General features: G+C 43.9%; 10 protein-coding genes and 2 non-coding genes across 22 annotated transcripts; 7 read left to right on the top strand and 5 right to left on the bottom strand.

The window, feature by feature from the left end:
- Positions 1 to 7869: 7869 nt before the first annotated feature.
- On the bottom strand, positions 7870 to 15444 carry irf4a (interferon regulatory factor 4a). The gene is made up of 9 exons (XM_028976638.1): positions 15406 to 15444; positions 14993 to 15192; positions 14689 to 14875; positions 13673 to 13761; positions 13424 to 13574; positions 12465 to 12572; positions 11578 to 11970; positions 10656 to 10768; positions 7870 to 8851 (listed from the first exon to the last, which is right to left on the bottom strand). Exons 2-9 carry the CDS (start codon positions 15188 to 15190, stop codon positions 8711 to 8713), a joined length of 1380 nt encoding a protein of 459 aa, XP_028832471.1. The 5' UTR covers positions 15191 to 15192; positions 15406 to 15444; the 3' UTR covers positions 7870 to 8710.
- Positions 15445 to 24316: 8872 nt separating this feature from the next.
- Positions 24317 to 30087, bottom strand: nansa (N-acetylneuraminic acid synthase a). Its single transcript, XM_028976550.1, has 6 exons — positions 29803 to 30087; positions 27661 to 27876; positions 27477 to 27576; positions 27236 to 27390; positions 26358 to 26624; positions 24317 to 24674 (listed from the first exon to the last, which is right to left on the bottom strand). Exons 1-6 carry the CDS (start codon positions 29932 to 29934, stop codon positions 24465 to 24467), a joined length of 1080 nt encoding a protein of 359 aa, XP_028832383.1. The 5' UTR covers positions 29935 to 30087; the 3' UTR covers positions 24317 to 24464.
- A 4365-nt stretch (positions 30088 to 34452) lies between these two features.
- Positions 34453 to 53466, top strand: nrbp2a (nuclear receptor binding protein 2a). The gene is made up of 18 exons (XM_028976549.1): positions 34453 to 34887; positions 45836 to 45958; positions 46233 to 46334; positions 46692 to 46781; positions 46952 to 46992; positions 47135 to 47229; positions 47966 to 47989; positions 48270 to 48353; positions 48597 to 48652; positions 48748 to 48843; positions 49119 to 49251; positions 50049 to 50151; positions 50249 to 50299; positions 50384 to 50519; positions 51513 to 51566; positions 51687 to 51750; positions 51882 to 51937; positions 52053 to 53466. Exons 1-18 carry the CDS (start codon positions 34768 to 34770, stop codon positions 52146 to 52148), a joined length of 1524 nt encoding a protein of 507 aa, XP_028832382.1. The 5' UTR covers positions 34453 to 34767; the 3' UTR covers positions 52149 to 53466.
- Positions 49518 to 49620, top strand: LOC114789421 (U6 spliceosomal RNA). The gene has a single exon (XR_003749672.1). It is a non-coding gene; the product is annotated as a U6 spliceosomal RNA (small nuclear RNA).
- A 477-nt stretch (positions 53467 to 53943) lies between the features above and the next one.
- On the top strand, positions 53944 to 65338 carry puf60a (poly-U binding splicing factor a). Of its 7 annotated transcripts, none has more exons than XM_028977909.1 (14): positions 53969 to 54065; positions 55043 to 55132; positions 55596 to 55703; positions 56649 to 56744; positions 57098 to 57187; positions 57639 to 57689; positions 58426 to 58587; positions 58831 to 58923; positions 59211 to 59424; positions 59785 to 59975; positions 60227 to 60283; positions 62105 to 62219; positions 63755 to 64026; positions 64638 to 64937. In XM_028977909.1, exons 4-14 carry the CDS (start codon positions 56664 to 56666, stop codon positions 64935 to 64937), a joined length of 1626 nt encoding a protein of 541 aa, XP_028833742.1. In that variant the 5' UTR covers positions 53969 to 54065; positions 55043 to 55132; positions 55596 to 55703; positions 56649 to 56663. The 7 variants fall into 7 exon arrangements, with proteins under 7 accessions (XP_028833740.1, XP_028833747.1, XP_028833745.1 ...); XM_028977911.1 differs by having other exon boundaries at positions 53992 to 54065; positions 54401 to 55132; XM_028977910.1 differs by having other exon boundaries at positions 53997 to 54952.
- On the top strand, positions 56870 to 57006 carry LOC114789424 (small nucleolar RNA SNORA57). Its single transcript, XR_003749675.1, has one exon. It is a non-coding gene; the product is annotated as a small nucleolar RNA SNORA57 (small nucleolar RNA).
- Positions 65339 to 75150: 9812 nt separating the features above from the next.
- LOC114788373 (beta-1,3-galactosyltransferase 1-like) lies at positions 75151 to 79312 on the top strand. Its single transcript, XM_028976884.1, has 2 exons — positions 75151 to 75201; positions 77492 to 79312. The coding sequence occupies exons 1-2, from the start codon at positions 75167 to 75169 to the stop codon at positions 78543 to 78545; spliced, it is 1089 nt and encodes a 362-aa protein (XP_028832717.1). The 5' UTR covers positions 75151 to 75166; the 3' UTR covers positions 78546 to 79312.
- A 1810-nt stretch (positions 79313 to 81122) lies between these two features.
- LOC114787506 (zinc finger and BTB domain-containing protein 17-like) lies at positions 81123 to 88664 on the top strand. Its single transcript, XM_028975075.1, has 5 exons — positions 81123 to 81446; positions 83226 to 83430; positions 83793 to 84074; positions 85421 to 85618; positions 86426 to 88664. Exons 1-5 carry the CDS (start codon positions 81160 to 81162, stop codon positions 87335 to 87337), a joined length of 1884 nt encoding a protein of 627 aa, XP_028830908.1. The 5' UTR covers positions 81123 to 81159; the 3' UTR covers positions 87338 to 88664.
- A 1908-nt stretch (positions 88665 to 90572) lies between these two features.
- Positions 90573 to 95340, top strand: sharpin (SHANK-associated RH domain interacting protein). 2 transcript variants are annotated; one of them, XM_028978649.1, is made up of 9 exons: positions 90578 to 91123; positions 91699 to 91873; positions 91993 to 92082; positions 92186 to 92327; positions 92926 to 93016; positions 93092 to 93383; positions 93490 to 93572; positions 93802 to 93912; positions 94746 to 95340. In XM_028978649.1, exons 1-9 carry the CDS (start codon positions 90884 to 90886, stop codon positions 94815 to 94817), a joined length of 1296 nt encoding a protein of 431 aa, XP_028834482.1. In that variant the 5' UTR covers positions 90578 to 90883; the 3' UTR covers positions 94818 to 95340. The 2 variants fall into 2 exon arrangements, with proteins under 2 accessions (XP_028834483.1, XP_028834482.1); XM_028978650.1 differs by lacking the exon at positions 91993 to 92082 and having other exon boundaries at positions 90573 to 91123.
- Positions 95260 to 100861, bottom strand: gpaa1 (glycosylphosphatidylinositol anchor attachment 1). 2 transcript variants are annotated; one of them, XM_028978647.1, is made up of 13 exons: positions 100820 to 100859; positions 99929 to 100030; positions 99649 to 99828; positions 99196 to 99307; positions 98910 to 99057; positions 98716 to 98817; positions 98130 to 98326; positions 97837 to 98033; positions 97204 to 97357; positions 96965 to 97036; positions 96686 to 96882; positions 96445 to 96615; positions 95260 to 95921 (listed from the first exon to the last, which is right to left on the bottom strand). In XM_028978647.1, exons 2-13 carry the CDS (start codon positions 100015 to 100017, stop codon positions 95678 to 95680), a joined length of 1863 nt encoding a protein of 620 aa, XP_028834480.1. In that variant the 5' UTR covers positions 100018 to 100030; positions 100820 to 100859; the 3' UTR covers positions 95260 to 95677. The 2 variants fall into 2 exon arrangements, with proteins under 2 accessions (XP_028834480.1, XP_028834481.1); XM_028978648.1 differs by having other exon boundaries at positions 95261 to 95921; positions 99929 to 100008; positions 100820 to 100861.
- Positions 100862 to 102158: 1297 nt separating this feature from the next.
- On the bottom strand, positions 102159 to 104604 carry exosc4 (exosome component 4). The gene is made up of 3 exons (XM_028977853.1): positions 104414 to 104604; positions 102853 to 103059; positions 102159 to 102691 (listed from the first exon to the last, which is right to left on the bottom strand). Exons 1-3 carry the CDS (start codon positions 104582 to 104584, stop codon positions 102335 to 102337), a joined length of 735 nt encoding a protein of 244 aa, XP_028833686.1. The 5' UTR covers positions 104585 to 104604; the 3' UTR covers positions 102159 to 102334.
- A 342-nt stretch (positions 104605 to 104946) lies between these two features.
- Positions 104947 to 119375, bottom strand: prkacbb (protein kinase, cAMP-dependent, catalytic, beta b). Of its 3 annotated transcripts, XM_028976951.1 has the most exons (11): positions 116804 to 117607; positions 113560 to 113568; positions 112686 to 112747; positions 111375 to 111503; positions 110567 to 110665; positions 110407 to 110489; positions 110201 to 110327; positions 109702 to 109797; positions 109438 to 109560; positions 107474 to 107638; positions 104947 to 106442 (listed from the first exon to the last, which is right to left on the bottom strand). In XM_028976951.1, exons 1-11 carry the CDS (start codon positions 116847 to 116849, stop codon positions 106317 to 106319), a joined length of 1065 nt encoding a protein of 354 aa, XP_028832784.1. In that variant the 5' UTR covers positions 116850 to 117607; the 3' UTR covers positions 104947 to 106316. The 3 variants fall into 3 exon arrangements, with proteins under 3 accessions (XP_028832784.1, XP_028832786.1, XP_028832785.1); XM_028976953.1 differs by lacking the exons at positions 113560 to 113568; positions 116804 to 117607 and adding an exon at positions 119169 to 119375; XM_028976952.1 differs by lacking the exon at positions 113560 to 113568.
- Positions 119376 to 141348: the final 21973 nt, after the last annotated feature.

Here is a 141348-nt window from a genome sequence, read left to right as displayed (position 1 = left end):
GATGAGCAGATCAGACGAGCTGGTAGAATCAGACTATGGTGAAGAAAAGATAATAACAGAAAAGCAACGGAATGCCAAGGTGTTTTCCCACTGCAGTGGCTTCACTCTTTCCATCAGGCTCCAACATGGCTCTGGTTTCATCCAGGGCCTGCCACTTGTCACCCTCTGTCAAGAAATGAAACCACCATTGAGTGGGCGTCTGGTGTCTTCAGGAAAAGACATTTCCACAACAACTGCTTTGCTGCTTCACCAGTTTTTCCATGTTTGCAGCCACAGTCGGCTGATTGACTAATATGAGCGACGTAAACAGGATGTCACCTCTCTGTTTTTGAGCCGTGTTTTGTCATTCTTGTGATGAAATTGCTGAATTACAAAAAATATAAAAATAGACACAGTTACATTTACAGCATTTATCAGACGCCCTTATCCAGAGCGACTTTTCAATCAGTATTTACAGGGACAGTCTCTCTGGAGCAACTCAGGGTTAAGTGTCTTGCTCAGGGACACAATGGTAGTAAGTGGGATTCGAACCCGGGTCTTCTGGTTCATAGGCGAGTGTGTTACCCACTAGGCTACTACCACCCTAGCAACGGAATGCCCATATGATGGACCATCATCAACAACAACACAGCTGAAAACATACATGCACATACACACAAATTTACATTTCCGTAACATTTATCCAGAACATTACAATAAGTATTTACAGGGACAGTTCCCCTGGAGACACACAGGGCTAAGTGTCCTGCTCAGGGACACAATGGTAATAAGTGGGACATGGATCTGGGACTTCTGCTTCATCGTGTGTTACCCACTATGCTACTACCACCCAGTAGTATACATACATTCACACACACAGCAGTTGGAGTAGAATGAACTGCAGCACACGCCTCACAGCTCTAGTTTTGTTATAGCAATGTGGTGGTAGTGAAAGTGTGTGGTTTCAGCATGAGGGAAGTTCATGGGAAAAAAAAACGATTTAACGCAGCATCATCTGCTACATGTGCCTCCCAGTTGTATTTTTTAATCACCAATTCAAGACATAAGGAACGTATCTGTCTTCTTCTGTCTGTGTTGTGGGGATCAGGTTCACATTCGTGCTTTAAGTGTCTAGGCCTAGTCACTGAAGTTTTCTTTCAGACTATAGGCTGAATCCATGAACAGGAAAATGGCCCCTCAAGGTCTTAATAGAGACAATAATGATAATAATAATGATAAGTGGCGATATTTAGCTTTTTATCTTTGGCTAGAGCTAAAATTAGATTTTGGCAGAGGAAATTGGCGTTTATAATACACATTTAAATTTTTTTGCTCTAGATCCTTATGTGTCTATGGGTGTGTGTGTGTGTGTGTGTGTGTGTGTGTGTGTGCCCTTTCTGTACATATGAGAGTGATTTGTTGGTCTGTGGTCTCTGGTAAAAGTGGAAAAAATAACCATTAAAACCATACGCAGAGCTGTCCTTCAATAAGGAATCACTCATTTTCAGCTATTGGTCCCTTGGTTGGGCTTCATGATGATTAGCTGCAATTGCGTGTACCTGCATTTACCTGAATTTATTTATCTCCAGCCTTAATGTCAACTCTGTGCATATATATGCTACATGATGCTGTGGTTAATGAAAGTAGCTTTGTTTGTGTGTGTGTGAGTGTGTGGGTCCCATCACTTTCTAGCTCCTCTCTACTGAGTGAGTGTACCTGATTGTCTGTGTTAGTAGGGAAGTGAAACACAGCATGCACTCCCACATCCCGGTAAGTCTACCTCAGCCGCTGTACTAAATGTCAACCCACAAATCACAAGCTCACACATCCATGTGTCTAGAAGACCCAGTTTTTCCCCCATAAATAATGAAACATCCTTTCACGTTCCAAATGCTCCAGTCTGAATGAGAAGAAGCCAGAGCAATGAGTGGACATTGTCAATGGGGACAGCAACTGCGCTGACTGCTACTCATGCCAGTTTTCCCAGATCACAACTGTTACTCTGGCAGTGAGAAAGAGGTAGCGGGACAGAGCACAGGAGGATATGAAACACCTGCAGCCCAGTTTACTGGCATAAATAGCCCATGCAATGCACATTAGGCCTCCGTTCAGCCGTGCAACAGCTTTCCGCCTACCAATATTTAACAACCAAGCAGTTATAGATTGAAAAATAAAACCTGACCAGATTCTGTCTTGTGGCGTTTTTTTTTTCAGGAGAAATTATTGCTGACTATTACATATGTTCTGGAAAATTCAACAGCTTAATGAATAATGAGCTCAGACCACCTTGAACTGGACAGTTTTTCCCAATGAAGAATGTTAACTGTTCACTGTTTAGGTTCAGTACAATATGCGTACACCTTAGCTGAACACCGCTCCTGTAACATATGGAAGGGAGTTTCACATGTAAAATACACATTTTAATGTCATCAACATGTCCTAGGGAAGGGCGGAAACACTCTTTGAAATGGGTTTCCTCCACGACACTACCACAGAAAGATCTGCGTCTTTCTACTGCAGTCAGAGATCATAACAGGGGAACATGGGAAATGTCTGGTAAGCTTCTAGGACATCTAAATTTTGGCAAATTATTGAAGATGGGCCAGCAGCGGTGGTGGGGGAAACCCAGATGGGTATTCTGTTTTTTTTCACTATTCAGTTATCTTCATTCTCTGTTGAAGGCTATCGCCTAGCCAACAAAATGTCAAACGTGCAAATATATGATGATGATTACTCATTTCAGTTTAAACCTACAAAGTGTGTGTCATCACAATACTCTGCTTTCACCAATTTCTAAATAATCAGAATCAGAATCAGAAAAGCTTTATTTATGCCGGAGGACTAATAGAATAAAGTAAGTACATTATAGTACAATAGAAATACATAAATAAGTCAGTCTGAATAGAGTATAATAAAACTTGAAATAGAATACAATCCGTGTAAAGAAAGCAACCATCGATTAATACTATTGACATAGAAATTTGTTGAGACATTTGTTTCCGAGAGCAGATTGGTACCTGGACCAGGTTAAGTATTTAGCACTGATGTACCTTATCAACAATTTCATTTGAAACATTCATATTTCTATATATAATATATTTATTTATATATTCGTCAGATGCAGCAACTCAGACTCCATGATACTACCACACCCAGCCTACTACCTGCAGACCCAGGTTCAGGAATGGGCTTACTTCACCTACCCTTTACTACATGTGGGAGTGAGGACCAACCAGAAACAAGCACTCATGACAAATACTGACTAGTAGCTTAACAAACGTGTTCCTAATCACAGCAGAGAGACAATTACCTCAAGATCAAAAAAAAAAAGTGAAGTGATTGTCATTGTGATACACAGCTGCACAGCACATGGTGCACACAATGAAATTTGTCCTCTGCATTTAACCCATCACCCTTAGTGAGCAGTGGGCAGCCATGACAGGCGCCCGGGGATCGGGAGTCAAACCGGCAACCTTCTGATTACGGGGGCCACTTCCTTAACCGCTAGGCCACCACTGCCCCAAAAATTGTGTCTAGTATGGGGCTTTCTGTTGTTCAGATGAAGGTTTCTGATACATCCTGGGCCTTCGTGGCAGGTATATCCTTTATTTAAGGTAGTGACTAGCTTGGCTCCAAAAGCTCCAGAGAAATCCCCACACTGAGCTTGAGCAGAGTAGAGCTCCACGGCCGCTACAACAGCCACAGAAGATCTGTCAAGATGTGTTCCACAGCTATATTCCTTTAATAGCTGCACCAGTTTTATTCTTTATTTGCTCTAACAGTCACTTCAATATAGACAATATTTCATATTGATACATGAAAATATGCTCAACTTATTTATGATTTTTCAGATTTTGATGTCATTTGTGAATTTTGTTTTATTAATGGAAAGTTTTTTTAATAATAATGACCCCAAATTTTTCAACTGTAGTGTGAGAAGAGATGATATAAGATGGGCAAAGTAGACATTGTTTCCGGGAGCAGATTGGTACCCGGACCAGGTTAAGCATTCAGCACTGATTTACCTAATCAACAGAGCAACAATGAAACTCATCAACTGAAACAACAACGCAAGCACAAAACCAGCAGCTAGTGGTGATGGTGCGAACACACAATGAGGTAGTTTCAGGTAGCTTGACTATGTCTGTAATGCTGTGGGGAGGGAGGCAAGGAGTTTAATTCAAAACGCAAACACAAACATGCACTGTAAAAAGTAAACACTGGCTAAACATAAAAAATGGAATTAATTATTAATTAATATTTTATCACTGATGTAATTTAAACAAATCAGGTTACAGCAGGTTTTACAGCGTTATTTACATTACATCAATGATAAAATATTAAGTATGACAGATTAATCTATTTTTTTGGTTTAGCCAGTGTTCACTTTTTACAGTGTATGGATGCATTGCAAGTAAACCGTGCCTGTTGTTTGTTTAATGTGTTTTTTCTCATTAAAGTAGCTAAAAAATATTACTTAGCTAAGGTGCCTAATTTAAGCTTATGAGTAAGTAGTATTTTTTACTCTACTATAATGCTACTGACAGCAGGTGTGTTTGGTTTATTCACATTACGGCAATATTAAAATATTAGGTGTGACAGATTTTTAAAGTTTAGCCACTGTTTATACCTCAATATCTGCAACAAAATAGATTAAAGACTCGTTTGTGTATGTGGAAATAAAGTATTATATAATTGTGTCACCATCAACAACCTATTATTAATACTAACAATACAAATTCTAACTCAATGATATTAAAAACGTGGTAATACCCAGGAGGTAAAAGGTACCTACTGTTGTGTTTGAGGACATTGAAACTGAATACTGTAGAGGGTGCATGGGGAAGGGAAAAGAAAAGGGAATTGGAAGTGAGAGAGAAGAAGAAAAAATAAAGACCAACAACGTGGTTTTGACTGTTTGTCTGTCTCCCGTGTGACTTGTTCAAGACACCGATAGAACACCTACCTAACAAGATGACTTTAAAGGGCAGCAGCTTGCTGTCCGTTATCGAGGTGCACCACTGCTGACTCAGTGCTAAGATGAGACACATCAAAGATGGTTTTAAATTCTGGGATATCTCCTGGTCTCAGACTCACTGTGACTTCACCACAGCTCTTCAGACCCAGAGTGACGCATACACTTACCAGAAATCACTTTTTTCATGCATTAAATCTTTAAGAGGTGTCCGGAGACAATAGACTTTTGTTTGGAGGCAGGTATAACCATTGAGTAAGGTCATGACTATGATTAAGTCATTGACTATATTTTATGAACAATGATAAATTCAACCAAATTAAATTCTATTTGAAATATTTAACAACAATAAACAAAAGTGAATACACCCCTTATATCTTTTCTTGGGACAATACTGAAGATATGACACTTTGATACAATGTAAAGTCGTTAGTGTACAGCTTGTATAAGAGAGAAATTAGTGTTGTACTCACTTTTGTTTCCAGCAGTTTAGACATTAGTGGCTGTGTGTTTAGTTATTTCAGAGGACAGCTCATACAAGCTGTACACTGAATTAATTCACATTTGATTTTATAAGGCCATGTTAGTGTCCTATGTGCTCTATTTCTCTATCTCTTGTCCATGCTGGTTTTGAAAGTCATCTAATGAGACTGGGGTTTAAAGGGTCTCTGTATCCCTCTAATATCGGGAATTTGTTAGAATATGTTTTAGACTGTCAAAAGGAAGCTGCAGTATGTTCATCCCACATAGAGCTGTTCTGCTCAAGATACATCACTGACATTTTTTTTCAGATTTTCCCTCTCCACATCCTTGATCAATGTCTGGATGGCTGTGTGGTCAAAATATTCCCTAAGCAGTCAACTGGCCAGTCAATGACAGATGTAATTGTGGTATCATTCAGAACAAACTGGAAACTGGAGGCTAAGCTAGCTCATCATCACCCACTTTATTAGCCTCTTCAGTCATTTACATTTACAGAATTTATCAGACACCCTTATCCAGAGCGATTTACAATCAGTAGTTACAGGGATAGTCCCCCTCTGGAGACACTCAGGGTTCAGTGTCTTCCTCAAGGACACAATGGTAGTATGTGGGGTTTGAACCTGTGACTTTGTGGTGTTCTGGCACATAGGCGAGTGTCTTAGCCACTAGGCCACTATCACCACACCCAGCTCTTATAGTATCCTTATAGTACTGACAATGTAGTGGCTCTGAGATGTTACATGTCAGGCTTGGTTAATGGTCTTTTGCATTGCATGTTCATTGCAAAGTCAATGAGTATGACTGATATTGTACAGCCAGTGGTGATGCCCTTCTCTATTCTATGTCAACTTGATGCTACAGGCCCAGAAGGATCTCTCAAACTGACATTGTTCTACAGTAATAGGTTAAATACAGTAATAACTTTACTTTGATAGGACAAGAACACATTTGTCAAGAACAGACAATCGAAATGAAGGAACAGTGAGTTAATGAGTTAAAAATATTGTCTCTGATACAAATCGTGACATGCAGGAGGTAAAATCTTTTGAACAAAGTTTATGCAGAAATGTAGTTTGATCATTGTTAATTATTTTGTTGATGGAAACAAAATACTCTCTGGATTGATTTAATAACACAATTGCACAATCACTCTTTAATTCAAGGAGCATGTGTTGTGTCATTACAACCCGATTACCATGTAGTTACAGTACCATCTAAAGCCATAGTGGGGGGTGTCATGACCCCCAGCAAAAATCCAATATAAGCCAACATAACTCCCTTGCATTAATAACTTAATCTGTCTTTATTAATTTCCTTTGCCAGCAACACAATAACACGTTTAATCAACTGGTAATGTTACGTACCCCCAGCAGAATCACCCGACCCAATATTTACTACAAATATTTTACTTCAAATATTTTTATACTTGTTATATATAATTTATGTTTAAATATATATTTCTTTCTTTTTTTAAATCTCTTTTTGTAATATTGAGGTCAACAGCAGTTGTATAAGCATTTCACTACATATCATACAAACCATATCGCGTATGACAAATAAAATTTTAACTTGAATTTGAAAATTTGAACCCTTCTTTTTTGAGTTGCCTGGTTTTTTGAAGTGATTAATCATTTGTCACGTCATGGGCTTCCTACACAAAATTGTGTTATGGCATGCACAGCGTTTTATAGTAAAAAAAAAAATCACACCTCTGCTTTACAAAACTCGCTTCGTAAGTGCTGAACTGTGGCTGCTTTGTCGTTTCTGTACTTTTCCAACATGACTGCACACCACTGCACAAAGAAATAAGTCCAAATGAGACATGAATGAGTGAGTTTGGTATGGGGGAACTTGACTGGACCCCGACCTCAACCCAATAGAATACTTCTGGGATAAATTAGAGCTCTTTGCAAATGCTCTTCTGGAAGAATGGTCAAAAGTCCATAAACACACTCCTATATAGAGGAACAGTAGAGTTGTTCTATCAGTTATAATGATAATTAATGAGGATGTGAATTGATCATATGAATATAAATAATTGTTGATAATTAACGTATGTATCTACGTTTGTGACTCTGTCTTTTTGTACTTCTGGGATGGTGTTTTCTGGGGAGGTGCATCTGGGCATGTGCTTGAGTCTTAATTCTTCTTACTCTTTCAGTTTTTCAACCTTTCTGTCATCTTCCTTGGGCTTTGTTTTTCTTGTGTGCCAGTCTTCCTGTGCACCTGTGGTCTAACTTCCTGCTTCTCCACTGTGATCACATCGCCCCTTCAAGCCGCGTTGTGCTCATCACTGTCACTAGCCAAGCGTGTCAGAGAATCACTCATGCAGTCCTGCCCTCCCTTACACACACACACACACACACACACACACACAATACCAGTACTATGAGGGTTGGAAGGAAAATGCATGATAAAAAAATGTAGATAAATCATGGCAAAATGATTGTTTATTTTATTATTAAAATGCAAAATGAAAGAATAAAAAAGAGTAAGCAAATGTGTTATTTAAAATAGATTACACGTGAGAAAAACAGAAAGAGAGACGGGTAGAAGGAAAGACGAGGGTCTTCCCCCTCCCCCTGCCTGACACTGTGACCACAGTTTACCTGAAGACTCAGTGTACCACATTCACACAGTCGCACACATTATCCCTTTCACACAAGCACACAGTGGGGCTGGGCAATATGGCCTAAAATTAATTTTGTATGTTCAGCAACACTTGTGTGACATGCACAGAAGTGATGCATATCATCCAGCACCTGACTGATGAGGTAAAACATTCATAAAACTCTGGAAAATAATTGCTTCAGAAAATAATTAGTAGTGGAAAAATACTTTTTAACTATTTACATGTTACTCAAAATTTGTATGGTATATTGCCCAGTCCTAGTAAAAAAATTAAACATTAAAGACATGAAACTCCACTACTGCTCACAATAAACTGGAGTGGAGTTTCTAACACATATTCTGTGAAATGCATGACCATGTTTGCTTTTTGTCTTCCTTACATGTGAAAGATTAAAAATCAGAATTTGGAAGAAAAATCATCCATCATCTAAATAACATATGGTCGACAGTGATGCCTTGGTACATGCCTCAGCTCAAAATATATTCCCCCAGTCTATCTACATTTATAACAGCATCCAACAGATCTTCCATTCAATCTGTCACGTTGGCAACAAAAGGCACAATTAAAAAATCCAAAAGGTGATTGTTCACGCTCCAAAGTTTGTTGATTGTTCAGAACTAGTCTTTAAAGTGATACGGTGGTCACTCCTGCATGTGTTGGAGGGCACGCTGGTAGTCTTCAGTGGGAGATGGTCCCTGAACTTGTAGGTCAAAACCCCGTAGGTAGTGAGTGCTGGATTGTTGAGCAAAGTACACCAGCTGCCGGGCAAACATTGGTTCCACCTTCAAGAACAAATTGGCAGATTTTTAAAAAGTAGTCATGGAATGAGGACATACAGGGGATACACAGTGATTATATACATGATATATATATATATATCTACACATACACACTCTCAAAACATAAAAGGAACACAAAAATAAGACATCCTAGATCTGAATGAATGAAATATTCTTATTATATAGTTTGTACTTTACATAGTGCTGACGAAAAATTACACAAAAATTATCGATGGAAATCAAATTTATCAAACAATGGAGGAATGGATTTGGAGTAACACTCAAAATTGAAGTGTAAAAACACACTACAGGCTGATCCAGCTTTGACGTAATGTTCTTAAAACAAGTCAAAATGAGGTTCAGTAGTGTGTGGGTGGAAGTAGCCTAGTGGGTAACAGACTCGCTTATGAACCAGAAGACCCAGGTTCGAATCCCGCTAACTACCATTGTGTCCCTGAGCAAGACACTTAACCCTAAATTGCTCCAGGGGGGGACTGTCCCTGTAACTACTGATTGTAAGTCGCTCTGGATAAAGGCGTCTGATAAATGCTGTAAATGTAAATGTAAATGGCCTCCACGTGCCTGTAAGACATCCCTACAATGCCTGGGCATGCTCCTGATGAGGTGGCGGATGGTCTCCCGAGGGATCTCCTCCCTGACCTGGACTAAAGCATCCGCCAGCTCCTGGACAATCTGAGGTGCAACATGGCGTTGGTGGATGGACAGTGACATGATGTCCCAGATGTGCTTAATTGGATTCAGGTCTGGGGAACGGGCCAGCCAGTCTGTAGCATCGATGCCTTCGTCTTGAAGGAACTGCTGACACACTTCAGCCACATGAGGTCTAGCATTGTCTTGCATTAGGAGGAACCCAGAGGTACCTAATGGCAGTTAGGCTACCTCTGGTGAGGACATGGAGGGCTGTCCAGCCCTCCCTCTCCACAGCGCATCCAGACGTCTGTTACATGTGCTCAGTGTGAACCTGCTTTCATCTGTGAAGAGTACAGGGCACCAGTGGCAAATTTGTCAATCAGGCAAACATGCTGCACGGTGTTGGACTGTAAGCACAACCTGCAGCTGTTGACGTCGGGCCCTCATACCACCCTCATGGAGTCTATTTCTGACCATTTGAGCAGACACATGCACATTTGTGGCCTGCTGGAGGTCATTTTGCAGGGCTGTGGCCGTGCTCCTTCTGTTCCTCCTTGCACAAAGGCAGAGGTAGCGGTCCTGCTGCTGGATTATTGTCCTCCTGCCCCACATCTCCTGATGTACTGGTCTGTCTCCTGGTAGCTCCTCCATGCTCTGGAGACTACACTGACAGACACAGCAAACCTACTTGCCACAGCTCGCATTGATGTGCCATGCTGGATGAGCTGCACTACCTGAGTCACATGTTGTAGACTCCATCTCATGCTACCACTAGAGAAAAACCACCGCCAGCATTCAAAAGTGACCAAAACATCAGTAAGAGAGCATAGGAACTGAGAAGTGGTCTGAGGTCACCAGCTGCAGAACCACGCCTTTATTGGGGATGTCTTGCTAATTGCCTATAATTTCCACCTATTTTCTATTCCATTTGTACAGGTGAAGTTGATTGTCAATCAGTGTTGCTTCCTAACTGAATAGTTTGATTTCACAGAAGTGTGACTGACTTGAACTTACATTGTGTTGTTTAAGTGTTCCCTTTATTTTTTGAGTAGTGTGTGAGTGTGTGTGTGTGTGTGTGTGTGTGTGTGTGTGTGTGTGTGTGTATTTATATATATAAGAATCATGATGTCCATTCCATGCCTGTGGGTGCCCTCACCTGTGCTGTGATCATCTTTCTCTGGCGCAGAGGGTCAGGATATTCATCACCAAAGCACAGGACCACCTGGTACCTTGGTAAGTTCCTGCCATGGTGGGCGTACCCCTGGAGTTCTGTAACCAAAATGCAGTAAAAATGAAGAAAAAACATTTCCAAAGCATTTTCAAGTGGGCCGAATTTGACAAATTTGACATTTCAGAGGAAGGAGGTGTGAAGCAAAAATGCTCCGCTTAAAGCCACAAATTTCTCTTGAAATGCATTAATATGTGGGCTTCATTAAAGGGGTCCCTTGAAGCATTGGGGAAAGTCTGTGGTGGTGGCTTACATGTGACATTAGAAATTATCTGTGAGTGTGGTGAACCACCAAAGGTGAATGGGGGTGGACCAGCAGGCGAGCACTGAGAAAATGTTAGTCCGTTAAGCCAATATGACCACAGCATGTGAATCAGTTTTAGCATCAGTTTACAGGAACCATTGTAATTACTAGAAAAAGGAAAAAAAGACTCTTACATATATGCAAATCAGATGACAATTATCACTGTTGACATAACCGGCCTCATCCTAACAGTCACTAGCCACACCCGAGCCTTCTCTTGCTCAGCAACATCCTGCTTCTCATCTCAAAAGCCGTGCTATGACTCCCTGCCCTGCCCTCGGGGGTCCACATCTTTCTTCATAATCAATAATAATTCCACATAATTCATGGGCATGCAAGAGAACAGCCAGATTCAATTAAGAAATGTAGATTGGACAGGATAACCCAAGTTAGCCTAGTGGCTAAGACACTTAACAGCCAGGGTTAAGCAAGACACTGAACCCTGAGTGTCTCCAGGGGGACTGTCGCTGTAACTACTGATTGTAAGTCCCTCTGAATTAGGGCATCTGATAGGTGGCAGAAATGTAAATGCAACTGCACACTCACCTGTAAGAAACTGCTGTGTGTCAAACAGCTTGCACGTCTGCTCCTTCTCCAGCTTGTTGGGTTTGTCGGCATACGGTGCTAGTGGACCCTCCCAGTACACACGCCCCTGGCACAGGCGCTTGGCATACAGGCCGTCTTGTGCCATCCAGAGCAGCACTCCACGGTCCAGGACATTGGGCAGCTTCTCCGCACCACGTCGCTGTGACTGCGGGTACGGGAACGGGAACAACACCGGCTCCGCCCCACCGTACAAGCGGTCATCTGCACAGGGTGATGATGAGGGTGAGGAGGACGAGGACGGGGTGGAGGAGATGCGGCAGCCATCCGGGCTAGTGGTGGTCACCTCCTTCACCAAAGACTCTCGGTAGAAAAGGGACACGTGCAGTCGGCAGTCTGGGAGGAGAGGAAAACGTATTCAAATTCATTTTTGCTCATGTGGCTTACAGAAAGTGAAGTAATTGTCATTGTGATACACTGCAGCACAGCAAACAAATGAAATGGCACCTTGGCGGATCGGGATTCGAACCAGCAACCTTCTGATTACGGGGTCGCTTCCTTAACCGCTAGATCACCACTGCCCCATAAATCATCAGGATTAAGGAAGTAGTGTGTGTGAGAGCTGTTTATAAAAATACTACAAAAAAGGGTAACTAGTTTCTCTTCTTTAAGATACAGATGAATAGCAAAGTGGTCTTGTTTTATCTATTTTTAGGACGCCTTTGACTTTACACTTGAAAACAGGCCCCGCTCTAAGCGTGTAGCACCCGTTATCTTTGGTCTAACAAAGTCTTAACGAACAAGTGTTAAAGACCCAAATGTACAAACCAACCGTTAGCATACACACTGGTGAGTGTGCTTTAGGATCAATGTGTGTGTGCGTGTTTCACCTGAGATCGCCATGGCCTCTGCGGTCCTCATGCTGGGGTCCACTGTGAAGGGAGAAGGATGTGTTTCTGTGGGTGAACAGGTATAGAACGACCCAGATATCTGATAACCTGTAAAAAAAAAAAGGATAATTAATTAGTGATTAATCATTGTGAAGCAGTACAGCACAGCACACGCAATGAAATGTGTCCGCTGCATTTAACCCATAACCTTAGTGAGCAGTGTGCAGCCATGAAAGGCACCCAGGGAGTAGTGTGTAGGGACAGTGCGTTGCTCAATGTGAATAATTATGTGATGTCAAATGCCCCAGTTTTTGATTTTATAGAGATATGCAAATCCAACACAATATAATGCATCTTCATGGACGTTGATATAAGAGTTAATCTGAGCCCCTAGTGAATAGGAATTCATATGAGACACTGTTATAGAAACTGAGCATGAGCAATCTTCCCGTCAGTCTTCGCTTCAGATCTACTTGTGACATTTGCATGTCCCCCAAAGATGAATGAGCGGGATTTTTCTACACGCCCACAGATGGCAGCCACAATGGTGGTTAGAAGCTCAAGAGAAGCATCAGTAGAACAGCAGAGCAGATGATTTTGTGTAGATAATAGCATGATTATGTTAAGGTACTTAGAACACGATGACCACTGATTAAAATGAAATAAGCAGCCAGCAGCCTCAAATGCAGCCATAACAGAAAATTCCATCTAGCTGATGGGATCACCTTCAATAAACCACCAATAGTTTCTCAGGGTCCTAAGTCTGTATTGTCACTGTTTAATTAAAAGAGAGTTTGTTTGGCTCGTGCAATGGCTGAGTAAAACACTGATTTCAGTGTTGAACGGTGTCTTTTGAAGAAGCTCCTGTTTTGGATCAAATGATCTGTTTTGAAGCTCCTTTTTTGTGTATCATGCGTATAATGAACTAGGAGCAAATGAATAATTGGCAGGGGTCTTACTGTTGTCACAGGAGCCCCAGGTGAGGGAACGTGGTGGCGGGTAAGGGCACTGGCCATACGGCAATTCAGCATGAGGAGGCTGCTGATGTGGCTGCTCGGGAGCGAAGTCCCTCCAGTCCCTCCTGTCCTGGGTCAGCATGTAGCTAGGGACCTGCAGAGGACCGGGATTTGGTTTCCTGCTCCGGCATTCCACGCTCGACACGTGGCATTTACCCAAACGCTGAAGGACACTGTATCGTAAAAACTCACCGTCTGAAGTGGTGGGTATGGAGAGTGCATGGTGTAGTTCAGAGAGCTCACGTGAGGAGAGCTCTCCTCTAAACTGCTCACCTTGGCACCTGGAAGGAACAGAGGCAGTTCAGACGTGCGTCAGGGGAACCCCTGCCCCCACGATGAAACTGGAGGCTCGCTGGCAAAAAGAGGCACGACCTCGAATCTCCACCAGACAAAAAGTGCAACATTTACAGCATTTATCAGACGTCCTTATCCAGAGCGACTTACAATCAGTAGTTACAGTCCCCCCCTGGAGCAACTCAGGGTTAAGTGTCTTGCTCAGGGACACAATGGTAGTAAGTGGGATTTGAACCTGGGTCTTCTGGTTCATAGGCGAGAGTGTTACCCACTAGGCTACTGCCACCCTGCAACATCTGCTGAACCAAAATCGCACATCCAACATGTAACCTGCACGCTCTCTGCACGGATTGTTGTAAAGCATAGATGCACAGCATGCATTTATTCACATGCATATTTACATGCATGTGCAGCTACACTCACACAAGGTCTCACAAGGTCAACGTGCCATTGGCCTGGTGGATGGGGTGAAGAGTGCGTATCGTGGAACAGCGGGTGCATGACTCAGGTTCCCCGTCTCGGCGCAGGCTGCTGAGCAGCAGGTGCGAAAGTGGCTCCCTCACATTCACCCAAAGAGGGTGGACCTGGCTTGGTTATGCAAGCTTCAGAGAGTGCGTGAATGCGCTTCGTGCATGGTAACCGATGGCCTCTAAAAAAAGCCCGCTGGCTTTTAGCACACCAAGTGGCTTCCTCAACGCTTCCTGCTTCATCAGACTAGAGGCCAAACCAGACAGCAAGCGTAAGAGCGAGACTAAAGTCGCGGGGGAGGGTGAGGGGGTTCTCGAGCCACTTTTTGTCTGTGGCTTTCACCGATCCAGCAAATCGTCATGAAATTTACCGACATCGAGTGGTTCTAAAACCGCACTACTCCATCCCCGTAACCGTGCGTGGCGTCGGTGGGATTTCATTTGTACCTCTTTTGGCCCCTTCAGGTATAATTCTGTAGACTTTGTATGGGTCCGATATGTCAAGTTGGCTCCTATCCACCAGCTCGTCAAAGTCATTGCTCTTGTTGAGAGCGCATCGTAGTCTCGTCTTCCACGTTGGGGGGTCGGGTTTGTCGACCCCCTCCCTGTATTTCCCCTTGAACAAGGCCCAGGCCTGATGGCAGAGAGCAGTCGCGTTAACAGAGACAAGAACATTCTCAAATCACATTTTGAAAGCATCTGCGTGGCTACAAGGGTGAACCTCCCAGGAGGCGGTAAATGCACACAACACCTTGAAGAGCGCCGCATCCTCTTCTCGGTTGTAGTCCTGCTTGCCCGCGTGTTTCCAGGGTATCCTGAAAATGGTTTTCTCATCATTCTCCCACACCAGACCGGGGTAGTTCCCGCTGTCAATCTGATCAATCAGCCACTGTCTAAGTTTCCCATTGCCACAACTGACTGTCATGCCGCAGTCGTCATCTAAGTTCATTTCTGTTAAACAAATGCATGCAAGGACGAGCACCGGGTGATTTGACAGGCACATGCATTGCTTACATGCACAGAGAGGGATGTACTGATATAAAAAAAAAAAAAAGCAACAAGAACAACATCAGCAATAAATGTAATTTTTTTTTAAATTAAAAGGTGAATGGGTTTAGGTCTGGGACTAGGCAGGTGTGAAAGTGCAGCACGGAGGGGACTCACCTCTGAAAGTCCGCCAAGGAGGGGAAGGGGGCGTCCAGCACCGTGCCGCCGCCTGCACGGCTCTTATGAAGTCGGCTGTGGGAGGGGCGTCTCGCCCGGGAAACCCCTGCGGCGGCCGAGCGCACCGCCAGTGGAACGATGAGCAAAATCTCCCCACGCTCGTCACGGGGGAAAAGTCTTCCGACGTCCCTTATTTACTGACAATTTGGTTTTGTTTTTTTTTTGTTGTTTTTTGTTTGTTTTTTTTACATTGAATTAAAAGGCGTCATGACTTCATTTGAGTTAATTGCATAATCCTGTTTTGCTTTATAATTTTACTGCTCTTAGGAATTTTTTGTTTTGTATTTTATTGTTTTTACTATTAATCATAAGAATGCGATGCGAAATTATGCATCGATTAACAGTTCAGCGTCTTATCTGAGACGGACGCATCGGGCTGCGTCACCTGGTGGGCAGTTGGGGGTATCGCATCACGTGTCTTTCCCTCGCTGAGAACAGGTCGTTTAAAGGACACGTGACAGACACTGGTCCCCACGAGCATGTGTGGTCCCCATCAGCATGTGTGCACGTAGAGACAATAACTGACTAATTTAACCAAGTCTTTTTAATCATATAATTCATATCAGAGCATTTATTGGTGTATAGTTCAATATTGCACAAAAAAACCTTATGTGAAAAACCATGCATAAGAAGATGAAGATTCCACAGACAGAAATACGCACTTCTTGGAACCCAAACCATTTACATTTACATTTACAGCATTTATCAGACGCCCTTATCCAGAGCGACTTACAATCAGTAGTTACAGGGACAGTCTCCCTGGAGCAATTTAGGGTTAAGTGTCTTGCTCAGGGACACATTGGTAGTAAGTGGGATTCGAACCCGGGTCTTCTGGTTCATAGGCGAGTGTGTTACCCACTAGGCTACTACCACCCTACCAACTTCACTAACTTCAGTATTGTTTTCAATGTGAGTTCTTCCACAAATCCAGTATAATCAAACATTTTTTCGTGAAAAAAGGCAGCATATTCAGTCTGTGCAATATTTTGCTGCAGCTCTACTAGAAAAGGGTTATCTACCAAACAATCAATCAATTTTATTTCTAAAGCACTTTAAAAACAACACAGTCGATCAAAGCGCCAAACAGAATTCAATTCAAGGCATAGATAAAATCACACAGGATACAATTACACTTAATAAACTAGGTAAAACAGGGCATACAATATCTAAACAAATTCTAAAAATAATAATAGTAAACCCAACACCTCAAATCTATTTAAAAGCCAAGGGAAAAAGATGAGTTTTAAGAGAACTCAGTCTCGGGCCTGCAGAGGCGAAGGTGCGGTCACCCCGAGGCTTTCTCCTTGTTTTAGGGACAACTAGGATTGAGTGATGAGCTGACCTAAGGTCGCGTGAAGGAGTGTAGGGCTGGATCAAGAGGCGGGTACAAATCCCTGATTATGGGATTATGCCACCGAGGTCCCCTTGAGCAATGTACTGTCCCCGCACGCTGCTCCCTGGGTGCCTTTCATGGCTGCACACTGCTCACAAAGTAATGGGATAAGGCAAAGGACACATTTCGTTGTGCTGTGTATCATAATGACAAAACCGATCACTTTCACTTAGTTAGTGGTCGCTTATGATAAATACAGCTCCGTGTTATACACACCCATTCCCGTGTGGGCCACAACATAAGGTTGTGTCAAAAAAGATCTACAGAATAAGAATAGTCTAGAGTCTGGGGGTTAAACATATATTAAACATGTATTAAACGTGTATTAAACACATACAATTGTCTTTAGGGTCACTGAAGGCTCACCTAATAATAGTCTGGTTTTGAATTTGTACACTGAGAAGTGCAAAAATAGCCTTCCCCTTTTTGAAACCTACTTATCAGCCTGTTCATGTTGTCAAGTGTTTGGTCTCATGACACAACTGTCAAGCAAATTAAAAAGCTGTCCCCACTAGTAAAAAGTAGTAAAGAGGATAAGGACATTTTTTTATGAAGCAGGTTCATCTCACAAAACTGAGAAAAACAAACCAAGAAGGAATCACATTTTCACCCATGATTTGTATTCATTGTGGCTGTAAGACTTGACCAGTGTACCTTTCATGTCGGTACAAAAGAAAAAATAACTTGAAAATTTCTGGGTGATGAACTGCCGGAAGGTTTGGGCGGGGCTGCCATCCATCCTCCAGGCCTGACAGCACCAGGATGAGAAACTGACATGTGTACGTGTGTGTGTGTGTATGTGTGCGTCCATGCTGGTTTCAGCCTGTGAGCCCCGGAAGTATCAGTGGCAGCGCAGTGCAAAGGAGGTGCAATGCTATAAAAAAAGGAGGTGCAATGCTATAGCAGACAATTCACATCTTCCTTCCTGAGCTGAGGGGCCGCAAGAGGAAGTGTGTGTGTGTGTGTGTGTGTGTGCGTGTGTGTGTCTGTATGAAATATATTTGTATCTTAATGGGTACCAAATAATACAGTTTGTAAAAGTTGGGACAGTCTACAATTGGTTCTTGCAGTAAATAATGTTTAGTTTCCAAAAACTGTTTAACTTAGGTTACGTTAGAATATATTTGTAGAAATTAATAGTAGTTGTATCGTAGTTGTAGTTGTACAAGTAGTTGTATCGTTGAAGGCATGGGTGTCACTACCACATCAAATCATCCTAAATGCAAAATATGCTGAAACCTACTGGACACAGGCTCGTGAGGACAGCAGGGCGGTTGTTTCATTCGTCACATGACAGTTTCTCTGCTGTGTTGCACATGGGTGAATGTCTCAGAAAAACCGATGATCTTTATCACCTTTACCAGCATGCCCGCTATTGTATTCACAGGTTCTACAGTGTGTCGTGTCGCAATGGGACACGGAGTGGCAATTAACATGACTTGCAGGATATCATAATTTACATTTACAGCATTTATCAGACGCCCTTATCCAGAGTGACTTACAATCAGTAGGTACAGGGACAGTCCCCCCTGGAGCAACTTAGGGTTAAGTGTCTTGCTCAGGGACACAATGGTAGTAAGTGGGATTTGAACCTGGGTCTTCTGGTTCATTCGGATCTTCATTTCTCAGAATGAATGTTCAACTGAACACTATTGAGATCGAGCTCATATCTAAAAAGAAAACACCCCACGACCCGCTACATATCACCAGGCAGAAACTGTGTTACATGAACAGAACTCTCACCCCAGATACCCGCAGCTACCATGGAACGAAATAACTAATAGAAATAGCCAATCAAAAACGTTAGAGGGGTGTTAAAACCCTCAACACTAACAAACTAATGCTTATGATTATGGGCTGTATTTTGACACACAAACAAGAAGTACCATGCAGATCTGGTTTGTATTTATTCGTTTCTGCAAATCCAGTAGACGTACGAATTATCAAACTAAAGTCTTGTTTAGTGCACTAGTGCTGATGAAATGAATGAGCGTAGGCAAATTTTTTTTACTTTTCATGCCATCTGTCCATGAGTCTATGATGACTTTAGGCATGGCCCAGTGACAGTTTCATCAAGCGGGGTGCAGCGCTGCACTTTGACAGTTGCTGAAAGCCCGAGCGATCCCCTGTTTCGGCACCCAGACTTCAGGGCGTGTTACCAATTGAAACAGGAAACTGAAAATCAGCTCTCTGGGCAAACAAGGTGGGGCACATACTCCCACCTTCTCTGTACTGCAGTGGGAGCCCACACAGAAACGATGGTGGTTGGGGCATAAAAAGGGTGCAAAACATTCCAGAGGCACAGAGAAGCTTCGTTGTTCTGCTTTGTGCTCTGCAGAACATCAATTGCCATATCCAGTCAGATTTCACCGACTGAACAGCGTTCAGTATTTATCACTTTCTCCTTCTTTGGCTGTCTCTCCAACTTGTGACTTCCCTTTCCACACAGATGGATGGAAAAGAGAGGCATCATTGTGTTTCTGTAACAGATGCACGATGCACACAGTGAAATTTGTCCTCTGCATTTAACCCATCACCCTGAGTGAGCAGTGGGCAGCCATGAAAAGCGCCCGGGGAGCAGTGTGTGGGGATGGTGCTTTGCTCAGTGGCACCTCAGTGGATCTGGAATCGAACCGGCAACCTTCTGATTACAGGGCTGCTTCCTTAACCGCTAGGCCACCACTGCCCCGCTAGGAGATTGGAATACGGTCTCAGGGCAGTTTTACTTTATTTCCTTTTACAGAACTTCACTGGGAAAATATACAACAGCAGTTAATACAATGCATGGATTTGAACATTAAAAAATACATTTACAGAATTTAGCAGACACCTTTATCCAAAGTAGTAAGTGGGGTTTGAACCTGTGACTTGCACCTTTAGATAAAATGTATGATTGTGGTGAAGTTCGAACCTCACAACTTTAACAGGACAGAGAACCCCTTTTAGATCCCTAAAATGGAGTTGTGCTCAGAAGTTTATCTACACTCATCATGTGCATGAATGCAGTGCTGATTCTGGGTTTTGGTGGGATTTCGGGGCAGTGGTGGCCTAGCAGTTAAGGAAGCGGCCCCGTAATCAGAAGGTTGCTGGTTATGTCGTGGAAGTTGTTTCCATCACCGAGCGTCTGAGGAGTCACAGTGAGAAACAGTTAAGTGAATTTAGTCAGTTTAGGCCGTTTTTCTGTGCTTGTCTGTACCAGGCGCCGACATTATCTCACACACTCCTTCAGAAATAAAACTGTCACAGATAAGAATTTACGACTGTTTTGCAGGCTTAGGATGAGAAGCACTTAAAAGAAACACTTTTCTTTTACATTAAAACACTTTGCTTTAACATTTCCCACACAGTTCGAATCCCGATCCACCAAGATGCCACTGAGCAAAGCACCGTCTCCACACGCTGCCCCCCGGGCGCCTGTCATGGCTGCCCACTGCTCACCAAGTGTGATGGGTTAAATGCAGAGGACAAATGTGTGCTGTGTATCACAAGTGACAATAACTTCACTTTATCTATTTATTTTCAAACCCCCAAACTGGGTTATGGATTCAACAAAGAATCAGGCTCAAATATATTCAAACAACCAAAATGTTGCTGAATGTCCCTTTGCCAGTTGCACCTTGACAAGATGCTTTTGATAGGTATCAGCAAGCTTCCAGGACAATTCTGGCTGGCCACTTGACTTGGCGTCAATATAATTCAATATAAGGCATTTCCAAAAGCTTAATATTAGTCGACTTTATCCGACTACCAATTCAACAACCATTTTCCATATTCAACAACCATTTTTGTTGTGTGTTTAGTATCACTGTCCTAAAAATCAGTTTAAGAAGCTTCTTTCCTAGACACCACTTTCTCAATCCATGGTGACTCACTTCACTGAAAGTGACACTGGAGTTCCATGCTAAAGGGTCATAATAAGTAAAACAGTCGAAGAGATATACAGGGTGGGCCATTTATATGGATACACCTTAATAAAATGGGAATGGTTGGTGACATTGAACACATTTACAAGGTCAGAAACTTGTAAATAACTCATGAAAGAATAAAGTTACATTAAAACCAAGCACACCATTGTTTTTCTTTTTACCAATTGACTTTTTACCAATAAATTGTGTTCAATGATGTGTCACATGACCCTCTTCCTATTGAAAAAACAAATGTTGGATCTAATGGCCAAAATTGCCACTATGGTCACCACCCATCTTGAAAAGTTTGCCCCCTCACATATACTAATGTGCCACAAACAGGATGTTAATATCACCAACCATTCTCATTTTATTAAGGTATATCCATATAAATGGCCCACCCTGTATATGTATGTGTATGTGTACACACACACACGCATCCTCTAAGTATAACTTTGGATTGTAGAAAACCAATAACTGGTTGTACATCAAATTCCTGTTTAACAAAATGATTAAATATATGTAGGCAGTAAGAAAATCAATGTAAGATTTATGTATATATGTAAGAAATCTTTGAAAGACCAAAGCGACAGTGACATTCATGTTCACTATGAGTGTATATCACAACAACAACACCAACATTTATTTCTTATATGGCCCAAAATCACATACAGTATGTCTCAATGGGCTTTGACAGGCCCTACAGTTGACACCCCCCACACTTGACCCTTCTGCACACAAGGAAAAACTCCACACAAAAAAACTCTAGGAGAGACAAAAAAAGCAAGGAAGAAACGTTGGGAAGGAGTAATACAGAGAGGGACCCCCTTCCAGGGTCGAGTGAGCCTGCAAAGGGTGTCAGTGCAGGGTTGGGGATGATATAATAATAAGTCCTACAGTTGTAGGGTTGGAGAAGTCCAGAATGTAGTCCAGTGTCATGGTCTAGATTACGTGTCCATAATGATGTTACTGGTCCACTTGAAGATCCCTGAAGCTGTAGTTGTAACGGTGGTGGTGGCTGTGGTGTCCCTCTGGTTTGTTTCATGGTATGTCCTTGTTAAGCGGTTGTCAGGAACCAGGATTTATTTGCTGGTCTCTTCACTGGGGTCTGCCAGTAGTCTGGGTGCTTGATTCCGTGTCTCGGAGAAAAACAAACAGAAGCAGCGGCAGACGGTTGCACTGTACGACCGATACTGAAATATGTGGTATATTGGTGCTACAGTGGCCCGGTACCCTAACTAGGACAGCCTAACTAGGGTGAATTTAACTTTGTCTGTGTCTAACAGGAGGACTCTGTGATAAACTGGACTTTATAATTGACACTGCGTCAAAGTGAAGTGAAATGAGGGTCTAGGATTTTAACAAAAAGCCAGAGAAAACAGATAGGTTTTGAGATTGGATTTAAACACTGAGACCGTGTCTGAGTCCCGGATACTGACAGGCAGGCCGTTCCACAACTGCGGACCCTGGGTGTGGGACGGGGTCTCTGTGGTGACTGATCCATGGGGAACATTGTTGCAGGCCTGATCAGCAACAACAATCAGATGGCCTACAGAGAGGAGGTGAGACTCTTGGCAGAGTGGTGTCAGGAGAACAACCTCTCTCTCAACGTCAGCAAAACCAAGGTGATTGTTTTGGATTTGAGGAGGCAGGGTGCAGCTCATCCCCCTAACTACATCGGAGGAGGTGCCGTGGAGAGGGTCAGCAGCTTCAGGTTCCTTTAGGCTAACTTCCTCAGATGCCTAAAGAAGGCTGGGGTGTCCACCTCTGTCCACACCAGCTTTACAGGTGCGCTGTGGAGTCCATCCTCACGGGGAGTGTTGCATCCTGGAACGGCAGTTGCACTGCTCAGGACAAGAAAGCTCTGCAGAAGGTGGTGAAAACAGCTGAGAGGATCACAGGCACACCACTCCCAGCAATAACGGACATCTACACTATTTACAGCATCCCGAAAGACCCTAACCATCCTGCACTGTCACTTTTTACTTTTCTGCCATCAGGCAAGAGACTCAGGACAATTCACACACCCACAACACGATTCAGTGTCTACCCCAGTGGCATCAGGCTATTCAACACACAGTAACTGTGGTTCTCTCTCTATGAGCAATAAATCGATTTACGCTTCACAATATGTAACTTACTTAGCATTATGCACTGACACTTTAAATTATGCACATTCACTTTATGCAACATAGCCTTCTGTGACGTATTTATTGCTGCTGCACCACTTTGTCTCCTATGTCTTCTGTGTATCATGTCCTATTTTCTGTCTGCGTGGGAGGGGTTTTCAAGTAAGAAAAGTGCTATGTGCACTGTACTTTGTACATAAACTTCAACCTGCAACCTTCATTCTTTCACATGCATGACACATCCTTACATTGTTGTCCTGACATGTGCCAGTGTCATTCAGACAACTTCACTTGGTTGTGAAAAAGTTGCTGAACCCAGACCTGACTACCTGAACCAACCCCAAATCACAGCATTGCCTCCACAGGCTTGTACAACATCAACATTTTTTTTATGCTCCAGTCCAATCTTTCTGATTCCCAGCAAATGAAAAAAAATTCTGATTGACCTCACTAATAAGTGGATCTATCTATATCTAACAGCCACACAGTTGTCTCATATAGTTCTCATAATTTACCTTTACTAATACAGTCACGATTAAACAGAGCCACGAGTTCAACCGTCAATTTTCTACACCCTTACATGAAAGTGATCTCTGGCCACAATCATTCAAGATCGTTTTCCAACCACATTTTGTTTCAGCGGAGATGATGGTTTTAATGATGTGTTATGCTTGCACATTTTAATTTGACCCTTATAACCCATAGCTAAAGACTGAGAGGAGAAGTAGGAGAGGAGATAAAGGAGAATGACAGGGAAATGCTCCAGAGCCTCTGTTGACCCCAGTGTTACCTGCATGTCAACTGCAATGTGTAGCAGCTGATTTGTTCCAGTGGAAAAATAACAATCACTTAGTCGTAATTTTTAATTAGTTTTCCCCCTTTGACTTAACATACTTTGTTTTGTTTTTTTCTGCTCATTAGCATAGTAAATGGGATATTGGGGAATGAAAGTTATACACATTTTTATCATTGAGAGCGTAGTTATAATACAATGTCAGAATGTTTATAATAATTTATGAATCTTTGAAATAATTATATATATATAAATACATTTTAAAAACTTAATTTACATTACTTTTAAAAACTACAAAATGAACAGTGACAATCAAACAAAACAAAAAAAAATACAGAATGGGTTTCTGTTTTATGGACATTTGTGTGTCAATCCATGAACATTCGTGATTTCTACAAATCAGATATGAGTCTAGATATTTTGGATTTATGTGTATCAATCATATCATTAAATGGCCACTTGAAATGCATTTTGGAATTAAAATAATCTGAACCAAAATCTATCCATGTAAACAGGATAACTCCACCTAACCACAGCAGTAATAGTAGATCTGAAGTCATGGTTAATGAAGAATCTAGTGTATTATCAATTTGTGCATTTGTGGCCAAGGAACCATATCCAAACAAAGAAATACAGGTTAGAAGAATTTAGAATTTTTATTACATTTGAACAGTATGTAATAGATAATCTTCCCAAAGGAAACAATGTTTTAAACAATTTCTGGATTCAGATGTGGCCAGTTGCCTGTGAAGAAAGGAGAAGTCGGTAACAGCACTTCATCAACATTTGGACTTCTTGCCATACTGCTCGACAATTTCCTCTGTTATGCTCTCATCCTCTCCCACACCAGCACTGACTTTCTTCCCTACAAGCTGGAAAATGTCTTCTGGTGCCACCCCTTTCGGTTCAGCTACCTTCACAGTCAACATTTCCAGGGTCAACACGGTATCTTTGGGGATGTCGACCTTTGCCACCACTGATTTACCCAGCTGAAACAGAGAAAAAAAAAAATTGTAATGCATTTAAACTCACTCCTGATATAGTACTAAAATGATCTGAATTTAAAGTCTTGTCAGTTCATGATTAGTTTCAGTGAGGAGGGTCAAATATATTATTTACATACATGTTCTCCTTATTATAAATGACTTGTGACTGGGTTATAGTTGCCGTTTTTGGGCTTGATTCTACAATGATCTAATAAATTCCCATATCTGTGAGTTCACAATTGTTTTCATAGAAATACAAACATTGAGAGAGAAAAAAAAATAAATAAAAAAATAAAAAAATAAATAAAATATCACTTGTATCCTAATTTCAAGCTATCCCCTGTAGCAAGACTAATGCTCTTGTATATTAATCGTTTGTGAAAGGTTTCTCGCCCCATTATCCCATTAATTCATTGCCAACTTTCTGCCAAAATGAACCATGAAAATATAATGAGGAATGTGTCAAGAACTAAATAAAACTGCTGTAAATGTTCTTCTATGAGCCTCTGGCGCCATCTGCTGCTTGAACATTTTACATTGCAGGCAGCAAATAGAACAAAAAGTACTAAACTTAAACATTCCTATGCTACAGCTCACTCATAAGAATATGTTTGCATGTCTTGCTTTCGTGTGTTTGGTCATTAATTGTGTATTGGATTAAGTACCGATGCGCGCCATGAGAGCTGCAGTATTACATTTACATTTTTTCTACCCGTTTCAGAGTTTGACACATTCGATGTCAAATCATGCGCCTTGACTTCTAGTTTTCCATTAGATTCAGCGGCTATTGGCAGGGGGCAAAAACAGCGTTGAAACACAAGAATAAAACGCAGCTGTATTTACAGACAGGCCAAAGTAACTAAGACAGACAACAACAAAAAAAATAATAGAAAATAAGGAATTAATAATTTGCACTTTTACTAGTCCTAGAATTTAAGATGGATACTCTGATAATGTGGAACATCATATAATTTCAATGTATTTAAAAATGTAAACCTGTTAGTGAAATTCAAACAAAATTATTATCGTAAATCAGACACTCAAAGTTCAGTTTATATTTGTTATATTGAATAGTGCATCGGGCTTAATTAAAATACTCATACAATGCACTACATTTTAACTCTTGGCACTGGTTATCATATGTTACTCTTAACAGCACTTGTGTAGCTTCTAGGCCAGTGACATTGTTGTCCCGTGCAACATGGTCATTTTTGGTATTGCATGAAAACTATTTTATTATATAAAGTGTTGCACAGAAATGACACGCATTATACAGTGAAATGCATATAGCGTTGGCAGAATTTTATTGTGAAAGTTCATTTTATCAAGTGACATTAGTTTGTGAAATAACTTTATATTGAACTACCCAGTATGCACTACATGGTCATTCTTGCTCATAGTTTTAACCACTAGTTAAGGGGATAAATTAAAATTATGTTATCAAAATGTCCCATGCATCACATAGTGAATTGTCCTCCTCACAAAACATAAAAAAACACCCACTTAAATCAGACGAGCTTCTGTATTGGCACTGTTTTCATAACCAATATCAAAAGGGATGAAGACCAGGTCGCTAACATCGGTCCAGTGTCGTATTCTTGGTTGCGGGACAACTGGAATCCATGTTACACCTTGAAATTTAAAGCCTCTATCGAGCGCTCTCATTTTGCATAAGCAAACTCTTACCTTATCATGGCAGGGCACCTCACAGGGCAGCATCTGTTTGACACCCGTCCCTAGCGCTCGCTCCACAGTACGGATGGAGCGCACAAGCTCTGCCAGTTCCGTAAAGTCCAGAGAGGCAGAGTGGTCACTGCCCTTCAGGGTTTTGTCCAGGGTCACATGGCGCTCCACAACTTTGGCACCCAGGGCTACTGCTCCTGCAGTAATGCAGATCCCGGTTTCGTGGCCGGAATATCCGATCGGAATGTCAGGAAACTCCTTCTGGTATTCCTGTGACGCGTTGCAGCGGTGCATGTGGGTTACAAAGAGTTTAATTCATTACAGTGATGTATTACCAAGGTCCAATATAATCAGCTCTGTTATCAGTGCAAAGCACACTGGGAATTAAAGACATGTGAGCTTAAGCATGCAACAAAGAATGTATTATGCCAAACTAGGGCTGCACGATTTGGGGAAAAAGACAAGGTGAAAGTAGATCATGCCATGTGTGGTTGTAACAGAGTCAGAAGTGTAAAAAAAGGCTTCGTTCAAATGTCTCAGTGCTCCTTCGCCACTGCTGGCGAAGAGACCGCAGCTGTGCTTTAAGCTGTGGTTATTATTTTTGTAAATAGGAACGTCACCCACTGCTCACTGATGGTGAATTGACTGTCATCATGATACACTGCAGCACAGCACACACAACGAAATGTGTCCTCAGCATTTAACCCATGCCGGTTCGAATCCCGGTCCGAGTAAAACACACTGCTCTCCACGCGCCTGTCATGGCTGCCCACTGCTCACTAAGGGTGATGGGTTAAATGCAGAGGACAAATTTCGTGCAGTGTGCGCTGCACTCACGCATCACTTTCCTCCCTGTAAATGCGGCCATGCTGCACACGTACCGATATGACGCGCAGGTTCACATCCTCTGGCTCCAAAGGATAGGCACTGGTGCACTGCAGGATGCAGAAATTTGCGTTATGCTGCTTTATGGTTTGATAGACTCGCCGCATGGTCTCCATGGACTGCATGCCACTGGACACCACCATTGGTCTGCCTATGGATTCATACAAAAGAAGAACATGCTCTTATTCAGTGGCTTGGCACATGCACAGCAGGTCAAGTCGGTTATGGCAGACCAACCCTTCTTTGCGGTCTTCTCCAGATAGGGGAAATTGTTGGTATCTCCTGACCCAACTTTGAAGAAAGGTACCTCCAGTTCATGAAGAAATTCCACGGCCATCTTTCAGAGGAAAAGCAAAGAGCTCCTGTCATTTTAAATGCTTTGCGACTGAGCAGATGAAAGTTCTGGAACTACAAACGATACCTCATCCATTCCAGACGCTGTGAAGAAGATGCCAACGTCCTTGGCATACTGCTGCAGCTCTCTGAACTGCTCGTGGCTGAACTCCAGGTGGCGTTTGTGTTCACCGTAAGTCTTTCCCCAGGAATGAGCGGAGGTGTATGGCCTCTCCAGGGCTCGTTTGTTGAACTTGTGTTCAAGTTCACTCTTCTGAAACTTGGCACAGTCTGCTCCAGCCTCCTACGGAAAACCGGGATATTAAAAAAATTGGAATATTGTATTATACTGAATAACTGTGAAAAGCACTGCTTATGCAAGATGTGCAATATTACCTTTAGGCTGCTTTAATATGACAACCGACAGCATTACATCATGCAATTTGTTCCCTGTAAGTAGAGGGAAGTTCACCTTATCACACAACAATGTCGCCCAATGGCCTTGTGTTTAGCCGGCTGGTGCTGCGGTCTGGTTTGTTTAGGTTATGCGCACAGTGTCCGAACAGCACTGACAATTTTTTGAAGAACATGCTGCTTTATAAAAGGACAACCTCGTTCTGAGGATGTCGGTCCATGTTAAAGTTAGAAATGTAAAAACACATTTATCCCGCCTGTAATTCAGCTAATTTTTTCTAGCTTAAATTATATATATATAGTCTTTTTATACACATGCCTACTCTGTGTCATGGTGGCCTAGCGGGTAAGGAAGTGGACCCGTAATTATAAGGTTGCTGGTTAAAATACAAAGTACCGTCCCTTCATACTGCTCCCCAGTGCGCCGGTCAAGGCTGCCCACTGCTCACCAAGGGTGATTGTTAAACGCAGAGGGCACATTTTGTTGTGTCACCGTGTCCCGAATTTCACAATGACAGTCACTTCACTTTTCACCTTTCTGTATACTGGTCCTGCGCCCTGAGGTACATAATCACCTCTCTGTTTTTCATCTTTTATTGGGGACAGCAAGGTAATGGTAACATTTTCCATATGCCTTGACGGTCACAATACTAACATACTATTAAAACATCTCAAACATACGCACCTGCCACAGTATAAAAAGACAGGTGTTTAAGCTGCACTGAGTAAAAGGGTGTGTATGTGCTACAGGCCATAGACCAACATCCGTGTGTGTGTGTGTGTGTGTGTGTGAGAGAGAGAGAGACTATTACAAACCAAACAAACGGGGGGGAGGGGGGGGGAGAAAAAACCAGTCATGTTACAAAAGACAAGTCAAATAAAACTCAACAAAAAAGGGGAGAGAGAGAGAAAGAGAGAAGGAGAGAGACAGAGAGAGAGCCTGATCTTCAACCTTCCCAAATTCTCCCACACCACCCCTATGCTACGTTCCCTCCACTGGCTCCCAGTAGCTGCACGCATCAGGTTCAAAATACTGATGCTGGCCTACAAAGCCAAACATGGAGCAGCACCATCCTACCTCAAAGCCCTTATTACACCTCGCACTACACCTCGTATACTCCGAGCCTCCAGTACTGCTCGCCTGGTCCCTCCATCTCTGAAGGTAAAAGGAAGACATTCATCTAGACTCTTCTCTGTCTTGGCGCCTCGGTGGTGGAATGAACTTCTCCTGGAGGTCAGAACAGCTCAGTCGTTGAGTATTTTCAAACGGCAGCTCAAGACCTTCCTCTTTAGAGAATATCTAGATTAACTTGTAACCTTCTTATTGTCTTACTTATGTATAGAAACTACAACAGAATGAATAAAAAGATTGTATTCATAGTTGGGGGTCCTAGTGAACCAGAACTGATCATTTCATTGATGGTAACTTTAAAGCACGTTGTAAGTTGCTCTGGATAAGGGCGTCTGCCAAATGCCTTAAATGAAAATGTAAATGAGAAAGAAAGAAAGAGGGGAGGCAAGAAAGAGAGAGGGAGGGATGCGAAGGGGGGGGGGGGGGGGTGTCAATAAAACTACCTGTATTACTGACACCAGCACAGAAGGCAATGACTCCTGCTTACCTCCTCCTTACGATAAACCACAGTATCATGTAAAATGATCAAGGCACAGCTGGGGCAAAGATTGCCCTGCAAGCCTCAGACTGAAATAAAGCCATTATTATTCACACTAGTAGTTTTTCATGTCGTAACAAAAAGTGTCGCCCTCAACGCACATTGGACGACCGCTTTTAACCTTTATTCGCCATGAAAAACGTTACCTTTGCCATCCGGATCATTTTCTTGGCGATGTCGAGGTCTCCTTGGTGATTTTGCCCAATCTCAGCGATAATGAAGCAGGGCTGGCCGCCACCGATCATTCTTCCAGGACAGAGTTCAAATTTGAGAGGCATGTTGACGGCGTCGAGGAATTAAAACACGTATGCGACGTATCCGCTTGGGGGGGAAACGGAGAAGTTGAATTAACGCGGAGCCTGACAGAAGCGAGCAGTCCCTCTACTTCCGGGTTACGTCCCCACTCGCTCTCTGTGTGTTGCCACGTCCGCTTTTTATACGCGAATTCTGGGCTGGCCTCGTTCCACGCTCTGCCACCGAGAGACAAAGAAGTGGTCGTGGAGCGCTGCAGCATGGCACTCGGCGACACAACGAAATGTGTCCTCTGCATGTAACATATCACCTTGGTGAGAAGCGGGCAGCCTTGAAAGTGGCACCTTAGTACCTTGGGATTTGAGTCCGCCACCTTACGATTAGGGTCCGCTTACTTTACTGTACCATTATTTATTACTATGATTATTATTGTTATTACTATTATTCGTTTTTTTGTCCTTTTGATGCCTTAACTCAACAGGTGCTCAGGAAAGATGGATTGACCAGTCAGGACTCAATCAGTAATGCAGAAGGTCAGACCACATCGGTCAAGCACAGACCTCTTATGCTGCAAACAACTGCATCTATCTTGTATAGTTCACATGTGCATTGAACTATTTTTTTTCTCTATTTTTTATAGCTCACAAGTTCTGAATGTTTTTTTTTTTTCTAATAACAATTTAGCAGTTAGATGATATCATATGGGCAGCGATGGCTTGGCAGTTAAGGAAGAGGCCTATATGCTACTGAGGTCCCCTTGATCAAGGCACCTCCCCGAGCGCCTTTCATGCCTGCCCACTGCTCACCAAGGGTGATGGAATAAATGCAGAGGACACATTACGTTATTCATGAAAAATGAACAGCTTATCACTTTGTCATGTAAAATCATAAGGTCCTTGTCATTGACTGATAACATCCACTAGGTGGCACACAGGGAACAATGGTGTCCCCCCCTCCTCTTCAACTTGTACACCTCATAGGAAAGTTATATTTCATTATTATTGATGTACTACTACTACAAGTTAATTGGCTTTGTTAAGCAGGTAAATTTGTGTGGGCTTGTTTTTTAATACCAATTAGATTTAAGAATTTTTTCTTCCTCAATTTGGATGGATGGCGTGTATCAGAGACAATGAGGTGTCTCAGGGAAAACCAGAAAAAGATCTGGGAACTGGATCTAGATTTTGGGAGGTCCAGAACAAGTCCATGAGAGCAGTTCAGACCAAGGCAGAGGAGGTGGAGGTGGTCAACATCTTCAAGTACCTCAGGTTGTGAGTGGACAATAATCTGGACTGGACATACAATACAATTTTTACACTTTTAATACTTTTAATATAATTTTTATCAATCTTATTTCTTGTATTGCTTTATAGATCTTCTCATATTTTATGCCAGTGTATAACCTGCTGCTAGAACCTTCTCAAGGGATTGATAAAGTTGTACCTAACTGTATGGTATCATCACAGGCAGAAGAGAAAAAACTAGAATCCTTGCGATGCACATGCCCAATCGGCATGAGTATGAGCATAAACATTTTAATACATTTAAAACACATATAGAAGCACATGTGGATAAGCGAACATTGTTTGGACGTTGAAAAAGATATCATAAACCTTGTTCATTTAATAGCACATTAGTGGAAAATTTTTGGTGTGTTACTTTTTTGGTGATATCAGTAATGATCATTTCTGATTGTTTATCAGGCTGTGTTGTGAGTCACATAGGTTTGGACACTGTGAAAAGTGTTGGTAACTCTTATTGACTCTTGTGGCCAAGTAGAGCCTGATACACAGCCATACAACAATCTGACACTGCAGAACCACGGCACTCCCTCTTTCTACTCTATTCTACGCTGCTATTACCTCTGTTTTTTGCTGCTATTACCTTCTGCTTCTATCCACTTTCTGCCGTGACAAGTGCAATTTCCCACTTGTGGGACTAATAAAGGTTGATCTTATCTTATCTTACTCACCTCGGCCTCCCTTTTGCAGGACATTTTTAAAAATGACCCACGTAGGGATGTCCAGGTAACAATTTGTACTAAAAAAAAGCTGAATAGAAGGCCTGCAGCAAAGAGTTCTGCTTCACAGAGGATCTTTGCAAAGCAAAACCAGGTTGAAGATATGGCAACTCCTGGACACAGCCCAAAACAGATGCACCAATTACATAGAAAAGGAAGATTTCTCTCCCAGCCGAGCAATCGTTGCAGTTTATTGCAGTTTACTGCTTTATTGGCATACTAAGTCACTATTGCCGTTTTCCTTTTATAAGATTTGGATTTTTTACTTTAGGAATGGGTCTGTTCTTGTAACCGTGTTGCTGATGTCTTAAATTCTTTTTTTTGTTTTCTTTCTCCTTTATGATACAGTTATGTCTTTGCCTATAGTTTCTCTTAATGCCAAGGGTTAATAATAATTACGGAATAATTTGAGATGAATGTGTTATTTTTTTTTGCAAAACCAGATTTTTGTTTATTCATTCAGTATATTGGAAGTCACAGTGGGCAAATAAGGCTAAACACCATTCTGCTGAGGTCTGATCACCTACACATGATTTCTTTCGGGCAAGATCCTGTACATTTTAATAAGAATGGTGATTTTATTTGTCAAGCTGATGACACTTTAATATCATCATAATTAAATTCTGTGGGTACAATACAATTGCTGAAAATAATCATTCACTCATTGATATAGAAGATAGAATTCTCTACACGCTATCTAAATTGCCAAATTGATTTTAATATTTCCTTAGACAGACGTACACCGGGTCCTCAAACAAATGCTCATGCAAATATTCAACTTAATAGATATCTGCAGAGACAAACACAGTACTTGGTGTAATAAATCACGTTCCAATTCAAATTCTTTCTAGGCAGTGGTGGTAAGGAAGCGGCCCTGTAATCAGAAGGTTGTTGGTTTGGTAGTAGCCTAGTGGGTAAGACACTCGCCTGTGAACCAGAAGACCTGGGTTCAAATCCCACTTACTAACATTGTGTCCGTGAGCAAGACACTTAACCTTAAGTTGCTCCAGGGGGACTGTCCCTGTAAATACTGATTGTAAGTCGCTCTGGATAAGGGCGTCTGATAAATGCTGTAAATGTAAATATATGTTCGAATCCAGATCCGCCAAGGTGCCACTAAGCAAAAGCACTGTCTCCACACATTGCTCCCCAGGCGCCTGTCATGGCTGCCCACTGCTCACAAGGGTGATAGTTACATTTTGTTGTGTCACCTTGTGCTGTGCTGCAATCACTTCACTTTTTAGCTCTATAATGTGTCATGAAGCACTTCAACTCAGGGCTAAATAACTTTTTTTTTTAATTACAATAACATTGGCTTCAGTATTCTTGATATCTGTACCCTAAACCACATTTTCAAGGTCAGTTGGCTTTTACATTTCATAAGAAAGTGGAACTGTACAACTGTACAAAAAATAATAAAACTTATGGCAATAAAAAAGCCATATTAACACTGGCTTTGTGCAAGAACTTCAGGTATTTATATGATGTTAATTGTGTATGATGTAACTTATACATGTTATGCTGTTCTTGTCTCCAGTGTCTCCAGGGGGATTGTCCCTGTAACTACTGGTTGTAAGTCAGTCTGGATAAGGGTGCCTGATAAATGATTTAGATGTAAATGTAAAATGAACAAAGGGATACATTTTTTTTCTAATAACAATTCAGCAGTTAGATAATATAATATGGGCAGTGATGGTTTGGCAGGTAAGGAAGAGGCCTAGATGCTACGGAGGTCCCCTTGATTAAAGCACCGTCCCCACACACTGCTCACCACTGGCTGCCCACTGCTCACCAAGGGTGATGGATTAAATTATATTAATTGTGTAATTTATACGTGTTATGCAGTTATTGTCTCCAGTGTCTCCAAGGGGGACAGTCCCTGTAACTACTGGTTGTATATTGGTCAGGGTAAGGGTGTCTGATAAATGATGTAGATGTAAATGTAAATAAAATGGTTGTAAGACGGTCTGGATAAGGACGTCTAATAAATGCTGTAAATGTAAAATGATTGTAAATCGGTCTGGATAAGGGTGTCTGATAAATGCTGTAAATGTAAAATGGTTATAAGTCGGTCTGGATAAGGGCGTCTAATAAATGCTGTAGATGAAATGTAAAATGGTTATAAATCGGTCTGGATAAGGGCGTCTAATAAATGCTGTAGATGTAAATGTATAATGGTTGTAAATTGGTCTGGATAAGGGCGTCTAATAAATGCTGCAGACGTAAATATAATATATAAAAAGGTGGTAAGTCGGTCTGGATAAGGGCGTCTAATAAATGCTGTAGATGTAAATATAATATATAAAATGGTTGTAAGTCGGTCTGGATAAGGGCGTCTAATAAATGCTGTAAATGTAAATGTAAATGTAAAATGGTTTAAGTCCGTATGATAAACGCTGCACGTTTAAACGCCGTAAATGTAACGTGACACCCGACCGTAATGAACCGCTCGACGCGCCACCGCGAATCGTCCCGAATTTGCAGCTGCGCGTCCGCGCGGCGCTTTACGGTAACCAGGAGAAAAGACTCCGCCGACAGGCGAGCGGGACGGACGTAAACACGATGCTGGTCGCCCGGGCTGCGCGCCGGGGCTGGGGCTGGGTGTGAACCGCGCGGCTGGTCTGGCACGTCGCGCACGTCCGCGGCTCTTCGTGAAAGACTCCCGGACCGCGGGAGCGGCCGGGCTGGCGGCAGAACCTCCCGCAAATGGCACGGTCGCCTTCCGTGTGTTGTGGACGAGCTGGAGCGAACTGAGCCGTGGTCCCGCAGCTTCGTCGGAGTTTCTGCCCAGTCGCGACCGAGTTCGGCGCGTTCTCTGCCGTGCGCAGGCACCTAAAAAATGACCATGTCGGTCCCGGAGAGGATGTCGGGGTCCGGGGGCAAGGAGGAGGAGAGCGAGGACGAAAGCGAGATCCTGGAAGAAAGCCCCTGCGGACGCTGGCAGAAGAGGAAGGAGCAGGTAGGAGCAACTCCCGCCAGGGGCAGAAATGTCGCCAGATGCCGCCCGCGGCTGTATCCCAGCTGCTGCAGTAAAGATGCGGGCTCGTTAGCACCGGGACCAGCTCGCACAACTTCGTACAATCAGGTGCAATAATCTTTCTACGCTTAGAGGTTTTTATTTCATTCACGCGAAAACAGTGACTATAAGGACATTCTGATTCTGATACCTTCTCGTTTTTTTTAATGGTGTTGAGCTTGGAGTTCTTCACAGAGAAACCTACGTTTGGCCCCCCTTCGGTCCTCCTTATCTCCACTGGCATATACAGAGCGACTTACAATCAGTAGTTACAGGGACAGTCCCCCCCTGGAGCAACTTAGGGTTAAGTGTCTTGCTCAGGGACACAGTGGTAGTAAGTGGGATTTGAACCTGGGTCTTCTGGTTCACAGGCGAGTGTGTTACCCGCTAGGCTACTACCACCCTGGTTGTGGCTGGACTGGCGCACCTCCCATCGTTGGACGGTGCCGGGCTGCGGTTCCAACTTTCCGTCGGACGTCCCCAGGGCTGGCTGATGCGCTCGGTCCTGGGGTCCCTTCTCGCCGAGTACAGTAGTTGCAGTTTTCCTTTCCGTCACGTTATTGCATCACTGTCATTACGAGGTGCCCAGGGGCGAGGTGTTGGGCAAGACGGGCCGAGTTGCACAACTGCAGAAGAAAAGCCGTGCTTGTTCTGGCTGCTTTTCATTGACTGAGTTCTGTTTTTTTTTTTTTTTTTTTTTTATATATGAAGAAAGTTTTTACGATTTCATTTGTAGATTAAGCGAGCCAGCCAACCAAACTGACCCCCAGTTCCGACACCTTGTAGTTCAAGACGTGAACGCTGTAAGAATACTTGGGTGGTAGTAGCCTAGTGTGTAACACACTCACTCATGAACCAGAAGACCCAAGTTCAAACCCCACTTACTAGCATTGTGTCCCTGAGCAAGACACTTAACCCTTAGTTGCTCCAGGGGGGGACTGTCCCTGTAACTACTGATTGTAAGTCACTCTGGATAAGGACGTCTGATAAATGCTGTAAATGTAAATGAAACAAAACGGGCCGAGTGTTGCACCTTAAAAGCCTGAAAACCATATAGCTAGGAAGTGAATTCAGTGGCCAGCTTTTCGATCATGTGATTGTGGCAGTGGGGGCCTAGTGGTAATCAGAAGGTTGCCGGTTCGAATCCTGATCCACCGAGGTGCCACTGAGAAAAGCACCGTCCCGACACTCCTGTCATGGCTGCCCACTAAGGGTGATGGTTAAAAGCAGAGGACATTGTTTCGTTGTGTCACCGTGTGCTGTGCAGCAGTGTTTCACAATGACAATCACATTACTTTCGCTTACACTTTGGAGAAACTTTCACTAGCTTTATAGTTGTGTAGTACTTAGGATAGACATTGAGCAATTTCCCTCAGATTGAATATTTTAGTGAGTGATGCATCAGCATTAAGTTCTATTGTTGTATTGTCAAGGATAGACCCCTGTGGTACTCCATAGATGGCAGGAGCAGAGGATGAGGAGATGAGTACAGGAGCGCAGACATGCGGAAGGAATTTCAGAAATCCTGCTTCCTATTCCTTGTACCACTTCTTGTTGCCTTGTGATTTTTCTAGATGTAGTTCGGGGCCTTTTCCGCACCATCTGAGGTTATCTAACAGTGAACGAGGGTTCTGTTATACACACACACTCTCACACACTCTCACACACTCTCACACACTCTCACACACTCTCACACACTCTCACACACTCTCACACACTCTCACACACTCTCACACACACACACACTCACATACACACTCACACTCACAGCATCAGATGCATGTCAGGAGCTCACGACTGAAAACACTGCCCTGCGAAGTGACGCGCCAGAACTCTGCACCGCAGTGTGATTCTTTTTTAAAAGAGTGCTGTGTAGTTTGTAACGCCACGATGAAACTCTGCTGTCTGAGGACCAGTCTCTAGCTTTGCTGTAATTAATTTCTGTGAACTGAACAGTTTTATCGCTCTCAATCCACCGACCGCTTGACTCTCCTGGCTGCAGTGTTATCTAATCTTAATTTACGGATGTAATGTCGAAAGGTCACAAGTAACGCTATCCTGCCTGAGGTTCAGGGAGAATTCTGGAGAGAAGTCGTGTCCAGGTCACTTCTGAATGAGAGGTGTGTGTGTGTGTGTGTGTGTGTGTGTGTGTGTGTGTGTGTGTTTTCTCGGAGCTCGGACAATAATTCTAAAAATTTCAATAGGTCCCCTATGAAAATTGTGAGATTATTTAACGTTAATACGAGTTCCCATAGCCCGTCTGTGGTCCTGCAGTGGCTAAAAATGGTGATTTGTATAAAGAGTGCTTTGGCCATTCTGCTTCAACGTTCAGAGAGCGGCAGTTCATACGGTCGGGTCTGGAATTTGTCCCCTTACGTCGTCATAAGGGGAAAGGTTACCTCACGTTACCTTCTCATGGTTTTTCCACCCAGAGAATTCCCCACCCCTCCTAAAATAGGAATTCCACCGACCGCCATGGCTTGAAAACGTGGGAAGCGTTGCAGTTGCTTTGTGATTGGATGTAAAAATGAGCACAAATGTATTTTTTCTTAAGTTCCGTCTCGCAAGACTCTGAAGAACCAGTGGGTTAATTTTAATTTTTTTTCTGGAAAAACGATGACACAGTGGCCTGTCCGCGCCCAACATTGTAGCTGGTGAATGGTGTTAATGATGTAATTTCCGTGAATGCTCCCTCACTTGTGTAGGCCGCTCTCCTCCTCGTCCCGCCTCTCTCCTCCTCATTTTCATTCAAAGCTACAGACACCGAAATCTCATTGTGGGACTGGCTAAAAGTGGCTGTAATTCTGCACAACGGCTGAATTTCGGAAAGAGACTTCAGCTACGCTATTAAGGGACCGATGAGGCCGATCTAAAAGCAACAAAAAAATCTTAATAGGTAGGGGTGTGTAATGACAAGCATCTCACTATACGTTGCGTATCACGATGCTAGGGTCACGATACGATTATATCACAACATATTGTTATAGTGTTGCAGTTCACTGAAAATATAAAAACAGAGCTGATATACAAGATGCTGTATACGACCTTTGATCTTTAATAATTCGGCGAAAACATATTTGATGCCCCCGTGTCGATGCAATATCACCACTTAAAATATCACAATATATTGCTGTCAATATTCTCTAACACCCCTATTAATAGGGGACCTGTAATAATAATCCGCTTTCATTTACTGCTCGTTTTACTCTTGCATTTATGCAGTGATTCTTCAGTGGCCTCGCTGGCATCTATTCAGTGTCAAATTCATTAGTGGCACAGAACGATGCAGAAAACACTACATATTTCCCTGCAATGCCACTTGTTGCACGCCTTACATTTGTTTTACAGTTTCACAGTGCTCTATAAGACATGGACAAGAGTCTCATCAAAACTGTTCATAATTTACAGAAACAAACCAGTAGAAACCGGACAGGATTACACACCCTGGGCATTTTGTCGGTGTGCAATTATTTCTGACACTCAGAAGCAGACGTGATCGCTCCCTTCGTCATTTAGACCACACGCCCAAGTGTATCACAACGCCGTCTCCTTTGTTCTCTACGCTTCTAATATCCCAAATAGTTGTGGTCAGAACTGTACATACTCTTAATGCACATGAATGTCATGCTCACGTTGGACTTTGTCTTTTTTTTTTTTTTTCTGGGTTTGACTGATTGTACAGTATTCATCTTTATTCATTTTGCATAATTTGTAAAGTGTTCGCAGGATATTGTGGAGCTGTTGCTGACCAACGTCTTTCGTTCTTCATCAGGTCCATGTGGGAACCAAGACCTCAAACGAATGCAAGATGTTTTATCCACATTTGTCACATTGTCCCCTTTGCATGATGGTCTGTGTGATGACTGCGCCATTCAGTCAGTCATATTCTAAAACCGCAGACGTATCGGCAGTGCTCCGTTCTGTCTTCTTCTCACAACGTGGCCCATTGTGCTGGTAGCTGGCTGCCATTTTTCAGCGCCGATCCTCCTCCTGCAGTTTTATGGGACTTGGCGAACCGACATCGACCACATTAGTCAGTATCTGAGCTGAACTGTGGGAACTGTTCTCATTCCAATGCCAGAGACTAAAGAGAGCGAATGAAACATGCGCTCTGGGTCCATTAGCAGGAGCAATAAGTAAACTTCGTGACCCCCTGACCCCCTCATGCACACAGCACGTTTAGGGGCATTTAGATGGCAAGCTGTGAAATTCCACCTTTGCTTGAGAGCTGAAACGTTTGCTATTATTTGAATAGTTCTTGCCTGACTAGCGGGGTAAGGAGGGGAATCTTCTCAGGTGGTGCTGAGGTCACATTTAATGGTACAGTCACTCCGTTGAGGTAGGATTAGGAAAACGAGTGAGTTGTTGCTCACTGTAAAAAAAAAAAAAAAAAAAAAAAAAAAAAAAAAAAATGAAATCTCTGCAGCGCAATGCATAGGCCTCTTCGCTGATTGATTGTATCTCAGTTATTTTTGGCTTTTGTTCCAAATTCCTACACTTTTCACCTTAACCTGAACATGATTAAATGAAATCATTATCCTTTAACCTGGATGTAGCCTAGACCATAAATATACTTGTCTGTGTGAATAATGAAGCGGGCTGTTATCTAGAAACCTGGAAGTCTGAGTGTTTTGTATGTGTTCGGGCACTTGGGGAGGATGTACGTCTGCGTGAAGAACGCATTCTCTTTAAAACAATTCAACGGTGCCGCGGCAGAAACGCGTTAAGTGCGGGCATTTAAGCGAGGCCGCCGAGTTAATGCAGACGTTGTAATAATTGACCGACGCATCTTCTCTGTCGGCACAATGCTTTTATTGATCCTTCTCTTATTCACTTGCCTTGTGAACATGGCCAGGATAATCAGTTTTGCTGCGTGGGTCACCGTACACAATGCATCCATTCACGGGCAAAGCAAACCTGGGAAGTGCTGTGACAGTGATCCGCTTGTGAAATGATGAACATAATCAGTGAGTTTGTGTGCTGAATTGCTTTTTGTTGACAGCCTAAGTATCCTCCGGGTCCAAATGGTCTTTAGAAAGCATGTGACTGGACAGGAATCAGAATTCTCACTTTGATAACTCTTGAGGCGTTTGAACAGGTGACTGAATCGCTTTGTCATTCATGCGACCTCGACCGAACGCAGGCCGCCTTTTGAAGACATGTGTTGTGGTCCTGATGAGTATTTGGTGTTTAGTGTCCTGGAATAGAGTTATATGGTTTCAGTATGAGAAGTTTAATCCGGTGTATGTTTGAGGGCACTCATGGCTGTGGTGAGGACTACCAGCCCAGATGGCTCTTTGGGTTTAAGTGGGTTGTCAGGATTATAGGCTCCAGGGAGGGGGATGGGAGGCAACCTGCATATCCACAAGATGCAGTATTGACTCACTATCCCTGATTATATTTAATGCAAGTTTTTTATTATTTTTTTTTTTTTTTTTTTTTGCTGTGGTCCTAATCTCCCTGTAATCTGGGCTCTGCACTGTAGTTTGTAATCTATCTAATTGTAGTAAATGTGGTGGTAGTAGCCTAGTGGGTAACACACTCTCCTATGAACCAGAAGACCCAGGTTCAAATCCCACTTGTGTCCCTGAGAGAGAGACACTTAACCCTAAATTGCTCCAGGGTGGACTGTCCCTGTAATTACTGATTGTAAATCGCTCTGGATAAGGGTGTCTGATAAAGGCTGTAAATGTAAAAATGGGATGTGTGTTTTATATATATACACACACACACACAGTACAGCCCAAAAGTTTGGACACACCTTCTCATTCAATGTGTTTTCTTTATTTTCATGGCCATTTATAGCGGTCTGCGGTCCAGCTCACCCCAAACCAAGGTACAAGGCCTGTACTGTGTGTGTGTGTGTGTGTGTGTGTGTGTGTGTGTGTGTGTGTGTGTGTGTGTAATATATATATTTATATATATATATATATATCTTAAAAATGAATGAAGTGCTATTCAGAGGACTCTCAGTTGGAGGAAGGAGAGATGGATGCTCGCAATACGAATCCTTTCATTTTCATTTGAATTGTCAATTACTGTCATACAGCATCTCTTTAGAGACAAATATATATTTTCTAAAAATGCTGTGCTGTGCTCCGCTATCTATCTATCTATCCAGATTTTTACTGGGTGAAGATTACTTTGACCTCTTACTCAACACCACATGACCAGTGAGATTTTGGTGCATCTAAAGAATGGAATCAAAGCATCAGTTGGAGAGGAGACCGAGGAACAATGCACTGTGTCTGTTCATCCTGTTGCCCCCACACCATTCTGTGGGTCCCATTGTGCACTGTGTGGCACCATGAATCAGTCTTACACCAAGCTCCCTCTTTTTGTTCTCTCCTCTTCATTTGAGGTAGCTGCAGCATTACAGCAAAACATGTGTGATATTGTGTGGTGTTGCTCTTCCACATGTTTGATTTGTGTTATATTGTTGTTTAGGATGAATACTCATTGTGTAACCTGCTCCAGTGTTGGCGCATGAGATATTAACTGCTCTGTATTCATGTATTCATAATGTTGAATAAATAATACTTAATAATGTTTAGCAGAAGTGCAAAATTTGGATCTTCGTTTCAATAATCTGCCATTCACATTTTTCCAATCCACCTTTTACAGGCAGTCATCAGGGTGATCATCCAGTCAAAGCACTGGTGTCTGGTGGCATTGCCCAAGCGTTTAATTAATCTACTTTACAGCTGTCAAATATGACATGACTTGCTTTGGTGACAATGGTAGTATAGGGTCCTATGAAAAATATATTTTTGTTCTTCTGTTTTTCATTATAAATGTATTTATTCACCTAAAAAGTGTGCGATTATGGAATGGATGGGGGGAAGAAAGCAAATGGAGTATGGCAAATCACATTTACTGTTTGCTTTTCTAAGCCATTTACACATAAATAATACGTACATTTCATGCAAAGAACTATTTCACATTATTAATCATTCTTTCATTTGTATAATAAAAGTGATTCATGTTTGACCTCAACATTAAAAAGCATGTAAAATAAAATAAGATTGAGGAGAATATGCCCGCTTGCATAATGAAGTGATGATAGTCATGATAATAAAACCACGTTTTGAATCAGCCGATGTGCTGCTGTTTGCATGGAACCGATCGCGCAAGTGGTCCGGATTCACCACTGACCGCCTCTTCACTGCAGCTGACCGTGACTTTACGTTGCGTTGGTTTGTGTCCGAACGTCCCGCCTCAACAGGGAACGCATGTAGTGGGCTGCAGCGGCCGTAGGGCCTTAGTAGTATATCCAAACCATTTTTAAAAATCCATACCACACACACACACACACACACCCTCCCCCCTCAAATGTTCTCTTGACTCCTTCTGCACTTCTTGCACAATCAGCATTTTATCTGGACGAGCACCCTTGCATTAAGCGTGCAGCCCTCTGCAGTTTTAGTGCGTGACTTTCTGTGTGTGTTCAGCTGATAGGACGTGACCAGCCACCTCAAGTCCCTTCTGCTAAGAGTTTCTATTGGTGGTGCCTCTGTAGCTCTGTGGCATACTGTATTTAGGCTTTTCTGAGAGCGTCAGCAGTTGTTCAATGTGAGGGGGGGGCTACTGCATGTCTTTGTTGAGTCTGTGTAATTTCGAAAGGGAACGAGATCAGGTTTCTGCAGCCATAATAACAGCAGGAAGTCCTGAGAAATTGACTCAAGTCGGGTAGCAGCACTCACCTCCTCTTGGTGGGATTCTGGGCAGTTTGGAGTCACCCCAATGCTGTAACTGAGACTGGCTCGAACAGACGTTCACTGTTACTTTGTGTGTATTTTTCCAAATATAATCATGTGCAGGTTTTTTTTAAGCCACCGAAAGCTAGTGGGGACCAGGGTTGGGAAACGTTGCACTACAGTCAACAGATTTTTATCAGCAACACCGACTCTTGGAAAAAGGGTTTGGCTTACTGGGGGGACAGGATGACAAAGTGCTGATTCATTCAAGGCTTCAGACCATGCATAAGGGTGCACATTAAATCTCTCACACACACTGTCTGGACAGAGAGTATAAAGAAAGGGTACAGCATTCGACTAGAAAGGACATTTGGAGTGTTCCCTGGAATGAAAAAATAGATTTGTTTGCTGCTTCAGTGAGAACCCGTGGTTTTGCTGTTGTCTCATTTCAACTTTGGACGCACCTTGGTTTTCAGTAATAACTACTTCAATGTTATTTATTTAACATTATTTCATAATTTTTTTAATAATCCAACTGAGAACAGAAGAATGCTTCTGACCTTCTGTTTTCCCTGTATGCATTGACTGTTTGGTTCAACTCTCAATCAAGAGTGGATAAGCTCCATCTTCTAATTTCAGTTCTGTTTTTTTAAATGTATATATATATACACACACACACACACACACACACATTGGTGTATGGAAAGTATTCAGACCACCTTAAAATTTTCACTCTTATATTGCCGCCATTTGATAAAATCATTTCCCTCATTAATGTAAACACAGCTCCCCATATTCACAGTGTTTTAGTTGAAGCAGCCTTTTGATCTAATACAGTCATGAGTCTTTTTGGGAAAGATGCAACAAGTTTTTCACACTTGGATTTGGGGATCCTCTGCCATTCCTCTTTACAGATCCTCTCCAGTTCTGGCAGATAGGATGGTAAACATTGGTGGACAGCCATTTTAGGTCTCTCCAGAGATGCTCAATTTGGCTATAAGTCAGAACTCTGGCTGGGCAATTCAAGAACAGATTGTCACTCTGGAGAAGGTTTTCTCAGCGACATTTATCTTTGGGTTGTTCTGGGTTCTTCCTTTCCACCATTATATTCCTTCTTAATGAGGTCCACAAGTTTGAGAACATTTAGCTCCTTATGCACGAGGGGCAAGTTGGGTTCTTCTTTACCTCTCTCACCAAGGCTCTTGTCCCCAATAGCTCAGTTTTACCGAACGGCCAGCTCTAGGATGGGTTCTGGTCGTCCCAAACATCTTCCATTTATGGGAATGTGGAGGCCACTGTGCTCTTAGGAACCTTAAATGCAGCATTTTTCTTTTCTTTAAAAGAAAGTGACCCATCACCCTTGGTGAGCAGTGGGCAGCCATGACCGGCGCCCGGGGAGCAGTGTGTGGGTGACTGGAGTGACTGTGCTTTGCTCAGTGAAGCCTCAGTGGCGCATTAGGGGATCGGGATTCGAACCGGCAAGCTTCTGATTACGGGGCCACTTCCTTAACCGCTAGGCAACCCCAAGGTTTTAATTATTTGACCTCATGATTCTCATTTGCTCTGACATGCATTGTGAGCTGTAAGGTCTTATATAGACAGGGGTGTGGCTTTCTTAATCAAGTCAGAAGAAACAGACAGCGTCTGAATTAATTATATGAGTCACAGCAAAGGATCTGAATACTTAGGACCATGTGATATTTCAGTTTTTCTTTGTTAATAAATCTGCAAAACTTTCAACAATTCAGTTGTTTTCTGTCAATATGGGGTGCTGTATGTACATCAATGTAGGAAAAAAAATTACTTCTATGATTTTAGCAAATGGCTGCAATATAACAGTGGTAAATTTAAGGGTGACTGAATTCTTTCCGTACGCACTGTACAGGGTGGATCATTTATTTGGATACACCTTAATAAAATGGGAATGGTTTGTGGTCATGTGACACATCAAATTTATTGGTAATTTCACAAGAAAAACAATGATGTGCTTGGTTTTAACATACCTTTATTATGTTATTTACAAGTTTCTGACCACTTATAAAATGTGTTCAATGTCACCAACCATTCCCATTTTATTATGGTGTATCCATATAAATGGCCCACCCTGAATATATGGCAGTGGTGGCCTAGTGGGTGAGAGAGCAGATTCGTAACAGAAGGGTTGCAAGTTCCAATCCCGAACTGACAAGGTGCCACAGTCCCCACACACTGCTCCCCGGGCATCTTTCATGGCTGCCCACTGCTCACTAAGTGTGATTTGGTTACATGCAGTGGACACATTTTTGTTTCACTCCCGTTTAACACCAGTCACTACACAATGCAAGCACTGCAGCAGTTGGTTTGCAAAATGTGTACTTGTGTGCTAGTTCTGCGTCTGCAGGTTTGGCCAGGTTTGTTTATAATTTATGTGTGGGCACATCTTCTTACACTTCCGCGTTTCACTCTCTCCTGTGTGGGGAAGTGTTTGAAGAATTGTTTATGTAGAGTAGCATTTTCAAAAAGCGAACACGCTCTTATTCGCACACACCCACGCAAACACATGCCACTTTCTTGTCCTGACCTGTCATTTCACTCCTTTGTGGTGCTTAAGGGCGAACCAGTGGGCTCAATCATGCTCTAACGTAATTATGTAGCCCATGGCGCAAGCTCAGCTGTGTATTATTATGGGGACCTGTAAGTACATTTTTTTTTTTTTGTGTGAAAGCACAGTGTGTACTTGTACCACCCTGTGGTCCTCGCCACTCACTGAGCTCTTGTCGTGAAAGTGCCCGTTTCCTGAACTTACTTCACTGTAACTGTCTGCATTCAGTCCCCAACATGTGACATGACTGTCCAAACCACACAACAAGCTCTTCTTTCCACCATTATTTTCCTTCTGAATGAGGTCCACAAGTTCGAGAAAACAATCCAGATTTAGCTCCTTATGCCTTTACGAGATTAAACCAAATTTTTATGGCCGTACTGCAGACTCTTCTTGGTCGTCAGCCACCATGCCAAACCCACGAGGGGCAAGTTAGGACACATCACTCCTGTGCAGTTCACTTTTAGCTCTGTGAAAAGACAAAGATTGCTTATTATGTGGGGGGTGTGGGGTGTGTGCTGTTATAAACCTTTTTACATTTTGTTATCCACACATTTCTAAACCACCAAAAAGGTTGTCTGCAGAGAATAAGTGGTTTCTGCTCCCAATGCAGGTCAGTCAGGGCAATGTGCCCGGCATCGAGAGCGCTTACCTGGCCATGGATACAGAGGAAGGTGTGGAGGTGGTGTGGAATGAGGTGCAGTTTTCAGATAAAAAAGTCTTCAAGTCTCTTGAGGTAGGACCAGGTCTACTTAATGATTCATGTTGACTAATGCACACATGCTGTCGCCATTTATTACATGTTTGTGTAGAGTTTAACATTCCCATTAATTTTTTCTTTATATATATATATATATATATTATTATATTATATTATATTATATTATATTATATGTATATTCTTTTTCTCGGTGGAGTGTTTATTGGATAACACAAGATTAGGGGCATATATGAGTAAACAACATACCTGGTTCTCGGTACAACATCAACTGAACATGTATGTGCCGCAGGACCGGATCAGGGAGATGTTTGAGAACCTGATGCAGGTGGACCATCCAAACATTGTCAAGTTTCACAAGTACTGGCTGGACACAAGGGAGACAAGAGCAAGGGTGAGGCTCTTTTTTTTTTTTTTTATTATACCTAGAAATTATGTTAATTCAAAATAGCTTCTTATTTGATCTGTAGAAAGTACACTAAAACAGTTAAAAAAAAAAAAAGTGCATGAACACAAAATATACACGTTGTCTGTGTTGACACTACAAGCAGATTAGCGTTAAGAGATTGAGGTTTTTTCTTGGGTTTTACTTGACTTGCTCTGTTTACCATTGTGCTGCGGCTGCAGCCTGCTCAGAGCTGAGCTCCACATGGATGTGAAGTGCTTGAGGCTCGGGGAGTCGCCAGGAATTCCTCAGAACTCGTGGTGTACAGTCAGACACCCACACAAATATATTTTTTGTGTGTTGCAGGTGATTTTCATCACAGAGTACATGTCTTCGGGCAGTCTGAAGCAGTTCCTGAAAAAGACCAAAAAAAACCACAAGACCATGAATGTGAAGGTGTGGCTCTCGTCCCTAAACTCTGCATTAGAACAAGCTTTGTGGAATGATCTCTAAACAGAAACAGTCACAGCACGAACTCTTGAGCCATCTTCTTGTGGACCATTGTTCTCACCTTGTGTGTGTGTCTTTGTTTTCTCTGTGTTCATTTCCTGTTGTGTACATCTCAGGCATGGAAGCGTTGGTGCACACAGATTCTGTCAGCGTTGAGGTAATGTTCTTGTCCATCATACCTTTGTGGTCCCTGCTGTTACTGCTGAGATGGGGGTGTGTGTCTATGTATGTGTGTGACATTCATATGACATTATGGGATGGTTATGTTAAACATTTTGGTTAACATTTTACTCCTGCAGTTATCTTCACTCCTGTGATCCACCCATTATTCACGGCAACCTGACCTGTGACACCATCTTCATTCAGCACAACGGGCTAATTAAGATCGGCTCAGGTAGCCTCTCTGGCCTTTAAGGCGAACTGTGTAATGTAAGGGATCAAAGGTCCCCTGACACGAAAATGTCACTTTGTGAGATTATTTAACATTTAATACGTGTTCTCCTAGCTTACATTTACAGCATTTATCAGACGCCCTTATCCAGAGCGACTTACAATCAGTATTACAGGGACAGTCCCCCCCTGGAGCAATTTAGGGTTAAGTGTCTTGCTCAGGGACACAATGGTAGTAAGTGGGATTCGAACCCGGGTCTTCTGGTTCATAGGCGAGTGTGTTACCCACTAGGCTACTACCACCCTCGATAGCTTGACTATGGTCCTGCAGTGGCCAGAAATGGCGATAGGTGTAAAGAGTGCATTGGCCATTCTGTTCGAAGAGGCAGCTCAGATAGATGGTCTGATATGGAATTTGTCCCCTTATCATAAGGGGCTCTATTTTTATCTGGAAAACGGCACGTCCTGGGGAAATCTCCTTCTGGGACTGGCACAAAGTGGCTGTAAATAAAAGCAAAAAATTATTAATGTCAGGGGACCTTTAAACCCATGTGTGCCGATGGGATTTTTCCAGACTAGGTTCCCTTTATTCAGTTAAATTACAAAATAATCTGAGGATCTGAACGTACAAGTGGCATCCATAACTGGTATAATTATACTATGTCCAAATACTGCTGTTTTTTTTTTTTTTCCTGCTCTTTGTGCTGGTTCAATTTCTCCGTTTCTCTCGGTTTCTACAGTGTGGCACCGGCTGTTTGTTAATGGTGAGTTGCATCTTCTATTGTGTTGAAGCCCCACAGGCAAAGACAGACCAACTGCTACTGACATGACTTGTTAATTTGGCATTTAAAGCACAAAAAGGTGCTTGTTTTCTGAATGTTCAGATGTGTTTTATTTCTTCATTATGGGTGCATGCGTGGCTGTGAGTGTAAATACTGCAATGCTTAGAAGCAATGTTGCATTCTTTTCTCAGCAAATATACAACAAGGTTGTTTTTACACGGGATCACTGCCTGCTCAAAGACCATTCTCTTCTGTTGATCAGTGTTTCCCGAGGCGATCCACGGGAATGTCCACCAGCATAGAGACGAACAGTGCAATCAGCACTTTTTCGCCCCGGAGTATGGCTGTAAGTTCCTGTGTCTGCCGTTTCAGTTGTCTCAATATTTTGTCACCCACAGAATCTTCTGCATTTAGAATAATCAACAAAAAGTTGTTATGCATTGGATTGAGACTTTTATGACTGTGGGCTTTTCATGATAACTTTTTTAAATAAATGCTGCAAATTAAAGACTATAGCACTAATCTTGTGAAATCTTGCAGAAACTGAAACAGATCAGTTAAAATTGACATAAAATCCTATCTGTTTTAGTGGCTGAGGATGACTATGCAATTGATATATTCTCCTTTGGCATCTGTGCATTGGAGGTAAGTGGTCAGCATTGCATCTCTCCAGTCGTACTCCTTCAGTCTTGCCCATGTTTGACATGAGCCACAAATCTCTAAATTTTTCCTTTCTGTAGATGGCAGTGTTAGAGATTCAAGCCAACGGAGACACACCGGTGTCCAAAGAGGCTATAGCCCATGCAGGACAGTCACTGGAGGACTCACTTATGAGGGTGAGTCTGTGTAAGGTGATCATTTCTAGTTCTGTCAAGGTACAACTAGGGTTGAGTCAGTCACTGATCAAGATGTGCACAGGGTTCTTATGGCCATTAAAAACCTGGAAAAAAGAGAATTTTTCATTTCATTTTGAAAAGTTTTGGACTACAAAATAAATGTATAAAGTCATTGAAATCTGACTGACACCTGAATGTATAACGAAGTACATAGTTTCCACAAGACTTGTGCTTTTTTGTAACTATTTTTACCGTTTATCTTCCCTGTGATGCAGGAGTTCACCCAGTCCTGTGTTCGCACAGAGGCCAAACAGAGACCGACAGCTCATGACCTGCTCTTCCACAGAGTTCTTTTCGAGGTCCACTCCTTGAAGCTGCTTGCAGCACACTGCTTCATCAACAACCAGTGTGAGTGTCCGACGAGATCCATTTTCATGTTTCACATTTTGCATATTAGAACATTATACAAGGGTGGTAGTAGCCTAGTGGGTGACACACTCGCCTATGAACCAAAAGACCCGGGTTCGAATCCCACTTACTACCATTGTGTCCCTGAGCAAGACACTTAACCCTAAATTGCTCCAGGGATACTGTCCCTGTAATACTGATTGTAAGTCGCTCTGGATAAGGGCGTCTGATAAATGCTGTAATTCTAAATCTAAAATCTTATACTGTTGCTATGGCTGCACATATACTAAAATTGGATTGATACAGAGAGGATTATCATTGCCCCTGCGAAAGGATGACATACAAATCCGTGAAATGCTCCATATTTTTTGGGGCTTTGGTGACCTAGTGGTTAAGGAAGTGGCCCCGTAATTCGAATCCCGATCCTCCAAGGTGCCACTGAGCAAAGCACACACTGCTCCCAGGGTGCCTGTCATGGCTGCCCACTGCTCACTAAGGGTGATTGTTAAAAAGCATAGGATGTATTTTGTTGTGTACACCGTGTCCTGTGCTACATTGTTTCACAATGACAATCACTTCACTTTCACTCTGTGTAAGTTGAAAGTCATTCGCTCATTCTTTTATTCAGAATTTTGACTCATGAACTGCAAAATTTTCACATCCTCAGGAGGATGGACTTAAGCTTAAGATGGGTACCGTATACTTTTAGAGGGTGGCATAGTGTAGATACTATTCTCACTAACTACAAGTGTGCTCTAAGATAACTTGATTTTCATAATGATGTAATTTATTTCCAGACCTGTTTCCTGAAAACTGTGTGGAGGAGAAGACCAAATCCATTGATCCAAATGGCATCATGGCTCAAATCAATCATGGTGCTCGAATAGGTGTTCAGCTAAAGTAAGGTTCTTCAGCACCTTCAATTGTCAGAAGCTTGTCCACTGCCTCAGTCCCAGTTTAAATAACTACTGTTCCCTTCCTCTTACTTGCCCCAAAGATACTCTCATGTTTCCCCTCTGGAGCTTGACAAATTTTTGGAGGATGTCAAGTAAGTGAAGCAAGGCATATCTGACCATTATGTGAAGTGTTGCTTTTGACACTGTAAAGTAACTGCTTTCATATTTGTGTCCAGAAGTGGCATCTACCCTCTGATGAACTTGGTGTCCCAGCGCCCCCACCCCATCCCACGTGCACTGTCTCTCTCGCAGGAGCACATGGAGACGGTGAAGACCCCCACACCTGAGCCCCAGGAGACCGAAACCAGAAAGGTAGGCAACAACACTGTACCAGACATCATTCCAGTTCTTTTTTTTCATTTATTAATTCCTCTGTCATAGCGATGCCTTTATTTGTGTTACATAGTTTCACAGTTTGGCACCTGACAGATTTGCTCAAATCTTTTACGCTCCTTAATGTATGTAATAGATTTTATGAATGCAATCTAGGTGCTCATCAGTTTTAATGAGATTTGGGGTAGAAATGAAGTCTTTATTTTCATCGTTGTGGACTAATTTTGCAATTGAGTGAATGATTTAGGTTTCCCGTTTCTGCTTGCATTTTAGCTCAAGAAGTGAAACGCATATTGATTGCCATAGAAATAAGCCTAAATGTATCTAGATGTAAAAACCAGGAAATTACAGTGGAGACTGATCATATTGACTTTTTGATCTAATACAAAGATGTCCTTAATGTTCAGCAAAAACAAATTAATCTGTCCAAATGTGTTCTGCTTGAACTGTGCAAAGAAAAAAGTTCTTCCATTCCTGTGTGGAATCTGTGTTAGTTGAAGTGATCCAGCTGCCCTTGTAGTTTGTGATGTGGTGTAAACCCTGCCATACTCACCTCAAGTTCTGACCAGAAAACTGATCCTCCACCTTCTTTTTACATGTCAGTTTGGCACTATTTTTCAGACCAGCCCTGTATTAAGCGTTTATGTAAAGATTAGTCAGTCAGTCAATGGTCACACCTTAAAAATGCTTAGCATTGTCTTTTTTTATTAGGGGCAGCAGTGGCTTTAGCGGTTAAGGAAGCGGCCCCGTAATCAAAAGATTGCTGGTTCGAATCCCAACCCGCCAAGGTGCCGCTGAGCAAAGCACCGTCCCCACACACTGCTCCCTGGGCGCCTGTCATGGCTGCCCACTGCTCACTCAGGGTGATGGGTTAAATGCAGATGACAAATTTCACTGTGTGCACCATGTGCTGTGCTGCTGTGTATCACAAGTGACAATCACTTCACTTTATCACTTTGCTTTGTCACTCAGGTCATCCAGATGCACTGTAGTTTGGAGGTTAGTGAGGAAGGGACTCGGAGTCATGTGAGTAATTCTTGAGGATGTATTTTACAATAAAGTTTGTGCTGTTTTTTTTTTGTTTGTTTTTTGTTTTTGTTTTTTCTCACCAAAGTTGTGATTCACCAAAGTGATTTTCTTCTACAGCTCTCTTTGTTTCTGAAGATGGAGGACAAGTTGCATCGTCAGCTCAGCTGTGATGTTGTACCCTGTAAGTGAGTCTATAAAATTACCTGTCCCAGTGTTAGTGTTTGTTTGCATTGTGTTTTCAAGTGCAATACTTATTACATGTTTTGCTAGGGCTCATGCCAAGGTTAAAATGACGTTACTCTCTCTTTTCAGCAGACAGCCCGAGAGACTTGGCCTGTGAACTAGTTCACTATGCTTTCATCAGTGAGGTAAAAAATACTTTCTTTATTATTGCCTTTTTATTACTTATTCTTAAGGCTGATCTTACTTTTGCATTTTGTGACTGTTTTGTTCATTATCTTTCTCATATTTTCTCTCTGTAAGGATGACTGTGAGAAGCTGACAGGCTTTCTAGAAGAAGCTCTGATTAAACACTGGGGTGGAACCTCCATTCCGTCCACAGTCACAGCCTTTCAGTGAGCAGCCTGAGGGACTGTCTTGGCAAGGTTCAAGTGACAAACTTTGGGAGAGAAGGAAAGATGACCATTAACTCCCAGGGAGATTACACAACTGGCAAGACCAAAATAAGGCATGGTCCAAAGAGACTATATGAACTGCTAACTGTGATCTCCAATTCTAGTGGAGACTTACATACCTTTTTCCATCAAAAGCTTTGTCAGTAAATTCATGCCCCTCTGTGACTTTTTGTCATCAGATGCACCTATTTACCATCCAAGAGGCACAAAATTGGAGTAACATAAAAACAAGTGTGCGTGTACTAGATCCAAAATTATTAGTGCTACCAAGGTGTCTGCGTGTGAGTGTGGGTAGTTTTATTCTTTTTATATATTTTTTTGCCATTTTTGTTTTGCATTTTTTTTACTATTATATTTCCTTAAATTATACAATAATATTTTAGGGAACAAGTTTTTTGTTAAAAGGTCCCTGTGCTCTTTACATGTTTCTACAGTATATCAGTGTTCTCACTGAAACATTGGTGTCCCCTATGGAAGAAGGATTTTAAGCACCAAGTGCCTGTTTAATCTGAATGTGTCAACTCTGTAATGCCAATGTCACTTACTCTTGCATATATCTGCCTCAATTACTGATGACTACAGTGCACAACTTATTTTATTCTGTTTACCTGTGAAGATCCTCATTTTCCAATACAATAACTTGTCTGGACACTAATACCTTGGAATTGCTAAAAAGAAATACACTAAATTAATCATTTTGATTTTGTGTAATGATGCAAGTTAAGGATACAAAGATAATGCAGTGACGCAAAGATCCCTTGCTACTGTTCTTTATCTCATCAAAGGAATTCATTAAATTTATTTGTTTTTTTATTTTTATGACTGACTGAAATCTAAATGTGACTCAGTGATCATACCTCAGTATTTCTTGCATGATCAGTTATGAAATCTCTGTGTTGGTATGAGTGCATGGTAAACCAACCTCTTTGTGGATGACTGGGTGCAACTCCCCACCCCCACCCCATCCTCCCAAAAAAGGAGCTAGAGGAATTCATACAGGAAAACCCATGGAACAGGCTTCTGTTATGGATTGGGAAAAAGTCTCTCCTTTTATCAGCCATAAATGCTGGAAGGAAATGTGAATGTATATAACAATGAGCAATAGTATCAAAGCGCCAATTTACACGCATCCACCCATACTGGAATCTTCATGACTGAAGCAACTCAGCCTTGATTTTAACTTGTGAAATATTATGCAATATATTAATGAATAAACCAATAAAATGACATTCTGTTAAAATAAAACGAAAATCATAATTTCATTTAGTGGTTCCTTTGTTGTCCAGTCACCATATGCCATACATTATGCCTTTCCTTGTGTAAAAAGTCAGAATCAGAAAACTTCATTCATCTATGTGAAACTATACTAAAGGAATTTGCTTGAATTAAAATGCAGTCCAATTTAAGGTATAATGTAGCTGCACAAAGATTTTTACTCATATTTTATTTTTTTATTATTTTTTTTTTTAATACACTGACTTTCTATTGTAATTACGTACTAAATGAAGAAATGAAGACTACGTTGACAAAGTAATCAATTACTTTGCAAGCACGAAAATTACTCTTACTGAACTTTTATTCGAAAGTGATTTAAAAAGGGGGGGGGGGGGATTCCATGAAAACAGTAGAAAGCGAATTATGAAAGAACTCAGAGGGCTGAAGTGTGCCAGAAGCCTTTTGTCCTTCGAACGTCGCGCCGCCAGCCTGAATCTGATTGGTTCCTGTAATCGCGCAATTTCCTGTCGACGGCCAATCGCCGGCCGGCTGGCGTCGGGCGTGTGGAAGTATCGCGAAGCTACGTGCTCTTCATCCATTCGGCCTGTGTGAGAAGGTGTGCTTCATGGCGGTGGCAGTGTCTGCGGTAAATAACACCCACCCCCCTCCTTCCCCGCGCGGCTCGGCTCGTCGCGTCCCCGCGGTCGGGCTTCAGAGAAGCTGAGATGCGACGGAGCTCCGGCCCAGTCCGCCCGGGACGCCGTGCGTTACCGCGGCCGAGGGCGCCTCTTGTTTTAGCGTTAGCGTTAGCCTAGCGTCGGTTGGAAAAGCGGGATTATTTTTTTTTTGCCGCGCTTTCTCCCCCCTAAATTGAAATTCACGTCCAGCGTCGTTCTGCTTACACGCAGTTTGCACGTTTTCCCCCCTCCGTGCGGATAATTGGCGAGCTGGCTCCATTCACGGACGATGTTGCGTTAACAGGGGCAGCTATCGTGGACGTCCCCGGCGCTGCCGTGTGGCTCCGATGTGCGCCTGCTTGCCTCGGAATAGGCTTTGCTTGCGAGGAGCGGATGCCCTTGCGTTTTTCCGGCCGCATGTGAGTGTGTAGTGTAGCGATCCAGGCCCGCCCGGGATGTTTGGTCGTCTGTGAATCGGCGTGGGCAGAATATCCCACAGCTAATGAATTAACCCCGACGTGCATTGTAATTAATAACGTGTTCTGTGGTAGTTCTTTGTTCCTCCCTCCCTTCCTCTCCTAGTGTTAGAGACCCGAGAGTTTTCACGTCCGACCAAATGCGATTCAGCAGTCAGAACATTCAGTAATGCATACTGTACCTGTTTAAAATTTGGCCTAACACATTTTATCTCGCTTTACTGAATGTGGTGATGCTGGCCATGGTGTAGGCAAACTGGCCCAGAGCTTGTGTGAAAACACAGGCAACACTGGCAGCTCTTATGTCCTCACGAAGGCAGAAATGATTGCTGTGACGTTTCTCTCTTTCTGTAACTAGCAGACAGGCTGAAGGACGTTGGGTAATTCGTATATTTCCCCTACAAGTGTTGTAGTCTCTTTTTAAATGTAGTGTACATGTTCTTATCTGAAGGATTTCTCTTTCTCTGTAGACTCTGATTTGAACAGTAAAAGCTCTCCATATTTATTATCTCCTCACGGGTAACGAGCAGCAGGACTACCCGACGGAGAGCAGGCGCTAGGTAAGGGTGCTGCATTCCCACCGCCAAAGCTGTGCATCTGAGTGGTGGAACAGACATGTCAAATCCACTAAAGAGGAGAGATTATGCAGATGTGTAAATGCACTGGCCTGCTTTAGAAGATCTCAAACAGTTGATGTTGATTCACTTGCATTTAGTCAATTACACACCCAACATGACTTGTACCCAGAGTAGAACCAGTTAAGACTGTTGATATTACATATTTCAAGTTACTTTGTGCAAATGAATGAGTAGTAAGTTCAATATCTCGTCATTAATTTATCATGTTCACTGGCTCTGTCAAGACATGCAAAGCAAATTGCCTGACCCAGTCAGGATGTCAGTGTTCTCAAACTGTTGTCATCCTCTCCAAGTAACTCTTGTGCTAAGTAGGTTTGTGTTTTTTCTTTTTTTGTTTCTTTTTTTTTTCTTTGTCGTTTCTCTCTGTCTGTCGTCTGTGCTGTAGATTGTATCTCTTGACTGTACTATATTTCCAAAGCCAATGGCAGAACTATATGGGTTCAAACCTCCTTAAGGAGGGCTGTGCACCAGTCTGGAGTTCAGATGAGCAAAGGTACATCAGCTTTCTTCTGTGTAGTTATGAGTATGATGGGCTCGCCACACTTTCACTAGAATACAAACCTGCTGGGCAAATATGGCAAGACCATCTCAGCATCAGACATGTTAAATATCAGAATGTTTAATTTATTTTAATTTTTTTATATATATATATTTTTACTTCACTTGCCCAGCTAACTTTTTTTTTTTTTTAATTGCTCCCCATTTTTTATGTGAATTCACAATATATTTATAATGCTTAAGGTCTGGGGAGAAAATTAGTTATAAAAGTTGCCCCGATGATTATGATAAAAAGGTTTGTGTTTTCAGAGCAAGCTCAACTTTTTTTTTTTACCTTTAATTTGCCAATACATTCATGGTGAGCTTGCTTATCAGTATATATTTTTAAGTTCTGTGTTTTTAATATGTTGTTTATGCCTACTGATATATTGCCCAGACTGTTTCTTTGGTCAAAAGATGCTTGTGTTAGTGAGTCTTGTTGGTACCCGGAACACTCCAACATGCTGCATTCCCTTGGCAACACTAAGTAGCTTTGTTTTATATTTAATTGTCCTTAGTTTGAGTACTTGTTCAGTGGTTAGCAAGGTGGCAGAGCTAAATAAAAATCTTATCAATACAAATCTAGTCTTCAGTAGTATGTCAGCATTTTTTCCCCACTTGGTTTTTAGCACAAATATTGCCTAATATCCAGTCATATTTAACCCCTAATTAAGGTTATGGCCACTTGTATGCCTCCTATATTGAGCTGGTTCAATGCAGAGTTTACTGACTAGTGAGTAGTAATCAGATGTGATGAGCGTTCCTGTCAGCTTTAATGAAATTGAATAATAACACAAATTTGAGTTTGCTCTGAATTGTCATTGTGAATGGTATAAATTCAGTCTAGTTATGGTAGCAAGTAGCTTTACTTATCTCTGACATCTTGATGTGTTTTGTCCAGGGTGGTGAGGCTCTGATGATGGAGAATGGACAGAACACAGCCTCAAAGCTTGGACTGCCGCCTCTTACACCAGAGCAGCAGGAAGCGCTGCAAAAGGTAGCTTTTTTATGTACTTATATTTTGTGTATAAACTTTCAAATAACCAGTAGATTGGTATAACAGTTCTACAAAGGGGGTTCATTAGCATTTTGGGATCTGTGTTTTGAATGAATCTTGGATGGCCTCTGCCTGTTGACTGGCACATGGTGGATCAGTACCTCTGTGCATCACATTTGGAGGTAGATTAGAGCCAGTGCTATGCCTTCGGTACCGGTGCATTTTTGGTCATCGGGTGCTATTCTCAAAACCTGGTACATAATTTTTATTTGGACACAAGGTGCATAGATCTGCCATGTCATTGGTAAAAATGGTTTGATTTGACTGGCTCTTTCTTAATTATTTTCCTTCAGGCAAAGAAGTATGCAATGGAACAGAGTATCAAGAGTGTGCTTGTCAAACAAACTCTTGCCCATCAGCAACAACAGCTCAATAATCTACAGGTAAGCAGTGCACCTTTTACCAGGGTTTCTATTAGGGGTGTTAGAAAATACAGCAAAATATCACGATGTTTGACGTGGTGATATTGTATCCACACAGGGTCATAAAATATTGATATTTTTGTATATATTTACTCCACCATGTGGTGCTGTCGAGTATTTTTTTAGTGAGGTCAGCAGAGATGAGAATCACTGTGCAACTACAACCTCCACTCCTGTAGATGGCGCTGTACAGGTGGTTACTTTTAATAACTGCTTGCCATTTCAGGCAGTGAATTCGCAAAACATGGCAGACCGTTCACAGCATCTTGTATATCAGCTCTGTAGAATAATGCAATATGTACAGCATGATCATGAGATCCTGGCCAATACACACCCCCTTTTTTCTATTTACATTTTCTTGTTGAAAGTCATGCCGTTGCATCCTAACACTGTTTCAAAATTTGTGTTTCAGATGGCTTCGTTAACTATGGGATTTGGAGATGCCTTGTCACCTTTGCAATCTGTAGGTGTAATTAGTCTTCAAATACTTTTTTTACTCGAGATACACATGCGGTCTGAAAAGTCAACAGCAAACAGTGTAGTAGAGCATGCTCACCACTAGATGGCAGAACCGACCACATTAACCAGACAGCTTCAGCAAAGTACACCTAGTGCAAGTGCAGTGGAAAAAAAAGGGGGGCAATTCCAGATGGAGGCATACCTTGTTTAACAATGTGCGACTTTATTAAGCAGAAATAACTCCCGACAAGCTCTACACCACATTTCAACACATTTAAAGCACACAGACACACCACTTTACTCTGAACTCTCCATTGTTTTCTAAATAACTCCCAGTAGTTACTACACTGTAACACGAGAGTAGACCCTGCCATTCAGGGGTGGACAGAGTGCTTAGTTCAAGCTATTCATTTCATTTGGTTGGGATGCAGTGGAAGGTTATGAGTACAGCTGAAGTTATGCACCTGTCATGCGTAATTCCTACTGTACAAGCCATTTGGTTATGTTTGGCTCAAATTATGAATTTACTGAATAATCACACTTTTCCATTGATCTTTTTTCTTTCTTTGTGGCCCAGGCAAGAAACACTACCTGCATGTCTAAATAAAATTATGAAATTTTTTTTTTTTTTTAATGTATGTATGTATGTATTGTGCATTGATAACGAAAGATGTTTAATTAGCTTTTTAAACAACTCTTAGCCAGTAACTGGCTGTTAACAGAATTCTGTGGTGTCTTAGGTGGCAGCGCAGCGTCAGAGAGCCCTGGCAATCATGTGCCGTGTATACGTTGGTTCCATCTACTATGAGTTGGGAGAGGACACGATAAGACAGGCCTTTGCTCCCTTTGGGCCTATCAAGAGCATTGACATGTCTTGGGATTCTGTTACAATGAAACACAAGGTCTGTGCTCATCTTTATTTATTTTTTTTCACACTGTCATGATCTCTGCATGCTGTGCCCAACCACAGATGGCCATACTTTTACAATTCACATGAAAATTGTATGCATATCCATCTCAGGGCATCTTTAGTTCTTTTGTCAGGATGTATTTTTCTTTCTCACCTTAAATAAGAATGAATGAGGGATGTATTTGATCAACTTTCTGCAATATGATTGAATTCATTGCCATTTCTTCTTGTGCAGGGCTTTGCCTTTGTGGAGTATGAGGTGCCTGAAGCAGCTCAATTGGCCCTAGAGCAGATGAACTCAGTCATGCTTGGAGGAAGAAACATCAAAGTGAGTGAGCACCCTCTACTGATGTTAACTTCATCTTGTGTTTTTATATGTTTGTCTTAACCCACACTTCCTCATATGTAACCTATGCATACCTTTACACATTCATGTGCATATGACAGTATGCCTTATCCCTGGTGTGGTGCACTAGTCAGACATCAGCCTGGTGCAATTACAGTCAGATGTGGTACCTCAGGAAATAAATTCAAACATTCACCAATGTCATTCTCAAATGAAGGTTAGCATTATTTTGGAATGATTTAATTTTTTTCCATGGTGGTCTTTTGCAGGTGGGGAGGCCAAGTAACATTGGTCAAGCTCAACCAATCATTGACCAGTTGGCAGAAGAAGCACGGGCGTTTAATAGAATTTATGTTGCCTCAGTCCACCCAGACCTGTCAGATGAGGACATAAAGAGTGTATTCGAGGCTTTTGGAAGGATCAAGTCCTGTACATTGGCACGAGACCCCACCACAGGGAAACACAAGAGTTATGGCTTTATAGGTACAAATCATTTGAATACAATTAGATATTGCAATGTTTTTGAATGTGAAGTTATTGTCACATGTGATACACAGCAGCAATGTGTGCTGTTTTTCTTTATAAAAACAAAAAGCAAACTTTTAACAGTAAAATGATTTACATGGTCAGAGATGTTTCTATTTAGTAGCCCGCTCTGGTTTAGCACCCACCTTAAAAATGCAATAGTTACTTTAGCATTTAGTCTGCCTTGCATGATTGAGTTTAAAGTCAATTTGCTAAATTCTCTCAGTCTTAGACATTGCTTTCATGAATATCAGATATGTAGTGTTGCGCAGTATCTTGCGGACAGTGTAAGAAGCTCTCTTCTCTGGTCCTCTTCAGAATACGATAAGGCACAGTCATCGCAGGACGCAGTGTCTTCCATGAACCTGTTCGACCTGGGAGGACAGTACCTGCGTGTGGGCAAGGCTGTGACACCGCCCATGCCCCTTCTGACTCCCACCACGCCTGGCGGGCTGCCACCTGCAGCGGCGGTGGCTGCAGCGGCTGCCACGGCCAAAATCACTGCCCAGGTCAGCACCTTCCTGCTATTTTTACCTTTAGTCAGGTGTGAGTGAGCAGCTCCTCTTTTGGCACTACAGTAAAACACTGCGTCGTAGTGAACATTTCAGGGTTAGATGATGCGAGAGACACACGGAGAGACACATGGAGCCTTTTTCACTTTCTTTTACCTCAGTCAGAATAGAAATGATGGCTTAGATGTTACTTATTTGAGCGAGGTTTTACATGCAGAAAGATAACATAGTGTAAACTCCAAAAACAGATGGCATGGAATCTATCCCAGCCGGAGAATCGGACAGAAGACTTCCTCAACTGTCTGGTAAATCTTCAGGAAATTCTGTTCCCAGCACGCTGGTGCATTCTTGTTTTGTGTAGATTTTTTGTAAGTGTGTGGAGGGACTTGTCTTCAGGCCCTCTCATTAAGAGCAAAAAAAAAAATAAAAAAAATCACTGTCTTATAGTCTGTTGGCTAGACGATGTTACTTGAACTGTTGGGTAAATCTAGGATGTTCTGCCTGCTACTGTTTCTGGTGGCTGTATTGGCCCCTTTTGAAATGTTCATGTAGGAATGTATATGTTGTAGACCTGGGGGGTATTTTGCAAAATAAAAGCGAATGCTCGATTTCTTATTTTCATAGTTAAGATGTGCCCTCAGGCTTATTTGGTATCGTAGATGAAGCAAACCGTTTTAGACTTTTTATCTGGGCGTGTTTGCATGGTCAACTGGATAAGATGAGGATCAAATGATGTGCATGCTAGGATGGCCTTTGAAGTGACTAAATTTGTAGTTGGGGAAAGCAACCGAAAAAGCATGAAATACATAATCCAAACTATGAAATGCGCGTCAAAGTGTTTATTAGATGAGCTGGAATCATAGCAATAGTTGTACAATATCCTTTAAGCATTGTCAAACCTGATCTGCATAGGATACTCCATGTGCCAACTGACAAGTGCCAAAACTGGTGACCAGACTTTAATATATATATTTTATACAAAATGAATAAATTTCAGAGGGCTGCGTTACAAGATTTCATTTTGAAGGTCTCTGTCCTGAGCTTATCGTAAATTGTGTATTATCATGCTACACGCGACTCCTTTCTCTTTTAAAACTAAAGGCTCCCAAACACCTTTGATGGTAACTGAAGCAAATATAGGCTGGATGACCAGTGTTGCTCATTCATAAGTCTGACTGCTCATAACATTAACGTTCTGCCTGGGTTTGTGAAACCCCCAAAGCATGCCTTTTGTTGATTTGGCTTTAATAAATAGCATAAGCATCCTGCTTTGTGAAATACCCCCTGGTATTCTAAGGCCTTGGTTTTCACTCCTATTTGATGGGGAAAGTTTTTTAAAGGTGTCATTGAGGCCTTATGAATTTTGTTCAAATACCAAATGTTGAATTCTTGGCAGTTGATTAATTTCATATATCTGGTATCTATTAATTATTGTTTGCAAGCAATAATGTAGTCCATAGCGCACACAAAGTGTAATGAAGTAGTAATGGGCATCATTATACAGAGCCCTTCAAATGAACAAGCATATAAGCTCTAGATTGAATCTGTTAGCAAAATTAAGTGTGTTTGTCTTGTTTCGTCTCTGTGTTTTTTTTTTTTTCTTCCCCTGAGGCTGGATGTGTAATGAAAATTAACATCTTAACAAGCTTGAAACAAATTCATGTTTGTCATGTTTACATGATCAATTTTGCTATTGTCGTAAGTTAATTTTAAATGTCAGCGGTAAGAGTGAAATTTCCTTTTCAGTACACTTCTCTATATTGATTTGTTTTTGAGCTTGTGGGTCATTGTTAAATTGAGTGGGTCATTGTTCAATTGAGTTCAATTTAAGATAAGATTTTAAGAAATGTTTTTTTTTATTTTACTTATTTCTCTCAGAGCGCAGATAGTGGCAGGACACATGAAAGTGTTTGAAATCTAGTATAACAAGCTTTATACATCCAGCCCCATTCTTCTGTGTGCATCATGCACGATTTTGTCTTTTCTCACCTTTTTGTTTGTGTGTGTGTGTGTGTGTGTGTGTGTGTGTGTGGGTGCGTGTTTGCTTGTGTGTGGGTGTGTTCTCTGTCCTGGTTAACGGGCGCTGTCTAGGCGGTGTTTCCTTATGTCCCGGTGTTTTCCTGCAGGAAGCAGTCGCGGGGGCTCAGATTCTCGGGGCGATGACTGGAGCTCCAGGCCTGTCCCAGCTGGGAGCGCTGCCACAAGCAGTGATGGCTGCCCAGGCACCAGGAGTCATAACAGGTATGCCAAGATGTACCCACAGGGTGGAGATTTGGAGGGATCGGGGTGACTTCATAAGGAGCTGCTCTAGAAAAATGTCACCACACAGCTGTCCACGCTCACACTTCCTGAAAGGCTCTCATTCCCCTGTGCCTCTTTAGTGGTGCATTACCCATCACCCTTAATATGACTTTTTCTGAATATGATATGGAGACAGTCACTGTTTAGTTTGAGATATTGAACTAACTTTACTTTTAACTTTCTCCTCCTGTTCAGACCATAACTTTCAATTAAATGTAATGGATGTTTCAGATAAGAATGTTTCAATATTGAGACATGTATAATATTTAATGAAAGACTGGTCCTACATATTTTTTCAAGATATTTCCATACTGTTGTGCATAGATTTAGCATTGACCATTCAATCTTTTTAATAATTGTATCACGTCACCCTTCAGTGATTGTTGTGACATTTTAAGTTAGTTTCCTTTCAGAGCTCATTCTGCTGATTTGAAAAAAAATAGGATTTCTTTGTGTAACCAATTATTTCACAACTGAATGTGGCTGCCTCGTCTTCCTAGAGTGGATTTGTTTTTTGTTTTTGTTTTTTGAGAAATGGGCATATCATTTTTTGTATGTATTTTTCTGGCACTCTTAACTCCACATTTCCCCTACCTTCCAGGGTATTTTTTTTTTCTTATTTTAATTTTTTTCCCTATACAGTTCTTAGACTGCACACGGATGGTCGTGGGACTTCTCCACTAATAGATTTTCTTTTATCTTCTCTCCTTGTCTCTCTTTCTCTCTGTCTTCCTTTTTCTTTCTCTCCTGTCTGCCCCTCCCCAACCTTTCTCATTCACCCTGGGTGTGGCCTCTTAACCTCTCCCTATTGCTGCACACTGACCAACCAAGTGTGAAGAGGACTTTCTAGCCCCTCCCCTCATAAACAAATCTCTCATTCCTATTGGCCAGTGAGTCTCAGATCCTGTGTTTTTGTGGAGTTGGCATTTTCTTTGACAAAGCATCAATTCCAATTGGATCATTGTAAAGGGGCAGGGTGTGGGTGGATGGTGTCGTGGGTGGGGTGGAGTAGGGGATGAGAAAGTTACTCCACAGTTCGTTTGATACAAGCCAATGTTTCTGATTTAAAATTCTGTGATTTTCATGAACGGGGTAAGGTATGTGAACAGGTATGTCTCTTCGTTTGTAGACAGCAGGGAAGCCTGCATGCTCTTTCAATTACAAGAGCACAGTATGACATTTTGAAGTGTTAGTTCATAAATCGGGAAAAAAATGTGTATAATAGGGAATGGGCAAGAGATTCTGTCCCTAACAATATACAAATTCACATTCACAGTAAAGCTCTGCATGAAGCAGGACTGTTGAGTAATTTCTGGACCGCAATCAGATTTGTCCAGAGTTTTAAAAGGACAATTTGGATTGAAGTGCTGGAGGTAGAATTGTTCTTCAGCGCTGCATTGGGAAGATATTTAGCCATTTCCAGAGCTGTGTGTACCTGTCGCGGCTATTCTGACCGCGGACTCGTCTGTGTGCAGGAGTGACTCCAGCGCGCCCAGCCCTGCCGGTGCTCCCCCAGGTGGGCCTGGTGAACCCTGTACTAGCGTCCCCTCCGGTGATCACCGCATCTGTTGCTGCTGCCGCCGCCGCCGCCGTGGCTGCTGCTCAGGAGGCCAAAAAGGAGAAGGAGGAGGAAGAGGCGTTGCTGGACGGAACAGGGCAGGAGATGCTGAGCGAGCAGGAGCACATGAGCATCTCCGGCAGCAGTGCTCGGCACATGGTCATGCAGAAGCTCCTGCGCAAACAAGAGGTGGGTTAGAGTTGGATCAGAGTGCTTGTACGGGCGTGCGTGAAAAATCGTTCAGCCGTACAGTGTACATATTTTTACATGGAGTAGACAAATAAGCTTGAAGAGGGATAAATATGTGTAAACTTTTAACTTTAACATGGACTGAGTTCCCGAGACTGGTCATCCATAATGTAGTCATCAATGGGCAGTGGTGGCCTAGCGGTTAAGGAAGCGGCCCCGTAATCAGAAGGTTGCCGGTTCGAATCCCGATCCGCCGAGGTGCCACTGAGCAAAGCACCGTCCCCACACACTGCTCCCCGGGCGCCTGTCATGGCTGCCCACTGCTCACTCAGGGTGATGGGTTAAATGCAGAGGAAAAATTTCACTGTGTGCACTGTGTGCTGTGCTGCTGTGTATCACATGTGACAATCACTTCACTTTATATGATTTTAAAGAAACAGAATTACTGGAAATTATTAACATTTTCATTTTGGTATTCTGAGTGGTCTTCTGCAGTTGTACCCTGACACAATTTTATATAAAAAAATTAAGCAAAATGTAGTGTTCAAAATTAAAACCAGCGAAAGACTTGTGTGCCGCTAAAATAGATTTTATTTTATTTTTTTGTCTAGTCAACGGTCATGGTGCTGAGGAACATGGTAGGCCCTGAAGATATTGACGACGACCTGGAAGGCGAAGTGACTGAGGAGTGTGGGAAGTTTGGCGTGGTGAACCGTGTGATTATCTACCAGGAGAAGCAAGGCGAGGAGGAGGATGCGGAGGTCATAGTCAAGATTTTTGTGGAGTTTTCCTCTGCAACAGAGATGAACAAGGCCATACAAGCCCTCAACAACCGCTGGTTTGGGGGCCGCAAAGTGATCGCGGAGGTGTACGACCAGGAGCGTTTTGACAACAGTGATCTGTCTGCATAGACTTTATCCAGTTTCCCCCTCCCTCCCACACCCGCCGCTCTTTCTCGTCAACACACCGCTGCCATGCTCTACAACCGTAGTGCTGTTGGCCTCTCTTTTTAACTTGTAATTATTTTTTATCAATGTTCATATTAATATTATTAATGGTCCTTTTTGGGGACAAAGGCAAGGAGATGCTCATGGATATTATTTTTTTTATTCATCATTTTTGCCTACTGTGAAGGACTTGACGTTTGTTTTTTGTATCGTTTTGTTTTGTCCTTCCTAATTCTAGTTTCATTTCAATTTTTTTTTTCTTCTTCCCTTCCCTTCTGATCCAGACCATGACCCTCCAAAAAGACTTACATGTTATGTAGCTCTTGATTTCAGGTTCCCCAAACAATAAAATCTGAAAATAAGAATGTTGGGTGTTGCTTGATGAGGACTCATTTGGGGGAACAGGGCATCCCTGAAGTAACTCATGAGCTTTATGAATTCACTCAATTTGTTCATTTGTAAATCCCACTCTGGTTTTCTCTTCACTGTTCTCCATTCAGAAATACCTCAAAGTAAAAGGTTAAAACAGTAGATTGTCAATTTTTTTTTTTTTTTTTTTTTTTTTTAATAATTTTTTTTTTTATTATTTTAAGATTAAATTTCACTATTATGGGAACTTAACAAATGTGAATGTTTATAATATGCAGTGACTTTAAGATCACAATTCAACTTGTAGCCATGGCAGCCATTGATCATTTTCACTCATTTACTTGACACCTCAACAGATTATAAAATTCAGACAATATCACCATCAGCAGAGTTGCATGCCGAACGTTGGTACTTTTTGTGGTACTGATCGAATTGTGCTGAAATACCCTCAATCAGGCTTAAAACAGACCTTTAGTGCCCCAAACCTGTATGGATATTATCTGTTACTGTTTAAACTCTTGTTTTCTTCATCCTGTTTGCCAAGTTGTGTTCACAAATCACTTCACCTTTTCTCTTAGTATGTATTGGTCCAATATCTTAAAAGTAAAATGTTATTAGCTATTGCACAATGCCTGGCATATACAGTATTAGGTAGCAAGCAAACATTTTGCCCTTGAAGTGTAAGAGTTTGAGTATTGTCATAGCATCTCAAACTGCAGCTCTTCTCCGATTCTTCTGGACTAGTGGTCCAAGGAAGGATAAGTGTTGAAAACACAACAGGGTCATGGGCAACCATGGCTTACCATGGTTTTTTGATATGGCTTTTGAGATAACTAGGATGGCTGAGCGGTTAAGATGTTGGACTTAAGATCCAATGGATGCATGTCTTTGTGGGTTCGAACCCCACTCCTGGTAGCATAATGAAAAACATTATCTTTGAAAACTCACATGACGCTCAATTAAACGTTAGTGGGGCAGCGGTGGCCTAGCGGTTAAGGAAGCGGCCTTGTAATCAGAAGGTTGCCGGTTTGAATCCCGATCCGCCAAGGTGCCACTCAGCAAAGCACTGTCTGGTCACGGCTGCCCACTGCTCACTCAGGGTGATGGGATAAATGCAGAGGACAAATTTCACTGTGTGTGCTGTGCTGCTGTGTATCGCATGTAACGATCACTTCACTTTCACTTACTGATACATGTGGGGAGCACAGGCTGTTGTCCAATCCAATATAAGCACTCAAAATAGCTGAAAACCAGGGGCAAGGATCTCATGATACGTATCACGGTGATAGTTCACTGAAAATGTAAAATCAGCCGAAATACAAGAGGCTGTGTCATGTTTTGCGATTTCAAAGTTACCCAGCTGTACAGTGCCATCTACAAGTGTGGAGGTCATAGTCACACGCTTACTCTCATATCTGCTGACAGAAAATAACAATATTTAATATCCCCATATCAATACACTATTCCCACATAAAATATTGTGATAATTGCTGTAGCAATATTTTCCAACACCCCGACTGAAAACCTTCATGTTGGATCTGTATGTTGTGTGTGGGTCTGCATAGCAGTCAGGTTGCCCATGCTGACCAGCTCCTCCAATGAAGCATGGTGAAGTGACCTGTTCTGAGTAATTTTGGTTTCTTCTACATGGATGGCCATGTGTGTGTGTGTGTGCGCACGTCATCACCAAGATGCACTTTGCTGGGAAAACCTTGGGTTCTACATTAATGTGCAAATGACATGAAGCACCTACCTAAATACACGCCTTCAGTGGTATTTGCTCATGGCAGTGCCATATTTCAGGTTTCCAATTTCTCCAGATCTCAATATTTGGTTGGACACCTTTGATTGCAGCAGTCACCACAGCATTGAGATAAACTGTCTGCCTAATGTCCCATGATGCGTTCTGCTTTTATTCACCAGTCAATTTTATTATTTGTGTCCAAAGCTCTCTTGTCATACATAGATATGTATACCATATATTCTTGTGAGAGCTAATAAAGTCTTGTCTTGTTAGATTTGGAAGTTTAAAATAGCGCTGCTACACCCACTGAACTGCCTGTGGGCTGTGGAGGTGACACCAGCATAGTGACTTAACTGTTGGAAATGCTTTCCTGCTTGTGTGGCCAGAAAAGATCAGGGAGCTTTTGCTGTGATGGCAGCATTTCACTTTCTTTTTCACACTTCTTTCCACCATCTTAAGTTGGACAATGGGGACAGTTTCCAACAGTCCTGCAGGTTTATTCTGAACAGTCTTATCATTCACTCATGTTAATGAGCATCTCACGAAGTGGTGTTGATGATGACAACAGTGAACCAAGCCGCCATGAAGGTAAAAAGAGGTGACTGAAAAAACTGATTCATCAAACATCCTTCACTTTCTCCTGCAACATATTCTGAATATGTTAGCATTGGCTTCTTCAAAACGACTCCATCTTAGTCTCTATTACCTCCACAGACTTGTGACTTGTAGTGTGTGTAAACTTGAAGTATTTCAGACCAATGATTTGATGAAAGGAAAAAGCCAACTACGCCGACCTGGTGAAATTCACTGAAGGAATTATAAAACTTCAGCTGAAATATTTCAGATATTGCAGGAGTCGTGTTCCATTCATCCATTCCACTCTTATGGACCTTATGGGTGTGTGTGGGAACTGAAAAAAAAACGCACACCACATGGGGTTCTACATTTACAAATGCCTTTTTTTCTGAATAGAAACATAGAGATCATACTCCAACACGATTTACCAACGCATGGTGCACATAGTGACCAAATGACACTTGTCAGCATGTCCAAGTAATTATTTTCCAGCACTCTTCTTACATTGTATAGAACTATCATATATTCAGTGTTGTCCCAAGGAAATAAATAAAACAAGCTCACATTTGGGAGATACTGTACAAAATTATGAATGGTTCAGAATGTTCTAAATGTCTACTCACTGGGCCCAAGTTCATAAACAATGCTTGTGAATCTCAAAAAAAGGGCCTATGTGTCAGCAGCACATCACCACACTCCACAATACAGGACAGTGGTGGCCCAGCGGTTAAGGAAACGGCCCCGTAATCAGAACCACACACTGCTCCCCGGGCGCCTGTCATGGCTGCCCCCTGCTCACCAAGGGTGATGGTTAAAAGCAGAGGACACATTTCGTTGTGTCAACGTGTGCTGTGCTGTGCATCACTTCACTTTAATATGGCTGTGAATGCTGACTGCAGGCAGGATTCTATGAGACCTAATAAAAACAGGTAAACTCGAAATGCTAAATGAAAAACATTATGCAATAGCAAGGAGAGTATGTGAGTCTCCAGGCTGTAAACTATTGGCAACTTGATTTGACATCAAGCAAACCAGCAAAATGTTCAGAACACAATGCAGTAGAGAGGAACCTACCAGCAACTATTGACAGGAAAGGGGAAACCACAGCAGAAATCTAAAAAAAAAACAACCTCTGTATCTAGGCCCTCCCTAGGGTATGAGGGACACTAGAGCATAATGTACATTTACATTTAATGTCCCTCTAGCATTGACTGGCTCATAACATGACCCACCAGAACCAAAAACTTCTACCACTGCAGATTTTATTCTGCTACACTTTCACATGCAAATGAAAAGCATTCACATTTACTACCGAAACTGTTCCCTACAAACACCTGGAAAACCACAAACTCTACTGAAAACTTTTCACACACACACACAGGATTTTACTGTAGAGTGTGACTGACTCCGCTGCTGTTTACTCAGATGTCTGTCCACATAATAAAACCTGATAGATAAATACATCAATAAAACATCATCAAATCAATTCAATATGACAGGAGTGATAAAAACTGGAACTTGAAATTAAGTAATTAAATGTGACTTTTGAAATATTTCACAATTTATTTAATTTGGGCACATTTAGAACATCATGAAGTACTTCTATCTGTCAGTCTGACCCATCAAAGTATGTGGGCGGGACTAAAGCTTGTGTCCTTTCCAACATGGCGCTGCCAATCACGATACTGGTCAGAAAGTGCTGAAATAACACCAACTATCTCAATAAATTCCTCTGCTTCACCCACTGCTTCATCTGCTACATATTCAGCATTCCCTGCTTTGAGGTAGTCTGCCTCTTACCAGCTCTGCCGGGAAACCACTCATGAATGGTAGCGCTGTTGGAAAGGTCAGAGCCACAAACAGGCCACCCCACCCTGGGTGAGTCCTCGCCCTGCTCCCAGTGTGACTAAGCAGTTCTGGAAAGTGAGTGAGTGAATGAGTAAAAGTACAAAGGAATTTGCCTTTGAAAGAACTTTGAAAGTATCAAATGTAAAAGTACATTTCAGTTTGAAATGTGTCACTTCCTTTAATAAAAATCTGGATTGAACATTGGATTAGACATCAGTGGAAAGCTATTCATCAGCAAATTCACTGATGACATTACAGTCTCCAAGGCCGCCATCACAAGACCAATGACTGCAGAGGTCTGTGAGCAGCTCAAAGCTCGAGGCTCTGTGTTCAGAAAGGGTGGCAAGGTGGCCCTAAAATCAGCAAAAGCCAAACTGCAAGCAGCAAAGCGTGCACATGGGCAGAGAATTCCCAGCCACTTCCAGGACAGCGGAGACACACGCCGCATCCAGGTCGTCACAAACTACAGGACTAAAAGGACTCTGCCTGTGGCAGTGATGCACTGAGTGACTTCTACGCATGTTCACTGCATGGAACAAAGTTACTGTGAGGATTACGACGTGACATGAGGACTCTTTGCAGAGTTAACTCACAAAAAGGCTGCTGGACCAGACAAAATCCCTGGAAGATGTTCAGAATGTGCAGAAGAGCTGGAAAATGTTCTCTCCGACATCTTCAACATGTCACTGAGCGCCGCCATTGTTCCAACGTATCTTGTAGGCCAACGTAGGCCACCACTATCGTGCTTGTCCCTAAGAAGTCTTCAGTGTCGTGTCTCAGTGACTATGGTCCTGTTGCACTTACACGCATCATGATGAAGTGCTTCGAGAGGAAACATGACCCTGCTGCGCTCCACCCTGGATCCACTGCCTATCGTCCGAAACCGCTCCACGGACGATGCCATCACCACCACCCTGCATCTGACCCTCACCCACCTGGACAATAAGGACACATACTGTCCATAGACTTCAGTTCAGCATTCAACACCATCCTTCTCCAGCACCGGGTCGAGAAGCTGAGTCTTCTGGGCCTAAACGCCTCCCTCCGCAGCATCTCCAGCACCTCCACGCTGAGCACTAGAGCTACAGTGGATAGTGAGGACAGCTGAGAAGATCATCCCTCCATAACATTTACCACACACACTGCATCAGGAAAGCCACCAGCATTGTGAAGGATTCTACACACTCCTCACACCTTCCTACCATCCGGAAAAAACATACCGAAGCATTCGGGCCCTCACTGCCAGACTGTGCAACAGCTTCATCCCACAGGCCACCTGGGACTTTCCACTCTGGACTGATAAAGAAACTCTACCTCATATGTCCACAACATATCTCCATTACATTCTGTTACAGCAGCATTTGCACATTGTTACTCTGCACTTTCATGACTTGTTTGACTGGTTTTTAGCGCTGTCTGTATTCTGTTATTCTTGCACTGCCTCTGTCCCATGTTTGCATTTTATGTAGCCCTTATCCAGAGCGACATACAATCAGTAGTTACAGGGACAGTCCCCCTGGAGACACTCAGGGTTAAGTGTCTTGCTCAGGGACACAATGATGGTAAGTGGGATTTGAACCTGGGTCTTCTGGTTCATAGGCGAGTGTGTTACCCACTAGGCTACTACCAGGGTGGTAGTATCCTAGTGGGTAACACACTTGCCTATGAACCAGAAGACCCGGGTTCGAATCCCACTTACTACCATTGTGTCCCTGAGCAAGACACTTAACCCTGAGTTGCTCCAGGGGGGGACTGTCCCTGTAACTACTGATTGTAAGTTGCTCTGGATAAGGGCGTCTGATAAATGCTGTAAATGTACTACCACCCTTGGTAGATTTACTATAATAGTAACTAGTGTTTGTCATCATTAGATGCTTGCTGAGTCAATAGGTGTGGTGTTTACCTGCTAAGAGTGAAGTTTTGTCTACTGTATTGAACAGAAGAGGAGATTTGGAGCACCATGGAAGTGGAAGTAGGGAGGCGTCTGCATCAAGACTGGTGATCAATTCCAGAATAGATTTAGTATATAGACCCCAAAGCTTCTCCTAGCGATGCCCCATCATCACCGTATAGGGGCCTAAACAATCATCTCCAGATGGGAGGCTATGAGAGTCTCAATTGGGCAGGTGACGGATCCACTGGGATCACCTGCCATGTGATCCTGAACATGTCTATGCAGCTCAACGTTGCACAGCAGGGGCCATCTCAGGTTCCATCAATCTTTTAACATTACATTTTACATTTATTGCATTTGCGACTTCCATCATGCTTTCATGTTACCATCAATTAAGTAATCAGTTCTGGTTCACTAGGACTCCAACTATGAATACAATCATTTTAATCACTCTGTTGTTGTTTTTCCTTACATAAATCAGACTATAAGAAATGTAGTCTAAGTATTCTCTAAAGAGGAAGGTATTAAGTTGCCTGTGCTGTTTTGACATTAATAAATTAATGAAATTCATTATTTTGGATTTTTTGTTATTCACTGTTCAAATAAATCTGCCATTGAAGTTGTAGACTGACCATTTCTTTGTTAGTGGGCAACACTCATGCAGTCACTCATGACTGACTGCATAAAACCAACCAAGGCATTTTAACTTATTGTCAGTGGCTCAGTACTCTGAGGATAACATGGCAGGGGCAGAGCTTCTGGTTACCCATAATACAAGACCCCTACAGAGCCTTGCCTGATATGGGTTCCCAGCTGCTGAAGAGTTTGTGGTTGTCTAAATTTTCTTCCTCTTCTTGCGGCAAATGTTCTCATTAGGTGAAAGATCTGAACTACAGCACCCACTTTTCTCTGATAACACCATGCTGTAATAGCTGTAGTAGGTCTTCCCTGAAACAGGAGTAAAGCATATCTTGCTCTCAAACATGGTTCCTTCAAAAAATGGCCGTACTGTATGTAGTTATGCACCCCCACACCATCAAAGATGCTGGCTTTTGAAGTGAATGCTGAAGACATGCTGGAGGACAAGATGACCATGATTACTAACAAGAATGTCAATTTGAAACCGTGCATTTCAGATGAGTCTTACTTTTTGCATGATAGAGCTTTTTAGGTTTCATTTTATTCAAATATAGGGAACATTGCAATTTTTCCAGAGGTCTGGTTGTAGATCCGGACAGTAAGCACAAGCACCAACGCTGCTGTTTTGGATAGATTTTTTTTCATTTGTTGAAAAAGTAACTACACAAATTTTCCAGATTAATGCAGTTAAATAAGTGAAAGAAAAAAAAAATTTAATTATTGAAAAATATATAAAACTGAAAAAATTGCTTGCATTTGTATTCACTTCTTTTGCCCCAACCATTACCATCAGAAGCCGCATAATTAGTTACATCAACTCCAACACAAGACCACTTATTAAGGGCTACCACCAAGCAAGCGACAGCATGAAGACCATGGAAACATCCACACAGTTGCAGAGAAGTACAGATAAGGGCTGGGTCATGAGGAAATCTCTCATGGAGGACCATTATTAGAAGATGGAAAGATGAGGCAACCACAGCAAACGTGCCAAGGCTGGGGAGATAGTCACAAACAGGGCATTCGTCAGAGAATCATAACCCTGAAGGAGAATGTACACAGCCCAGATGAGACTAAAATTTAACTTTCTGGTCATCAAGGACAATGCCAAATGCCTCAGTCCACTTGAGAATCTCTGCTATTCTAGGGTGTATGAGGGGCCATTTAGGAAATATTTCTGACTTTTTTTACACAAACACATGTGAAACACACACACATTTACATATGAAACAGGGTTAGTAGCCTAGTGGATAACACACTCGCCTACGAACCAGAAGACCCAGGTTCAAATCCCTCTTACTATCATTGTGTCCCTGAGCAAGACACTTAACCCTAAAACTGCTCCACGGGGGGACTGTCCCTGTAACTACTGATTGTAAGTCACTCTGAATAAGGCCGTCTGATAAATGCTGTAAATGTAAAAATATAACGTAAATGAAACTGACAAGCATGCATTTAAACTACTGAAAACTCGTACACACATGTATGAAACGCTCACATAGATACAGGTGAAATGGACTCTTATGTAACAAAGAAAAGGCTTCAGCATTAAACTTAAACAGTGTGTTAAACGCCCATATAGCATTAGTTAAGCTTTTTACATGTTTGTGTGAGTGAAAATATTTTCAGTATATCCGGAAGGCGGTTCTATGGATTCTTGTGTGGTGACCCGTTTCAAACCGGGTAGCGACACCACTCTCCTGTCCTGACGGAAGCCTTTCTGTCTCCATAAAACCACCTTCCAGATATACTGAAATGCCTTCCTGTGATACTGAAATGCCTTCTGAATATACTGAAATGCTCTGAGGTTATACTGAAATGCCTTCCGGATTTACTGAAACGCCTTCCAGTTACACTGAAATGCTTTCCTGATATACTGAAATGCCTTCGTTTATACTGAAACGCCTTCCGAGTTACACCGAAATGCTTTCCGGATATACTGAATTGCCTTCCGGATATAATGAAATGCCTTCCTGATAAACTGAAATGCCTTCCGTTTACACTGAAATGCCTTCCTGATATACTGAATTGCCTTCCGTTTATACTGAAACGCCTTCCGAGTTACACTGAAATGCTTTCCGGATATACTGAAATTCCTTCCGGTTATACTAAAATGCCTTCCTGATATAATGAAATGCCTTCCAGATATACTGAAATGCCTTCCTGAAATTAATTTCTGCTCATGCGCTGGAGGAGACTAGACACACTGCACAGACCCAGACGTAGGTTTTGCGGTAAATTTTTTTCTGCATTTCTCAGCAGCTCTTGTGACGGTTTCACATCCGCCACTGTCTGACGCCCCTCCACGACTAGGCCATGCATTATAATTATGAAATTGCTCATGTGCTGCTTTCTTAAATGTCTCATATAATATTAAATATCTTTCTCTCTTAACTCAGCGTTTATATAAACACATCAAGCTGCTTAAGATCAATAACCAGTTTTAATGCAATAAAAACTCATGGGGGGGGTTATGTGTGTGTTTTATGGGGTTTGGGGGGGATTTTCACCTATGATTATGATCTACCTTCTGGTATGAAGTTAAATGCACAATAAATATAGCTATTCAGTCCAAGCAGCTTTGTGGAAAATTACAATTACAAACACTCCTGGCCATCTAGTTATTTGCAGTGCATCGGGAAAGCGCATCACTTTTTCCACTTATTGAACCTTTTTCCAAGATGGATTAAATTCATTTGAATGAAGTAAAAATAATTTACTTGAGGTTTTGGCAAATGTATTAAAAATGTAAAAAATGCCCATTTTTGAACCAGCGTGTACGTTTGTAACAGCAATGGCTATGCATTGGTGGTTTACTATTACAAACCAATTTACTGTCCGCTCCGCCTGGCTTAATTTTAATAAATAATCCCCATTAAGTGGCAGCTAGTGTCATTCTCGGCCACGGCTTGAACATGCCAGCTTCTGCTTTGCCTGCCGGAAAACGTACTTTGCATTGTGGCTGCACTAATATGGGGGGGGGTCGGTTCTATTGAACGAATAACGATAAGCCTCTGCTCATTTTCCGTACGTAAGGTGGGCTGGTGACGTAGGTGGGCGGGGCCGTGGGCGGGGCCGGGCCGGCCTGGACAGCCGCGCTCCTCTCAGGTGAGTTAGAGCAGCATGACGCAGGACGGCGGGCAGACGCGGGACAGGAGGTCGGTCTCTCTCCCCCCTTTTTTTTTTGAAGTCAGATTAAGTTGCCGTACGCGTGTGTGAGGGATTCGCGGAGAGCCGCGTTTTCAGACGTGAAACGTACTTTGTGGCGGTTCGGTGTCGTTGCCGTGTTCGCCGCCTGAATTAAACGTGTCGCGGGACGGGCCCGGAGGTCTCCGGAGACGCCGAACAGGCGTCCTACTAGGTGCAGTACGGGTGCAAAAGAGAGAACAAACCCGTTTGTCTTAAGATGCGGGCAGTTTCTTTAACATCGATCAAAAGTTGATTTTCCTGCGCTATTTATTGCAGAATGTCCTTATTTTCGTGAAACAGTGACATGATGTGTGTAGGGAAAGACATTCTTCAGACATTCATGAGGCGCAGGTCTGAACATGACGGGCTGGTGGCAGCGTGGCACCCTGTTCTCACAAATCAAGATGAACCCCTCCGATAATCTATACGACGTGCAAGTCTTTTAACTTTTCGGTCGATATTCCATTAGTTTTTTTCAAGGCCAGAACGTCCAGTAAAAGTTTAAGGTGGAGTTGTGTAGCATTGCTCCCAAGACAAAGACAGTTAACAACATTAACAGCATTGTTTATTGCTTATATCTGCCAAAATCAGAAACAGTATGGGCCTCCAAACCTCTGCATAGTGGGATGTGTTCATTTTAATATTTCATTAAGGACTTATTTCAAGATTTAAGAGAGGTTTATTGTCAGTACAACAGTATACACCAGATATGGTGTCTTGAAATGCTGTTTCACACATCATAGCTGGATGTAGTTGTGCAATCGCAAAAGTAATGTATATTGAAAAAAATGCACTGAAATTAAACTAAAACTTAAATACCTATACAAGACTATACGAACTGAAACATTCTGTACACGAAACAAGAACTGCAACATAAAAGCAACATACTGGTTACAACGGTGCTAGTAGCCTAGTGTGTAACACACTCGCCCGTGAACCAGAAGACCCAGGTTCAAATCCCACTTACGACCATTGTGTCCCTGAGTTGCTCCAGGGGGGACTGTCCCTGTAAATACTGATTGTAAGTCGCTCTGGATAAGGGCGTCTGATAAACGCCGTAAATGTAAATGTAAACATATGCTTCAAAGTGGCTTTTGTGCTGTGGACTGCTTCAAGTATATGGGATATTTCAACCAAGACACACAAGATAAGACAAGCGTGTGCAAAATGAGCAGATTTAGAGTGTATTGTGAGTGTCGGGGGAGGCTGGAAGTGTCTTGAGTTTAGACTTTCGGAGATGGCAGTGCATTGAGGGCTCCAACGTTCGTGCAACAATGCAGCTCTGTTGCAACGGGTACCACAGCGTTGACTGTACTGTGCCCACTTCCTATTAGTTGCAGTACGGGTGTAAAAGTTAGAACAAACCCGTGTCTAAGATGCAGGCAACATTTTCAATCAAAAGTTGATTTACCTGGACTATTTCTAGCAGAATTTCCATATTTTCATGAAACAGTGACATGATGTGTGTAGAGAAAGAGAATCTGTTCTTCTGTAGACTTTTGGTTTATTTTTTTTAAAAAGATGAAAAACAGTTAGTTAGTTAGTTAGTTAGTTAAATAGTTAGTTTCACCAATGCCTAAAAACATTTGCACAGTACTATGTCAACCACGGCATTAACAGGAACGTGAGCAGATGGCACTAGTGCTTGTGGAACTAAACACACTGGTTGGAAAAAAAACATGTCAGCTCAATAAGAGCATTGGTGACCGCTAAAAAGATTCTAAATATCTTTCTCATAGACCCCTCTGTTTTACTTCATCGCGTCAGTATTAAATACGGTACTGAAAATCTCTTATTTGTTCACATTAAAATGAATCTAATTGATAATTAAAAGTAAGTGACTTCATGGTCTTTGTGAACTGTACCCACAGAACATTGCTTACAAATACGAAAACAGAGAGTCCCCCCCCCCCTTTTTCTTTTTTACCATAACTTGCCAAGACACGATGAACACGCCCAGCAAGTGTTCACGGTCAAATAACAGCTCGGCATAAAAAGCGTCTTGTGCGCGTCTGTTAAAAGGCTGATAAAGCTGTTAAACCAGCTTTGTCCTTCAGAAGAAACCATAAACCATTACATTGAAAGGGGGGTCTGAAATAAGAACTGGTGATGAAATGCAGTCAGAGACCTAAGTGTACGTCTTTATAATGCAATGGGAGGACATGGTAAACAATAGACAAAATGTGCACTATAATTTATATCTGGACATTAGTGGATTTATCTAACGAAATTGTCTTTTTTTTTTTTTTTTTTCCCCAGCAGGGTCCCAAGTACTCACGCAAAAGTTAATGTACAAGACACACTGGAGAGGCCGGCCAGATGTAGGTTGTTTCAGGTTCGAACCTTCATATTTGTTTCTCTGAGTCTTTCCCTGCTGCTGCTCTACGGCAACTTCAAAAAAAGCCCTTTGTGGTTCCACGGCCCTGGGCTTTTTAACAACGAAACGCATGCGAGCCCCATAGTCAAACTGGGGCCAGTGGACCGCTACACCGTGGCGTACCCACACACTTACAGTTTCGTCCAGAACGAGCCACGAAGGTGTGGTGAGGAGAAGCCTTTCGTTGTGCTCATGGTGCCGGTGGCGCCACAAGACCAGGAGCATCGAAGTGCTGTGCGCAGGACTTGGGGAAGTGAGAAGGTGGTGACTGACAAAGTAGTGAGTCTCTTCTTTTTCCTGGGTCTGCCCAGTGTAGACGGAAGCGAGAAGATCCAGGAAGGTCTTCTTCAGGAGAGTAAGGAGTACCGTGACATACTTCAGAGCGACTTCCTGGATGCTTACGTCAATCTAACGATCAAAAGCATGGTCATGCTGGAGTGGCTGAACAGGCACTGTGTTAATGCCAGCTACGCCATGAAGATAGACTCGGACATGTTTCTGAATGTGCCAAACCTGATCCAGTTGCTTCTTCACGCGCCAATGGAGAACTATATGACTGGACTTGTGGCAAAAGATGCTCAGGTAATACGAGATCCCAGTGCCAAATGGTATCTTCCTCCGGAGGTTTTCCCCGAACCAGTCTACCCGCCCTACGCCCTGGGACTGGGCTACATCATTTCGTTGGACCTTCCTGGGAAGCTCATTGAAGGGGCCAAGCATGTAAAGGCCTTGTATATAGAGGACGTATATATGGGCCTTTGCATGAGACATCTTGGGATCCCATTTACAGACACGTCTGACCCGTCCCAGTTCAGTGCCTTCCCCATCCCTTATGAGCGCTGCCGCTACTCCCGGCTAATTGCGACCACCACAGCCAGCATCTCTGATCAGGTGGGATTTTGGAAGGACTTGAAGGAGCAAGGCTTCTGTGAATAAGAACTTATAGGTGCGTTGTGTTTGAGCGATGTGAGGCATCCAATTCTTTTATTCCATTTTATAATAAATATGAATACAGGCACATTATTGGGTCCATTTGTAAACATTAACTTATTAACAGGATCATCGATTAATTCAGTTGAATTCAGAAAAATAACTGGATCACACCCAGTCCTGTGCAAAAGTTTTAGGCAGTAGTGAAACTATTGAAGTTTTTTTTTGTCTTTCCAACAGTTAACTCTGAAATTGTTCCAGATGTAAAACACAGAAATAATAATGACAAAACTCTGAAAGTGAATTATAATCGATGTAGGTGTCGATGTAGAGATGTGCTAGAAGAACTGGGTGTTACGTTAACAAAATTGCTTTCTGCTTAGATAAACCGTGGTTTTGTTTTCACTACAGTTTACTTTTGCACAATACTGTGTGTGTGTGTGTGTGTGTGTACACCGCAATAAACTTGACAGAGTGGCCAATGCATTAGCATTTGGAAAAATTGGGAAAATACTTGCACACACTCTGCACTAGAACATTTCAACATATCTTCCACCAGCTTCACAAGTAACACACAATGATTGACTCAAAATTCAGTTCAGCGCATGACCGTTTTTTCCCATGGGTTGTGTGCCACTTTGTAAAAAAAAATAATGAAATAAAATAAACTATTTTCAGTTGAAGCTTGATCAATTATTATGTGATGAAATGTGGTTTCACAGATGCTGTCATTGGAATAGGAACATGAAATAAACCCTGCATTTGCATCACCATCCATTTCTAATTTCATGCTTTGTATCAGACTTCATGCTTTATACTTCAGACCATCGCTATTGTGCAAAGTAGCAGTTGGATATTTGTGGGTTTACTTTCAGATGCAACCTTAAATGAAAAGTTTTAAATATTTAATTTGTCAAGCCCAGATGTCTGTCTGTTTCCATGACAATGGTTGCTATTGATGTCATCTGGGTGTAGATCCATTTATATTTACATTTACAGCATTTATCAGACGCCCTTATCCAGAGCGACTTACAATCAGTAGTTACAGGGACAGTCCTGTAACTCAGGGTTCAGTGTCTTGCTCAGGGACACAATGGTAGTAGGGCGGATTTGAACCTGGGTCTTCTGATTCATAGGCGAGTGTGTTACCCACTAGGCGACTACCATCCTGATCCAGAGGCTGAGTAAGAACTCAGAGAGAACATGTCTAAACTGGCCCGTACTGGTGACTATGTGGCGCTAACCATGACCACAACTTGCTGAACGGGTTGTGATAAGCATGGAGAGCCTAAAGCATCACACGTTTGAATGTAACGACAATGGATTTATCTCATAGCAGAATTGGCACAGTGTTTAGGAACAGCTTGGAAAGGAGTGACTTGATGAATTACATTGCAGAAGACAAATCTAGTTATTGTCAAAACAGCCATGAATGAACCTATTTAGAATAAATTATGGCTGAACTGTTCTCCATAGGCTTTTTTTCTGTGAGTGTCCAAACGTCACGTCCAATTCACCCGATAAATGATTTCTACATGACTGTCTCAAGTAGTGTTTTAAATGTGATCACAGATCTATCGTGCATATGTTTATTATACCATCCAAATGCACAGCATGATGGAATTTAAATGATTCATTAGCAACTAAACAGAAAGCATTCCCTTGTCTATTCATTTTCTTTTTAAATAAAAACTAAAACCTCTTTTAATAGTGAGGTGTTTTAGGAACACACATTGGCTCTGGAACTAATTATTATGGTCCGATTGTTCAGACATTGGCCGTGAAGATATTCCACCACGTTAGGGATGTACAGTGCTGTGAATTAAGTTTATTCCTGATTTCTTTTGCATGATGTCACACTTAAATGTTGCAGATTAACAAACAGGCAAAATGTCTCATATGCCATCATGAAGGGACGTCACGGCTGTGAGGATCCAGTGCTGCTCTGGTGGTGCTCTAAGTACCTTTCTGTTCTAATCATTTGGTGACATCCGTTGTACCTGAAAAAGGTAAGCGATGGACCGTACCAAGAAAAACTATGAATAAGACACATAAGATTATCCTTTATTAGTCCCACAAGTGGGACATTTACAAGATCCTTGTGATCTGGACCAGTAGCATCATAATGCACACGCAATGTACACCATGACACTGGACTAAATCCTACTCTGCACTGTCCAGCACCTCCAAACATGGACAGATGCTCTATACTACACTCTGGACTTTTTTTTCTTGGACGAATCATCACCAACTCTGCACTGACACCAAATGCAGGATCACTCTAGTAGGGTTTCCTTTCTTTTCACTCTATCCTAGAGAGAACTGTAGGGCCTGTCAAAGGCATACTGTATGTGATTATGGGCTATATATTGGGCAGTGGTGGCCTAGTGGTTAAGGAAGCAGCCCCGCAATCAGAAGGTTGCCAGTTCGAATCCCGATCTGCCAAGGTGCCACTGAGCAAAGCGACGTCACCACACACTGCAAGCACTGAAAGCAGAGGACACATTTCGTTGAGTCACTTTGTGCTGTGCTGCAGTGTCTCACAATGACAATCACTTTCACTTATAAGAAATAAACGTTGTTCTTCTTCTTCTTCTTTACCATTTAGGAATCAATTAAAATGTTTGACCGGTCGGGTGTGCTGGCGGACACGTCGCTCCCGTTTCCGTCCCCTCGCGTCGGTGGCCTGGCCACTGCGCACGGGACCCCGAGCCGGGCGCAGGGCGACGCGCCTCCTCCTCGAGAAGGACCGATGGCCGCGGAGCGAGACCCGCGGAAGAAGCGGTCCGATCGGGCGCGGCCGAAGTGCCGCGTCGACATCGGCGAGGCTCTGCAGCGCTGGAGGGACGTCCGGGAGTCGAAGGGCATGAAAAGGGACGAGGAGGTCGCCGCGTTCCTGCTTGACAGGTGGCCCAGCCGACCGATCCCGGGGCGCCGCGGCCGGAACGTCACGTTGGCTCACGTTTGCAATGCTAATCCCGAGTTGTTCTGCGGCGACAGAACGATGGCGCGCAGCCCGGCGTCGAAATGTCGTCGTTTTGTGGCACTGTCACGTTGTCCCCCCCGACCCCCGAATGCCACGGTGGACGCGCGGGTCCACATGCTATGCTAGGTAGCATCCCCGTCCGTGTTAGCCCGGCTCGCTTTCATCGGCAAACCGCTTTATTGGCGCCGCTGCCGCGCAGATGAGCCCGTACGATTCCACGCTGGTAAACCATGTTAATTTTCATGGTTAACTTTTGTTAACCCTCTCGTGTGTTTATTTACTTGGTGTTGTTAATCTAATGAATTGTTACCCTCCTATATGAGTGAAATGGGCCCAGTCTTTCGCTTGAGGAAAAATCGCGAGGTAGTTGTCAGCATTCTGAAAAAAATGTGCTCATTAATAACCAGAAGGTTTTGGAGTCACAGCTGTAGAGCGTCTTAATGTTGCACTAGTGCTGTGTGATTCATGACTCCAAACGTCACGAATCTGAGGTCTCCATTGAACTGAATCACTTGAGACCTAACTACACCATGTCTAAATTGTAAACACCGTCGCATAAATACAAATTAAAGTCATTAAAACATCAGTTACCACCATAATAGCTGCATAACTTACAGTCTCTTTGCCCCATCTGAATCTGAATCGCTCAAACGAGCAGGTTTAATTTGATTCGTTCTCATCACTAGCTGTGAGTCAACTGTATTGACTCACTGCTGTCGATTTGGCAGTACTGACTCAAGTGACTCACGCACCGTGAGTCACTTTACTGAGTTTACTGAGTGACTCAGAGGGAGCCGGATCCTTAAAAGAGTCCGAGATTCGTCGCTCTAACGAATCTGTGTGCAGGAACAGTTTAATACACACATGTACCACAACGCATGTTGTCATGTCACTTCGTGGCGTGCTGGAAGGGCACCAAGTCTGAAGAGATCTAGTGGCATGATCATAGATCATGGTCATAAACTATGGTCGCGATTAATTATCAATTTCAAGCCGATTTCGATGACCAGCACTGGCCAGCACTCGACCACACATGGCAGTCTAGATTTCAATTCTGACTGTGACTGTGGACGTGTCTGCCTTGCAGGCAGTGCCAGTATCCAATCCGTACCACTTACCCGATTGGTTCCTTTCGGTTCAGGCCTAACCATCGTATGGTCCGTATTACGGATTGGGCACGGACAGTGTTTATAGTGCACCGCTGCTCTCTTACTGCATTTTTGAATGTAGTGGTGGTACGGGCTTTGCAAGAAGTATAAAATGTTTTCATGTAGAAGAAAGTTGGAATCTGTGCAAGTAGAGTAAATGTTGGGCAGTAGTATCCACCTCGTACTGCAGAGTGGGCAATATGTCATTTTTTTTCCCCCTCTGGCCAGGCAATATGTCATTCTGCATGCATTATGTATGCATAGTACAGAGGCAGAGATTTGCTTTTTTTCGAATTTCAATTGCTAGAGATTATCATTTCGTATGATTTTGTTTATTAATTGACTTTTTTTTCTTTGCTGTTTTTTAATGATGTCTGTTACCGTGAATTTCTTCATTGAAATGTGTCTGCATCTCAAAACAATGTAATAAGGTTTGTTAAGCCTGCAAGTCTACTTTTACTGTGTGAGGTTGCTGTGCAGAAATGTGTGTCAGCCTTGGTAGGCTTTACTATTTTGCAGCATTATTTTCTATCCGTTTCTGTTCTGTTCTAGCCAGCTCCGGAGAAACGAAGTGATTGTGAGTGAGAAATGTCTTCTGCAGCTCTTTGAGTGGTGTCTGAAGTGCGGCGCCCAGTCCAGCATCGTTGTCCTGTACAGAGGGAGGCTTTTGACTGTGACCCAGCAGTGCAATGACTGCAGCTACCACAGACAGTGGAGGAGCCACAAGGTGGAAGCCGAGAAGCGAATAAAAAAAGTGGTATGCTGGCCGCCACTTTTGATTTTGGACGTGTTTCATACTTTGTGTGTGTGTGTTTTTTTTAGTGAAAGTGATGTGATTGTCATTGTGATACACTTCAGCACAGCACACGGTGGCACAACGAAATGTGTCCTCTGCTTTTAACCATCACCCTTGGTGAGCAGTAGGCAGCCATGACAGGCGCCCGCGGAATGGGGATTTGAACCGGCAACCTTCTGATTACGGGCCCGCTGCCCCAGAGCTAGTTTAATAGACTGCAAAACGTATAAGTGAGCATGTGTGTCAACTTCAAAAACTGCTGTGCCACTACCCTGTTGGGTTTACCCTTAAAAATACTACTACTAATAATAAATTGTTTTCAGGTTGCTGAAGAGGAGGTCACACTTTCCTTTGGTGACTCCAGCACCGATTTAAGCGATGAAGGAGAACTATGCGACGAAGATGAGGACGAATTATGTGATGAAGATGAGGCTGACCCATGTGTTGAAAACGAGCAAGAGTTGTACAGTGAGGGAGAGGATAAAACAGTTCTGCCAAAAGAAGAACGGGAGGTTGAGGAGCAGCGGTGGAGGGAGCTGCAGTGTGGAGATGCGGTTGAACAATCTCTTACAAACTCTGCCGAGGAGGAAGTGCGCAGTGAGGAGGTATGTAGACAAACACCACAACTGTACCACAACGCATGTTGTCATGTCACTTTTGCATTGATATGCAAAAAGGGGCTCTGTGCAGCATGCGTTGTATTTTTTGTCCCTTTACTAACATTATCATTTAAATTCTAACCCGTCATTTATTAACTACTGTTCAATTATTTTATCGCACAGTTTCATCTACTGTGCTAACAGACGCAAAGTTTTTTTTTTTTTACTGTGGCTACGTTCTCCAAGATAATGTGTAGCCTACGCCTTTAGACCAAACTAATTACGCTGATCAGCCACAACATTAAAACCACCCGGCTAATAATGAGTAGAAACTCTACTCTAAATCCAGCTCTGATCCATCGAGTCATGGACTCCAGAGAACTTCAGACTGTATCCTGTGGTATCTGGTCTCTCCATGCGACGTTAGGAGGACTTTGTCCTCCACCAGTTTGTCTCCAGTTTTGTCACCTGTCTGTCAGTTTGTCTCAATGCACTGCCATCACCGGAACACTGTTAAACTCAACAAAAATACACTTCCAGCATTATGCACCTGATTTTTGCACATGTTTGTCTTGTCTTGTGTGCCCTGTTGGAAATATCCGACATATCCACTTACAAGCATCCTACATGACATTGTCCCGTTATGTCCGGTTTGTCCTGTTCATTGTACAGAAAAGTTTTACTTTTCTCTTATAGAGATACTGTACAGTATTTAAGCTTTAGTTTTAGTTAGTATAGTTTTGTTTAGTGTGCATATACATATATATTTTTCTTTTATGATTGCGCTATGGGGGTCTGTGTGAAACATTATTTCAATGCACAGTAAACTGTGTATACTGTTGTACTAACCAATCTTGAATCTTAAATGTATTTCTTATTGTGCGTCCTCCTGCCATCTCTTTCCATAAAGGCACACATACCTAGCCATTGACAGGTGGACTTTTTTTTTATCATTATCCAGTCAATAGGCCCTTTCATACTACAGTCAGTGGGAAAAAATAAATCCTGCAATTTAAAAAAAAAATTGTGGGTAAACCTACAAAATCATCAGGGTTCAAATAATTTTTTTCCCTGACTATATAACCAGTGACAGAAGTCCCTGTTTTGGACAACTAATTTAGCTTATAGGGTCTAAAGAGCAACACAATCAACTACCCAGTGACAATGATTGGCAGAACACATTTTTCCTCGTCCAGATGTGTGAAAATATGTTTTGTTCACTGCACGTTCATTGCAATATTTCAAAAACAATGCAGTCCTTAAGATTAAAAGAGAAAGTTGGCAGCTAAATGGCGTTGAGGTGACACATGTGGTCAGTTTCATTAAAGTCTTTTTTCCCCCTTTACATCAAGGTTGTTGTGAAGCTGGAGAACCAGTCCCCCAGTCACTCGGCGTTCAGTGGTCACAGTAATGGCTTTGTTCTAAGAACAAAGGACCAAGAAGATGAAATGCATCCAAGTGAAAGTGATTTGTCTGGTACACATAAAGAAGACGGAAGAGTCAGTCCAGCATTGCCCAAGACCTCTGTTCAAAGTCCATCAGAAGAAAAGGTAGTAAGTCCAGGGAGTGTCTAATTTGAAAGCTGTTTTACTTCCATTACTACGATCCACCGCCCTGTGCCAGACCTGGTGTAAACTCTGAGTATATAAGACCCAGCGCATGGGAATTGCATTGCGAATGTCAGTAATGTTGGTTGCATTTGCATTTACGCCATTTATAAGACGCAATTATCCGAGACGCCCTTATTATGCCTGTAATCAGTGGTTACAGGGACAGACCCCATTGAGACACTCTGGTTCATGTGTGTTACCCACCAGGCAACTACCACCTATAGTTGCCAATCAGAGTTCTTGAATAAAAGGACAGATGATTTATCTGCATGTGTCTCTCGGTAGTGAATGGGGATAATAAAAGCCAAGAAGTGAAGGTGAAACACTGCAGCACAGCACACGAAACGTGTCCTCTGCTTTTAACCCTTCACCCTTGGTGAGCAGTGGGCCGCCATGAAAGGCACCTGGGGGGCAGTGTGTGGGGGACGGTACTTTGCTCAGTGGTACCGCGATGGCTCAGGATTCCAAACGGCAACCTTCCGATTACGGGTCCGTTTCCTTACCCGCTAGGCCACCACCCTTCCCATGTGCTGTGTCTATTATAAATCACTATATATAAATCACTATTTAACTTTTTTTGTCCTATAGACTGTAGTCTTTTTTCAATGGCCCCATAATAAGGGAGCTGTTTACAGGTTCAGTTCAAAGAAATCGCTGTTACCGTTCATATCTACGATGAGCGTGTGGAAACTAACCACAACTGGAATGGTATGTGCCTCTCACAAGTTTTTTTTCTCTCTCTCTTAGGAAATAGAAGAGCCAGAAATGCGAGGGGCTGAGGAAGACGGCGGTGAAGGCGAAGCTGAGGAAGACGGCAAATCTGCAAAATGCAAGTACCAGGACAGCTCAGACGAACTTGAGTCAGACGCTCGCGTTAAAACACCGAAGGCGTGCGCCGCCAAGGGCACGTGCAAGTCGCTGGTGTGGTGCACAGACTGCGACAGCAAATCCTCGTACGGCTGCACTAAGCAGCGGCACGCCCAGGCGTATGGCTGCGTGTACTGCGGCGCAGGGGGCGAGGCCGACGCCCGCGGCGTCGAACGCTCGGCGGTTCGCTTTGGCGACTTGAACGGCTTTCTGACACACGCTTGGAAAGCGCACGGCCTCACGCGCTTTTGTGAACTGTGCCCGGACTGCGGCAAATTTGTCACGAAGGTCAACAAACTCAAGTATGGCATGGCTCACATCTGCAAGGACAAAATTGGGCTGTACAAGAGAAAACACTCGCACATGTGCAAGTACTGCCGGAGGCCCTTTCAGGTCCGGGCAGAAAAAGTGGACCACGAGAAAAGCCACGACGGGGAGGAGCTTCCATACAGCTGTCCCGGCTGCCCAAGGAGGTTTCACGACATCCACAGCAGAAACAACCACTCCAGATCCCACTCGGATCCACGCAAGTACGTCTGTACGGTGTGCAACAAGGGGTTTGCTATACTGAACCGCCTTGAGAGACACAAGCTCATTCACTCTGGACAGAAGCCCTACGCGTGCGAGGTGTGCCAGCATTCCTTCAACCAGCCTGGGCACCTCAAGTCACACATGCGTGTCCACACAGGCGAGCGTCCCTTTTTGTGCCACCACTGCGGGAAGTGCTTCAACCACAACGTCAGCTTGAAGAACCACATCCAGCGCTACCACTGGATTCCCGTGGATCCTTGAGTCTCAGAAAAAAAGGGACTCAAAATCAGTCTTACCGCTGATGACATATGGGCAGTAGGGAATATGGGCATATTCCTTGTTGCATACACTTCAAGTCCCTTTCCCAGGACGACCACAAACTCAACCAAACAGCTGATTCTGCATGTCTGCAATTGGTGGGAAGTGCACATTTACTTCAAGCACGCTGCCGTGCCCAAACGATTATGCACTGTAGCATTTGATTATGAGAATAATGCCCTTGCCGTGGCATGGTTTTAGTAAACTTGTGCAATGCCACGATATTTATTTCACTCTGCAGTTGTAATCATTTTTCACCACAGTGTAAGGTGCAAGTAAGGTGTCCTTTGCGTTCAACCCATCACCCTAACTGAGCAGTGTGCATCCATGAAAGGCGCCTGGGGAGCCCCAACACTTGGGTTACAAGTTACTTAGTAGGGGGGTGCGGATCGATCCGAAATATCGATTTCGCTGTTGGATTGATACTAGCACAATGGTATCGATATTTTCACTCTCCTATTTCTGCACCACGTTTCAGCTGAAGGTAAGCATGCTGGTAGAAATACTGCTCCTCACACGTAGCGACGTCACAGAAAGGGGGCGGACGCAGCCTGTTTGGTGCCGTAAGCGAGCAACAAACCCCGCCCCCCAGCAGCTCAGTACCCAAGACAAACACATTTACATTTACGGCATTTATGAGACGCCCTTATCCAGAGTGACTTACAATCTGTAGTTACAGGGACAGTCTCCCTGGAGCAACTTAGGGTTAAGTGTCTTGCTCAGGGACACAATGGTAGTAAGCGGGATTTGAACCTGGGTCTTCTGGTTCATAGGTGAGTTCATAGCTACTGCTACCCCACTCACCGAAAGGAAACCTGTGGTATCGCACATCCCCACTGCCCCGCTAAAAGTCTTCTCCAGAGTCCAGGACCCAATCCATGTGTAAAAAATTATGTCTCTTCTGCCCTGAAACGTCCTTTTAAAATTAGATTCCAGTGAATCCTCATATTGTCAGTTTGCTAAATGCCTGTGCCATGTGGAAAGTAAAAATGTGCACGATGAGCACTTGATCAATTGAAGTAACCCGAGGCCATGACACACCTCCACACGCCTCCACAGGCGTGTACCGTAGGGACTATGCATGATGGGTGCACCACTTCATTATCCTGATGTACCTTGACCACATTATCTTTTAATGTGGTGATCCAGAGTCCAATGTTTCTGCTTCTTTGGAAAAACTGAAGCCTTTTATTCCAACCATTCTTTTTCACAGTGGAAATAATATGGAAATGTTATTTTACTATTAAACAGAGCTCTGAGTTGATCTGTACATGTACTTAGTTATGCATTGGACAGTTCTGAAATGCAGTGGTATCTTTTCCACGAATATGGGACCTGTTTTCTGGCATGCCTGTTTATTGCCTCAATCACTTAAGCTGAAAATGAATGCTGAATAATAGTGATTGTCATTGTGATACACTACACTACAGCACAGCACACGGTGACACCATGAAATGTGTCCTCTGCTTTTAACCAAAAAAAGGTGAACAGGAGGCCTGTGTGCTGGTATTTATTTAGACTTTTGGTGATGTTCATGGAAAAAGATCTTTGTGAACAAATTACTCAAGGCTGAATGAAGCCTGGTGCAAACTGTTACAGAACTCTTACAGTGAGGAAGAACAGGGCTGCAAACCTGGCGATCTACAGGTGTGTGAGCACAGAATGTCAAGACTCTGTATTTTTGTGTGTGTTAAGTAATATATGTCAGTGTAATTGTATATTGATATAATGTATTGGGCATATATATTTCCTAGCCCTCCCTTAAGCTTAAAGTAATTATTGTTAGTCATGAAACCCCTTCCATCTTCACCTCCCTTCGGATGCTCCCTTTACGGCTCGCCTCAGCGGATCAGCCGGCACCAAGAAACACACGGTCACATGCATCCCTTGCGGCTGGGTTCTAAAACGTTGTTCTCTGATCGTTTATATTTACAAAAATGTGTCCTTCAAAAAATAATATCTATTTATTTCAAATTTCATTGAACAATGTGGTGGGAAGGACATTTGGTGGTGATACTTTAAACATTTCATTATGTGTCAGATAAAATACACTCTGATAGTTGAGTCATGGCAACTGGACATTCTTTCTTTACTGTAGAGTCGTTTCATTCTGCATCCCCAAAACTTTGTCAATCTGATTGAAACGTCTCTACATTAAAGAAAGAAAGTCCAGTTGCCATGACTCAACTTTCAGACGAATTCACCTGGATGACTGAGAATCTTCACAGACATATTTCCACACATCATGGGGCAGAAACCCTGAAGTTAGTACGGGAATATGAAAAGACAGCAAGAAAGGTTAGCATAAAGTACACATTATAAAAACGTGTTCTTACAGAGTGTGAAATATGAGGTATTTAGCTTTATTTTACTTTTTTAAGTGACCTCTATTGTGGCCACTCTTTTCTCCAGTCTATGCTCTGGTCGGGGAGATGAGTACAGTAGACTGTAATGTTCCTGACTGCCCGACAGGGGGCAGCCTCGGACCCGTGTTCAGCGTCACCAAAATTAAATCGAAAGGTCCCGTTTGCGTCAGGAAATGATCAAACGGGCCCGGCAAATTCGGCATAATCCCGAGTTTTCGTTAACTCTGGGTATACTTTCTCTGAGTTTTCACAGAACCCGCTTTCTGAAACAGGGCCCCGGTGCAAATGATAGGCGTTTAGGTGAACACTGTAAATAAATGCAAAATATATTTCGGAAATCACATATATATATTTTGTTGCAAAAAAAAATTCATTTTTACAAGTTAATATAATATAGTAAAAACATGTAACATACAATAAAGACAGTAGAAAATAAAGCCTAAGAAATATATATATAGTTAATGAACACACATCCCTCCCATTGGTATCAGTCAACACACATTCAGACTGTTTTTTTTCATACACTCAGTTCTCTTCTCCTCAATTTCTTAGGACAGATCTATATTTTTAATGAATTCCATAAATGGTTTCCATATTTTTTCAAAGACGTCTGGTTTCTCCTTTAAATCATAAAAGTCTTTTTCTCCCATTGGAAGACTTGATATCATTTGCCTGGTCCGTAAATCATATTGTGACACTTTAGTATTTCATTACATCGTGTAAAATGTTAAATAATTTCAAAATTGCATTCAAAAGCAGCGTATAAGGTCCAAATGATGTCTTAGCTAATAAAGTTATTGGCTTTGCTTTCTCCCCGTCGGGGAATCGAACCCCGGTCTGTTATGACCACTATACTAACGAGAAGGGGACGTATATTAAAGAACAACGAATTTAGAAGCGTGTCAGGATACACTTCAGAGTAAAGTAATAAATCGTTTGAAATGTATGGTACGACGGTAAAACCGGATGTCGCTGCGGGGAAGTAAATAAAAGCGGGACCGATTTCCGGTCCCTTGTTGTTCCTCCTCAGCCGCTGCCGTCGTCGTCGCGTCGCGTCGCGTCGAGGGTGACGCGATGGCGGCGCCGTGACCCCGCAGCAGTCGGCTCCGCTCGTTCCTCGGCGATGGCGCTGAGTTCCGGGGGCTGGGCCCGGGCGCCTCCGCCGGCGCCGGGGCCGCCGCAGTCCGCCTGCGGCACCGTGCTGATGTCGGTGCGGGTGTCGGCGCGCCACTCGGGGCTGCGGCCGCTGCGGCTGCCCGGCTCCGGCGACGAGTCGCTGCGTCTGCAGCTCAGCATGGACCCCGGCCGGGCCGGGGAGTTCCGACTGGCGCTCAGGGACGCCAGCAGCAGCGGGCGCAGCGTGGTGAGTGTGTGCGACCGTCGGGGAGTCAACTTTATACACAGAGAGACGACATCGCGAAGACATGACGACAAAGGACCCAGATAAACTAGACAAACCAGGCAGACAACTGGCAGCCGTGTGATAATATGTCAGCGTTTGGATATATTTAGTATATATAGTGTGTACAGTGCATGATGTAATATAATGATAATAGTAGTTGTAGTAGTGATATGATGTATGACGATAATAATACAGCAGCGCAGTGTGAGGCTGGTAGTGGCCTAGTGGGTAACACACTCGCCTATGAACCAGAAGACCCAGGTTCAAATCCCGCTTACTACCATTGTGTCCCTGAGCAAGACACTTAACCTTGAGTGTCTCCAGGTGGGGGACTGTCCCTGTAACTACTGATTGTAAGTCGCTCTGGATAAGGGCGTCTGGTAAATGCTGTAAATCTGGTCTGATCTGGATTCACCAGGAGGGCAGGAGTGTGAAAAGTCCACGCGAGGGGTGTGACGGGTCCTGCATGGCAGGCGGATGCAGAGTGTCACATTGTCATCTCACCCACATGCCGATCTCTCTCTCTCTGGTGTCAGATATTGGCAGAGTTTGATCTCCGGACAGTGAAGTACGAAGTCAAGTCCTCGCGCTGCCACGAGTTACGGGTGACCACGCCTCCCCACGACTGCATCAGCTTCAGCTTCCGCAGCGAGCAGGAGGCGCAGCAGTGGTCCACCGTGGTGATGTCGTCACTCAGGGAGGCGCAGAGAGGTCAGGGTTCGTCCTTCTCCACGTCAGCACCCCGCACTTCCTTTCTCTGCCCCTCGCATGCTGTACGTCGCGCTCTTTTTCCCGCGTGTCTGACGCAACCGTTTCTCTCTTGTTCTCAGTGGCTAGCATGTCTTCGTGTCCCGCCGCTGACGTGCAGCAGTGTGTTAAACCTGTCAAACAGCACGGCTCTGCTGCGCTGTCACTCAGAGGTTTGCACTTCACGTCCCTTCTCTCCTGTAAAGGCGTCGCGACGAGTTGGTCTGTTCCCAGACACGAGAGATTTTCTAATCCGACTCCATCACTCTCTTTTAGAGGATCTCTGCGCAGAGCTGGCGCGAGCGATCGAGGCTGGCGACGCACAGTCCGCGGTGTGGCACGCCACCGCTTTGGCCCAGCAGCAGGTGGCCCTCACCATCCAGCCCTCCGAGAGGAGCTACGAGGACTGGGAGATCGGGTGAGGCAGACCTGGCAACCCCCTCAGCCGCATCACTAGAATATCTTCGTATCAGACCATGGAACACTTTGTAAGGAAAGGATTGCTGCTGGACGACTTCGGAATGTCTATAGAAAGGAAATTCACTTGTTCAAGTAGAAATCAAGTGTCCATTACACTACAAATTACAGTGACGGGACTGTGGTGGTTTGAAATATAAATTTTGTGATAGCAGTAGTAGTAGATAGATAGAAGTACAGGGTGGGCCATTTATATGGATACACCTTAATAAAATGGGAATGGTTGGTGACATTGAACACATTTTATAAGTGGTCAGAAACTTGCAAATAACTCATGAAAGTTAAAGTTGTTTTTCTTGTGAAATTACCAATAAATTTGACGTCACATGAAAAAACAAAACCTCTATGCCACAAAGCCACTATGGTCACCACCCATCTTGAAAAGTTTGCCCCCCCCCCACACACATACTAATGTACCACAAACAGGACGTTAATATCACCAACCATTCCCATTTTATTAAGGTGTGTCCATATAAATGGCCCACCCTGTAGCATCAGTAGGTAAGTTGGGTGGTGGGTTGACCCGTTTTTACTCACAGCTTGGCTGTGGTGGTGGAAGATGCCTCATCGTCCTGTTTTGTCACCGTGAAAGTCTTCCCCCGTATGACGGTCTCGTCGCTCAAACAGCAGGTAAGGACGGGCCACTGTGTTTGGACAGGTGTGAGGGTGGACTTGTTGGTGTCTGACTTCTCCTCCCACTTCCAGATGTGTCTGGAGTACGGGTTCCACCCGCGGGTGCAGCGCTGGGTGATAGGCCAGTGCTTGTGTGCAGACGCGCGGTCGCTGGCGTCGTACGGGGTGTGCCGGGACGGAGACAGCGCCTTCTTGTACCTGCTGAGCGCCCAGCAGGCGAGGCTGAGCCGACAGGCGTGCCAGCAGGACGAAGACGGCGGCCAGAGTTCGGGCCACGCGGCCGCGGCCCCCGCCAATGGACCAGCACCACATGGCTGGAGGGGCTACAACACCCTGCCCCCCCGACTCGGCCACTCCAGCACAGGTCGGCTCTAACGCCCTGCGTCCCACCCATCCGACCCACAGAAGCCCGTCCGTTTCTAGAAGATCTCGGTTTAAATCTTCTCCCCTGTGTCTGGTTGCCTGAGCAGGCGGCAGTGGCGGCGGAGCTGAGAAGCACGGCACCACAGACATCTACAACACTGACAAGTTGCAGCATAGTGGGACAACACAGGTGGGTTTTCACCACACTGCGGACTGGACATTTATTTCTCATGTAGCCCAAAATCGCACGCGGTATGTCTCAACGGGCTTTGACAGGCCCTACGGTTGACACCCAATCACACGCTGAGCCTTTCTGCACACTAAAAAGAGAAAGGGAGACACCTCTGGAGTCAACCACGTCCACCAGTCGCCCATGTCTGTTGTCCCTTCAGCCTCTCGCTCTCTTTCACTCCCTGCAGTCCGAGTGGTCCTGCCCCTCCTGTACGTTCATCAATAAACCGACTCGTCCCGGGTGCGAGATCTGCAGCGCGGCGCGGCCAGAGCCCCCCCAGCCCAGCCGAGTCCTGCAGGTGAGGTGGCATCTTGTCGGTTGGGGCCCCACCGGAGTATTTTTACTCCAAGCTGACCGAACATCAGAGTCAAGTGGGTTGGAATGGAAATGTCCCGGTGGTAGCACTCCTTAACATTCCGTATGACGTTCGTATTTTCCCGTGTGCCGCAGGGAGCGGGTCCGTGGCAGGATGGATACTGTTTAACATTCTAGCTCAGTGTAGCCACATACAGTAGAAATTGTATTGGATTTTTCAAGCTAAATTGAGCTGTTTTCAAATGACGATTGATCGCTAACAATGTTGCCCTTACCTTATATGGCTGTAACTTCTCCTCGTCATCTACAACATGTCTTTGTCTGTGGTTCCTACCTAGCGGTATGTGGAATAAGTCAAATTCACAACTGCTCTACCGGGTGGGAAACACTAAATTATAATAATAATAAGTATGTACAGGGTGGGCCATTTATATGGATACACCTTAATAAAATGGGAATGGTTGGTGACATTGAACACATTTTATAAGTGGTCAGAAACTTGTAAATAACTCATGAAAGAATAAAGTTACATTAAAACCAAGCACTTGTGAAACCAATTTCTTGTGAAATTACCAATAAATTTGATGTCACATGACCCTCTTCCTATTGAAAAAACAAAAGTTGGATCCAATGGCCGACTTCAAAATGGCCACTATGGTCACCACCCATCTTGAAAAGTTCCCATTTAGTTAAGGTGTATCCATATAAATGACCCACCCTGTACATTAACATTTATATACTTATTGTATGTTTATAATAAATATTTATATTAAAATAATAAATATTTTATAACAATATTTTGCTTTACTATTTAAGGAAAAAGGTAAAAGACTGGAGCAAGGGAGCCTGGGTGCAGTTGGCACTCGCAGCCTAAACCAAGGAGTCTGAAACACACACACAGCCACCCGTGTGCCATTACATCAGCTACTCACACAGTCACTGTGTACTGCAGTACCACAACGTTATGATAAGGAAATCTGAACATGACTGTATCATTGTTTTTAATTTGATTGTTAATTTGTGCATGGAATTCTGTGAATTCTACTCTGTGAGAATTGAGCTCAGTCCTCTGAAACCGTTGTGGCGTTTAATGTTAAGTGAACATTTCCCTGTATTAACCTGCAAGCCCTTCGTCGTAGTTTTGCGTCACTGTACTTTGCCACGGTTGTGGGGGATAATGCAGGGTCAAGGTTCTTTTTCTTTTAAAACTGTGAACTACTCACCAATTCCCAGCAGGTCTATAGACAAGGAGGTGGAAATAAACCCATTGGTCTTTGTTCCAATGCCTTTTATTTTTATAACACATTTATTTAATCCGTTGATATCTTTCGGCAGTTATGAATAAAAAAAAAAAAACATGCTTGTGTAAAATGAAACAAAAATAATATTCCAATAAAAACAGTTCAATTCATCCTTGATGACAATCCTGAATTACAGAAACATGAAAACATGTTGGGCACCCGAATGCATTGCCTTATAAATGTTTTTAAAAAAAAAAAAAACCACACTGCGTGTTTAGCTCCAGTCACCCCAGGAGGGGTTCTCTCGTCACCATGTCAGTTCTCCAAAAAAATCAAAAACAAAACCTGAGCATGCCCAGTCCCACTTAACAGCCTCTCGTACATTCTAACCCCTCACCACTCCATGCATGAGAGAGAGAGAGAGAGAGAGAGACCCCATCCTCAGCAGCTTTGAGGTCTGAGCTTGATGGCACCAGAGGTACACTGCTGATCCAGGGTCTACAAATTCTACTTCCAGAAGAGTATGTTCCAGAGAATAAGCCAACAAGGGTAGATGAACAGGGCCAGCAGAGGGTAGACCAGTGAGCCGTACAGGGCGTGGTCCAGCATCCCCTGGGAGATGACCGACAGAAAGAGCATCCAGCCATCGATCAGAGAGACGGGAGCTTCCTGCAGCTCCTGGAACGCGAAGACGCAGTAGAGCAGCGTGCAGCCAGGAGCCAGAAGAACCATCACGACAGCACTGAGAACCCTGAGGACAAGGAACATAGTTACAGATGCAGCTAAGAAGCGTCACGTCGTCAAAATCAGACAACAGCATGAAATCCAACAGCCGCGTGACTGCGGATTGAGTCGATGGGATTCAGGAGCGAGTTTTGAGGTGAATTCTGGAGACCGGCTTATTGGTTCAGTACCTGTTTCAAAGCCTTCATTAGCACAGATATGAGCATGCGTTTTACACATAATCAAGGGTGGTAGTAGCCTAGTGGGTAACACACTCGTCTATGAACCAGAAGACCCAGGTTCAAATCCCACTTACTACCATTGTGTCCCTGAGTAAGAAACTTAACCCTGAGTGTCTCCGGATGGGGGGAGGACGACTGTCCGTGTCACTACAAATTGTAAATCGCTCTGGATAAGGCCGTCTGATAAATGCCGTAAATGTAATGTTCCTCATAATTATTGATTATCATTTCAATCCCGACCTCACATGAGATCAAATGCAAGTTCGGTCTGAGGCCAGTTGAGCTGATGGAGAAGAAGGGGAGAATTACTTTGGCACGTGTGGTGTAACGAATGCCGCCACGGGCACCAGCGTCAGCGCCAGGATGAAGCCCAGGGAGAAGTTGATGAGGGCGGTGCAGCTCAACAGCACGGCCAGGTACAGCACCGCCACCAACTTCAGCACCCGCCAGCCCTGCTCTGTGCCCTCTGCCAACATGAACCTGACACAGAGAGAGGGAGCGAGTTGATCAGTCAAGTAAGACGCTAGTTTCACTTGCGATGGACGAGTACCTGTGTGTGTTGTGGGGCAGAGCCAGGCCCGCGGTATAAATTGCGATGGCCGTGAGGACCACGGCCTCCGTCTCCGACACGGGGAAATGCTGCACCGCCAGCTCCTGGGACAGGACAGGCAGAGTGTACAGCGCCGCCCCGGTCAGGTGGCTGATCACCACCGGGGTCAGGATGGACACCAGGCTCGGGCTGGAGCTCTGGAGTGGGAGAGCACGGCTCTTTATAAAAGCAGAACTGGGAACATTCACAATGCCGCAGAAACCCACCAGCGAACCTCACCTGATCCGTCACTCCCACCCCATCTTCCGTTACCGAGGGTAGGGCACCCAGCTGCACCCACAAATCCAGCGCCTGGTATCAGGTCAAGGCCTAACCTCATAAAAACTCATTCCGAAATCCATCAGAAACTGTGAGCAAGTGGAAATGACCCTTTCAAACTTGAGTGTCTGCCTTGTACACTTACATGCAGATGCAGACACACACACACACACACACACACACACACACAGTGAGGATACTCTCAGCAGCAGGATTACAGCCAGGAAGCCGAAGGCTGGCATGTAGTATCCAATGGAGACGAATCGGGAGAGTGAAGGCAACAGGTAGAAGAAGTAAGACTGGTGGAGCCGCTCCAGAAGGTTATTCAGCTTCCGGAACATTCCCTCCAGCAGCCTATATATCAGCAGAACACAGTTAGTTCTCCCTCATTATGGTGACATCCTGTAATCACATCTCTCTCACCTGACTGAGACATGGAAAGCTGGTTTTATGTTACACTGGTCATTATGGGTTTCAGAGTATGTTACCTAAGCACCATACCTAAAGGAAGCAGGCTATATACACACATTTCATCCAGGCGACCACCGTTCCAGAACAGAGGCTAATCCTGGGTTCTGTTGTGCCATTTCTACCTGTATGTGGCCTTCACTGTAGTATCTGCAGATAGGAGAAGCTGAAGCTCGAGCACACCATGAGGGTTTTATTTCAGCCCTCGTCACACAATGACTTTTTGGAACTGTCTGAACCAGATAGATATATGTGATTTTACAATGGACTGGTGACAAAGGCACCCATGTTGTAGCTTGACCCAAATCCAACTGTCTGTGTCAAATGTGAGATGTTCAGACCTGAACGGTCCCAGGCATGCTGACCTGCCAACGGTGGTGGTGTCGGTCTTGTACTGGCGGAAACTGTTGATGCCGCGGATGGTGGCAGACTCAATGTGGTAACGCAGGAAGAGGCCATGGTCTCCCCAGGGCCGCCCACTCGCCTGTTTCAGCACCATCAGTGCCATCGTTTGGACCGCTTGGGAGTACCCCGACACGGAGTCCCAGTCGCTCCGCTGGAGCTGTCCACACACGTGATTATATACAGTGTCCCGTTTACACACACATTTAAAGCATAAAAAGTCTTTGACGGTGACACACACGTTACCCCACCTTACCTTCTCCTGGATAGTGCAGAGAATATCCTGCTTCTGGCAAAATGTGTAGAACAGGTTGGCCAAGTCCAGATTTGGGAGCTGCCCGTTGAGGCCCTCCAGGACCAGGTCTAAACTGGTAACTACATCACTACTGAGTTCCAGAGAGAGAGCAGCCTGAATGGACCCGCCCCTCCCATGGAGCGGTGCCCAATCCATACCTGAACAGGGACGAGAAACCAGAGAAACCCTCACAGAAGGGTCGAGGAGGGAAAGAGCCCACAGTCAGGGTTTAAAAGAACTGATCTCATGACAACGTGGCATAATCTATCAATCCAGGTTAACCGTATTTCTCTCATCGAATGCGAACGCTAGCTGGCAACAAAATGTTAGTGCTTTATTTACGATGGTTAGTTAACTACATAACCGTACATGTTATTTAATCGTTGAGTGTTCAGTTGTGTTTACATACATTTTAAAAAGCTGCATATTTTTCATTACATTTTTTTAGATATTGGCATGTTGTGTATGTGGTACAATCCCTGCTGCGTGATTTCATTTTCTGTAGAATAGAATAGAAAAGGAACCTTTTGGGTAAACACCTGCTCACCGGTGATGTTGGTGTGATGATAAGCCTCCAACCACGCCTGCATTCCAATAAGGTCGTGTTCATTCACCAGGAAGATGATGTCTTTTGCCCAATAAATCTGACCTGATACCACAGCAAATAATAAATAATATAAAAAAAGGTTGTTATTGGTTTCCAAAGGAAAGAAACAGGGAAATAAAAGTAAGGCGACTCACTCCTGAAGTACTGCGCCAGGCCGAGCAGAAGCCCCACCGCCTGGTTGTTGCTGTTGTCTGGACTGCAGGGGGCGCTGAGCACCAGCGCTTCCGTGCGTGGGGCGCGGGGGGCGCGCAGGATGCCATACACGTTGGTGCCGCGCACCATCTTCGAGAAAGCACAAGCACAAGTTTGATTATTATTATTTTTTTTATTATTTCTTGTAAAATTCTACCCCCCCTCCTCTCTCTGTTTAAGAGAACTTCACAGACCCACTCTCGACACACACACACACAAAAAACTCACGTATCGCTCCTTGTTCTCATCAGGGAAGGGCAACCTGCGGGAGAAGCTCTGAGTGTAGACCTCCAGGCCCCGTGACTGCATGGTCTTCACCAACCAGTCCACTGGCATCGCCCTGCAGAGGAAGGTTTTACGTCACACCGGGCCACGTCGAGGTTCTACTTTTACTACATACATTTCAACACCGACATCTGTACTTTCTGCTTTAATACGTTTGCCTATTATTAAGCCATTTTTTATCCTATTTTGCATCATTGTGCACCATCCAGGCATCAAGACTTATTTCAGGTGTAACGTTTGTGCACACTGAATGCATTTGCTTCTATTCATTTACATTTGTATTAATGTGATTATGTTCTATTTTTTATTCTACTTGTGTGACGAACGAGTGGACTTTCATTGCAGATTAAAATGAACTCTTACATTGCAGTGCACTGTTTTTTTTTCTTTACTCACCCGCTCTTTCGTTTGTGGGCCCCGAACTCTCTGGCCGTGACCAGAGCCCGTTCGCCGGCGGGAAACCTCTCCTCCACCATGGTGGAGCCCATGGCGTTCTCGGACATGTACGTGCGCAGGGTGAACGGCTCGAACGCCAGGCCCATGAACCAGGCCACGCCGGCCAGGTAGCACAGCACGCTGCACAGACATATCGTCCACGTGAAGCCCCATCCTCATGTGAGCAGAGCAGAGGAGAGGCGCAGTGTGTGTGTGTGTGTGTGTGTGTGTGTGTATTTACCAGATTGGAGTGTTGAGGCGGGTCAGCAGGTTAGTGAGGGCTCTCCTGCGGTTTGGGTCTGATAACAGCCCCATCCTGTCCTGAAACATTTACACAATCTCTCTAAATCAGGAGAAGACAGTAATTCAGTGAAGACGAGAGCTGCTGTGCCATCACCTTAAAAAATACATGCAGGGTGGCCATGATGGACAATGAACCGCCATCGTTGCAACTTTTACACCAAAACGTGTTCATCGGGATCTCAGTCCAATCCATTGGTACACAAACCCGGAAAGCGCAGTAGCCATCGTGCTGCTCAGACACTTGAAGGTCAAGTGAAGTGATTGTCATTGTGAGATACTGCAGCACAGCACACGGTGACACAACGAAATGTGTCCTCTGCTTTTAACCACCACACCTTGGTGAGCATTTGGCAGCCGTGACAGGCGCCCGGGGAGCAGCGTGTGGGGACGGTGCTATGCTCGTTGGCACCTCGGCGGATCGGGATTCGAACCGGCAACCTTCTGATTACCGGACGGGCCGTTTCCTTAATCACTAGGCCACCACTGCCATACCACTTTGATCACTATTTATTTAAATAAATATATATATATATATATATATATATATATATATATATATATATATATATATATATATATATATTGTATGTGTTTTATCTGTGTTTTTTTTTTTTTGCATTTCTCCAATTGCGCGTTGTGTGTTACGCAGTGAAAAGAAAGCGTTCGACTGTTGAACCGTAATGAATGATAACGAGCACCAGCAGGGCGGGATGAGTTGAAATGACCGTATAAAAGGATGTAGATGAATGTGTATTCCTCTACAGAATGTGTATTCTTAGGTATCAGCATTTGGAAAGAATAAGACAATAAATCGGCCGACGGCACGTACCTCCTGAGCAGCCGGCAGGCGCTGTCAGCGCTCGGTTCCTTGTTTCTACACGGAACCTTGATGCGGCGCACCGTCATTTGTTTACCTTAAAAAAAATTGGCGCCGCACCCTGGTGGCGCGGAGGAGCAAAAACGGGACGCGACGACGCACGAACGACATCGACTGAACAGAACACAATATATACAGTACAGGACAAAAACGTTTGGACACACATTCTCATTCAATGTGTTTTCTTTATTTTACATTGGTAGATTCTCACTGAAGGCATCAAAACTATGAATGAGCACATGTGGAGTTATGTACTTAACTAAAAGTGGAGACCTGACCTCCACAGTCACCGGACCTGAACCCAATCCAGATGGTTTGGGGTGAGCTGGACCGCAGAGTGAAGGCAAAGGGGCCAACAAGTGCTAAACACCTCTGGGAACTCCTTCAAGACTGTTGGAAAAGCATTTCAGGTGACGACCTCTTGAAGCTCATGGAGAGAATGGCAAGAGTGTGCAAAGCAGTAATCAGAGCAAAGAAACTAGAATATAAAACATGTTTTCAGTTATTTCACCTTTTTTTGTGTTCATTCATAGTTTTGATGCCTTCAGTGAGAATCTACCAATGTAAATGGTCAAAAAACACATTGAATGAGAAGGTGTGTCCTGTACTGTACATAAAAAATTGTACGGCTTGCAGTTTATCTAAAAAAAAAAAAGAACAGGTACGAAGTACAACGTTCTATACATATTTTTCCTCAATGTGACCTGCTCAGCCAAACCTCACCAAAGACAAGTTTCCCATCTCCTGCTGTGGAAATAACCCGCCTGAAACTTTCCCAAGTGTTATTACATTAATTAATGGTAGAGTGTTAGTTTTTTCTTCTTTCCTTTAAACATAAATAAATAATAATTTCCATCAGTAATGAAAAAATAGATTGGTGCTAGTAGCCTAGTGGTTAAGACACTCGCCCATGAACCGGAAGATCCAGGCTGAAACCCCAACTTAATACCATTGTGTAAGACCTGAGTGTAAGACACTCACCCCGAGTGTCTCCAGGGTGACGGTCCCTGTAACTACTCATTGTAAGTCACTCCGGATAAAGGTGTCTGATGAGTGCTGTACATGTAAATGTCATCAGTGGTTCATTGAAAAATGTAAAGAAAGTGTTACATTTTACACAAGCCCATTATATAAATGAAAGACTTTCCATTACTTGCTTGACATATTATGGCCAATTTATTGGACTTTATACAGACATCAGAGGAGTATCTGTCATGTCTTCATATCAATATAAATAGCCTTCCACATCAAGTGCTTCACTAATTTTTAGTGAACAGATGGACAAGTCATGTAAAAAAAAATTTTTTTCCATTATATATTTGAATTACCTCATAATGCAATTAACTGCAAGAAAGCACATTTCATTAGGGAGTACAGACTATTATAGAAAAGTGCACTGTAAAAAAAAAAAAAAAAAAAGAATTTCCATCAGAGTCCATTTAGCCTCCAGAAAACCCCACTGAACGACTACGCCGTCAACACAGAAACCTCCTGCAGGTGCTGGCGCACCACCCCGTCCAGGACTCTGCTGACCCCCTTGCAGGCGGTCATGGCCGCCTCCATCAGAGTGTCCAGGTGATCCTGGTGGATCCGTGCGTCCATCTGGACCAGAGCGATCTGCCCACTGCGGGGCAGCAGGGCCAGGCTCAGTGACGTGCCGCCGCCGCTCTCCTCGGCGTGGCAAAGGTCCGCCAGCGGCGTGTCGTCCACAAACCCTGCCGTACAGGCGCACACGTAATCGCGCATCGGGATGCCTGCGTCGACGACGGCCAGGGTGGCAGCATTTACGCAGGCCGTGTAGTTTCCTCCATCTGACTGCAAGATCTGTGGAAGAGGAGGTAGAAATATTTCACCGGGCTCGCCATCGGCCAGGAATGTGAATCTCTGACACATATAGTCAATATTCTGTTTAATTTGCATAATGAATAAGGCAAAATAATCGCACAGTCGCGTTCAGGGTATTCTGAAAAGGACAATGACGGCACCTTGACATAAATGTCGATCTGTGACCGTGGGTACAGCTGGGTGAGCACGGCGGCCTCGAACGTCTGCTTCAGGTGGAGGCTCATCTCGCTCGACTTGCGGTCCCCGTGCGGGCGCCGCTTTCTCTCCGCGGTGCTGAACGTGGCCATGCTGTACTGGCAGTTGATGACCGCGCGGTCGTGGAGGCTCTTGGCCCTTGGGCCTCGCACCTGCGAAACAACATCGTGGGTGCTTTTCAGGTTGGACAGGGTCCCATTCGGATCTGGAGGTCACCCAGCCACGGAAATGACCCCCCAACTGTGACACTGTGAGCAACATTTCGATAAAAGCAGTGGTGGGGCGCCATGACCGGGCGCCGGTCATGGCTGCCCACTGCTCACTCAGGGTGATGGGTTAAATGCAGAGGACAAATTTCACTGTGTGCACCGTGTGCTGTATCACATGTGACAATCACTTCACTTTAAAAAAAGATCAGGGTTCTAGCTGACAGCTGATTGGTTAGTTTCCTAAAACTAATGAAGGCCGACTGGTTGATTTAATTTAAAATATTATGATGCCCCTTTTGCAGAACCTCCTTCCGGTTTGTCTGTCTGTGGTTCCAAGCTGCCATGTGCAGCCCATCAAGATGGGTGCCAGCCTTGGATACAGGTCTCATCTCACGCCCAGCAGCTAAGGATGCAGACCCGTGGCCAGAATCGGCCTGCCCACCAAGGGGTCTGGGACACGGTGACCCCGGACACGAGCGACGTTCCCTTCATCTCTCGCAGGATGGGTGGAACGCAGCGATCTACACTGCGTGCATTGTGATGTCCAACCACTCAAATCTTAATTATTTCATCAAAACGTCAATACAAACTGCATTATGGGTCTCTATATAGCACCATAGGAACAAACTGCACTACTCTGCGACACACGGCACCTTGTACGTCCCTGCTGCGCCTTGCCACAGTTCTGTACACGCTTGTACTGGTTTATGTGGTCGAACTTTGGTAAGTTAGCAGTGGGTTCTGTATTCGACAGACGTTCACAGATCTTCTGTTACACACCAAAAGAAAGCCTGGAAATCTCACAAGCCATCGCAAAGTAATGCATGTCTGTGAACATCACACGCGCGTTGGCTTTTTCGATCGCGGAAGCCGATAATTGGTGAAAAGGCGTAATAATACAGCCGCTCTTCAAAATAAAAGTCTAACCCTAAATGCGACACTAACCCAATTATCTGCGGCTTTCACAAGTGTGTACGTGCACGATGCACAAGGATTTACACGTGTAGTTTGATCCCCAGATGAGAGGCAATATTAATGTATATTAAAATATTCTCTATTTTACCATTAGGAACTTTTATGCAAAAGTCACAAGCGCGGCGAACGCCACAAGTTGGAAGAGCGGCTATATCACTTCGAATTTTCACGATTTACCGTGACTCTTGCATTGTTATCCGCCAGCGTGGCACAACATTTGGGTTGTCTTGCAAAAAAAAAAAAAAAAAAAAAAAAAAAAAAAAAAAAAAAAAACGACGTAGAAAAACGTGAGCACAACGCGGGGTCCTGCAGGGCTAGTTACCTCATGGGGACCGTAGACCACTGCCAGCGCCTTGGTGTTTCCCTGCTCTAAATACGCAGACCCGTCCGCCTGAGCAAATACACCCATCCGCGCTTGTACTTTGCGAAGCTCGGTGGCTCTGCGTCCATCTAGTCGATACCCCTGATCCGACAGCAGCTCAATTCCGGCCATGTTGGAGACGCTTCGCGTAGACGACTACGCACGTGGAGAGCAAAAACTACACTACCCACAATGCACCTGCAGCGGCGTTACGCCACGTAGTGACGTAGGATCGGCGAAGCGCTTGAATGATGGGATCTGAAGCAGGTGTGGAACATTAAGTGGCTCTCGGCTTGCGTAATTTATTTATGGATGTAACTCCTGTGTTATTGATATATATATATGTTCATGTTCTATTCTTGTTTTTTTGTTTTTTTACCCATAGGTGAAGAATCATTTCCTAGACATAATGGATTTTGTAGACTAGATTTTGTAGACTAGTTAATCCATGAACGATAAACTGACCCTAAGAGAGACAGAGAGAGAGAAACATATCAACTTTAAAAATAAAATTTATTAGCATATCTCTAATATGTGTATAAATAAAAACATATTTAAGAAACAATGCATAAATGCATTATGGGCTGAACAATAACTGGATTATGTCATATAGAAAGAAGCAGAGGCCATCACACCTCCACCTTTTTTCTCCAGGTTTGTTGTAATAAAGATGATGCATGTGTGTATATGTAAGAATGTACCTTGAAAATCAAGCATTTTACACAATATGTATAACTAAGTTTCAACTCTACATTCTGTCATAGGAATAAAACAAAGACAAGACAACTTTGCAAAACAGCTGGAGCCGCAGCCTGATGTGGAAAAGGGAAACGTAACAGTTCTATTAGCAGACAGTGCAGATGTGGCAGCATGGCCCAGTCAGTCCTCTAACACAGACCTTACACAAAAAGTATAATCAAACAGGATGAGATCTTAGAGTTATTAAAGGGGCTTCTCGTGGATGCACTATACAATTACTTGATCATAATATCCATAATATACATCAGAAAATGTGTCAGTTATAGTGGTTCGTCAGTCAGAGACACTAAGGTCAAAAATGTTTGTTCCCTCTGATAATTAGGCCTGCCTTGTGGTAACAATAATCTTGAGGAGGAAGCTTGCCAGGTTCGGTGGTCTTGGGCATCTAAGGCAATAACAGATGAAGAGGAGGTGCTCCACTTCTATAAACCACGTAAAGGGTAAAATTCAATCCAGCATTACTGCATACAAGCAAATTAATGTCATTCAGAATTTAACCCTTTGATTTGAACATTAGTCGTACTTCTAGGCTAAATGATTAAAAAGGATATGCACAGTAAATGAAGACTAATTAGGGCTAGATTTGGAAGTCTGAGGTAAGAGTTCTTCTCCCATATTATGTAAAAATAAATGAAATGAAACTACTTCGTAACAGAAAAAAAACGAATATTTGAGGCAACACCTTTCTTCACTAGTGCGATCATGCCAAGAACAACTGGGTCATACTGCGCTGACACTTGGAAGTGAAATTGGCCTTAAAAAAAAAAAAAAAAAATTTGTACTCAAAACACCATTATTAATGGAATACATCATTCACAAACAACTGCGTCCGGCTTGAACGACAGGGACAGACGGGATGGGCCAATAGAATAAAGAGGTTCCAAAGGGCTGTGTCTGCTTTACTGTACCGGCGTACAACTGGGCACAAGCATAATTGTGATCTCCTTTAGTCAGAGGTGGAAGGAAGGAAGAAACTATGCAATCAACTTTGGATGATGTTGTGGTCTCTGCCCACCCCCATGTCTTTGGAGTGCAAGGATCCCCTTATTTCTTGAGCTGTGAAGTTGTGTTTCCATAAAGCCCTGATGTATCCACATTTTTGACACTAAAACTCAGCAAACTCCTTTGCACATTTTTCTGTAACTGACACGCGAATGTCCTCTTCCTCGTAGTCATCAAAGTTGCTTGTGTCCCCGGGACCTCTGCACTTTGGTATGAAGGGAGCCTCCACCTGCACAACACAAACACAGCTGTTATCTAAAAAGCAGCATTAGTTGAAAGGACACCCTCGTCATCCAGGAAACGCAACAGTTAAAAGGTCCCATACCATGAAAATGTCACTTTATTATTTAACAGAGATTATTTAACATTAATAAGAGTTCCCCTAGCCTGTCTGTGGTCTTGCAGTGGCTAGAAATGGCGATATGTATTAAGAGTGTTTTGGCCATTCTGAGAGCGGCAACCCAAGATCAGATTCCAAAGTCAGATGTGGAATTTGTCCCCTTATGTCGTCATAAAGGGAAAGGTTACCTCCCGTTTCTCATGCTTTGTCCACCCAGAGGACTTCCCAGAGAACTACTCCGGGTATGCAGGTCACAGAGCCCTTTAATTATTTCTAGCAGTAGCCTGGAGGGTAACACGTTGAGACCTCAACGACAGGATCAAACCCCGTTTACTGCTGTTGTGTCCCTGAGCAAGACACTGAATGTCTCCAGCGGGGACTGTCCCTGAAACTATTTATTGTAAGTCGCTCTGGTTAAGGGTGCCTGATAAATCCCAGAAATGTAAATGGTGGCTTGTACACACACTGTAAACCCCCTTCAACCTCATATGGTCCATCACCTGCTTTTCCCTGCCCGGGGGAAGGGGTGTGCATTATCATATAAGACAATATCGTAAATGTGATCATAAAGGACAGCGTAACAAAATAAATTGAGAGTCTCTCTGCATTCACTGTCCCATGTAACACAAGTTAGCGGCCTAAAACGGCACACTATACAAACAGCTGCACAACCTAAGTCAAAAATGTATTGGGATTAAATTTTATGGATCAACTGGTGACCTTTGGGTGCGTGTGTTTGTCCTTTCCTCTAGACAGAATACAGATTTCAGAAATGAGAAGAGTAAACTGTTGCATGGCCCTAGACGCCTGGGCCGTACATTCACAAACACACCCAACATGCAACATCTTATTGAAGCACCCCCAGAAGAATCGCCCTGAAGTGTAGCCGAAGCACGGTAGTATGGAGACTACTGATGTACCTTTCTCTCATAGATGGCAATCCAGTCTGTCGTGGCAAACCACTTGTGGTTCTTTATGTCGTTGACCCCATTCTTCAGGTTGCCGTAGCGCTTGGTCAAGTCGACCTGCAGGAGGTTCCTCAAAAGGTCTTTCAAGTCTGAGCTGAAGTGGGAGGGGAATCTGACCTGTAGAATGAAAAGGCATCAATTTGAAATAAAAACTGAATAAGATCATTGCTCTGGTCGTATTCCAACAGATGCATTAAAGAATTCTCCTGGAACTCGAGTCAGGTCTTCTTCAGCTGAAAAAACGGTTCTCGGTGAAGACATGGCAAATCAATCACACCCACACCAGAACGTTTCCCTCTAAAACTGGATAATTTCTGTCTGATCTGGCCTTTCGTCCACACGGAGACGCCGTTCAGGAGACCCAGAGAAGTTCTTTTCTAAAACTGGTTCCTGAGTGAATTTATTTTTTCCATGTTTCTGTGTGGATAGCAAACTCTATCCCAAACTCTAACCTGGCCTATAGCCCAGAGTGTCCTACATACTACAATGGTGGATGACACACCGTGGCATCTTCAGAACCTCATAAAGCAGCAAGAAATCCTCTCTATGGGTGCACATTTCTAATGAAAAGATGAGGCTGGAGAACAAATACGTGTAAAACCCTTGTGCCCCATTCCTCGGGACTACCATCTCACCCTCTTTGTGTACATGCACAAAAACTGCCATAAAATCCTCATACATCAACATATTTTACGAGGGAGGCATAATTTGACAGAAAAAAATACTAATGCAATCATATCAGTTTTGTTGTTGATCTATGACATGTCCAAGACTCTAATGTCGCATCCCCCTACTATTTATTATATGGAAAATACTTTTTATGGATTTATGGATTATCAATCAATAATACAAATGTTTAAACTGGCATTTAAGGGGTTAAAATCCTGAAAATTATGCATTCCCAGAGTATGGATGACATCTAAGAGTAAAGTAATACTGAGTAATATTGACCAAAGCAGGCATTAGGGATTCTGTGGTTAATTATATAACTATATAGCCTATAACAGTTACGAGAAATGCTTCTGGTAATAAAAGGTCCATAGGAACAGTTGTGTTCCTTCAACAAACATTGTTCTGCACACATGGGGAACCTTGTTACATTAACTCAAGAGAGAGTGAGAGAACCTCGTGGTAATGCCCACACTGCAATAATGAAACATGGTCAAATGGCTAATTAAGCCTTTTTCTGGGTAAAATCCTTTTTGTACATTTTGCCCCATTTTCTTTTTATTTGGCGACCATTCTGGCTGTGTTAGAGCTTGTGGCATGAATTCCTCTAGGAAATCATGCTTTCAGCCAAATTTTTGTTATCCACTGTTTTTACTCATGTCAGCCATACTCTGGGATGTATTTTGCACCCTTTCGCACTCTTCACTGTCAAAAATGTACACGCACATATTCTGCCATAAAATCCTCATACATTTTTCAGATTTTTTTGGTCAACTAGAGCCCTTTACAAAATGATCAAACATTGAATATTCTTCAGGATTTTAACCTGTTAACTCACTGTGGAGGAGAACCAGATGCCAGCCAAGGAGGGCGCTTTGGGTGAGAAAGTTACAGGTGTGGCGGGGGGGGTTAAAACGGCATTCCTGACATTCTCTGTGTATCCGTGTGGATGATAACATTTCAGATAACGCTCCGTTGTGAACGTGGAAGTTTTAAGAAACTGTTAACATGTTATAGGGAAAAGTGCTCTCCTATATACAGAGCCTAAATCTTTCTCCCCACAGCTGATTCTGGATTCAGAAGCAGGGTCAGAGGTGTTTTTGAACATCTACCAGACTTAAGAAGCTTAATAGAAACTTTTATATCCAGCACCCATTAAACCTGCTCAGTTTACACCAAAGGGACTGTAAACCTGATAAAAGCCTCAAAGCCACATGCCTTCAGAATGTGATGTGACTCAGACTAACCTTCCCAGACACAATTTTTTCATATATCTGAATGGGCTGATCTGCGAAGAATGGGGGATATCCAGCTGCCATTTCATAGATGAGGACCCCCAGTGCCCACCAATCAACAGCTTTGTTGTAGCCCTGCACAAGCAGAAAAAGGATTCCATCAACACTCATCATTAGTAGATTATTAGTCCATTAGTAACTGACTGACTAATTAAAAACCTCAAAAGCCAAACCCAAAGATAAAAACAATATCCCAACACCACACACAGGTCTCACCTTGCTGAGGATGATCTCAGGTGCTAAATACTCCGGAGTTCCACACAACGTCCAGGTTCGGCCCCTCACCCTCTTTGCAAACCCAAAATCAGTCACCTAGAGAAAGCGAGGGGACACAAACACTCTGAAATTCAGGAAGGAGGGCTGCAGTTGACCTACTCCAATCCATATCTCAGAAACATTTCCTTTTTTATTGGTTCCTCCAGTAAATTAAGGATTCATGTTACAATGCAAACTCTTCCCTGCTGCTCTCCACAATGCTAAATATTCAGGCTGCCACTTATTAATGATGCACTTCACTACAGCAGCCACTAAGTATGGCAAGGAAGCGTTTTGGGAAATGACTCAGCAGCCTGCCCCGACATTTAAGAGATCATCTCCAGATGTGACTGTTTATGTGCATCTGCCAGTCAAACATTATGAATGTAGGTGTGAAAAACACCTGAAAAAGCTGAAATGAATTCAATCAAGCCGTTTCGCAGGGGCGTTCAGTGCTTGCCTGTATGTAGCCATGCTGATCGATCAGCAGGTTCTCTGGTTTCAGGTCTCTGTAGATGAGGTCTAATGAATGGAGATACTCGAAGGTCAGGACTATCTGTGCAGCGTAAAAGCGAGCGTGCGGTTCACTGCAGAACAACATAGGAAGGCAAATTTTAGATTATCAGGCGACACTGAAAACACACACAAACAGACAGCCGTACTGACCTGAACCTTCCAATTCGCCGCAGGTGTGAGAACATCTCTCCTCCTGGGACATACTCCATCACCATATACAAGTTAGAATTGTCCTGAAAACAAGTCATCGAAGGTCAGCTCCTGATGAACGACAGATGAAATGACAGAAACCACGGTGCAGAAAATGTACCTTGAAGGCATATTCCAATCTGACGAGGAAAGGGAATGAGACGGCCTGCAGTATTCTCTTTTCATTGAGTGTGTGCTCAATCTGCTTCAGCTTCACCACCTGATCACAACAAAAACATGATGGCGGGGTATCAGGACAACATGATCTATGAAGGAGTCAGGAAAGCAGGCTGGGCAAGCTGTCAGTCAAATAATGATGCATAATTTCCATGACTGCATATAATAATACAATAATAATTAGATGATTTGCATAAAATCGTTGCATCAAAGCCTTCCGTACAATCTTTTACATTATATTAGGATACTTTTACAGGAGGACATTGTCTACTTTATTCTCTCTACTTGTTTTAGTACTATTGCTGAATATCTTGCTTCATCATATTGAACGATTAAATTTTTCCTCACATTTTTTTTATATTGCCAGACTGAAACTGATAAACTATAATCTATAATCATCGATAACTGCCATCGATAGGCCGCCAGTGGTGGCCTAGCGGTTAAGGAAGCGGCCCTACAATTACAAGGTTGCCAGTTCGAATACCGATCCACCAAGGTGCCACTGAGCAAAGCACCGTCCCCACACACTGCTCCCCAGGCGCCTGTCATGGCTGCCCACTGCTCACTGAGTCGCTGGGTTAAAAGCAGAGGACACATTTCGTTGTGTCATCGTGTGCTGTGCTGAAGGTTTCACAATGACAATCACTTCACTTTCACTTTACCTTCATATCGAGATAAATTTTTAGCCCAACCCGTCTAGTGTTAAGGGACAAAAAAAAAAAAACAAAACAACTTCAGGCAAATGTGCTCACCTTCTGCTTGTCCAAAATCTTCATGGCATAGAACTGCTCTGTTGATTTGTGCTTGACCAGCATAACCCTGCCGAATGAACCCGTGCCTAGTGTCTTCAGTCTATCGAAGTCGTCTAGACCAGTCGTACACTGAGGAAGACAAACTATGTGAATGGGTCTGCTGTGCATGACATGGTTCACACATATATACATATATAAAACACACACATAACCAGAACGTAAATGTAGTAATAAGCTGAAAAATAAATATAATACTACAATCAACACCATGTGCTGTGCTGCAGCGTTTCACACTGAAAATCACTTCACTTTCACTTTAAACTGGTTTAAGGCTGCTACTGTTCAAGCTGACCTACAATCATATTTTTGTCACCCATCGCTTTTGTGACTTCCAGGTTAAGGCAGTAAATCAAAGTGAATCATTTACAAATATCTAACGCGTATCTAACACATGAATGAACGCGCCGGTGTTTTGTTTCCTTCCAGTGTGGGATCTGACCTGCGATGGATTATAATTCCAAAAAAAAAATGTTTATTTTTTTAAGGCCAATTCAGATAAAATAAGTCATCTGATTGCATGTACATTTGTTTCAAATGTAGCCACAGGGCTGCTGAGAGTGATACATTTTTAAAATATCCTACACAAGGGGTATTAAATGTGTTTAAAATGAAGGACAACTGGTCGTGTGACCAATGGAATCAAAGCAGCAGTGTGTTATTTCTGCCACTTCAAACACACACACAAAGCGAGAATGGAGGAAAAGCTGATCTTGACATCTCTGAGTGTTCAGAAATCTACATCACGACATTATAGTCTTACCGGGAGTTTACACGTAACAAATGTTACTGCTTTTATGTAATACAAATTAAAACAATAAAGGGGCAACAGGAGCTTGGACCAGTCTTGCTTGGTCGAGTCAATCTGCATCAGGACTGGGGCAGACGACTAACTCTGGCCACAGCATAGTCCCGTGTGAATTTAAAGGAGAACTACCAGTATGTACGACTGTTACCAGGTGAGCACGGACTGAACTCCGACTGTTTTTCTGCTCATTGTTGCAAGTCAAAGTGTCCACATGGGTGTACGAGACCTTAACGCTTGTATTTGAAAATAATGTGACAATGTACAAAATATACTGGATGCATAGTAATGAAAAATCAAAATCAAGACCAGTGAAGGTTCACACCACTACTTAAGACAAGGACCCTCTACTTCCTAGTACCCATTGCTACAAAACTGTGACACAGTGTGAAACGGACCACAAATGACGGTCAAGTGGACAGAAGCGGAAAAGCATCAGGCCGTCTCACCTGTGGTGGGCACTCCCATTTCTGAAGGAAGTCTTCTTGGGCTTTGGCTAGAAACTCTTTCACTATAGGATGAAAAAAGAAAAAGGATTCAGAAACTGCTGGATGGTGTTTCACAAATTGTGTTGGCTGATCAAGCTGAAATCTTTTCTTCTTATATTCAATTTTCATATTCTCCCTCAAATTTCTTTTAACATGCAAGCACTAAACTTCTTTGTCCAATTGGAGAGATGTATATCCAAACCACCTCCAGGCACTCATCTTTTTAAATTTTTTAACATTTGAACAAAGGATTTGTTCCTTTCACATACATGTAGTATTCATCAACATTTTCACTATTTCACCAGATTTGATTTAGGCTTTTCTTTCATTTGTTTGAATGTAACCTTTAACCAGCTTGATCAACCAACACGATGTTTGTTCACAAACTTCCCTTTTCTAGCTATTACTTATTAAACAGAAAACCCGCAGAAATCCTTTAATGTATGTGGGAATTGTGAACAGGCGGACTGACGCAGATCCAATCAGTCTGTGGTCCTGTTCTGAACGCCACCAACACCCATGTACATTAAAACACAATCTTAACGGAGAAAACACCACATGGGAGGTCAGGTCACAGTTCACACCAGGCAGTGGGGCAAGTAGAGGGCTGAGTGTCCCACATCATGCAGCTGACCGCATAACAGCTCCGTAAAACACACAAAGGAACACAAAATGTATGCGGGGAGGGGATGACATACACCGGAGCAAAAAACAAAACCAGGCACACATGAAGAAACGGGCAGAATAACAGAAACAGATTCGCAAGGACTGCAATCATACAGTCAGGTCTGATCGTTTCTGTAATTCTGGCCAACAAACGAAACGGTAAGCATACCAAAGGTCTCTAATGATCACCAGGGTTAGCAGGAACATTCACCGACATGGACGTGATGGCAACAGACAAGAAGAGAGGAGAGAGGAGAGAAGAGAGAGACACAGCAACAGAGTTATGTATTTAATAAGCACATCATATATACGAAACACATGAAGCAGATGTGCCAAGCGCCAGCATCAATCAAAGATCACTGAGAGACAGAAATATGAAAAATATGGTTAGGACACAGAAGTAACAGTACATAAAAAGCATTGTTTAAACAGTCCTTGAACAGATACAACACTGCGATGCTAGTTTGCATTACATATTTATGTCAGTTTTATATAAGCATGAATGAGAACAGCAACCAGTCAACTTGTCTGAAGGCGATTATCATAACAGAGACATATAGCACTTTCATATTCTTCCGCCATTAGAAACCTTGTGGAGAAAAGATGCCAATCGTGTGATGCATAAAACCGAGTGCAACTGAAGGCCAAATATTCATAAAACAAATAACATGACTGTGTTGTTTATGGTGTAGTTTTTTTCCCTCATGGTGACAAATGCCGGACTAAGTAATCAACCAATCAATCAAATGAATGTGAAGTCAGACTTAAAATTCCTTGACCAAAAAGCAGACACATAAAGAAATGTCCAATGTAAATGGTTGAGTGATGAGCAGAAAATGGCATTTATAAAGGGGTTATAGAATCAAAAACTGCACTTATACCACAGTTGTTAAACATATGCAACTTGCCGTGTGGAATGGAACAAACTGAACACTCAACTCCATCTCTCACACCCTCTACATGCAGCTTTTATTTCATCACTTTGGGTGAGCAAGTCCTTAAACTCTTCATTTTTACACTTGCCCGGCATGTTTGGTAAGCTAGCAAATGTAAGGGCATGTGTCGACTGGTGTCTAGAATGTTCAGGTTTTGCCTACTGCACTATATGCTATTAAACTTGGCACCCAAATGTCTTCCATGGCCGGAAATGCCTTTATAAAGTAAAGTGAAGTGATTGTCACATGTGATACACAGCAGCACAGCACACGATGCACACAGTGAAATTTGTCCTCTGCATTTAACCCATCACCCTGAGTGAGCAGTGGGCAGCCATGACAAGCGCCCGGGGAGCAGTGTGTGGGGACGGTGCTTTGCTCAGTGGCACCTCAGTGGCACCTTGGCAGATCGGGAATCGAACATGCAACCTTCTGATTACAGGGCCGCTTCCTTAACCACTAGGCCACCACTGAAATTCCCTGACCCGTGGGAACCCTGCATGATGTCCAAGCTACTTTGCAATTAAACAGAATACATAATGCATTCCTAAAAAAAAAAAAAAAAACTATTATTGTGAAATATTATCATCTACAGCACTCAGCGTGAAAACATACAGTCTGAGCAATCCATGCACGCGGCCGTGACCTTTTAAGGAACGCTTCTTCACTCCACCACAGGCATGGTGAGAGGGTGGCGCCTGCCAGGACTGCCAAGGGACGGAGACCAGGACCCGGCAGTAAAAGCAGGAAAAGCTTGTAAAGCTTAAGTTTTATTAAATTGTTCAAACTGAACATCCTGCTGCTCTATATGACTCTATACGGTCACCAGCCGTAATAACCGCCAAAAGCGCGTTTTAACGGGGGGTGGGGATGTTATCCGCCACTCACGGTCCCTACCGATGGGTGTACCGCCCGAAAGGTGAGCGAGCCCAGCAGCAGGCCTCAGTTGCCGTAGATTAGCCTTTGATGTGGGTCACTGTTATAACAATTTAGAGTGAAGCCAGCACTCGCCCGTCTCCTGCCAAGACCGCAAATCACAAAGACATCGGCATGCATCAGCACAGCACACGGTGCACACACTGAATGTGAGTGTGGTAGTAGCCTAGTGGGTAACACACTTGCCTATGAACCATAAGACCCAGGTTCAAATCCCACTTACTACCACTTTGTCCCTGAGCAAGACACTTAACTCAAAGTTGCTCCAGGAGGGGACTGTCCCTGTAACTACTGATTGTAAGTCTCTCTGGATAAGGGGGTCTGATAAATGCTGTAAATGTAAATTTGTCCTCTGCATTTAACCATCACCCTTGGTGAGCTGTGGGCAACCATGACAGGCGCCCGTGGAGCAGTGTGTGGGGACGGCGCTCCTCAGTGGCACCCGGCGGATCGGGATTCGAACCGGCAAGCTTCTGATTACGGGGCACTGCCCCACCAAATTGTGTGAGCACAATTAAAAGTCGATCAGACGACTGTCGGTGAGGGCGCGATGTATTTATTGTCATGTGTTGGACGGCCCACGCCGAACACAAACAGGATTAACGGTACACCTTCCCTCCACACCGCAACTTTTTATCACTAAGTTATTAAAAAAACAGGTTTAAAAGAAGCCACAGACGTCAAACGGTGTTTTAATCTAACAGCTGAACCTGAAAACGTGACTGTTTACACTGTTAACCCGTGGGAATATTGTCCCACGAGTGAGCGCGGCTCCGCGCACCGGCAGGCATCAAAGTGTCACACTACAAACTAATACAGGCCCAGGGCCGATTGCGTCAAGCCTCTCAAAGCTCGTAATTACGCTTATCCTCTGACGAAGGTCTGATGACAAGCTGTCCCAGTCAATGACAACGCGGCGCGTGCCGCAGAGGGGACCTTCAGATTAGGGACGCTCGGGACGAAAAAACAAATTCATTCATCCTCCGTCCCCTTTCCGCGGCCCCGGCTCATTAGGCCCGGGCGGCAAGGCACCCACGCGTGCCGCCTCCCCGGCTGCGGCAGCCACCCACGGGCCGGGTCTTTTGGCACTGCCACCGGCTACAGCGTCTGTGGCGCAACTAACGTGGTAACGGGGCTGCAGGACAGGAGCCGGTGCACTACATCAGCCCTGGCCGGGGAGAGAGAGGGAGAGATATAGAGATATATGTGGAGAGAGAGTGAGAGAGAGAGAGGTGACATTATGAAAGGCTGATTTCACTGAGTCACAGCTGTGAATTGTAACCTGCACTGAAGGACTTAAATCGCTGCTGGCGATTTGCTGAGTTTGAAACGCCACGATCTGACGACACCAGGGCCTTACTGCATCTCATAATACCTCGTTCTCGGTCATTAAAAATAAAAATAAAAAAAAAACACCGGGACCACACTATTCTGAGGCCTGATCCTGGATAATAATAATAAAAAAAAACCGAGCCGTAAATTTAGCCGCGGAGCCTGGTCCTCGGCGGAGAAATGAATGAGAGCGGCCGCCCCGTCACTCACCGCTCTCCAGCTCGTTGCCTTTCTTGGCGGTGGCGGCGTTCCCCATCCTGAGGACGCGGCGGTGGCTCCGGCGGTGGCTGGAGATGGCGGCGCGGCTCTCTGCCGAAATGCGCTCCCTGGATCGCCGACTTCTCGGGGATCCGCGTTTACATCGACGGGAAGCTCGGCGCGTCGGCGGGGGCTCCGGCTGGCAGCTGCTGCCGCCTCAGAGACGATGCCTCTCGGCTAACGGCGATCGCCCCGGACAGAGATCCGCTGCGCGCAGACGCCCCACTCGAGCGGCGACTTCCGCAAACATCCGGGCATGTGGCGGCGGAGCGGACGGCGGCCTGACGAGGACCGGGGGCCGGCAAGGAAGGTCAAAGGACGCCCCGGGGGAGATAAACACGTTTTTTTTAAATCTAGTATTATCTACTCATATAAAATAAAATACTTTGGAAAGTCCTTTTGACATATTCGGACCTATTGAAATCTCAGTATCAATATATTGCCGAAGTTGTGGTGAATTTGGGGTAAAAGCGGCCGCTGTTGGCTCAACGCGGACCACGCGTGCCGTTTACGGCGCTGCACACATTCGCAGGCGGCGCCATTTTCGTCCACACGGCGGGTCGTCGTCTGCGCACGACGCCGTCTTGGATCCGCCAGCGCCCGCGGCGCCGGACGTGACGTAGCGCGAACGGGCCGCGGGACGGACCCACGGCGACCCCTACCGGCGCTCCTCCGTCGGCACTTCAGGAGAGACGTCAACTTGCACAGTTACCAGCAGTACACCACGCAGAGGAATGCATCCTGATCCACCCTGTTCCGACTGTGCATAGTTAACTAAAAGTTATATAATTGAACAAAATAGAATACAATAAAAGGAAAGTAAGCCTGGTGAAATCAGTATGAAAAAAGCAGGCAAGATGTACAGCACAGGCCTAAGGTTTGGACACACCTTCTTATTCAATGTGTTTTCTTTATTTTCGTGACCATTTACGTTGGTAGATTCTCACTGAAGGCATCAAAACTATGAATGAACACATGTGGAGTTATGTACTTAACAAAAAGTGGAGCCCTGGCCTCCACAGTCACCGGACCTGAACCCAGTCGAGATGGTTTGGGGTGAGCTGGACCGCAGAGTGAAGGCAAAGGGGCCAACAAGTGCTAAACACCTCTGGGAACTCCTTCAAGACTGTTGGAAAAGCATCTCAAGTGACGACCTCTTGAAGCTCATCGAGAACAAATCAGAACAAAGGGTGGCTATTATGAAGAAACTAGAATTGTTAAGTACATAACTCCACATGTGTTCATTAATAGTTTTGATACCTTCAGTGAAAATCTAAAAATGTAATTGGTCATGAAAACACATTGAATAAGAAGGTGTGTCCAAACATTTGGCCTGTACTGTGTGTGTGTGTGTTTATATATATATATATGTGTGTGTGTGTGTGTGTGTTCAGAAATCTAGGCAGTGGCTCAGAGAATAACACGGCTGTAGAGTTTTTACAAGGAGTCAAATAATACATACACATTTAAATATGCTTCATCAGCCATCCCAAACAATTACTGTAAACGAGCCTTAGCTCAGGAAGCCAACAAAGGCCTGGAAGCTTTTTAAATGTACATGTAAATTTGAGGTACGGCACAACGTATTTACTGTACTCTACAAGGAGCTAGTCATTTAATTTGTAATGCATGATTTCTAGAGTGTGTCTTTCCTAATTGCATGCATTTTGCAAATCGGCCACAGCATGAAACCCACTGACTATGACCCCTGTCAGTAGAATCCTAATGCACAACATGACCAATGACCGGTGACAGTCAGCTTCAATTCCTCCTTCTGTTACTCAGTTAAAGGAAGTGGATCCGAGCCCTACTTTGGCCCTGCCTTTATCTCCGGGCAAAAGAGCACCAAACATGCCTTGCATCCCCACCCGCATTCTCTGAAGACCTGTCTCTCTCTGCTTCTAAATGGCCAGACCCTTTTCCATAACAAGAATGAGACAGCTGTAGCGCCTTAGGCAGGTTTGAATCACGGCTGTGATGAGGAGAATTTGCGGCACACGTTATTTCAATGTCCACCAACGTGCTTAAAGTTAATTTAAGCACCAAATGCTTCACATTCTTTTAAAGTGAAAAGAATATAAACTGAAACCATGAACTGCACCACACAGGGGTCACATTAGGCCTTGCCATTTAGACTTCCCACAGAATATAATTTTAATTAGTCTCTGACCGTTTTAGCTTAGCTTAGCTTAGCTTTGACATAGACTGATTACGTTAGTATACGTTAAGAAACAAGGAGGAGTGAAAGGCAAGTCAGACAGCAGCCTTTGACAGCAGCGGTGCAAGAGTTTACTTTAAAAAGCAGGACATGTCCTACCGTCCATGACCAAAGAAGCCTGAGGCCTCCATGCAGGAAGTCGGCTGACCTGAGGCCGCAGGTAAAAGAGATGTGCTCGAGTTTGCAAAGCGCCACGTCCGTCTCCCTGTTGGCCCTTACAAGCCCAAGGACAAAGGAGAAGTGAAAGGCTGTGTGAGCGACGCTGGGGAGCAGCGCGGCTGATTCAAGGTCGGCGGATCCACTCGCCTTTCCACATTCCACCACCAATTTCACACGTACGACGCTCTCTGTGGCTACACAATTATTTAGCGTGAACGAAGGGAAAAAAGCCCACAGATATGGCAGGGCGGTAGCGACACACTCGCCTATGAACCAGAAGACCCGGGTCCAAGCCCCACTTCCTACCGTTGTGTCCCTGAGCAAGACACTTGACCCTGAGTGTCTCCAGGGGGGGACTGTCCCTGTCACTACTGATTGTAAGGCGCTCTGGATATCAGGGCGTCTGGTAAATGTTTGAATTAACGTTGGAATGAGTGTGCTCCTGCTCAGGGGCGTCCTGCATGTACAGCAGATGGCAGCAGTGCTCCAGGCTCCGGTTGTCGTCTGCTTCCATGCAGCTTTCCAGCTTGCCACCCTGACGTTTTTGATAAACAGGGTGATGATGGATGCAGATACGATTTCCATCTCCTGTAATAGCGTGCTTTCAGACATTTACTTCGGTAGGAGTAGCCATCGTTATGCTTTTTCTTGTTCTTACAAACCCTTGCGTGTTTGAAGGATGACAAAAAACCCAAAGTTTTCTGCGTTTTTTTTTTTTTTTCTCATTCTGTTCAAAGCCTCTTTGTGCTCGGCACTTAAAGGCCCTGCCAAATATGCTCAACAGCACGGCCAGAGCATTTTAAAGGGCACTGGGTCTCATTAGGGCCAGACTTTCTCTGTCCCAGATCCTGCTTGCAGGATAAAAGACTGACATGGCAACATATCAAAACTTCTGAATAGAAAACGAATGTGCGAAGGCACTCGGCATAGCCTGGCATTTGCTCGGTCTCCCTCATTCGTTCTCTCATTCTCCTCCCCTCCCCACCCCGCCCCCTCCCTCTCCATCCCCTTTTGCATTTTCCCCAGTTAATTGTACTTGAAGGCTATTTAAATCATCACAGAGACCCCACTGCTTATTTTTACTTAGGTACGGGGAGAGGAATATGTTGGAAACATTAGGGTGAATTATGCCCGTACGCATTCCCGGCAACTGCAGTCATTGCAGAAAAATACGAACAGTTCTGCACAATTTGACAGCGTGGTTTGGTTAAGTTGTGAGTCTGGAGCATTTCGGACCCTCTCTGCAAGCGGCGAGCGGCCTCCGCGGGTCACGGCCTGACATGTTGGAGTCTCACCCTCAATGCAAGGCGTTCGCGACCGCCGCCGCCCTCTGCCTTGAGCTCCAGCGTTGGCCGTGTTGTTATGTAAAACCCGAGTCAAGGCTGTGCACTCGCGCACACACACACACACACACACACACACACACGCAAACCAGTAAGCAGACTCCGCGATGGCGGGAAAGATTAGCATCCAGCCGGGGTGGATTTGTCTTGACCTAGCGAGGATTTTGTGCTCTCCTCCTCATCAGAGAGAGACGGGATCTGCGCTGCCTTTCCGCTGGCGTTTGACTGCTCAAATCTCCACGCACGGCCTGACCCAGATTAAAGAAGCCAACTTCAGTATTACGGAACACACGAACATCCGACCGCTTTCCGCGGGATGATCTCGCATGAGAATATTAGGTATGGTGAGCGCCGTATGCATATATATTTTAAAGCGATGGTAATTCTTTTTGGAAAAAGAACGTCTCATTTCTTCATTACCGCCAGGTCCATTGCTACTATGCTAAAGTAGCTCATTTAGATATTAATATTTAATTATGTCATATTGAGGAAATCAGGCTGAAAGCAGAGGTAAACACAGGCCATTAGTTTTGTTAATGTTCCAGACAGCGGCCTTAACACACAGCACCAATTAAGAGCCACTTCATTAATAAGCTTTTTTACTCAAGTGTGTAAAAAACACACTGAAGGGGCGTCTGCATAAAATCATTTTCTGAGGTCTAAATGTAACTAATGAATCCTGCTTTTTTTTAACCCCTCAAATCACATTCAGTAATTAGATTTTTATACTTTGTTGATCGCGGTCAATGAGACTATAGACGAGGCGATAACAGAATCATTACATGGCGTGAGAGCTGATGTGGCGCGTGCGGCAGCCTTTCTAATTTAATTGTCTCCCGTCACATCCTCTCTGCAGGAGCGCCACCACACTCGCTTGTCAGGACAGATAACCCTCTGAATAAATAATACAAAAAAAAAAGACTTCACTTTTAATGTAAAGAAACAAAAGAAAAAAAAAAAGAAAGAAAATGGATAATGGAACCCTTCACACACACCTTCCTCAACACATACACAACTCTCGCTCCTCCTCCTCCTCTGACCAGTAAACATCATGTCATGGCCACTGCGAATGCCCAGCTGCTGTCCATATTGCATTTCATCAGCTCCATGTGCGGGAGGAGGTCTTGCTTGGGGGCGAGTGATTGATGCTCTGCAGTGCACGTGAGGTCTTGCTCGGCAGGCCTGCAGTGTGTTGTGTGTGAAATCAATGTGCAAGTTTGCTTGTGTGTTTTCCTTTCTTTCTAACCAGTGATAAGTTTCCAACATGCATTGGAACCAGAGGGTACCTCTAGGACATGGCAAAGTTCTCCCTCACCGTACAGAATCACCTTTAATCTCCGGGCACAACTTGTATTTCTTGTGAATTCACTTCACGGAACATGTCCTCAAAACATACGTGCATGATTACAAAACTGAAACCTATTGGAGCAAAACGCTTATTACAACAGTGCTGGGCGGTCTCATATGCGGTTCTGGATATTTCCTTCAGAAAATCTGTGGCCTGTAGTTTTCGTCATGACTGAAAACATCCCCGTGTCTACTCGCTTCCCAGGCCCCGAAACCCGAGACCTGAGTGCCTTTTCTAGGCCGGATCTCAGTGCACGCCCAAACTCAATATGTGACTTCATTCTGCAGCCGCGCTCCCAGCTTCAGTAAGTGTTTGTGTGTGTGTGTGTGTGTGTGTGATGTGAATTCGAGAGGATGGAATGAAAGAAAGACAGAGAGATGATCTGGCAACCTCTTTATTATCAATCACTAGCCCCTATTAGGATGTTGGATACGGTTCCAGGACATTACCCATTTCCTCCCCTTTATATCAAACCCCCCCCAACCCCTTAATGTGTTCCAGACGAGCACAATGGGACGTTTGATTTAGTGTACAAAGAGACGTGTACACAGCTGGGTTGGATGGGCTCCGGCAGCTGTTGTGTAGGCCGGAACACGCCGCTAAGTCTCAATCGGGCATTTGCTTATCTAATTAAGGCTCAGGAACACGTCCCGCCTTCCCGCCCCGTCAGAAGGCCGCAGGCCGGCGCGCTTGATGTACAGTGTGAAGTGAGCGATGGCACGCAGGTGACGTCTCGGCCGCGCACCGCGCAGACAGCAAGGTCACGGCTGTCGACCCCACATTCTTCGGCGAGCGCGGCTTTCGTTGATGGATTCCCCATATGACTCGATGTCTCCCTGACCTCCGCCGCATCCGACATACCGGCACGCAGTCACCCTGCCTGCCCATTGGCCAGACGTTGAGGTTCGGTACGCCGCGGCCGCCGCCTCCTCGTCTCCTGCAGTTAACGTCTCCGTCTGACTCCTCCGCAGAGCTGTAGCTGTGAACTTCAGGCCTTCACACAAAAATTGATGCCTGACACTCAGGAAAGACAGAGCATGTAAAAAAAAGGCTCTCGACTCTCATTCAGACGAGAAAATCTCTTCAGAGGGAGCGAAAGATGGAGAGATGCTTCTCTTGTGGTGAGTCGAAAGACCAAAAAAAAAAAAGAAAAGGCCCAGATGACATGAAGTTTAAGAACATGGATAAATAGCTGTGGGATTTCATCTTTTTTTCTGTCTTTGGGGTGTGGATGCTTGATTTAAATAGCTTTGAAAAGAAGACTGTTAGATATCAGAACATCAGGATGCAAATCCACGTAATGGAAGAGCCGATTAGGATGCTTGTGCTAGTACTGCTTCTCTCACTCACGCCACTGGCTGCAGAAAAACCTTGTTAACCTCAGAATACTGCATATAAATATGATTAATATCATATTTCAGAGCAGCACATGCAGGTCCAGGTCATTACATGGGTTGTAGTAACTTACCTATATACACTCACCTATATACCAGAAGACCCAGGTTCAAACCCCACTTACTACCATGATGTCCATGAGCAAGACACTGAACCCCGAGTGTCTCCAGGGGGGGCAGTCCCTGTTAGTACTCATTGTAAGTAGCTCTGGATAAGGGCGTCTGCTGCAGATGTAAATTACCACCAGCATGTGAACAGACTTAAAATGATCTGGATATTAGGAAAGGAAAAGGGAAAGGAAAGGAAAGGAGGAGGTGCATCCGCGAAGCTTCGACGTTCCCAGAGGACGGTAAATGCAGCAGAACCCGGTCTACGCCGATGTTGTGGGGGAGCACGAGCAGCCAAGGCCTCGTGTCTGAAAACCAGGGCACGGAGTACGGGGAGATAATGCTGCATGATGCAGGCCGTCAGAGCCAGATCAAAGCCCAGACAATCAAAGACGAGGAGAGGGAGAGCGTGCCGAGCGCTGCAGACTCTGAGTTAAAAGAGAGAGAGAGAGAGAAAGAGAGAGAGTAAAAAAAAAAACATGTCTGGAAGCTTCAGTGGGACTCTGATACATCTGGGCTCCACCCATATTCTGCGTTGCTTCACCACCAGCCTGCAGAACTCATTTCACCTCGACTCACCACCGTCCGGATATTTTTTTGGCACCCGCCCGCTTCAGACCCTATATTAACTGCAGTCTCAGTTCCGGAACTGCGTTCTCACACCCTCCAGCCCTTCAGCCTCAGAACAGAGGGACTGCCGAGTTAGTACTGTTAGTACTATTTTTACCAGATACAGATTACAAATGCTTCATTACGGTACTTAAATTATGGATTAATTTACATAACTATTTAAATCACAATACTAAGGAACCAATGCAAACAAGTGACACGAAAAACACTGTTAATTTTTACAATTTCAATTTTTTACATTTACAGCATTTATCAGACGCCCTTATCCAGAGCGACTTACAATCAGTAGTTACAGGGACAGTCCCCCTGGAGACACTCAGGGTTAAGTGTCTTGCTCAGGGACACAATGGTAGTAGGTGGGGTTTGAACCTGGGTCTTCTAGTTCATAGGTGAGTGTGTTACCCACTAGGCCACTACTACCCTATGCCACCTTACAATGGCATGATGTGTGTAAGAAAGAGACTCCGTTCTCCTGTTGTTCTCTGAGCAGCAATAAAATTTTGTCCCCCATCTGTAGACTTTTGCTTGTAGGAGATGATACACTAGTTTCATTTTTTCATCTTTATTATTAGTGTTTTTTTTTTATACTTTTTTTAAATCTGTACTTTCTACCTTCCAGACATCATGGGCAAGTTCCACGCAGATAGAAGAGACAGTTCCACTGTCATGTCCATGTTTACATATGACGCTCAACAAGAGGAAACATGTGACAAGAAGAACTGGGAACTGCTTTATGTGTTTATGTGACATTGTTTAAGTGACAATGGCTACATCCTAAATATACTAATTGCATAGTATATTTAAACCTTTGCGTGCTTTAATTGAGAAGATTAAATCACTCCATCATGATGAAAACAGTGACATAAGCTGCTCAGTATGGCAACATCTGGCGTGGAGCTCCATCCTGTTATGGCGTGTGGTGTCTCCGTGCCTCCACTGTGATCCTAATGACTGAAACAGCCTCGTTTGAAGGTGGCCCTGGGCACTGCTATGATAAACCTCAGGGAGAACGTGTGAACTTTGAGAACATCTTCTCTTTCATGATGATTCCTTGTTTCATTAAGCCGTTTGAAGTTCTTCGCTCTTTTTTTTTTTAATGATTTTATTTCCGGTTCCAGTGGAATTTTGCAAGGTTGCAAATTTGTGCACTTCTCACATGAGTCATCGCGGTAATGTAAGAGGCTCAGCTCAGACTGTGAAAAGTGTTGCTCAACGACACCAGGTAATGGCAGAGGCTGCAGGGCGGGGGTGAAATTGCATGGATGCTGCAGAAATGAGTTCCGAACATGGAAACGCAGGTTCGTTCCCAAAAAAACGGAGCACACTTCACAGCCGGCAACTCGCACTACCGCAGCAGAGCTCCTGCAAATGGAATAAATTACAGCACCCGCCAGTGGACGCTCCCTTTAACAGCACATTGTCCAGTGACATGAGTGCCGAACAGGGAAAACTGTCGGTGCGGTGTGTGAGTGTGTGCATTTTTAAAAACTGCATTCAGTATAGTGGAGATGCTTGTGGGCCCTGAGTTAACGTTGACTCAGATGGTGTAAAAGGGTGCATGTAGGGCCACACCGAGGCTCCCTTCTGATACGGGTCGGCTCCCAGGTTGTTCCAGAGGTTCCGCGGACGGGAACCCAAAGTGAAGTCAGTGCAATAATGAGTGCGTTAATGAAGGTCAAAAATGACCTGCAGGTAACTAACCATTGGTAAAAAAAAAAATCCTTTAAGGCGACCTGAAGAAATTAATAAAGAATATACAACATACAGTAAAACAGGTAAATACTTTCTTTGCTCTCAGTAGTGAGACAGAAAACACCAATGACCATTCAGTGCATTACTACTGCTATGAACATTATTTTTATTACGATTATTTTTTTAGATTCGTGTAACGTGGTTTGAAAACTGCCATTTAGTGAGTTTGTATAGAGTGAAAGCCCTGACTGTTCTATTGAGACCCCCTTCACGTTTCATGGACCTTTAATTACCGGGTAAACACTGTCCACCATTAGCTTTAATTGTATGTTTTCTTTTGCACCGCGTCTCTCTCAGGAGCGCCATTCTGTGGTTATACCTCCAAGGGAAAAAACATGTAATTACTTTTCTGTGCCTTCTTTCAAGTGGAAAAAAAATGTATTTTCATGTGTTCCTTCTGCTGTCTGCCTGATGTATAATCAGCTGTGTTTGTGCGGTGGTCCCTGGTGGGCCGCGTGGCTGACCTTAATGCCATTGTGTTGGTTGTCTGGGTCTAATCTCTCGCCACTCGCCGCATTATTTTTGAACTGCGTGCTGGGGCCTGCAGGGCTAAATGACGCAGAATGACCAGTAACTGCTCTTCCAACCCCCTTTGTGTTGAGTCATACGCGCGACAAATGCCGCAACTGTGTTTGTTCTGAGGGACACGCACACTCACGCACAGCTCTGTGGCTCTGTGAGTCCATGCTGCTGCACGCAGAACTCTAAATGCTTGAATTCACTGAAAGACTGCGTCCCCTTTCATGTGTCTCTCTGCGGGCCTGTCCCTGGGCACCTCGGCACGCGCCATAATTAATAGGACGTAGTTCGCAACCGAGATGAGATGAAAGGCGAGAAAGACAAGGCAGCCAGCTCTCACTCCCCATTCATCCAGCATCTCACCAGTCAGGGGCTGCAAGCTGACATTAACAGGAAAAAGGGTATTCATTTCATAACTACATGCAATGTCTGGAGAAAAAAAAATTGTTCCCAAAGAGTACAAAGCCGAACTGATCAAATGAGGAATGCTTGGCCACAGATGATGAAAAGGAACTTTGCTTATTTTATCTGTTATTCTTTTCTTTTGAAAATATTTGTCGCTGTTCATTCTCAACGCAGTGCGCTGATTTGTTCAGGGCCATTAGGAGCGCAGTCTGCACGATGACTGGATAGGAAAATGATTAAAACAGTCCAATTAACTGCATTGCCACTCAAACTAATCTGTAGATTAGCCTGGCACATGTATTAAAAGACATTTCTGACCCATAAAAATCATCACGGTATTAAAATATACTGTGAATATTTCAGGTCAGTCAATCATAATCTATATACAAATGTGTATGTAATATATATATATACACTGTGTGTGTGTCTCTGTGTGTATTGTGGGGCACACAGTGGGGCAAAAAGTATTTGGCAGCCACCGATTGTACAAGTTGTCCCATTTAAAGTGATGAGAGAGGTTTGTAATTTTCATCATAGGTACACTTCAACTGTAAGAGACAGTATAAAAAAATCCAGGAAAATCACACTGTGTGATTTTTTTATGAATTTGTTTTGTATAATGGTGCAGAAAATAAGTATTTAGCTCAAACAAACAAGCAAGAATTGCCGACCTGTTTTTTAAGAAGCTCTTCTATCCTCCACTCGTTACCTGTATTAATGACACCTGTTTGAACTCATTATCTCCGAGAAGCTACCAGCTTGGTGAGAGGAGATCAAATATTGAAGCAAATATTAGAAAATGGATATTCTCCCTCGACCTGGGGCTCCATGCAATATCTCATCTCGTGGGGTACGAATGATCTTGAGAACAGTGAGGAAACTGGTCAATGACCTGAAGAAACCTGGGACCACAGAAAGATTATTATTAGTAACACACTACGTCATCATGGATTAAACTCCTGCAGCGCTAGAAAGGTCTCCCTGCTTAATACAGCACATGTCCAGACCCGTCTAAAGTTCGCCAGAGACCATATGGATGATCCAGGGGAGGATTGGGAGAAGTCATGTGGTCAGATTAGAGCAAAATAGAAGTTGTGTTTGGAGGCGGAACAATTCTGAAGAACACCATAAATACACAAAATACATAAATACCATGAAAATACACACATACATATACAATTAAGGTTCCAGTGACTGAACAGTGGAGGATTCTGGAGTCAGTTCCATCAGGAGATTCTCTTCACCCATTCATCCATGTTTCTGCACAGCACAATAACTGCATTTCTGCCTCCGTTTAGGCTATTTTGCTGGAGCCAGAAAGCCAGTCACTGGGCTCGGCCTGCGTGGCTTGAATGCGTAATGCAGCACTGCAGCTCTCATCATGCCCCGCTCTCCTTCGCCTCCACCTGAAGGTCACCACAGAGGAGGGAACGCTGAACCGGCAGTACCCGAGCTCTGAGCCGGCAGCAGATGGGGGGAAAGTCAAATCAGTATTCATCAGACAACAGGGCCGGCCTCAGCGCAGAGCGCAACATGCAACATCTGTTCTGCAGCCCACTGCCTCGGTTGTGGCAAGAAGTGGCTTACGGCACGGACACAGCCACAGATCCCACCTTCTCGCCTCTCATTAAAATAAATCAGGCAAATATTTCACTCTTTTATTACAATTATCATTATAATATGTTAGCTTGTAATGACTGTAGGTTGACTGTTTTGTGTTGGCGGGGTCAGATACTTTTCTTTAACAATGATGGCTGAACCGGATTGTGAGGGCCTTCCAGATGGGAAGCTGGAAATCGAGGGTGTCAGGAGCAGCCAGCTGGTGGCGGTCTTTGCCCTCTGCTGGTGAGAGGTGGATGTGCTTGATCTCGGCACCCCATCAGTTGATACTCATTAAGACAAGTGATGATAACAAGGCCCAAAGAGCCCATGACGGTGTGAAGATTCTGTATTGAGTTACAAACGCACACACGGCACACACACACCTGTCAATCCTCCCACTTCTTATCAGCGCACCAAAGCAGAGGCGCTAAATAAGATTTTCTTAATCCGTGCACACTCACACATTCCAACAGACAGATGAATGCCAGCACACGCTCTCTTGCTCTCTCTTTCTCTCTCTTTCTCTCTCTCTAACACACACACACACATCTGGACTGATTCACTGTGTGCCATGCTCAGGAAAGAGAGCAGAAAAGTTGTGTTTGGGCTTTTCAAGTGGGTTTTTTTCCGTCTTATCTGTGAACGTGTGTCTCTCTCACATGTGAGGAGGCGGCGTCGTGACCTTTAAAAGCGGCTCCTCTGCACCTCGCCGTTCTGATCTTACATTCGGATGAGGCGGCGTAGCGTTAATCCATCAAGGTTGCTCTGCTTCCCCCTGCAGTACAGAAAAGCAAGGCGTCCATTTTCTGAATTTGAAATCCAGATGTCAAGTCTACAGTAACACACACACACACACTCACACACACACACAGTTAGAAACCATCAGTTTCAGAAGCAGCAAGCACTGCAATCAGCAGTAAAAAAAAAATGCAAACGCCCATCACAATCTCACACAAGCAACAGCCCTAAAGCACGCCCCTTCCCAGCCATTAATTCATCTTCTGTTTGTGCTAAATATCGCTGGGCTCCGTGGATGCGCTAAAACGCGGCTCCGAAGCGTAATCAGCAGCGGCGGCGGAATTATTCATGTGTTTGCGTAAACAGCTGACAGGCCCACGCCGCCACACCGAATTTGGAGAAGAGCTCCCACGAGAATCCTCCCATTTGGCAAATAGAGGTTTGAAATGCGGGCGCGCCCTGCAGAATGTGAGGAGCGGACGCGGAACGCCAGCCCCGGCCGCCCCACAGTTCATGTCGGGGACCTGGCCTGTTGTCGAGTGCGGTGGTGGAGAGCGACGGTCCTCCCTGAATTCTGCCTTACGTTCCTTAATGTTTTCGGTCTGTGTAAGGGATTGCTAAACATGTTCGGATGGGAACCGTAATCTAAATAATAAAAGCCATTTGTGCGCCTTGCGTGTTGAGTCCCATCTTGTGAAATCGCAGGGAACCGGGATGTGCACTGTGGATCATTGCCTCACACATTAGTATTTGCACTGCTGTAAGTAAATTCATTTTTTGGGGGGAAACGGTACGATGCAATGCCCCATAAAACCGTCTAAAGCGCATGAGAAAATGTTCTTTCCTTCGCCATACATGGCATGTTTATGAAGCCTACAAAATTTCATAGTTCGAGATAACGTATGGCCTTATAATTCACTGTAATGATTTTTCCAGAAAGTGTTTTCCTGACCCGTATTAGACCTCTGTTAAAAAAAAAAAAAAAAAAACCTGATCAATCTTTAATCAGAAGGTGAAATATGGAATGTGGCATCCCTCATGCACAGTTGTAAATTCATGACAATTCGTTCGTGCTATGAAAACAGGGCCGTCACTATGACTTTTCTTGCCACGGCGAAAATATATGATGGCATGCAACATATGGAAGCGTTCATCTGCGCGCCGCTCAGGAGAATATGCAGTGTCCTGATAAATTGCCCCACATCACGTCTTTGCGATCCGTGCAGCGGAAAGGCTGCCTGGATCCAGGCAGGAACTGACATCTGAAGAGTCTCTCAGATATGAGCGGTACGTTACTAATTTATGAGCGCGAACGTACAAAAACAAAACTCTCTCTGCCTCCCCACCTTTTGTACGGCATCGAAATATCGACACTCTCTGTACCGCGCGGCAATACATGCTGAACAGTCGCACGTTGCACAGACGCTGCACAGAACTGATAAACAGGGGTGTGACCAGACACTGGGCTCCACTGAGAAGGATGAGACATTTTTGTCCCTGTGTGAGACACGTTCACCATTACCCTCTGTTGGCTGTAATGGTGAATACAGCTCTGGGTGCTGCTAGATGTCCAAGCACTGGTCCTTATTGTGAATGTCTCTGCCACTACAAGGGTCAGACCTTTGCCTTGGTCTTGGGACCACAGTGCAGAAAAATGCGGGTGACGTAGGGCTGGGTAATAGTACAATTGGAATTAGTGATTGTGATAAAATTACGATGATTTGCCCGTATTTCCTTGATTATAGGTTGTTGTTATTCACAAAATGTTGTTATTATCAGAATCTAGCTGGGGGCAGCGGTTAAGGAAGCGGCACCATAATCAGAAGGTTGCCGGTTCGAATCCCGATCCGCCAGTGTGCCACTGAGCAAAGCACCGTCACCACACACTGCTCCCCGGGCGCCTGTCATGGTGCCCACTGCTCACCAAGGGTGGTGGTTAAAAGCAGAGGACACATTTCACCGAGTGCTGTGCTGCTGTGACAATCACTTCACTTTTTAAACTTTAGCTTTTGATGAAAAAACTTTGATTTAGGAAATAGCTGCCATCCAAATGACTTAAAAGAGGTGGTGGCATCATGTCTGCTTATGTCCGAAGTTATGATGCTTCATGGGACGACGGCATCATTTCATGCCTTAATTTTTTTTATCACACAAGCAATTAATCGATTAATAATTAATATCAGATAATTCACTAATTCAATAAAACGAATACAAATGGCAACAGTACATGCGGAACGAAGACCGGCGTTAGGAGGTGAACACTGGTGTCGTGTTCTTGTGTGTCAGCCATGCTTGTCGGAGGACACGCTGTTTCAGGGGGACATCGTTTCCCTGCCCGCCTCATTATGGTAGCAGCGGAGCTGTCGGGGCGATTATGCACTTTGGGGGGAAAGGCGCTTGGAGACCGTGCCAGCTGGCTAAACGTAGAATGAACGAGGCTTCGAGCGAAGCCATACCTGCGGTGACACGAACTTGGCAGCGCTGGAGTTGTTCCCGCGTATTTAATGCACCCCAGCGGCTCCGGCTTGGCCGGTGAGAGTGAGCGCGTCGCAGATCAACGCGGCCATTCATGTTGACTTGCCACAGTTTATACGTGTCACGGCGGGAAAAAAAACTCAAGCCGATCTTTACATCGGACCGCCGGCCCAAGCCAGGAAAAGTAGGTCAGGCGGTCCGTGGAAAACCCACGTTGGGCCCTCGGACACCCCCGTTCCGCAGGACACCTTTTCCACGCGTGTCCAGCTGGCAGGGCGTCTCGGTTTCGGCGAGGTCGGCGTCTCTTTCTGCTCCTCTGACCTCCAGAGCGATCAATTATTCATGTTATTCCGTCATTTCTTCTGAAGGAGCGAGGCTTTCCCCGTCCGGGGCAAAAATCATCTTCCTTTCCTGGAGATAAATCATCTCGGAGCCACGACAGGAAGAGACACACGAGCCCCTCCTGCCAGCCTCTGACCGGCCGGGGTAATTAAAGCCATTTGCGGCCCGGCCGGCGCGTCCACCGTTTGGCTTGGAGGGGACAGGCGGCCCTTGAGAATGGAGGGCCTGTGCGCTGCCTGGACACCCGCTGGCTTCTAATTAGCCGTCGCTTCATCATGCATTCGAGTCTTGCCGCGGGGGGGGTGGCTCAGCTCGCTTGGCACCGCCGCCGACGCCCACCTCACGCGCTGAGCCGCCATTCCTGGCGTGCCCTTGAATGTTTCCCGCGGAAATTCCAGGTAGATCATAATCCAATTATTTGCTCTTCACGCGCAAACTCTGGGGTCGCTTGCACCAGCTGACTGGGGAGCTGCATGGCCTCCGTGCCGATGTGCAGAGCCTCATTAGCGAGCCGCGGTCTGATAGCTCATTAGATCACTGCATTTCAGCATCAAGAATCATTCATATCACATTACCGATGTGGAGCTGTTCTCACTGGAGGACACAGCCCATCACTTCTCCAGAGATGAGGTTCAAAACAGACGTGAAGAGGTGCGTGTGCGTGTGTGTGTGTGTGTGTGTGTGTGTTCTGGCTAGGGGGTGAAATCGCAATGCACACAAATGGCTTCAGTTAGAAGAGAAGAAAGAGAAATGTGTGGTGGCCTGTTTTGTCTCTGAGTTCCATCGGTGGGGACTGGATCTGTCAGGAATGTAAATACCTTAACATAATTAGCCGTGAAAAAAAACCCCAAAAAACCCCAGAAAATGGATATTTACATTTTTATGTATTTGATTTATTAATTTCCCTAAAGGCTTCACAAGCATGCAGGGCTTCACCGGTCCCCCCCCCCATCACCACGAACTCGGTTAAAGAGCAACAGGCGCCGCTGGAACGAGCAGAAAAAAGTGGGTCCGCGCAGAAACATCTGTAGCTTCACACCTCGAGACATCCGGAGAGATGAAGAGATCGCATGTGTCAGGAAAATGAAGGGCAGCAGGACTGAAGCGTGAACGTGGAGAGAAATGGGGAGTGATGTATCTGGCGGTGGTGCGATTACAGGAATTAATGGCAAACAGCTGGACCAGACTCGCTCGCCGTAGATGCCGCATGTCAGCGATATTAATTCTCTGCAGGTGTCTTTTTTTTTTTTTTTTTTTTTTTACTCTGCGAGGAGGCCCAGCGGAGAGCACCACTCCACTACTTCACTTTACAGTCCTCTTTGACTGCTGTAAAGGTAGATTTTTAAAAAAGATCTCCAGCCACCAGTCGAGTGTAATCCTGTTGCTCGCCCTGACTGCCAGTTGGCAAGAAAACTGGTGGCTGCATCCAGAGGCTCCAGTGGGATCTTCTCCCATCACCAGCAAGAAGCCCTGGGCTATGCAGTAGCAATGGTCCTCAGACCTGGAAGAATGATGGTGGGACAGAATAATCAGTAACAGGAAAAATATTTTAGCAAGTTTAGGTAAAGTTAGAAATGGATAAAAAAACATGTAATAGATTGAATAATAAAAGAATAATAAATTCACAAAGTTAGAAATAATGATGTAGTCGAATCCACATCTGCTTATGAACTAGATTCTGTACTAGTGTGAATTTGGCCAGTTTTATTGCCTCTTTAATAAGTGCAACTGTTTTCAGCTACACTAAAATAATGACACTTTTAGAGAGACAGAGACAGAGAGACTTGGGTTAATGAACACAGCACTTCACTGGAACGCAACAGTAAATGTGGCATCTATGCAGATTTTCCATCATTAATAAACAGGCATTTCCAGCTAGAGTCATTTAAATCTAGAACAATGTCTGGACTGGTCTTTTGATCCTTCTTAATGAACCAAACAATTGTTTCCCATTAAAAAAATTGACGTTTCTAAATGGCCAAAAACCTTTGTGCAATAGTGTATTTAAGTGGTAGTATTTAAAAAATGGTAGTACAGAAAGAACATGATTAACATAAAACAATTTTTATGAAATAGAATTCCTTTTTAGCGTCTTATCTGACTGTTCTCTCCTGAATGTTTACAAGTAAAACTTCCTCTAATGTGAGTCACATGTTTATCTAAAACAATTATGTTTTATTACTTAGCACGCAGTTTCATATTATGCACACCATATTTTACTCACATACATACATATCAACACCCACAAGACCTACAAACCATATTCTTTTATAAACAATTTATTTTAGAAGCTTTTACTTTCTATTGTTTTTCTAAAAAAATTATACATTTACTGTGTGTGCCTAAAGTTAGGGTTTATACCACCTTATACCACCTGTTGCCTTAAAAAAATACAATTTCATTGGAACCATTTACAGGAATTGGCAAATTTTTTTTGTTCACAGGAACTGAACTGGCTAAACTGAGGTAAACTCCGATTGGCCCTTCAAAATGAACCTTTTTTTAGCTTTTGAAATATAATCCTCTTGTCCCACTCTTGGGTTATGGTACGAAGAATGTTCGCCCAAAAAACACAATTATTAAAACAATGCAACGATTGGATTCAAAGCTATGCAATTTCTGTTTGTAATGAGCCAAATCCTGATCTAACTGGGTGTGAATTTAATTTAAATTCTGCATTTTTTTTTTACATAATAAAATATATACCATATATTGTGTGTAATTGATAGATGTTGTGTAGGAGAATTAAGGAAAAAGCCAAAAACTGTTAGAACCTGTTAACACTGGCATTCCATCCTGGAATGCTCTGTCCCACCATGTCAGACAGATGCTTTTTAAACAGGGATTTGACAGCAACATGTTTGACATATTTTGGTTATTTTTGGAATTGAGAAAAAAATTAACAGCATATACATGGTATTATGTTCCATCATGTCTACACAAAAATATCTCAAACCCCAGTTCTTAATGGGTATAACATACATGTACTAGACAATAAAAACTCTTTTTAGTTTTTTTAAAACTTTTTTTTAACTATGTATATGTCTCTAACAGGGTGAAATAACCAGAAGAACAATCTACCCATAATTACTGAATGTTTTTCTGGCATTCATATTCTAATAGTATGCTAAAAACATTAAAAAAAAAAATTGTCAGAGACAAGGAAAGGCTTATATGCTCCAGTTATAGTCATATGACTTCATTGTTCAAAATTATGAAACATTTTGTCAAAAAATTACATTTTAGATCCGTTGATTACCTGGAGGTGAAAAAAGGGCAGGAAAATATTATATACATGTTTTTTTTCCTTTTACTAGCTTGTTTTCTTTGTTCACTTTTCAGTCTATTAATGAATTTGAGAGAATTCATTTAAATGGGCCAAAACCTTGGTGAAAGCATCCCTTCATAATTATAATTTTTTTCTGCAATCTCTCTCTGATTACGCAGCACCCTCTGTTCATTTTCATTCTGACCTGAAATTCTGACCCCCTTTGACCAAATAGCAAATTTTAATGAAAAATGGAGGGTTTTCTTTAGGTTGTCTATACCTGTGTTGAGATGACAGCGCCTGGAGCAGGTGAAATTAAGACCTGCGCTCATGAAAAAAAAAAAAACGGGGGCTTGACAGATGTCAGCTTTCATGAATCTTTTTCCCGCTAAATTAACATACATGTCGCCTCATGCTTCGGGAAGCCGCGCCCTGTGACTGGATCTGCGTGAATCAAACATTTGAGGCCAGCTGAAATGAAATGCAGGCTCCATGTAAAGATGTTTAATAAATTTAATTTAGTATGCCTATTTTTTTTGTTTTTTTTTGAACAGAAACCATATTTCTTGGCCCGTTACACGGTAAACGGCAACACCCGTATCTGGTGGCCTGGACACATTTCCAAAAACATGGCAGAGGAAACAGCCTCATATTTAGAAGTAATTTGTCAGGAAAACTCAGTAAATTCCAGGTTGTTAGCGCGCCGCTCAATGCCAATATCAATTCACTCCGACCCGAAGCTTGCCACTCGTCCAAGCGCTCTCTCTTGTCGTCCTCTTTTTCCTTCTTTCGCTTTTTACATTTTTAAAAAAAAATTTTTTGGCTTCTGTCAGACTCATTGTGAGGTTCCACCCCTCCCTGCTGGGGGAGCTGGAGACATGCATTCCAGATTCACATGTTGTCTGCGACTAAGCACATCCAGACTTTTATTTTTTATTTTTTTTACATGGGAAAAGAAATCGCGCCGAGGCCCAGAAATTCCCCTTCTCCTGTCACGCTCCGCGTCCCGGGCTGTGAGATTCCGGAGACGCCGCCGCTGATTTCGCCGGGGACGACGAGCACGGAAGGTGCTAATGACTTTTAATGGGCTCTCGCCCGGCCACCAACAGCGCCACGGAAACAAAACGAGGAAATGAAATGAAATCGCTGTCTGCCACCCCTCCTTTGGCCCCACCCTGGCAGAAGCAACAATGGATTGGGCCCCGGCCTGTGGCTCCCGCTTGCCGGGTTTAATAGTCTGCCAGCAGGACTCAGCCGGCGCTCTGCAGAGACGGGGCCCTTGATGTGTTCGCCAGCGCAGCTTTGAATCCAATCGTCGGGGCGCTGGTTCACCTGTAATCAGTCATCCATATTTAACGCAGACGACCGAAGATGAGGGCCGAGAGCCGGGGACGCTCGCCAGAGGCCCATCACAGTCAAAGAGCGGTGGCGGGAAGTCAGGACAAGGGAGCGGGGATGCGGGGGACGATTCACTGCCGTCTCTCTGGACTCTGGGAGAAAGAATTTCGAGCGTGGATGGACTGACGGGTGGTAGATTGCGGTGTGGAATTATTTTTCGAGACTCTCAGGAAGTGTCTGGAACCCTTCGCCGCTCTACAAACACCGAGGCGTCACCAGTCTTCGTGCGAGCGTCCTTTTCGAGAATGCGTGCGTCTGCCCTCATATCTCATCCTCATACGTAGGAGTGCGGCAGCAGCTGGTTTGCACTCCTCTGACATGTTTTTGTGCTTAATCTTGTAAGATAAGGGCCGGGATTTTAGCTTCTACACCTTCATTATTTAATGAGCAGAACGTGGCCTGACACGCCACGGAGGCTGAAACAGAGAGAGTGGCCACCTAGGACGTACGGGAAAGGCGTAGAATTCCCGCCTCTCCTGAGCGCCGGAGCCTCGCTCTCCAGCGCGCCGCGACGTGAAGCCCCACGCTGAACAAACAAGGCCCCCCGTCTCATGTTCCTCCTCCCCTCCGTCACCCCTGTGTGGTCCGGGGCTCGGCTGTCCTCCCCTGCGCTCCGTCAGGCCCGGCCCGCCACTGCCCCGCACCGTGGGAGGCTGGGAAGCCGGGACCGCGGTTTCAACACGTGAACGTCACGAGAAAGCTTCACATTCGTCAAAAAGAGAGAAAAGAGGCCATCTCCTGTCCGACCCCCATTGTTAATGCAGGCCTCTCTCTCTCTCTCTCTCTCTGTCTCTCTGTCTCTCCCTCTCTCTCCCTCTCTCCTCGGCTTAGCGCTTCCTGCACGTTCGATGGCCGGAATCGGCCGCATCGATCCGATGAGCTGAGGCAGCGGGCTGCGGTCGGCCTACGGCCCTGACAGCGAAGCGAGGGCCAGCGCTCTGCAGCCCACTCCGCCGGGTGCCACTGGGACCGGGGCGGCGGGGGGGGGGAGAGTTCTGCACCACTGATCCGCGCTGACAGTGATTGACAGCTTCCGAGAGGAGAGCTGATGGCCAGACTTCTGCGACGGCTTTCTTTTTCCCTCTTTTCTGCCCTCAACACTTCCTGAAAGGACGGACGTCTTGGCCGTCGCTGAGCTTCAAAGGCTTCAAACAAGCCGTGCGTGCGTTTAGGTCCACATATGTGAAAATGTGCATTTTTCAAAAGAACAACGTGAATATGAGGAACCGGGAGGAATTTTAGAAATGTCGCTTTGTGCAGTTAATCTTCACCAGCCCATAAACCTTTACATCCTTATTCAGAGCACTACCGAGAGCCTCCAGTCCCCGCAGCCGCGCCACCCAAGTCCCAGACAGTGGCTGACAAGCGCGCCGCTTCCACCGCTGCCTTGTGGCGCGTTCCAGTGGCCAGGTTCCGTCCCAGCGCTAAATGAATTCCAGAACAAACGTCCCCCGTGGCTGTAATTTAATGATAAACCTATTAGACACCAACGTGGCCCGCAGGTCCGGATCTGAAGCTCGGGGCGTCTGGTCGTGCCAGTTGTTTATCTGTCAGGTCCGATGATTCAGAGGAACGTGAGCCAAGGAGCACCAAATGAATCCGAGTGTGAGTGTGTGTGTGTGTGTGTGTGTGTGTGTGTGTGTTTGTGTGCGTTGTACATGCCGAGGTTATTACTGCCTTACCGGGTGTGTTTAAGAGGAGCGTGACTGGTCTGGTTGCCGTTGCCACATCGGCGTCGTAATCACTGAACGCACGTCGGGCCTTTAAGTTCATTCATGCCTGAGTTCAACACGCTTCAGCTCGGTAAAGACGCTCTGCCAAATGCAGTTTGCATGCTAATCGCGGCAGCGCTGCGCTGTGCAAACATGACAAGACTGGTGGCTTAATGGCCACTAAATCGCGCTCCCCCTCTCTCCCGCCGCTCATTAGGCCGCGGCTCCGCTCATCTGCCGTCAACGACATGAAATGCGGTTCCGCTCACGGAATCGATGTGCAGATTTTTCCATCTCGTTTTTCACTATAAATTCGCTCATTTTGATCATTTTGATCTTAATTGGCGGCGCTCGGTGATAGTCGTTCCCCTGACCTTCCACCTTATTCCATCGCTCCTCTTTACCATGCGTTCTGTAGCATTCAGTGACATTTTACTGCGGTGTAATTACCGATGCGCCGCGATGCAAACGGCAGATCAGATCTGTCTTTTTAACACCGATTTTTTTCTGCTGGCCGTAACCATTTGTATTCTGGCCTGTCAAGGGACCTTCTGTTTGCGCTGCAGTGCATTATTTTTTTTCTGTATACGTTTTAAGCAGTGCCGGCCGTGTAATATGAAGGTGATGGTTCTGGTAGGATGAGGAAGAGCCCCTCAGCTCAGTCAAAGTGGAAGGTGAAGTGACTGTCATTATGATGCACAGCATGACAGGCACCTCAGTGACACCTTGGCAGTTCGGGATTCGAACCCACAACCTTCTGATTACAGGCCCGCTTCCTCACCGGCTAGGCCGCCCCTTCACTACTGAGGGACCATCATTTACTGCAAGTCGCTCGGCGGACAGCCGCCCTGTCCCTTTTTACCAAAAAAGGGACAAAACAAGGACTCTTGATGGGAATTTGCCTACAGACAAACACAAAAACATGCACATGGTCACAGGAAAGACACACTTCTCACGCACAGACATACACACTCATTCTTTTCCCCTCACTGCGTGCTGAAAACTCTCCAGGGCACGCGTGTTTTGTGCAGTAAATAAATGAATTATAATGGCTATGTCTTTTCATTCCACTGAGTTACTGTGACAATGATCTAGAATTCCAATGGACTTTAGACACAAGCAATCGTGCATTTTTTTTGTATACGCTTTAAGCAGTGCCGGCTGTGCAATATGAATGGAGGAAGCGTCCCTCAGCTCAGTCAAAGTGGAAGGTGAAGTGACTGTCATTATGATGCACAGCATGACAGGCACCTCAGTGCCACCTTGGCAGGTCGGGGTTCGAACCCACAACCTTCTGATTACGGTGCCGCTTCCTTACCCGCTAGGCCGCCACTGCACTGCTGCGGGAGCGCAGCGGACCACCATCATTTACTGCGAGTCGCTCTGCAGACACACACACTTCACACACACAGACATACACACTCATTCTTTTCCCCTCACTGCGTGCTGAAACCTCTCCAGGGCACGCGTGTTTTGTGCAATAAATAAATGAATTATAATGGCTATGTCTTTTCATTCCACTGAGTCGCTGTGACAATGATCTAGAATTCCAATGGACTTTAGACACAAATGGAAGGAGGGAAAGAAGGAACCGTCATATTAAATGTCATTTAACAAATTGCGAACGGACACAATCTTTAAATACGCCCCATCGAAGTCCGAGCAACGAATATGTTCAAATGCATCACATCCCGAGAAGATGTGATATCATTTTACGGGCGACCGTCAGACGTTAACCTGTTCGCCATCTGCTGAGTGAGCGGATGCAGCAGCCTTTAAACACAATGTGGCCACAGACAGAGCCGTGCTTTAAGCTCTTTTACAGCGCTGTTAAACATGCTCCTCTACACTTTCCCAGCTGTGGCAGCGAGTTCTGGAAGGAAAGACGGGAGGATCACCAGGGACGAGCCAGAATGTTGCTGCATAGAAAAGAGGGTTCAAGGATCCTCTCTGTGTACAGGAAAGTTTAGTTGAAGTTGAAAGACTTTGCTGTCACTGCACAATCATACTTAGTACAACAGTACAACAGAATTTAAGTCCTGCCCACCGCCCCCCAGTGCAAAATGCCATAAAAGAATAAAAGAGTAAAAGGTAGTAACTTCAAAGAAGATCCACGAGACGCAAAATAAATCCGTAATAAATACGAATCTGCACAGGAGTGTGCAAAACAGTCAAATGAGTCAGATAGAGTACTGGTACGAATTGTAGTAAATGTAATGTAGTAGCAGCAGAGCAGATGCAGTGTGTACATGACCTCAGCGCCCTGAATCCCCTACCAGAGGGCAGAATCCGAAACACCCCATGTCCCAGGCGTGGGCAGTCTCTAGCGATGAATGTGTGACCTGCATCCACACTCTGAAAAAGTGTGGACGATGATGATGAAACACACAGACATTGTGTGTTAAAGGGAATGTATGCACACCTTCCTTTAGTATGTGCGCGTATGTCATTGTGTGCAACTGTAACCGTTAATGCTCGTTTTGAATTTTTTTTTTCTTCTTTATTTTACAACCAGCATTAAAATGACATTTACATTCATGTTTTTACTTTCTGTGTGTTTGCGAGGCACTGTGTATCTGCAGGGGATGAGCCGTGTGAACGTATGTGTCGTACTTATGCATTTTGAGGTTGCATCCATGGCTGTAAGTGTGATAATGTGTGTATGTCTGTGTGTATGTGCGTGTGTGTGCGTACTCATCTGGCCATTAAACAAGGTTCCCTTTATTCCTCTTATTGGAAAAGCATTTCCCAGAGGTCCACCCAAGGCTGCATATTAAAACCCAGTTCATTATTAATCCTCAGCCACAGTTCTGGGTGGCAGGTCACACTTTAAACACATTTCCTGAAAAACGGGGAAACCTGTACCACATTTTTAGATATTTGATGCAATCAAGCAAAGGGGGAAATAATGAGGTTCGGTATTTCATGACCGTGAGCATTAATGCACATTTTCTCCAACAGGAATCATACTAATCTCCTTAGCTTTCTTATCGTGCTCTCAGCTGTGCTTTTTCTATTATTGCTAGGAAAGCATCCCTTAAATCAATTGCCAGGGTTTTTTTTTTTCAATATATTTAATTTCAAGG

The sequence above is a fragment of the Denticeps clupeoides genome, chromosome 4 (assembly GCF_900700375.1).
Source record: "Denticeps clupeoides chromosome 4, fDenClu1.1, whole genome shotgun sequence".
Lineage (NCBI taxonomy): Eukaryota > Metazoa > Chordata > Actinopteri > Clupeiformes > Denticipitidae > Denticeps > Denticeps clupeoides.
The sequence above is the reverse complement of the archived record's forward strand: the minus strand, read 5'-3'. Positions and strand labels throughout refer to the sequence as shown.

Coding starts and splice junctions, on each gene's coding strand:
- LOC114787506 (XM_028975075.1), top strand. CDS start 81,160: ATGTTTGACCGGTCGGGTGTGCTGGCGGACACGTCGCTCCCGTTTCCG. Junction 84,075..85,420: donor AGGAAGTGCGCAGTGAGGAG/GTATGTAGACAA, acceptor CTTTACATCAAG/GTTGTTGTGAAGCTGGAGAA. Junction 85,619..86,425: donor AAAGTCCATCAGAAGAAAAG/GTAGTAAGTCCA, acceptor TCTCTCTCTTAG/GAAATAGAAGAGCCAGAAAT.
- exosc4 (XM_028977853.1), bottom strand. CDS start 104,584: ATGGCCGGAATTGAGCTGCTGTCGGATCAGGGGTATCGACTAGATGGA. Junction 103,060..104,413: donor TGGTCTACGGTCCCCATGAG/GTAACTAGCCCT, acceptor GTTGTTTCGCAG/GTGCGAGGCCCAAGGGCCAA. Junction 102,692..102,852: donor AGATCGACATTTATGTCAAG/GTGCCGTCATTG, acceptor CCTCTTCCACAG/ATCTTGCAGTCAGATGGAGG.
- nrbp2a (XM_028976549.1), top strand. CDS start 34,768: ATGACCATGTCGGTCCCGGAGAGGATGTCGGGGTCCGGGGGCAAGGAG. Junction 48,354..48,596: donor TTTCGCCCCGGAGTATGGCT/GTAAGTTCCTGT, acceptor TATCTGTTTTAG/TGGCTGAGGATGACTATGCA. Junction 50,152..50,248: donor CGAATAGGTGTTCAGCTAAA/GTAAGGTTCTTC, acceptor CTTGCCCCAAAG/ATACTCTCATGTTTCCCCTC.
- LOC114788373 (XM_028976884.1), top strand. CDS start 75,167: ATGACGCAGGACGGCGGGCAGACGCGGGACAGGAG. Junction 75,202..77,491: donor GGGCAGACGCGGGACAGGAG/GTCGGTCTCTCT, acceptor TTTTTTCCCCAG/CAGGGTCCCAAGTACTCACG.
- sharpin (XM_028978649.1), top strand. CDS start 90,884: ATGGCGCTGAGTTCCGGGGGCTGGGCCCGGGCGCCTCCGCCGGCGCCG. Junction 93,017..93,091: donor TCTCGTCGCTCAAACAGCAG/GTAAGGACGGGC, acceptor TCCCACTTCCAG/ATGTGTCTGGAGTACGGGTT. Junction 93,384..93,489: donor ACTCGGCCACTCCAGCACAG/GTCGGCTCTAAC, acceptor TTGCCTGAGCAG/GCGGCAGTGGCGGCGGAGCT.
- gpaa1 (XM_028978647.1), bottom strand. CDS start 100,017: ATGTTTCAGGACAGGATGGGGCTGTTATCAGACCCAAACCGCAGGAGA. Junction 99,058..99,195: donor ATGAGAACAAGGAGCGATAC/GTGAGTTTTTTG, acceptor GCTTTCTCGAAG/ATGGTGCGCGGCACCAACGT. Junction 97,358..97,836: donor GACACCACCACCGTTGGCAG/GTCAGCATGCCT, acceptor GCTGATATATAG/GCTGCTGGAGGGAATGTTCC.
- puf60a (XM_028977907.1), top strand. CDS start 54,045: ATGGCGGTGGCAGTGTCTGCG. Junction 57,188..57,638: donor AACAGCTCAATAATCTACAG/GTAAGCAGTGCA, acceptor TTTGTGTTTCAG/ATGGCTTCGTTAACTATGGG. Junction 60,284..62,104: donor AAGACTTCCTCAACTGTCTG/GTAAATCTTCAG, acceptor GTTTTCCTGCAG/GAAGCAGTCGCGGGGGCTCA.
- nansa (XM_028976550.1), bottom strand. CDS start 29,934: ATGCCTCTCAAATTTGAACTCTGTCCTGGAAGAATGATCGGTGGCGGC. Junction 27,877..29,802: donor AAATGATCCGGATGGCAAAG/GTAACGTTTTTC, acceptor GGTTTTCCGTAG/GAGGCTGGAGCAGACTGTGC. Junction 24,675..26,357: donor AGGTGCCCTGCCATGATAAG/GTAAGAGTTTGC, acceptor TCTCTGTTTCAG/CTGGGTAAATCAGTGGTGGC.
- prkacbb (XM_028976951.1), bottom strand. CDS start 116,849: ATGGGGAACGCCGCCACCGCCAAGAAAGGCAACGAGCTGGAGAGCG. Junction 110,666..111,374: donor AGATTTTGGACAAGCAGAAG/GTGAGCACATTT, acceptor TGTTGTGATCAG/GTGGTGAAGCTGAAGCAGAT. Junction 110,328..110,406: donor CGGCGAATTGGAAGGTTCAG/GTCAGTACGGCT, acceptor GTTGTTCTGCAG/TGAACCGCACGCTCGCTTTT.
- irf4a (XM_028976638.1), bottom strand. CDS start 15,190: ATGAACTTAGATGACGACTGCGGCATGACAGTCAGTTGTGGCAATGGG. Junction 14,876..14,992: donor AGGATGCGGCGCTCTTCAAG/GTGTTGTGTGCA, acceptor CTCTGCCATCAG/GCCTGGGCCTTGTTCAAGGG. Junction 10,769..11,577: donor CACACAGCAGTTTCTTACAG/GTGAGTGTGCAG, acceptor TTTTGGTTACAG/AACTCCAGGGGTACGCCCAC.